Source organism: Manihot esculenta, chromosome 10 (genome assembly GCF_001659605.2).
Source record: "Manihot esculenta cultivar AM560-2 chromosome 10, M.esculenta_v8, whole genome shotgun sequence".
NCBI classification, from domain to species: Eukaryota; Viridiplantae; Streptophyta; class Magnoliopsida; order Malpighiales; family Euphorbiaceae; genus Manihot; species Manihot esculenta.
In genome coordinates, this window is record NC_035170.2 from 27,793,630 (window position 1) to 27,937,808 (window position 144,179).

Genomic DNA, 144,179 nt, shown 5'->3' on the forward strand with positions numbered 1-144,179 from the left:
TTCCAGAGTGGAAATGGGAGAACATAGCCATGGATTTTGTAGTGGGGTTACCGGCGACGTCCAACAGATTAGATTCCATCTGGGTGATTGTGGATAGACTGACTAAATCTGCTCACTTCATTCTAGTTAGGAGTAACTACTCTGTGGACAGACTTGCGCAGGTGTATGTCGAAGAGATAGTGAAGCTGCATGGAGTTCCAGTGTCTATAGTTTCATATAGAGGACCTCAGTTCACCTCCAGGTTTTGGCGGAGTCTGCAAGCTGCTATGGGCACCAGATTGGATTTCAGCACTGCTTTCCATCCACAGACAGACGGTCAGTCAGAAAGGACCATCCAGACCATAGAAGATATGCTGAGAATATGTGTGTTAGACTTTGGCGGTTCTTGGAGGCAGCATCTACCTCTGGTGGAGTTTGCCTACAATAACAGCCATCATGCTAGCATAAGGATGGCTCCTTATGAAGCTTTGTATGGAAGGAAGTGCAGAACACCTGTTTGCTGGGAAGAGGTAGGAGAGAAGGCTCTTGCAGGGCCAGTGATTGTAGAGATTACCAGCAGACTAGTGCCTATCATCAGAGAGAGGATCAGAACAGCTGTGAGCAGACAGAAGAGTTATGCAGACATCCGTAGGAAACATATAGAGTTCCAGGAGGGGGATATGGTATTGCTGAAGGTGTCTCCAATGAAGGGAGTGGTTCGCTTTGGGAGAAAGGGTAAGCTAGCTCCACGATACATTGGTCCCTTTGAGATTCTTCTGAGAATCGGGAATATGTCGTACAAGCTAGATTTACCTGCTTCTATGGAGAGAATCCATCCGGTTTTCCATGTTTCTATGCTACGGAAGTTTGTGTCAGATCCGGGTAAGGTTCTCAGTGAACCTGATATAGAGATCCTAGGAGATCTCACCTATGTAGAACAGCCAGTGCGGATCATCGACACTCAGATTAGAAGGTTGAGAAACAAGGAAATTCCGATGGTAAAAGTCCTGTGGAACCACCACAATCTAGAGGAGTGCACCTGGGAGACACGGGAATCTATGCTTCAGCAGTACCCATATCTGTTTTGAGGTTAGTTAGCTAGCTTTCCCCTTTTCTATGTGTTATGTGTTTTATATGTTTGAGGAACATTCAGGGACGAATGTTCTTAAGGGGGGGAGAATGTAATACCCGGCTAGAGTCCGGCATCGGAATTCCTGTAGTCCGGTGGAATTTCTGGTGTCGGAATTCTCTGGAAGGGTTTGGGTGATGTTTTATGTGTTTTTAAAGAGTTTTGAATGTTTTGAAGTGTTTAAAAGGAATGAGTTTTTGAAAGAAAAGCACCAAGGCAGAACAGCCAAGGTTCGGCCGCCGAAGGTCATTTTCGGCCGCCGAACTTGCATGGCTTTCGGGTTTCACGTTTGGCCGCCGAAGGTGGTCTGGCCAGCCACCTATAAAAGGCCCTAGGTCGGTCAAATGGATAAGGTTTCCTTTCCATTTGCACGAGCTGAGGTGAGACTTGATCCTCCTTGTGTGATTCATGTGTTTCCTCAAATCTTTCATGGTTTTGAATGGTTTTCATGGGGTTTTGAAGGTTTTGAGCAAAAAGAGCAAGTTTGGAAGCTTGGAGGTTTTGTGAGAGATTTCTTCATAACTCCACGTTAGGATCGTTCATACTTTTGTTTGGAAGAGGTAAGTGAAGACCCTGAACTTCCTTTCTTGGTTTTTGAAGGTTTTGAGGGAGTTGTATGGGTAGTATGCATGATTAGGTTTTGTGGTAAGTTTTGGTGATTTTTGAGTATATGCATGTTTAAGTGTTGTTTGATGTGTTTGTTTGAGGTTTTAAAGTAGCTTTTGACCTCTTTATGCATGCTATGTGGTATGTGCTAGTTGGGAGTAGTTGATATGCATGTTGGGTAAGATTTGGGGTAAGTTTGCATGAAGCAGAGCATGTTTCTGCCCAACGGGCAAAAGCCAGGTTCGGCCGCCGAAGGGAGTTTCGGCCGCCGAACCCCTTGTGGAGGCAGTTTCGGCTGCCAAAGCTTGCTTCCGAAAATTGGGACTTTCGTCTCTGGAGGCAAGGTTCGGCCGCCGAAAGTGCCGCCGAAGGTTTGAGTTTCGTCTCTGGACGAGACTTTCGGCTGCCGAAGGTGCCGCCGAACATGCATGAGTTTCGTCTCTGGAGGGGGGTTTCGCCGCCGAACATGCCGCCGAAAGTGCCCTGTCCAGCCTTCTTTTGCATGTTTTATGTGATTGTTTTAGGATCTTTTAGAGGGCTTTTGGGGGAGTTTTTAGAGATGTTCTTGTGTTAGTTTGGTCCCTCATTTGAGTCCACCTGTGTAGGTACGGACCAGAGGAATCAGGGTGCTCAGCAGTGAGCATTGTTTCAGAACCTGCAGAGTTAGTACAGAGTCAGCCAGAGGTGAGTGGAACTGAACTTAAACTCATTTTAACATGAGAAAATATATGTTTTAGCATTTACCATGCATCATGATATATAGTAGGGTGATTGCATTAGAACTCACGAAGATGTGCATTGCATAATTTGTTGAATGTGCGGATGGACATAAAGTTGATTCATTAGCCCCTACTCTTTAATAAAGACCTGAGGAGCCTCTTAAAGGCCGGACATTGCATGTTTATCAAGTCCTGAGGAGTCCGAAGGGCCGGGCAACTGCATGATTAATAAAGACCTGAGGAGCCCCTTTGAGGGCCGGGCATTAATAAAGACCTGAGGAGCTCCTTTGCGGGCCGGTGTAACAGCCCGGAAACTGAACTGTTACCGGCACTAGGATCCAGATCGACTTAAGGTCGCCGGGACCCGTAGTAAGCCTCCTATGAACTCTGTGTACCTATGAAATCCCATACATGATCATACATTTTCTGTAAAAACATTAAAACTTTTCCTGTACCAAGGCTCAACCTGTGCATACTCTATTCTGAACTGAAAACCCCTGCTAGAGCTCTCATCTATGCTCTAGGCGGGTCATAAACATATAATGTTAAGCCTGGTTTTGTTATACATAAGCCATAAACATTTTCATAAACAGACCATGTATATATACAAAAAGGGATTACGACTCTATAAATCAACCACCATTATATACACTGTACATTATTCTATCTCTTTACATATACATGTCCATTCTAGCTATTACATATCTCTTCTCTTTCTCGGTACCCCTGACACTTCTGGACCCTGTAGACTGAACCTGCAATACTGGGGTTAAGGGAGAGGGATGAACTATACTATCCCAGTGAGCAGAACATATAAAACCAGTCATCAAAACATGATCTCATGGAATGCATCATATCACAGACAATTCACATCAAGGGTAAACCTGTCACCACATAGTCCCAGTAACTGATCCGTGCCAGGCCGTAGACTGGGGTCCTGGACTTCCTGTCTGTATATATGTACGTGTATATAACACCTGTACTTACCATTTACCAGGGCATACACTGGGCACCTGGGCCAGGCCGTAGACTGGGGTCCTGGTCTTTCCTTTACCTGCCATGCCGTAGAATGGGGTCCTGGTCTTCCTGTCTGGTACTATTGGATCATTCAGCATTTACCCACACCAACAAGTAGCTATGCAATGCAACACATTCGTGGATTCTAATGCAAACAACCTACTGCATGATCATGGTGCATGAAATATGCTAAAACATTCCATTTTCTCAGTTAAAAGAAATTAAGTTTAGTTCCACTCACCTCTAGCTGACTCTGAACTAACTCTGCAGGTTCTGAAGCAGTGCTCACTGCTGACTCCCCTGATTCCTCTGGTCCGTTCCTACACAGGTGGACACAAATGAGGGACCAAACTAACTTAAGAACAACTCTAAGAAACTCCCCAAAAGCCCTCTAAAAGATCCTAAAACAATCACATAAAACATGCAAAAGAAGGCTGGACAGGGCACTTTCGGCGGTAGGTTTGGCGACCGAAACCCCCCTCTAGAGACGAAACTCATGCATGTTCGGCGGCACCTTCGGCAGCCGAAAGTCTCGTCCAGAGACGAAACTCAAACCTTCGGCGGCACTTTCGGCGGCCGAACCTTGCCTCCAAAGACGAAAGTCCAAATTTTCGGAGGCAAGCTTTGGCAGCCGAAACTGCCTCGACAAGGGGTTCGGCGGCCGAACCTTCCTTCGGCGGCCGAACCTGGCTTTGCCCGAAGGGCAGAAGCCTGCTCTGTTTCATGCAAACTTACCCCAAAACCTATCCAACATGCATATCAACTACTCCCAACTAGCACATGCCATAAAACATGCACAAAGGGGTCTAAAACTAACCTATAACCCCAACAAACATAGCAAATAACACTGAATCATGCATAAACACCAAGATCATAAAAAACCTCCATAAAACCTAAACATGCATAACTAACCATAAAACTCCCTTAAAACCTTCAAAAATCAAGAAAGGAAGTTCAGGATCTTCACTTACATCTTCTAAACAAGGAAAACAACGATCCTAACGTGAAGATGTGGGAAAATCCTCTCTCAAATCTCCAAGCTTCCAAACTTGCTCTTTTTGCTCAAAACCTTTAAAACACCTCTCAGCTCTTAAAACTTTGAAAGATTTGGTGAAAAACATGAAAATCATCAAAGTCAACTTGGGAAGGCTTAGACTCACCTCTGGCTGCAAGTGAAAGAGAAATATCCTCTCTCCACCGACCTTTGGCCCTTAAATAGGTGGCTGGCCAGACCACCTTCGGCAGCCGAACGTGAATCCAAAACCATGCAATGTTCGGCGGCCGAAAGTGACCTTCGGCGGCCGAACCTTTGCATTTCTCCCTTGTTGCTTTTCTTTCAAAAATCATTCCTTAAAACTCTTAAAAACTCTTTAAAACATGTAAAAACATCTCCCAAACCCCTCTAGAGCATTCCGACATCAGAAATCCACCGGACTACAGAAATTCCGACGCCGGACTCTAGCCGGGTATTACATTCTCCCCCCCTTAAGAACATTCGTCCCCGAATGTTCCTCAAACATATAAAACACATAACACATAGAAAAGGGAAAGCTAACTAACCTCAAAACAGATATGGGTACTGTTGAAGCATAGATTCCCGTGTCTCCCAGGTGCACTCCTCTAGATTATGGTGGTTCCACAGGACTTTCACCATCGGAATTTCCTTGTTTCTCAACCTTCTGATCTGAGTGTTGATGATCAGTACTGGCTGTTCTACATAAGTGAGATCCCCTAGGATCTCTACATCAGGCTCACTGAGAACCTTACCCGGATCTGACACAAACTTCCATAGCATAGAAACATGGAAAACCGGATGGATTCTTTCCATAGAAGCAGGTAAATCCAGCTTGTACGACACATTCTCGATTCTCTGCAGAATCTCAAAGGGACCAATGTATCTTGGAGCTAGTTTACCCTTCCTCCCAAAGCGAACCACTCCCTTCATTGGAGACACCTTCAGCAATACCATATCCCCCTCCTGGAACTCTATATGTTTCCTACGGATGTCTGCATAACTCTTCTGTCTGCTCACAGCTGTTCTGATCCTCTCTCTGATGATAGGCACTAGTCTGCTGGTAATCTCTACAATCACTGGCCCTGCAAGAGCCTTCTCTCCTACCTCTTCCCAGCAAACAGGTGTTCTGCACTTCCTTACATACAAAGCTTCATAAGGAGCCATCCTTATGCTAGCATGATGGCTGTTATTGTAGGCAAACTCCACCAGAGGTAGATGCTGCCTCCAAGAACCGCCAAAGTCTAACACACATATTCTCAGCATATCTTCTATGGTCTGGATGGTCCTTTCTGACTGACCGTCTGTCTGTGGATGGAAAGCAGTGCTGAAATCCAATCTGGTGCCCATAGCAGCTTGCAGACTCCGCCAAAACCTGGAGGTGAACTGAGGTCCTCTATCGGAGACTATCGACACTGGGACTCCATGCATCTTCACTATCTCTTCAACATACACCTGCGCAAGCTTGTCCACAGAATAGTTACTCCTAACTGGAATGAAGTGAGCAGATTTAGTCAGTCTATCCACAATCACCCAGATGGAATCTAGTCTATTGGACGTCGCCGGTAACCCCACTACGAAATCCATGGCTATATTCTCCCATTTCCACTCTGGAATCGGCAGTGGGTTAAGCATTCCAGCCGGCTTCTGGTGCTCTAGCTTCACCCTTTGACATGTTTCGCAGGCTGACACGTACTGTGCCACTTCTTTCTTCATCGCTGGCCACCAATACACCTTTCTCAAATCTTGATACATCTTGGTGGCTCCAGGGTGAACGCTATACCTCGCATTATGAGCTTCCCTCATAATGTCCTCTTTCAAACTGCTATCATCTGGTACACATAACCTCTTCCCGTGACGAAGAATCCCCTCACTGTCAAATCTGAACTCTGCACTGTTACCAGACTGAACAGTCCTGGCAATCTTCACCAACTCAGGGTCCTCATGCTGTTTCAGAGCCACCTGCTCTAGAAACACGGGTGTAACTTTCATCTGTGCGATCAAAGAACCTGTACCAGATAACTGCAACTGTAACCCTTCATCCATGAGCTTGTAAAACTCCTTCACCACCGGTCTTCTTCCTGCTGAAATGTGGGATAAACTGCCTAGTGATTTCCGGCTTAAGGCATCAGCTACTACATTAGCCTTTCCCGGATGATACTGGATCTTGCAATCATAATCGCTAAGCAATTCCACCCACCATCTCTGCCTCAGGTTCAGTTCTCTCTGGCTCAAGATGTGCTGCAGGCTTTTATGATCCGTGAAGATCTCACATTTTACCCCATAGAGGTAATGCCTCCACATCTTAAGTGCAAAGATAACTGCTGCCATTTCCAAATCATGTGTGGGGTAGTTCAACTCATGCTTCTTCAGCTGTCTAGAAGCATAAGCGATCACTCTGTCATTCTGCATTAATACACAGCCTAACCCCACTCGAGATGCATCACAGAACACTGTGAAGTCCTCATCACTGATAGGCAGAGCTAACACCGGTGCTGAAGTCAACCGTCTCTTCAACTCCTCAAAACTCTCTTCACATTCCTCTGTCCACATGAACTTCTGATTCTTTCTGGTTAATCTAGTCATAGGAGCAGCTATCTTCGAGAAGTCCTGAACGAACCTCCGATAGTAACCTACCAAACCCAGAAAACTCTTGATCTCTGTCACGGTAGTGGGTGTAGGCCACTTGGCTACTGCCTCTACCTTCTTGGGGTCCACTGCTATTCCTTCATCTGAAACTACGTGCCCCAAAAAGAAATGCTCCTCAACTAGAACTCGCACTTGGGGAACTTGGCATACAAGCCATGCTCTCTCAAAGTCTGCAGGACTATCCTCAGATGCTGGGCATGTTCATCTGCATCTCTGGAATACACCAAGATATCATCTATGAAGACGATCACAAAGCGATCCAGGTATTCTCTGAAAACTCTGTTCATGAGATCCATGAATGCTGCAGGGGCGTTAGTCAACCCAAACGGCATCACTAGGAACTCATAATGCCCATATCTGGTCCTGAAGGCGGTCTTCGGTACATCCTCTTCCCTGATCTTCAACTGGTGGTATCCGGATCTCAGATCTATTTTAGAGAAACAACCTGCTCCTGCCAGCTGGTCGAATAGATCATCGATCCTGGGTAAAGGATACTTATTCTTGGTAGTGACTTTGTTCAACTGCCTGTAGTCGATACAAAGCCTTAGAGTTCCATCCTTCTTCCTGACGAACAGTACTGGAGCACCCCAAGGTGAGGTACTCGGGCAATTGAAACCCTTGTCTACCAACTCCTGCAACTGCTCTTTTAGCTCTCTCAGCTCTGCTGGTGCCATCCTGTAGGGAGGAATAGAGATCGGTCTGGTACCAGGCATCAATTCTATCTCGAACTCTATTTCCCTATCAGGTGGAAGTCCTGGAAGCTCTTCCGAAAACACGTCTGGGAACTCTCTAACCACTGGTACTGAGGACGGTTCTCTAACCCGACTGTCTAGCTCTCTCACATGAGCTAGGAACCCCTGACAACCCCTCCTCAACAACCTACGAGCCTGGAGGGCTGATATCAACCCGGTAGGTGTCCCCCTCCTGTCCCCTCTGAAGACATACTCTGACCCATCCTGGTCTCTGAAACTAACTACCTTGTCTCTGCAGTTCAAGGTAGCATCCCATGTAGATAACCAATCCATCCCTAGAATGACATCAAAATCTGTCAACTCTAGAACCACAAGGTCAGCTGGAAGGTATCTACCCTCTATACATACTGGACTAACCGACAGACTGACTCTGCCAATGATGGGTCACATCTGGGTCCACTAACCCAAAGAGGACACTCTAACTCGAAAACTATCAAACCCAACCTCTCTGCGGCTCTAGAAGCAATAAAAGAGTGAGAAGCACCGGGGTCCATCAATGCATACACATCTGAACACCCAATGATGAGATTACCTGACACCACGGTGCTAGACGTGTCTGCCTCCTGCTGGGTCATAGTGAAAATCCGTGCTGGGGCTGACGGACCTGCACCTCGGGAACCCATCCCTGATGAAGAGGCTGCTCCTCTTCCTCTTCCTCTGCCGCTGCTCTGTGGTACGGCTGAAGCTGCCGACTGTGCAACACTGCCTGAGGTCATCTGCTGGGATGGTGCAACCAAAGTCGCCTGAGGACATTCCCGTGCATAATGTCCCTCCTGCCCACATCTGTAGCAGGCTGTGGATCCCATCAGACAAGCTCCTCTGTGGGGTCTCCCACACTTCTTGCAAACTGGCATGTCTGCACTAGAGTTGGAGCCGCTACCCATTCCCAGACTAGATCTAATCTTGTTCCAGAACTTACCCTTCTTACCCCTTGGCTTATCCCATCTCCTCTTGCCCGTACCTGCTGTACTCTATGAGGAAGAAGCTGGCTTAACATCAGAAGACTGTGCCTTAGGCTACTTAACTGTTCCCTGTATAATGGCACTAGCCTCCATCTTCCTGGCGGCATCCACAATCGAGTGGAAGCTCTCCTTCTCTGCTGGAAGGATCAAGGAGAAATACCTGGGGTGAAGCCTTGTGGCATATCTCCTTGCCTTCTTCTGATCTGTGTCATACGCCTGTCCCACGTATGGCAGCAATTCCAGGAACTTATCTGTGTACTCATCAACTGACATCTCCTCTGTTTGTCTTAACTGCTCAAACTCCACAACTTTCATTTCCCTGGAACTGTCAGGAAAAGCCCACCCAGCAAACTCATTGGCAAACTCTTCCCAAGTCATACTGTCTATTCTGGGGTCCACATAGCTTCTGAACCATTCTCTGGCTTTCTTGCACTTCAATGTGAACCCTGCCATCTCAATGGCCCTGCAGTCATCTGCTCCCAACTCACTTGTAATCATCCTGACTGCACTGAGATACTCAAAGGGATCATCTCCTGTATTGAACTTAGGAGCATCCAACTTTAAGTACTCCGTCATCTTCAACTTATTCCCCCCTGATGAACTGGGTTGTTGTGGTTCAACAACAGGGGCTGCTGGTTCAGGTGGTGGTGGTGGAGGTGGTGCTGCTTCTCTAGGTTCAGGTTGTGCTGGACTTTGAGGAAAAGGTGGGGGTGGATACATGTGATAAGGTGGATAAAAGGATGGGTAAGGCATGTAGGGCATATATGGTGGATATGGGGCAAAGCTGGAGAAATCCGACGTACCTCCCATCGAATAACCCGTGCCCCGGGGAAAGGGTGGATAGCTGTACCCCGAGGCCTGTGCGCCTCCCTGGGACTCCCCTATACCTTCTTCAGATCTTCCTGCACCCATACTTTCATCCCTGTTCTGACTAACATCCATAGCTTCTCTTGTCTCTTTTGATCTTCCTCCTCTATCCATTCCCCTTCTGCTCTCATCAGAAGACCTTCTAGGGTCTCGTGATGTTCCCTCCCTGCTTGACCTGTGAGATCTTGCCCTTGGCAATGCAGGAGGACGAGCAGCTGTACCCTCTCTTTCAGGTGGGACTCCAGTCAATCTTGTGGATTGACGAGTTCCTCGCATCTTAACTCTCTGGAAAACAGCACATAACATAACACATCAGCAACACAGATAAAAGAATGCTCATGCATAAATCATGGCATTTCACATCATCACATAGACAGGACTGACAATCCTATCCTAATGGACATGCTTCACTATGGTGCTTGACTTACTAGAACCTCTATGAGCCCGACTCTATCTCTATAGGTCCGATCATGTGAACCTAGGGCTCTGATACCAATCTGTAACAGCCCGAAAATCGAACTGTTACCAGCACTAGGATCCAGATCGACTTAAGGTCGCCGGGACCCGTAGTAAGCCTCCTGTGAACTCTGTGTACCTATGAAATCCCATACATGATCATACATTTTCTGTAAAAACATTAAAACTTTTTCTGTACCAAGGCTCAACCTGTGCATACTCTATTCTGAATTGAAAACCCCTACTAGAGCTCTCATCTATGCTCTAGGCGGGTCATAAACATATAATGTTAAGCCTGGTTTTATTATACATAAGCCATAAACATTTTCATAAACAGACCATGTATATATACAAAAAGGGATTACGACTCTATAAATCAACCACCGTTCTATACACTGTACATTATTCTATCTCTTTACATATACATGTCCATTCTAGCTATTACATATCTCTTCTCTTTCTCGGTACCCCTGACACTTCTGGACCTTGTAGACTGAACCTGCAAAACTGGGGTTAAGGGAGAGGGATGAGCTATACTAGCCCAGTGAGCAGAACATATAAAACCAGTCATCAAAACATGATCTCATGGAATGCATCATATCACAGACAATTCACATCAAGGGTAAACCTGTCACCACATAGTCCCAGTAACTGATCCGTGCCAGGCCGTAGACTGGGGTCCTGGACTTCCTGTCTGTATATATGTACGTGTATATAACACCTGTACTTACCATTTACCAGGGCATACACTGGGCACCTGGGCCAGGCCGTAGACTGGGGTCCTGGTCTTTCCTTTACCTGCCATGCCGTAGAATGGGGTCCTGGTCTTCCTGTCTGGTACTATTGGATCATTCAGCATTTACCCACACCAACAAGTAGCTATGCAATGCAACACATTCGTGGATTCTAATGCAAACAACCTACTGCATGATCATGGTGCATGAAATATGCTAAAACATTCCATTTTCTCAGTTAAAAGAAATTAAGTTTAGTTCCACTCACCTCTGGCTGACTCTGAACTAACTCTGCAGGTTCTGAAGCAGTGCTCACTGCTGACTCCCCTGATTCCTCTGGTCCGTTCCTACACAGGTGGACACAAATGAGGGACCAAACTAACTTAAGAACAACTCTAAGAAACTCCCCAAAAGCCCTCTAAAAGATCCTAAAACAATCACATAAAACATGCAAAAGAAGGCTGGACAGGGCACTTTCGGCGGTAGGTTTGGAGGCCGAAACCCCCCTCCAGAGACGAAACTCATGCATGTTCGGCGGCACCTTCGGCAGCCGAAAGTCTCGTCCAGAGACAAAACTCAAACCTTCGGCGGCACTTTCGACGGCCGAACCTTGCCTCCAGAGACGAAAGTCCAAATTTTCGGAGGCAAGCTTTGGCAGCCGAAACTGCCTCCACAAGGGGTTCGGCGGCCGAACCTTCCTTCGGCGGCTGAACTTGGCTTTGCCCGAAGGGCAGAAGCCTGCTCTGTTTCATGCAAACTTACCCCAAAACCTATCCAACATGCATATCAACTACTCCCAACTAGCACATGCCATAAAACATGCACAAAGGGGTCTAAAACTAACCTATAACCCCAACAAACATAGCAAATAACACTGAATCATGCATAAACACCAAGATCATCAAAAACCTCCATAAAACCTAAACATGCATAACTAACCATAAAACTCCCTTAAAACCTTCAAAAATCAAGAAAGGAAGTTCAGGATCTTCACTTACCTCTTCTAAACAAGGAAAACAACGATCCTAACGTGGAGATGTGGGAAAATCCTCTCTCAAATCTCCAAGCTTCCAAACTTGCTCTTCTTGCTCAAAACCTTTAAAACACCTCTCAACTCTTAAAACTTTGAAAGATTTGGTGAAAAACATGAAAATCATCAAAGTCAACTTGGGAAGGCTTAGACTCACCTCTGACTGCAAGTGAAAGAGAAATATCCTCTCTCCACCGACCTTTGGCCCTTAAATAGGTGGCTGGCCAGACCACCTTCGTCAGCCGAACGTGAATCCAAAACCATGCAATGTTCGGCGGCCGAAAGTGACCTTCGACGGCCGAACCTTTGCATTTCTCCCTTGTTACTTTTCTTTCAAAACTCATTCCTTAAAACTCTTAAAAACTCTTTAAAACATGTAAAAACATCTCCCAAACCCCTCTAGAGCATTCCGACATCAGAAATCCACCGGACTACAAAAATTCCGACGCCGGACTCTAGCCGGGTATTACAGCCGGGCACAGAGAAGGGTGTTTTGTTTCAGTCCATCCGGAAGATGATTACTTGTGATGTGATGCATTTCATGAGATCATGTTTTATTCACATGTTTTACATGTTCTACTCACTGGGCTAGTATAGCTCATCCCTCTCCCTTAACCCCAGTTTTGCAGGTTCAGTGTACAGAGAGAAGTCAGCAGGGTGCAGGAAGAGTATAGAGATGTGTAATAGCTAGTGTGAACATGTATTTGTAAAGAGATAGTGTATATACAGTGTATAGAATGGTGCTTGATATATAAGAGTTGTAATCCATTTTTATTTATACATGGTCTGTTTATGAAAATGAGTTTATTGTATATATATGAAAAGCCAGGCTTAACAGGTTATAGATTTGGCCCGCCTAGAGCAAAGATGAGAGCTCTAGCAGGGGTTTTACAGCACAGAGATAGAGTATGCACAGGTTAAGCCATGGTACAGAGAAAGTTTTAAATTTTTACAGAAAATGTATGATCATGTATGGGATTTCACAGGTACACAGAGTTCACAGCAGGCTTACTACGGGTCCCGGCGACCTTAAGTCGATCTGGATCCTAGTGCCGGTAGCAGTTCGGTTTCCGGGCTGTTACAAGCCACTATTGTAACGACCCGAAAACCGGACCGCTACCGGTGTAATACCCGGCTAGAGTCAGGCATCGGAGTTCCTGTAGTCCGGTGGAATTTCTGGTGTCGGAATCCTCTGGAAGGGTTTGGGTGATGTTTTTATGTGTTTTTAAAGAGTTTTAATGTTTTAAAGTGTAAAAAGAAATGAGTTTTTGAAAGAAAAGCACCAAGGCAGAAAAGCCAAGGTTCGGCCGCCGAAGGTCACTTTCGGCCGCCGAACTTGCATGGCTTTCGGGTTTCACGTTTGGCCGCCGAAGGTGGTCTGGCCAGCCACCTATAAAAGGCCCTAGGTCGGTCAAATGGATAAGATTTTCTTTCCATTTGCACGAGCTGAGGTGAGACTTGATTCTCCTTGTAACGCCCCGGAAATCCGGACCGCTACCGGTGCTAGGATCCAGATTGGCATAAGGCCGCTGGGACCCGTAGCAAGCCTGTCATATAACCTGTGAACCTGTTTAATCCCATACATGATCATACATTAACATAAACCTGTATACTTTCTCATATATCAACCAAGCTCAACCTGTACATAGTCATAGACATAAACATAAATCTCCACTAGAGCCCTCATCAAATGCTCCAATGGGGTATCTCATCATGCATTAAGCTTGGTTGAATCATAACATCATAACTCATAAATATATCGATCATGTATACAAAGGGGATAACCATACACAATGGGGTCAAGCACAATCTCTAATCCTCAATATCATTAATACATTACATGACTTTTACATTACTCTTATATAACAACATTTATCATGCCCACAGCTAACTATTACATGAACTCATCTTTACTCTTGCAGACCTCCTAGTCTACCCTGTACCTGCACACCTGGGGGTTAGGGGAAAGGGGTGAGCTACAAGAGCCCAGTGAGCAGAATAATAAAAACATTACATTTTAATTCATGCTTTCATGAAATGCGTCACATCACAAACAAGCCACATCAAGGGTAAACCTGTCACCAACTAGTCCCATCGTCATATCTATTGCCAGCGGCGTAGTCAAAGGCTCACTGGACTTCCTGTAAACATAACATAACTTACACTGCCCCAAGGCCTTATTAGGCACTTGGTCTTGGCGTCCCATAGTGCCAGGGGCATAGTCAAAGGCTCCCTGGTCTTTCTTTCTCATAGTGCTAGGGGCGTAGTCAAAGGCTCCCTGGTCTTCCTGCCAGGGACTATTGGATCATCCAGCATTTACCCACATCAACAACATAATATGCAATGCAACATATTCGTGAATTCTAATGCAAGCAACCTAGAATATCACATGGCAATCGTGATGCGTGAACATGCTCAAAAATTTATATTTCATTAATTTAAAACTTTAGAGTTTATTCTACTCACCTCTGGCTGAAGCTCTAAAGACTCTGACAAGGTACTGAAGCAGCTAGCACTGCTGGGGTCCTCGGTTCCTCGGGTCCGAACCTATACAGGTGGACTCAAATGAGGGACCAAACATACATAAACATAACTCTAAAACACTCCCCAAAAACCCCCTAAAACATTTCAAAACAATCATGGGAAAGCATGTAAGAAATGGCTGAATAGGGCACTTTCGGCGGCAGGTTCGGCGGCCGAAAGTCCCTCCAGAGCCGAAAGCCAGGCAGGTTTGGCGGCACCTTCGGCGGCCGAAACTCCCAGACAGAGACAAAACTCATGCATGTTCGGGGGCACCTTCGGCGGCCGAACCTCCCAGACAGAGACGAAAGTCCTCTTTCGGGGGCAGGCTTCGGCAGCCGAATGCTGCCTCCACAAGGGGGTTCGGCGGCCGAAACTCCTTTCGGCTGCCGAACCTGGTTTCTGCCAAACGGGCAGAAACTTCGGTTCTCATGCACATTCGACTCCCAAACCATACCATCATGCATTTAGCTCAACCAAAACATGCATACAAGCTCCTAGGGGCTTCAAACTATCCTAAACCCCATCTACAACACTTCAAACACACACATTCAACATACATTGTCCAAAAATCACATAAAACCTAACAATGTCCATCTAACCTAAACATGCATTTCTACCCCATAAAACAACTTAAAACTTGTTTAAAACATAAAATGAGCTTAAGATCGGCTCTTACCTCTTGAAGATCGAGAGAGAGACGACCTAGACTTGGGAGATTCAAGGAATAGCTCCTGAGTCTTCCAAGCTCCAAAACTCGTTTTAAAAGCTCAAAAAAACTTCAATGCAAGACTAAAAACTCAAGAAAATGGTGGGGATTTGGAGGAAGAACAAGAGATTTGCTAAGGGATGGTCGGAAGCTCGCTGTGGCCGAAAACGGGAGAAAGCTCGCCCATTTCGGCTAAGGGTCCCTTTCATAGGTGGCTGGCCAGGCCACATTCGGGAGCCGAACGTGCCTCCGCAACACATGCAAGTTCGGCGGCCGAACCTGGACTTCCCTCACTTATGCCTTCGGGGGCCTAAAGCACTCCCGAAGTGCCATGCAAGTTCGGCGGCCGAACTTTGAGTTTCGGCGGCCGAACCTGGTTTTTCCTCCAAATAAATTTTCATGCAAAAACTCATTTGATTTCATACTTAAAACCACGAAATACATTAAAACATTTTATAAAAACATGATTTTACCCTTCTAGAGGTTTCCGACATCCGAGATTCCACCGGACGGTAGGAATTTCGATACCGGAGTCTAGCCGGGTATTACATTCTCCCCCCCTTAAGAACATTCGTCCCCGAATGTTCCTCAACTAACACATGCATAGCATACACATAACATACCTACATATAACACCTAAAACACACAGAGATCTAACCTTAAAAGAGATGAGGGTACTGCTGGAGCATGGACTCCCGTGTCTCCCAAGTGCATTCTTCCATATTGTGGTGGTTCCAAAGGACTTTCACCATCGGGATTTCCTTGTTCCTTAGCTTTCTGATTTGAGTGTCAAGAATCCGCACTGGCTGCTCTACATAAGTGAGATCCTCTAGGATCTCCACATCAGGCTCACTAAGAACCTTGCCCGGATCTGACACGAACTTTCTCAACATGGAAACATGGAAAACTGAATGGATTCTTTCCATAGATGCAGGTAAATCCAGCTTGTACGACACATTCCCAACCTTCTGCAAGATCTCGAAGGGTCCGATGTATCGTGGAGCTAGCTTACCCTTCTTACCAAATCGAACCACCCCTTTCATAGGAGACACTCTGAGCAATACCAGATCTCCCTCTTGGAACTCCACCTGTCTCCTGCGAAGGTCTGCATAACTCTTCTGTCTGCTTGCAGCAGTCTTGATCCTTTCTCTGATCATGGGCACCACCCTGCTGGTGATCTCTACTAGCTCAGGCCCTGCTAAGGACCTCTCTCCAACCTCTTCCCAGCAAACGGGTGACCTGCACTTCCTCCCATACAAAGCTTCATATGGAGCCATCCCTATGCTAGCATGATAGCTATTATTGTAGGCAAACTCCACCGAAGGTAGATGCTGCCTCCAAGAACCGCCAAAATCTAGCACACACATTCGGAGCATGTCCTCTATTGTCTGGATGGTCCTCTCTGACTGTCCATCAGTCTGGGGATGGAAGGCAGTACTGAAATCCAACCTGGTACCCATAGCACTCTGCAGACTCCGCCAGAACCTGGAGGTGAACTGGGGCCCTCTATCTGACACTATAGACACTGGAACCCCATGCAGCCTAACCACTTCATCCACATACACCTGCGCCAGTTTATCCACAGAGTAGTTGCTCCTGACAGGGATGAAGTGAGCAGATTTGGTGAGTCTGTCCACAATCACCCATATGAAGTCTAATCTGTTGGATGTTGCCGGTAACCCCACCACAAAGTCCATGGCGATATTCTCCCATTTCCACTCTGGAATCGGCAGTGGGTTAAGCATTCCAGCCGGCTTCTAATGTTCCAGCTTCACCCTCTGACATACTTCGCAGGCTGACACAAACTGTGCCACTTCTCTTTTCATAGCTGGCCACCAATACACTCTCTTCAGATCTTGATACATCTTGGTGGCTCCAGGGTGAATGTTGTATCTTGCATTATGAGCCTCTCTCATAATGTCTCCTTTCAAACCGATGTCATCTGGTACACATAAACGATTCCCATAGCGGAGGATCCCCTTATCATCAAATCTGAACTCCTCATTCTTGCCTGACTGCACATTCCTGGCAATTTTCACTAACTCTGGGTCCTCGTGCTGTTTCTAGGCCACCTGCTCCAGAAACACAGGTGTCACCTTCATCTGGGCTATCAAAGCACCTGTACCAGACAACTCTAGCTGTAGACCTTCATTAACGAGCTTATAAAACTCTTTCACCACCGGTCTCCTCTCTGCTATGATGTGGGAGAGACTGCCAAGTGATTTCCGGCTTAAGGCGTCAGCTACTACATTAGCCTTACCCGGATGGTACTGGATCTTACAATCATAGTCACTGAGCAGCTCCACCCATCTCCTCTGCCTCAAATTCAGCTCTCTCTGGCTCCAGATGTGCTGCAGGCTCTTATGATCCGTGAAGATCTCACATTTCACCCCATAGAGGTAATGCCTCCACATCTTGAGGGCAAAGATAACTGCTGCCATCTCCAGATCGTGTGTGGGGTAATTCAACTCATGCCTCTTCAGCTGTCTAGAAGCATAAGCTATCACCCTTCCATTCTGCATTAGCACACAACCCAAGCCTACTCTGGATGCATCACAGAACACTGTGAAGTCCTCATTGCTAGTTGGCAGAGCTAACACCGGTGCTGAAGTCAACCTCTTCTTAAGCTCTTCAAAACTCTCTTGGCACTGGTCTGTCCATACAAACTTCTGATTCTTTCTGGTTAATCTGGTCAAAGGAGCTGCAATCTTCGAGAAGTCCTGAACGAACCTCCTGTAGTAACCAGCTAAACCCAAGAAACTTCTGATCTCTGTCACTGAAGTGGGTCTAGGCCAGTTAGTCACAGCTTCTACCTTCTTGGGGTCTACCTCAATTCCATTCTCTGACACTACATGCCCCAAGAATGAGATGCCCCTTAACCAGAACTCACACTTGGAGAACTTGGCATACAAGCCATGTTCCCTCAAGGTCTGCAAAACTGTCCTCAGATGATGGGCATGCTCCTCTGCATTTCTGGAATACACTAGGATATCATCTATGAAGACAATAATGAAGCGATCCAGATACTGTTTAAACACTCTATTCATGAGATCCATGAATGCTGCAGGGGCGTTGGTTAACCCGAACGGCATCACAAGGAACTCAAAATGCCCATATCTGGTCCTGAAGGTTGTCTTCGGCACATCTTCCTCTCTGATCCTTAGCTGGTCGTACCCGGATCTCAGATCTATCTTGGAGAAACAACCTGCTCCTGCTAGCTGGTCAAATAGATCGTCGATCCTTGGCAACGGGTACTTGTTCTTGGTGGTGACTTTGTTCAACTGCCTGTAGTCGATACAAAGCCTGAGGGATCCATCCTTCTTTCTTACAAACAGCACTGGAGCACCCCAAGGTGAGGTACTCGGTCGGATGAAACCCCTGTCCACCAGCTCTTGCAACTGTTCCTTTAACTCCTTCAGTTCTGCTGGCGCCATCCTGTAGGGAGGGATAGAGATAGGCCTAGTTCCAGGCATCAGCTCTATTTCAAACTCTATCTCCCTAGCAGGTGGTAATCCTGGAAGCTCGTCTGGGAAGACATCTAAAAACTCTTTGATCACTGGCACTGAGGCGGGCTCTCTAACCTGACTGTCTAGCTCTCTCACATGAGCCAAATACCCCTGACATCCCCTCCTAAGCAACCTACGAGCCTGAAGAGCTGAGATTAGACCTCTAGGTGTACCCCTCCTGTCTCCCCTGAAGACAACCTCTGACCCATCCTGACCTCTGAACCTGACTACCTTGTCCCTGCAGTCCAAGGTAGCACCATGGGTAGATAACCAGTCCATCCCTAGAATGACGTCAAAATCTGTCAACTCTAGAACCACAAGGTCGGCGGACATGCATCTTCCCTCAACAAAAACTGGACTACACTAGCAGACTGACTCTGCCACTGATGGGTCACACTTGGGTCCACTGACCCATAGGGGGCACTCTAACCCAGATACCATCAATCCCAACCTCTCTACGGCCCTTGGAGCAATAAAAGAATGAGATGCACCAGGGTCCATCAATGCATACACATCAGAACACCCAATGATGAGATTACCTGCCACCACGGTGTTAGATGCGTCTGCCTCCTGCTGTGTCATCGTGAAGATCCGTGCTGGAGCTGATGGACCTTCACCTCTGAAACCCACTGAAGAAGAGGCTGCCCCTCTCCCTCTACCTCTGCCACTGGCCTGTGTCATGGCTGGAGCTGCTGGCTGTGCCACACTACCAGAAGCTGTCTGCTGAGACTGTGTCATGAATGCTGCTCTAGGACACTCCCGTGCTATGTGTCCCTCCTGCCCACATCTGAAGCAGGCTGAAGTCCCAACCAGACATACTCCTCTGTGCGGTCTCCCACACTTCTTGCATACTGCGTTGTCTGCACCTGAGCTCGAGCCACTTCCTAATCCCAGACCGGACTTGATCTTATTCCAGAACTTGTTCTTCTTTGGCTTCTTGGGGCTTCTGTCCCACTTTTTACTGCCTGAAGCTGCTGCACTCAGAGAAGAAGAGCCTGGGGTCTTAGAACTAGAAGGCTGTGCCACTGACTGTTTTACTTTCCCTTCGATAATAGCACTAGCCTCCATTCTCCGAGCCATATCCACTATGGCATGAAAACTCTCCCTCTCTGCTGACTGAATCAAGGAGGAATACCTGGAATGGAGCTTCATGATATACCTCCTTGACTTTTTCTAATCTGTATCCAGATTCTGCCCAGCAAATGGCAACAACTCCAAAAACCTGTCGGTATAGTCATCTACACTCATCTCTTCAGTCTGCCTTAACTGCTCAAACTCTATCATCTTCATTTCCCTTGAACTATCAGGGAAAGCCCATCCTGCGAATTTATTTGCAAACTCCTCCCATGAAAGACTATCCACCCTCGGTTTCACATAGCTCTTGAACCACTCACGGGCCTTCTTGCATTTTAGGGTGAACCCAGCCATCTGAATGGCTCTACTGTCCTCCGCTCCTATCTCATCTGTTATTGTCTTGACCCTCTCAAGGTATACAAACGGGTCATCACCCGACTCAAACTGGGGGGCACCCAACTTCATGTAATCGGTCATCTTTACCTTGCTCCCTCCAGATGAGCTAGGGTTAGGGTCTTGGGTTGCTGGGACAGTAGGTGCTGCTGGTGGTGGAGGAGTTGCAGCATCCCCTGGGGTAGGGTTTGCTGGATTTGGATAGTAGGGTGGGGGTGGATACATTGGGTACTGTGGGTATGGTGGGTAGTATGGTGGGTATGGCATATGTGAGTGATAAGGGTTAAAGCTGGGGTAGTCCGATGTACCTCCCATCGAATACCCGGGATTATGTGGAAAGGGTGGGTACTGGGGTGGCTGAACAAATCCCGAGGCCTGGGTGCCTCCTTGGGACTCTCCCATTCCCTCTTCCGACATACTCACTCCAAGGCTACCATCCTTCCTCTGGTCCACATCCATCTGATCCCCTATATCCTCTCACATATCTCCATGCACTGTTCCCCTCACTGATCTGCTTCTACCCAGATCCAAAAACCTTCTAGGGTCTCTCACTGCTCTTTCCCTGCTAGACCTGCTAGACATTGCCCTAGGCAATGCTGGAGGACGGGCGCTCATGCCCTCATCCTCTGGTGGTACTCCAATCAATCGTGCAGATCGACGAGTTCCTCTCATCCTGTTTCTGAAAAACAGCACACATCTCAAAACATCAGCATCATATGGTTCATGTGGAAACACATGAACCCGCATCACATACATCACATATCATTAATGCACATGCATATTATCATGGCATTTCACATCATCATGCAAGACAGGACTCCACATCCTATCCTAGTGGACATGATCTTTTCCTATTGTGCTTGACCTTCTATAACATCTATGAGCCCGACATACTCTAGGTCCGACCATATGAACCTAGGGCTCTGATACCACTCTGTAACGCCCCGGAAATCCGGACCGCTACCGGCGCTAGGATCCAGATCGGCATAAGGCCGCCGAGACCCATAGCAAGCCTGTCATATAACCTGTGAACCTGTTTAATCCCATACATGATCATACATTAACATAAACCTGTATACTTTCTCATATATCAACCAAGCTCAACCTGTACATAGTCATAGACATAAACATAAACCTCCACTGGAGCCCTCATCAAATGCTCCAATGGGGTATCTCATCATGCATTAAGCTTGGTTGAATCATAACATCATAACTCATAAATATATCGATCATGTATACAAAGGGGATAACCATACACAATGGGGTCAAGCACAATCTCTAATCCTCAATATCATTAATACATTATATGACTTTTACATTACTCTTACATAACAACATTTATCATGCCCACAGCTAACTATTACATGAACTCATCTTTACTCTTGCTGACCTCCTGGTCTACCCTGTACCTGCACACCTGGGGGTTAGGGGAAAGGGGTGAACTACAAGAGCCCAGTGAGCAGAATAATAAAAACATTACATTTTAATTCATGCTTTCATGAAATGCGTCACATCACAAACAAGCCACATCAAGGGTAAACCTGTCACCAACTAGTCCCATCGTCATATCTATTGCCAGCGGCGTAGTCAAAGGCTCACTGGACTTCCTGTAAACATAACATAACTTACACTGCCCCAAGGCCTTATTAGGCACTTGGTCTTGGCGTCCCATAGTGCCAGGGGCATAGTCAAAGGCTCCCTGGTCTTTCTTTCTCATAGTGCCAGGGGCGTAGTCAAAGGCTCCCTGGTCTTCCTGCCAGGGACTATTGGATCATCCAGCATTTACCCACATCAACAACATAATATGCAATGCAACATATTCGTGAATTCTAATGCAAGCAACCTAGAATATCACATGGCAATCATGATGCGTGAACATGCTCAAAAATTTATATTTCATTAATTTAAAACTTTAGAGTTTATTCTACTCACCTCTAGCTGAAGCTCTAAAGACTCTGACAAGGTACTGAAGCATCTAGCACTGCTGGGGTCCTCGGTTCCTCGGGTCTGAACCTACACAGGTGGACTCAAATGAGGGACCAAACATACATAAACATAACTCTAAAACACTCCCCAAAAACCCCCCTAAAATATCTCAAAACAATCATGGGAAAGCATGTAAGAAATGGCTGAACAGGGCACTTTCGGCGGCAGGTTCGGCGGCCGAAAGTCCCTCCAGAGCCGAAAGTCAGGCAGGTTCGGCGGCACCTTCGGCGGTCGAAACTCCCAGACAGAGACGAAACTCATGCATGTTCGGGGGCACCTTCGGCGGCCGAACCTCCCAGACAGAGACGAAAGTCCTCTTTCGGGGGCAGGCTTCGGCAGCCGAATGCTGCCTCCACAAGGGGGTTCGGCGGCCGAAACTCCTTTCGGCTGCCGAACCTGGTTTCTGCCAAACGGGCAGAAACTTCGGTTCTCATGCACATTCGCCTCCCAAACCATACCATCATGCATTTAGCTCAACCAAAACATGCATACAAGCTCCTAGGGGCTTCAAACTATCCTAAACCCCATCTACAACACTTCAAACACACACATTCAACATACATTGTCCAAAAATCACATAAAACCTAACAATGTCCATCTAACCTAAACATGCATTTCTACCCCATAAAACAACTTAAAACTTGTTTAAAACATAAAATGAGCTTAAGATCGGCTCTTACCTCTTGAAGATCGAGAGAGAGACGACCTAGACTTGGGAGATTCAAGGAATAGCTCCTGAGTCTTCCAAGCTCCAAAACTTGTTTTAAAAGCTCAAAAAAACTTCAATGCAAGGTTAAAAACTCAAGAAAATGGTGGGGATTTGGAGGAAGAACAAGAGATTTGCTAAGGGATGGTCGGAAGCTCGCTGTGGCCGAAAATGGGAGAAAGCTCGCCCATTTCGGCTAAGGGTCCCTTTTATAGGTGGCTGGCCAGGCCACATTCGGGAGCCGAACGTGCCTCCGCAACACATGCAAGTTCGGCGGCCGAACATAAGGTTCGGCGGCCGAACCTGGACTTCCCTCACTTATGCCTTCGGGGGCCTAAAGCACTCCCGAAGCGCCATGCAAGTTCGGCGGCCGAACTTTGAGTTTCGGCGGCCGAACCCGGGTTTTCCTCCAAATAAATTTTCATGCAAAAACTCATTTTATTTCATACTTAAAACCACAAAATACATTAAAACATTTTATAAAAACATGATTTTACCCTTCTAGAGGTTTTCGACATCCGAGATTCCACCGGACGGTAGGAATTCCGATACCGGAGTCTAGCCGGGTATTACACTCCTTGAGTGATTTGTGTGTTTTCTCAAATCTTTCATGGTTTTGAGTGATTTTCATGTGGTTTTGAAGTTTTGAGCAAAAGGAGCAAGTTTGGAAGCTTGGAGATTTTGTGAGAAGATTTCTTCATAACTCCACATTAGGATCGTTTATTTCCTTGTTTGGAAGAGGTAAGTAAAGATCCTGAACTTCATTTCTTAATTTTTGAAGGTTTTAAGGGAGTTTTATGGGTAGTATGCATGATTAGGTTTTGTGGAGGTTTTTGGTGATTTTTGTGTTCAGCATGTTTAAGTGTTGTTTGATATGTTTGTTTGAGGTTTTAGGATAGTTTTTTACCTCTTTATGCATGCTATATGGTATGTGCAAGTTGGGAGTAGTTGATATGCATGTTGGGTAAGTTTTGGGTGAGTTTTGCATGAAACAGAGCAGGCTTCTGCCCAACGGGCAAAGCCAGGTTCTGCCGCCGAAGGGAGGTTCGGCCGCCGAACCCCTTGTGGAGGCAGTTTTGGCTGCCAAAGCTTGCTTCCAAAAATTTGGACTTTCGTCTCTGGAGGCAAGGTTCGGCCGCCGAAAGTGCCGCCAAAGGTTTGAGTTTTGTCTCTGGACGAGACTTTCGGCTGCCGAAGGTGCCGCCGAACATGCATGAGTTTCGTCTCTGGAGGGGGGTTTCGGCCGCCGAACCTGCCGCCGAAAGTGCCCTGTCCAGCCTTCTTTTGCATGTTTTATGTGATTGTTTTAGGATTTTTAGAGGGCTTTTGGGGAGTTTCTTAGAGATGTTCTTGAGTTAGTTTGGTCCCTCATTTGAGTCCACCTGTGTAGGAACGGACCAGAGGAATCAGGGAGCTCAGCAGTGAGCACTGTTTCAGAACCTGCAGAGTTAGCTTAGAGTCAGCCAGAGGTGAGTGGAACTAAACTTAATCCTTTTTATTCTAAGAAATCAAATGCTTTTTGCATGTTTCATGCATCATGACTATGTTATAGGCTGTGTGCCTTAGTACTCACGAATATGTTGCATTGCATTGTTATGCTGTTGATGTGGATGGTTATTGGATGATCTTTTTGTCCTCATATGATATGATATGATGATGTTACGGTATGGAAGTCCAGGTCGAGGCCCATTCTACGCCCCTGGCATATGTTATGTTATGTTATGTTATGGTAAGAGAAAGACCAGGTCGAGGCCCATTCTACGCCCCTGGCACTATTGGACAGATGGAGGGCTATTAGTGACAATACCATCCTTGCTGTGATTTACCTGTGACGTGATGCATTCCATGAGATCATGATTTGATAACTTGTTTTATAGCTCTGCTCACTGGGCTAGTATAGCTCATCCCTCTCCCTTAACCCCAGTTTTGCAGGTTCAGTCTTCAGAGTCCAGAGGTCTATAGCAGGGTGCAGCAGAAAGAGAAGAGTTATGTAATAGTTAGTGTGGACATGTAATTGTAAAGAGATAGTATAATGTACAGTGTATAGAATGGTGCTTGATTTATAAGAGTGTAATCCCTTTTGTATATACATGGTCGGTTTATGTAAATGTTTTATGTTTTATGTATGAAAAACCAGGCTTGACATTATATGAGATGACCCGCCTAGAGCAATGATGAAAGCTCTAGTAGGGGTTTCACAGTACAGAGATAGAGTATGCACAGGTTAAGCCATGGTACAGGGAAAGTTTTAATTATTTTTACAGAAAATGTTTGATCATGTATGGGATTTCACAGGTACACAGATAGTATAGCAGGCTTACTACGGGTCCCGACGACCTTAAGTCGATCTGGATCCTAGTGCCGGCAGCAGTTCGGTTTTCGGGCTGTTACAGATTGGTATCAGAGCCCTAGGTTCATATGATCGGACCTATAGAGATAGAGTCGGGCTCATAGAGGTTCTAGTAAGTCAAGCACCATAGGAAAGCATGTCCACTAGGATAGGATGTCAGTCCTGTCTATATGATGATGTGAAATGCTATGATTCATGCATGTGTATTATTTTATATGTGATGTATGCTTGAGGGTTCATGCGTTTCCACATGGACTATATGTTGCTGATGTGTTATGTGTTGTTTTCCAGAGAGTTAAGATGCGAGGAACTCGTCGATCCGCAAGATTGACTGGAGTCCCACCTGAAAGTGAAGGTACAGCTGCTCGTCCTCCTGCATTGCCAAGGGCAAGATCTCACAGGTCAAGCAGGGAGGGAACATCACGAGACCCTAGAAGGTCTTCTGATGAGAGCAGAAGGGGAATGGATAGAGGAGGAAGATCAGAAGAGACGAGAGAAGCTATCGATGTTAGTCAGGATAGGGATGAAAGCATGGGTATAGGAAGGTCTAAAGAAGGTATGGGGGAGTCCAAGGGAGGCGCATAGGCCTCGGGGTTTAGCTATCCACCCTTTCCACAGGGCCCGGGGTATCCGATGGGAGGTACGTCAAATTTCTCCAGCTTTGCCCCATATCCACCATATATGCCTTATATGCCTTATTCTTCCTTTTATCCACCTTACCACATGTATCCACCCCCACCTTTTCATCCAAGTCCAGTACAACCTGAACATAGAGAAATAGTACCTCCACCACCACCACCACCTGAACCAGTAGCCCCTGTTGTTGAAGCACAACAACCCAGTTCTTCAGGGGGGAACAAGGTGAAGATGACATAGTACTTGAAGTTGGACGCTCCTAAATTCAATACAGGAGATGATCCCTTTGAGTATCTTAGTGCAGTCAGGATGATAACAAGTGAGTTGGGAGCAGATGATAGCAGGGCCATTGAGATGGCAAGGTTCATATTGAAGTGCAAGAAAGCCAGAGAATGGTTCAAAAACTATGTGGACCCCAGAATAGACAGTATGACGTGGGAAGAGTTCGCCAATGAGTTTGCTGGGTGGGCTTTTCCTGACAGTTCCAGGGAGATGAAAGTTGTAGAGTTCGAGCAGTTGAGACAAACAGAGGAGATGACCGTTGATGAGTGTAATACCCGGCTAGAGTACGACGTCGGAATTCCTGTAGTCTGGTGGATTCAGATGTCGGAATGCCCTAGAAGGGTCCGGGGTATGTTTTTATATGTTTTTAAAGAGTTTTAAGGTTTTAAAGTGTTTTAAAGGAATGAGTTTTTGAGAGAAATGCACCAAGGCAGAACAGCCAAGGTTCGGCCGCCGAACTTGCATGGCTTTCGGGTTTCACGTTTGGCCGCCGAAGGTGGTCTGGCCAGCCACCTATAAAAGGCCCTAGGTCGGTCAAATGGATAAGGGTTCCTTTCCATTTGCACGAGCTGAGGTGAGACTTGATCCTCCTTGGGTGACTTGTGTGTTTTCTCAAATCTTTCATGGTTTTGAATGGTTTTCATGGGGTTTTGAAGGTTTTGAGCAAAAAGAGCAAGTTTGAAAGCTTGGAGGTTTTGTGAGAGAATTCTTCATAACTCCACGTTAGGATCGTTCATACTCTTGTTTGATAGAGGTAAGTGAAGATCCTGAACTTCCTTTCTTTATTTTTGAAGGTTTTAAGGGAGTTTTATGGTTAGTTATGCATGTTTAGGTTTATGGGAGTTTTTGATGATTTATGTGTTTATGCATGTTTCAGTGTTGTTTGCTATGTTTGTTGGGGTTATAGGTTAGTTTTAGACCCCTTTGTGCATGTTATATGGCATGTGCTAGTTGGGAGTAGTTGATATGCATGTTGGATAGGTTTGGGGTAAGTTTTGCATGAAACAGAGCAGGCTACTGCCCAACGGGCAAAGCCAGGTTCAGCCGCCGAAGGAAGGTTCGGCCGCCGAACCCCTTGTGGAGGCAATTTCGGCTGCCAAAGCTTGCTTCCGAAAATTTGAACTTTCGTCTCTGGAGGCAAGGTTCGGCCGCCTAAAGTGCCGCCGAAGATTTGAGTTTCGTCTCTGGACGAGACTTTCGGCTGCCGAAGGTGCCGCCGAACATGCATGAGTTTCGTCTCTGGAGGGGGGTTTCGGCCGTCGAACCTGCCGCCGAAAGTGCCCTGTCCAGCCTTCTTTTGCATGTTTTATGTGATTGTTTTAGGATCTTTTAGAGGGCTTTTGGGGAGTTCCTTAGAGATGTTCTTGAGTTAGTTTGGTCCCTCATTTGTGTCCACCTGTGTAGGAACGGACCAGAGGAATCAGGGAGGTCAGCAGTGAGCACTGCTTCAGAACCTGCAGGGTTAGTTCAGAGTCAGCCAGAGGTGAGTGGAACTAAACTTAATGTTTTAATATGAGAACTTAAATATTTTTATCATGTTTCATGCATCATGAATATGCTATAGGTTGTGTGCATTAGGGCATTAGTACTCACGAAGATGTTGCATTGCATTTTATAATGATGTTGTGGATGGTTATTGAATGATCTAATAGTCCTCATGAGATATGATGATACGGTATGGAAGTCCAGGTCGAGGCCCATTCTACGCCCCTAACATATGTTATGTTATGTTATGGAAGAGAAAGACCAGGTCGAGGCCCATTCTACGCCCCTGGCACAGTTGGAATGTTATGTTATGTTATGTTATGGTAAGAGAAAGACCAGGTCGAGGCCCATTCTACGCCCCTGGCACAGTTGGACCATGTATGGGACTATTAGTGACAATACTATCCTTGCTATGATTTACTTGTGATGTGATGCATTCCATGAGATCATGTTTTGATGACCTGTTTTATAGTTCTGCTCACTGGGCTAGTATAGCTCATCCCTGTCCCTTAACCCCAGTTTTGCAGGTTCAGTCTTCAGAGTCCAGAGGTGTCAGCAGGGTACAGATGAAGAGAAGGGCTTGTAATAGATAGAGTGGACATGTATATGTAAAGAGATAATGTTATGTACAGTGTATAGATTGGTGCTTGATTTATAAGAGTTGCAATCCCTTTTGTTTATACATGGTCTTTTATGAAAATGATTTTATGATGTTTATGTATGATAAAACCAGGCTTGACATTATATGTTTATGACCCGCCTAGAGCATAGATGAGAGCTCTAGCAGGGGTTTATAGTTCAGAGATAGAGTATGCACAGGTTAAGCCTTGGTATAGGGAATGTTTTAAATTTTTACAGAAAATGTATGATCATGTATGGGATTTCACAGGTACACTGAGTTCACAGGAGGCTTACTACGGGTCCCGGTGACCTTAAGTCGATCTGGATCCTAGTGCCGGTAGCAGTTCGATTTTCGGGCTGTTACAGATTGGTATCAGAGCCCTAGGTTCATATGATCGGACCTATAGAGGTAGAGTCGAGCTCATAGAGGTTCTAGTAAGTCAAGCACCATAGGGAAACATGTCCACCAGGATAGGATGTCAGTCCTGTCTTTATGATGATGTGAAATGCCATGATTTATGCATGTGCATTCTTTTATATGTGTTGCTGATATGTTGTGTTATGTGATGTTTTTCAGAGAGTTAAGATGCGAGGAACTCGTCGATCTGCAAGATTGACTGGAGTCCCACCTGAAAGGGAAGGTACAGCTGCTCGTCCTCCTGCATTGCCAAGGGCAAGATCTCACAGGTCAAGCAGGGAGGGAACATCACGAGACCCTAGAAGGTCTTCTGATGAGAGCAGAAGGGGAATGGATAGAGGAGGAAGATCAGAAGAAACGAGAGAAGTTATGGATGTTAGTCAGAACAGGGATGAAAGCATGGGTGTAGGAGGGTCTGAAGAAGGTATGGGGGAGTCCCAGTTAGGCACACAGGCCTCGGGGTATAGCTATCCACCCTTTCCACAGGGCTCAGGGTATCCGATGGGAGGTATGTCGGATTTCTCCAGCTTTGCCCCATATCCACCATATATGCCCTACATGCCTTATCCATCTTTTTACCCACCTTACCACATGTATCCACCCCCACCTTTTCATCAAAGTCCAGCACAACCAGAACCCAGAGAAACAGTACCTCCACCACCACCACCACCTGAATTTGTAGCCCCTGTTGTTGAACCACAGCAACCCAGTTCTTCAGGGGGACACAAGGTGAAGATGACAGAGTACTTGAAGTTGGATGCTCCTAAATTTAACACAGGAGATGATCCCTTTGAGTGTAATACCCGGCTAGACTCCGGTATCGGAATTCCTACCGTGCGGTGGAACCTCGGATGTCGGAGACCTCTAGAAGGGTAGAATCATATTTTTATGAAATGTTTTCATGTGTTTAATGGTTTTAAGTATTAAATAAAATGAGTTTTTGCATGAAAATAGCATTGGAGGAAAACCCAGGTTCGGCCGCCGAAAGTCAAGTTCGGCCGCCGAACATGCATGTGTTTTGGAGGCACGTTAGGCCCCCGAAAGCATGAGTGAGGGGAAGTCCAGGTTCGGCCGCCGAAAGTCAAGTTCGGCCGCCGAACATTGCATGGATACGGAGGCACATTCGGCCCCCGAACGTGGCCTGGCCAGCCACCTATAAAAGGGTCCCTTAGCCGAAAATGGGCGAGCTTTTTCTCCCCATTTCGGCCAAGGTGAGCATTCCGCCATCCTTCCCCAATCTTGAGTTTTTCCTTCCTTTTTCCATGATCTTTACAAGTTTATAACTTTGGTTTTGAAGATCTTTGAGCTTAGAACAAGTTTTGGAGCTTGGAGACCAAAAGTTGGAACTTCTCCCATCTCCAAGTTTAGATCTCCTCAACCCTCGATCTTCAAGAGGTAAGAGCCGATCTTAAGCTCAATGTATGATTTAAACAAGTTTTATGAAGTTTTAAGGGATAGAATGCATGTTAGGGCATATGTTGAACCTATGGGTTTTTGATGACTTTTTGAACAATGTAGCTTGATTGTGTGTGATTGAAGTGTTGTAGATGGGGTATATGCATGTTTGAGGCCCCTAGGAACTTGTATGCATGCTTTGGTTGAAAAATATGCATGTTTGGAAGGTTTGGAGGCGAAATGCACAAAGGAGCCAAGTTTCTGCCCTTTGGCAGAAACCAGGTTCGGCAGCCGAAGGCACTTTCGGCCGCCGAACATGGCTGGGGAGGCAGGCCTTTCGGCTGCCGAAGTTGCCCCCGAAAAGAGACTTTCGTCTCTGTCTGGGACTTTCGGCCGCCGAAGGTGCCGCCGAACCTACCTGAGTTTCGTCTCTGTCCAGGACTTTCGGCCGCCGAAGGTGCCGCCGAAAGTGCCCTGTTCAGCCATTTCATGCATATCTCCATGTGATATTTTCAGGATGTTTTAGGGGGTTTTTGGGGAATATTTTAGAGTTATGTTCAGGTATGTTTGGTCCCTCATTTGAGTCCACCTGTGTAGGTTCGGACCCGAGGAACCGAGGACCCCAGCAGTGAGTTCAGCTGCTTCGGTATTGTCAGAGTCAGCCAGAGGTGGGTGGAACTATAACTTAATCTTTTAAATTAAATGCTTTATCATGTTTCATGCATCATGATTATGCAATAGGATGATTGTATTAGTTTTCACGAATATGCCGCATTGCATAAATTGTTGTTGTTGTGGGTGAATGTCGGATGACCCAGTTAGTTCAAGACAGGAAGACCAGGCCCCATGCTACAGGCCTGGCACAGAGTAAACAAGTCCAGGCCCCAGTCTACAGGCCTGGCACAGAGTAAGGCACGGTTATGGGACTTGAAGACCAGGAGCCAGAGGAGGCCCTGGGAAAATGGTAAGTAATGTATGTTCTGACAGGAAAGACCAGGACCCCATTCTACAGGCCTGGCACAGAGTTAACTTGGACTAATTGGTGACGAGTTCGCCCAACCCTTATGTGAATTGTTTGTGTTATGATGCATTTCATAGAGCATAGTGTTAATGTGTTTTAATAGCTCTACTCACTGGGCTTTTAGCTCACCCCTCTCCCTTTTCCCCCAGGCTTACAGGTACAGGATATAGTACGGGAGTCCGGATAGAGTAAAGAAGTCATGCCTATGTAATAGCTAGCAATGGACATGATCAAATTGTAATGTAAAAGTACAGTATAGTTATGTAATGAGTTTTATGGATGTTAGTGTGTGCTTGACCATAGAATGTTGTATCCCTTTTTATACATGATCTTAGAGGTTTTGATGATGTTTATGTAAACCAGCTCAACACAGGTTATGTTACCCTTTGAGGGCACAGATGAGATCCCACAGAGGGATCAAAGTTATGTTCATATTTATGCACAGGTTGAGTTTGGTTGATGTTTATGGAAAGAAAAGTTTTAATTTTTATGCATGTTGTTGATCATGTATGGGATTATACAGGTTTACAGGTTTTATGTCAGGCTTGCTACGGGTCCCGGCGGCCTTAAGTCGACCCGGATCCTAGCGCCGGTAGCGGTCCAATTTTCGGGTCGTTACATTGAGTATCTTAGTGCAGTCAGAATGATCACAAGTGAGTTGGGAGCAAATGATAGCAGGGCCATTGAGATGGCAGGGTTCACATTGAAATGCAAGAAAGCCAGAGAATGGTTCAAAAACTATGTGGACCCTAGAATAGACAGTATGATGTGAGAAGAGTTCGCCAATGAGTTTGCTGGGTGGGCTTTTCCTAACAGTTCCAGGGAAATGAAAGTGGTAGAGTTTGAACAGTTGCGACAAACGGAGGAGATGACAGTTGATGAGTATACAGATAAGTTCCTGGAATTGCTGCCATACGTGGGCCAGGCGTATGACACAGATCAGAAGAAGGCAAGGAGATATGCCACCAGATTACACCCCAGGTATTTCTCCTTGATCCTTCCAGCAGAGAAGGAGAATTTCCACTCGATTGTAGATGCGGCTAGGAAGATGGAGGCTAGTGGAGGCTAGTGCCATTATACAGGGAACAGTCAAACAGCCAAAGGCACAGTCTTCTGGTTCTAAGCCAGTTTCTTCCTCACAGAGCTCAGCAGGTATGGGCAAGAGGAGATGGGATAAAGTGAGAGGTAAAAAGGGCAAGTTCTGGAACAAGATCAGATCTAGTCTGGGAATGGGTAGCGGCTCCAGCTCTGGCACAGATAATCCAGTTTGCAAGAGGTATGGGAAACTGCATAGAGGAGCTTGTCTGGTGGGATCTACAGCCTGCTACAGATGTGGGCAGGAGGGACATTATGCACGGGAATGTCCTCAGGCGACTTTGGTTGCACCATCCCAGCAGATGACCTCAGGCAGTGTTGCACAACCAGCAGCTTCAGCCGTACCACAGAGCAGTGGCAGAGGAAGAGGAAGAGGGGCAGCCTCTTTATCAGCGATGGGTTCCCGAGGTGCAGGTCCGTCAGCCCCAGCATGGATTTTCACTATGACCCATGTAATACCCGGCTAGAGTACGGCGTCGGAATTCCTGTAGTCCGGTGGATTCTGATGTCGGAATGCCCTAGAAGGGTCCGGGGGTATGTTTTTATATGTTTTTAAAGAGTTTTTAAGGTTTTAAAGTGTTTAAAGGAATGAGTTTTTGAGAGAAAAGCACCAAGGCAGAACAGCCAAGGTTCGGCCGCCGAAGGTCACTTTCGGCCGCCGAACTTACATGGCTTTCGGGTTTCACGTTTGTCCGCCGAAGGTGGTCTGGCCAGCCACCTATAAAAGGCCCTAGGTCGGTCAAATGGATAAGGTTTCCTTTCCATTTGCACGAGCTAAGGTGAGACTTGATCCTCCTTGGGTGACTTGTGTGTTTTCTCAAATCTTTCATGGTTTTGAATGGTTTTCATGGGGTTTTGAAGGTTTTGAGCAAAAAGAGCAAGTTTGGAAGCTTGGAGGTTTTGTGAGAGATTTCTTCATAACTCCACGTTAGGATCGTTCATACTCTTGTTTGATAGAGGTAAGTGAAGATCCTGAACTTCCTTTCTTGATTTTTGAAGGTTTTAAGGGAGTTTTATGGTTAGTTATGCATGTTTAGGTTTATGGAGGTTTTTGATGATTTATGTGTTTATGAATGTTTCAGTGTTGTTTGCTATGTTTGTTGGGGTTATAGGTTAGTTTTAGACCCCTTTGTGCATGTTATATGGCATGTGCTAGTTGGGAGTAGTTGATATGTATGTTGGATAGGTTTTGGGCAAGTTTTGCATGAAACAGAGCAGGCTACTGCCCAACAGGCAAAGCCAGGTTCGGCTGCTGAAGGAAGGTTCGGCCGCCGAACCCCTTGTGGAGGCAGTTTCGGCTGCTAAAGCTTGCTTCCAAAAATTTGGACTTTCGTCTCTGGAGGCAAGGTTCGGCAGCCGAAAGTGCCGTCGAAGGTTTGAATTTCGTCTCTGGATGAGACTTTCGGCTGCCGAAGGTGCCGCCGAACATGCATGAGTTTCGTCTCTGGAGGGGGGTTTCGGTCGCCGAACCTGCCGCCGAAAGTGCCCTGTCCAGCCTTCTTTTGCATGTTTTATGTGATTATTTTAGGATCTTTTAGAGGGCTTTTGGGGGATTTTTTAGAGATGTCCTTGAGTTAGTTTGGTCCCTCATTTGTGTCCACCTGTGTAGGAACGGACCAGAGGAATCAGGGGAGTCAGCAGTGAGCACTGCTTCAGAACCTGCAGAGTTAGTTCAGAGTCAGCCAGAGGTGAGTGGAACTAAACTTAATGTTTTAATATGAGAACTTAAATATTTTTATCATGTTTCATGCATCATGACTATGCTATAGGATGTGTGCATTAGTGCATTAGTACTCACGAAGACGTTGCATTGCACTTTATGATGTTGTTGTGGGCACAGTTTATGTTATGTTATGTTATGGAAGAGAAAGACCAGGTCGAGGCCCATTCTACGCCCCTGGCACAGTTGGACCATGTATGGGACTATTAGTGACAATACTATCCTTGCTATGATTTACTTGTGATGTGATGCATTCCATGAGATCATGTTTTGATGACCTGTTTTATAGTTCTGCTCACTGGGCTAGTATAGCTCATCCCTGTCCCTTAACCCCAGTTTTGCAGGTTCAGTCTTCAGAGTCCAGAGGTGTCAGCAGGGTACAGATGAAGAGAAGGGCTTGTAATAGATAGAGTGGACATGTATATGTAAAGAGATAATGTTATGTACAGTGTATAGATTGGTGCTTGATTTATAAGAGTTGTAATCCCTTTTGTTTATACATGGTCTTTTATGAAAATGATTTTATGATGTTTATGTATGATAAAACCAGGCTTGACATTATATGTTTATGACCCGCCTAGAGCATAGATGAGAGCTCTAGTAGGGGTTTACAGTTCAGAGATAGAGTATGCACAGGTTGAGCCTTAGTACAGGGAAAGTTTTTAATTTTTACAGAAATGTATGATCATGTATGGGATTTCACAGGTACACAGAGTTCACAGGAGGCTTACTACGGGTCCCAGCGACCTTAAGTCGATCTGGATCCTAGTGCCGGTAGCAGTTCGGTTTCTGGGCTGTTACAGATTGGTATCAGAGCCCTAGGTTCATATGATCGGATCTATAGAGGTAGAGTCGGGCTCATAGAGGTTCTAGTAAGTCAAGCACCATAGGAAAGCATGTCCACTAGGATAGGATGTCAGTCCTGTCTATATGATGATGTGAAATGCCATGATTCATGCATGTGCATTCTTTTATATGTGTTGCTGATATGTTATGCTATGTGCTGTTTTCCAGAGAGTTAAGATGCGAGGAACTCGTCGATCCGCAAGATTGACTGGAGTCCCACCTGAAAGTGAAGGTACAGCTGCTCGTCCTCCTGCATTGCCAAGGGCAAGATCTCACAGGTCAAGCAGGGAGGGAACATCACGAGACCCTAGAAGGTCTTCTGATAAGAGCAGAAGGGGAATGGATAGAGGAGGAAGATCAGAAGAAGCGAGAGAAGCTATGGATGTTAGTCAGAACAGGGATGAAAGCATGGGTGTAGGAGGGTCTGAAGAAGGTATGGGGGAGTCCCAGGGACGCGCACCGGCCTCGGGGTATAGCTATCCACCCTTTCCACAGGGCCCGGGGTATCCGATGGGAGGTACATCGGATTTCTCCAGCTTTGCCCCATATCCACCATATATGCCCTACATGCCTTATCCATCTTTTTACCCACCTTACCACATGTATCCACCCCCACCTTTTCAACAAAGTCCAGCACAACCAGAACCCAGAGAAACAGTACCTCCACCACCACCACCATCTGAACCAGTAGCCCCTGTTGTTGAAGCACAGCAACCCAGTTCTTCAGGGGGACACAAGGTGAAGATGACAGAGTACTTGAAGTTGGATGCTCCTAAATTTAACACAGGAGATGATCCCTTTGAGTATCTCAGTGCAGTCAGAATGATCACAAGTGAGTTGGGAGCAGATGACAGCAGGGCCATTGAGATGGCAGGGTTCACATTGAGGTGCAAGAAAGCCAGAGAATGGTTTAAAAACTATGTGGACCCCAGAATAGACAGTATGACGTGGGAAGAGTTCGCCAATGAGTTTGCTGGGTGGGCTTTTCCTGACAGTTCCAGGGAAATGAAAGTTGTAGAGTTCAAGCAGTTGAGACAAACAGAGGAGATGACAGTTGATGAGTATACAGATAAGTTCCTGGAATTGCTGCCATACGTGGGTCAGGCGTATGACACGGATCAGAAGAAGGCAAGGAGATATGCCACCAGGCTTCACCCCAGGTATTTCTCCTTGATTCTTCCAACAGAGAAGGAGAGTTTCCACTCAATTGTGGATGCGGCTAGGAAGATGGAGGCTAGTGCCATTATACAGGGAACAGTTAAACAGCCAAAGGCACAGTCTTCTGGTTCTAAGCCAGTTTCTTCCTCACAGAGCACAGCAGGTATGGGCAAGAGGAGATGGGATAAAGTGAGAGGTAAAAAGGGTAAGTTCTGGAACAAGATCAGATCTAGTCTGGGAATGGGTAGCGGCTCCAGCTCTGGCACAGATAATCCAGTTTGCAAAAGGTGTGGGAAACTGCATAGGGGAGCTTGTCTGTGGGATCTACGGCCTGCTATAGATGTGGGCAGGAGGGGCATTATGCATGGGAATGTCCTCAGGCGACTTTGGTTGCACCATCCCAGCAGATGACCTCAGGCAGTGTTGCACAGCCAGCAGCTTCAGCCGTACCACAGAGCAGTGGCAGAGGAAGAGGAAGAGGGGCAGCCTCTTCATCAGGAATGGTTTCCCGAGGTGCAGGTCCATCAGCCCCAGCACGGATTTTCACCATGACCCAGCAGGAGGCAGACACGTCTAACACCGTGGTGTCAGGTAATCTCATCATTGGGTGTTCAGAGGTGTATGCTTTGATGGACCCCGGTGCTTCTCACTCTTTTATTGCTTCTAGAGCCGCAGAGAGGTTGGGTTTGATAGTCTCCAAATTAGAGTGTCCTCTTTGGGTTAGTGGACCCAGATGTGACCCATCATTGGCAGAGTCAGTCTGTCGGTTCAGTCCAGTGTGCATAGAGAGTAGATACTTTCCAGCTGACCTTGTGGTTCTAGAGTTGACAGATTTTGATGTCATTCTAGGGATGGATTGGTTATCTACATGGGATGCTACCTTGAACTGCAGGGACAAGGTAGTCAGTTTTAGAGACCAGGATGGGTCAGAGTGTGTCTTCAGAGGAGTTAGGAGGGGGACACCTAGAGGTTTGATATCAGCCCTCCAGGCTCGTAGGTTGTTGAGGAGGGGTTGTCAGGGGTTCCTAGCTCATGTGAGAGAGCTAGATAGTCGGGTTAGGGAACCCTCCACAGTACCAGTTGTTAGAGAGTTCCCAGACTTGTTTCCAGAAGAGCTTCCAGGACTTCCACCTGATAGGGAAATAGAGTTCGAGATAGAGTTGATGCCTGGTACTAGACCGATCTCTATTCCTCCATACAAGATGGCACCAGCAGAGCTGAGATAGCTGAAAGAGCAGTTGCAGGAGTTGGTAGACAAGGGTTTCATCCGCCCGAGTACCTCACCTTGGGGTGCTCCAGTGTTGTTTGTCAGGAAGAAGGATGGAACTCTGAGACTTTGTATCTACTACAGGCAGTTGAACAAAGTCACTACCAAGAATAAGTATCCTTTACCCAGGATCGATGACCTATTCGACCAGCTGGCAGGTGCAGGTTGTTTTTCCAAGATAGATCTGAGATCCGGATACCATCAGTTGAAGATCAGGGAAGAGGATGTACTGAAGACCGCCTTCAGGACCAGATACGGGCATTATGAGTTCCTAGTAATGCCGTTCGGGTTGACTAACGCCCCTGCAGCATTCATGGATCTCATGAACAGGGTTTTCAGAGAATATCTGTAACGACCCCAAAATGGACCGCCACCGGCGCTAGGATTCAGGTCGGCTTAAGGCCGCCAGAACCCGTAGCAAGCCTGCTATACTCTCTGTGTACCTGTAAACCTCATACATGATCATACATTTTCTGTGAAAATAAAACTCTTTTCTGAACCAAGGCTTAACCTGTGCATGCACTATCTCTGTACTCTGTACTCTGTATCCCTGACTAGAGCTTGCTCTAGATGGGTTAACTCATACCTGTTAAGCCTGGTTTTCACATACAGGAAAACATATATACATATACAGATCATGTACAAAACATACATCACTAGGTCAAGCAACAACTATTACATCTCTTTAATATTACATGTCCACTCTAAACTATTACAGATCTCTTTCCTTTTCCTGTACTCTGCTGGACTGTCCCTGTACACTGTACACTGAACCTGCAAAACTGGGGTTAAGGGAGTGGGATGAGCTCTATAGCCCAGTGAGTAGAACAGTAAAACATCTCAGTAAAATATGATCTCATGGAATGCACCATATCACAGACAAGCCACATCAAGAGTAAACCTGTCACCACATAGTCCCAGTAACTCTGTGCCAGGGCGTAGAATCGAGCACCTGGTCTTCCTGTCATATATGTATATGTGTATATAACACCTGTGTACTTACCATTGCCAGGGCGTAGTCACAGGCTCCTGGACTTTGCTATACCTGCCAGGGCGTAGTCAAAGGCTCCTGGACTTCTCTATACCTGCCAGGGCGTAGTCAAAGGCTCCTAGACTTCCTGTCTGAGACTATTGGATCATTCAGCATTCACTCACATCACCAAATACCGATGCAATGCAACAGAGTCGTGAATACTAATGCAATCAACCTATGGCATAAACATGATGCATGAGATATGCTAAAAGTAGTTTGTGGTTCAATTAAAAGTCATAAGTTTAGTTCCACTCACCTCTGGCTATCTGGACTGACTGACTCTGCAGGCTCTGAACCTCTGGAGCAGTACTCACTGCTGCTCTCTCTGGTTCCTCTGGTCTGTACCTATACAGATGGACTCAAATGAGGGACCAAACAAGCGTAGAAATAACTCTCTTACAACTCCCAAGAATCCCCTTAAACTCACTCAACTATCCATGCAAGGCATGCAAAAGAAAACTGGACAGGACACTTTCGGCGGCAGGTTCGGCGGCCGAAAGTCCTCTCCAGAGACGAAACTCAAGCACCTTCGGCGGCACCTTCGGCGGCCGAATCCCCTAAACAGAGCCGAACATGCATAAACACTCGGGGGCAAGCTGTGGCAACCAAGCCACCATGCAGGAGGTTCGGCGGCCGAATGAACCTTCGGCTGCCGAACCTGAGTTCATCCAGAACTCAGCTTCAACGGCAAACCATCTTCTCCTTCCCTTCAACCACTCAAACCATGCAAACTTCACCTCCTCAACATACCTATCCTCATGTATATGGTAACAGGGGTCCAAACTATCTACTAACCCCAAACAACAAATCAAACATAACACAGAAACATGTATACATGCATAAATCATCAAAACTCCCATGAATAACCTAAGCATGCATCTCTTTCCTTTAACCCCCATAAAAACCTTCAGAAAACATCTAACAGGTTTTAGATCTTCCCTTACCTCTATAAACCGGAAGATGCACGTACTGAACAAGGGAAACGGATCACCTTCTCTTCAAACTCTCAAAACCTCAAAACCGTAGCTTGACTTCTCTCAACTTTCAACACCTTTGCAAACACCTCAACCTTCGGTGTGATCAACCAAAATATGTACAGATGAGTCATAAGAGACGTGGCCTATTCCATGGCAAGAATCTAAGGCCAACATCTGTCAAAATACATGACTCAGCTGACTAGCCAACTCAGCTTCGGCTGCCCAAGCGCATGCAAACCATGCAACGTTCGGGGGCCGAACTTGAACTTCGAAAGCCGAACATTGAGCACTTTCGGCGGCCGAACTTATCTTCGGCGGCCGAACTTGGCTCCTCTGCCTTGGTTCATTTCAACTCAAAACTTGGTTCCATTTACCTGTAACACAATAAACCACACAACATTCGTGAGAAACTCAATTCTCCTACCCTCTAGAGGATTCCGACATCCCGGAGTCCACCGGACGACAAGAATTCCGGTGCCGGACTCTAGCCGGGTATTACATTCTCCCCCCCTTAAGAACATTCGTCCTCGAAGGTTCCTAAAACACACAATTAACACATGAAATGGAGAAAACTAACCTCAAAACAAATATGGATACTGCTGGAGCATAGACTCCCGCGTCTCCCAGGTGCACTCTTCTAGATTATGGTGGTTCCATAGAACTTTCACCATCGGAATCTCCTTGTTCCTTAGCTGTCTGATCTGCGTGTCTAGAATCCGCACTGGCTGCTCTATATAGGTGAGATCCGTATGAATCTCCACCTCAGGCTCACTCAGAACCTGATTCGGATCTGACACAAACTGTCGGAGCATAGAAACATGAAATACCGGGTGAATTCTCTCCATAGAAGCAGGTAAATCCAGCTTATACGACACATTTCCGATCCTCTGCAACACCTCAAAGGGTCCAATGTACCGTGGAGCCAATTTACCTTTCTTTCCAAAACGAACCACTCCTTTCAGTGGAGACACTTTTAGCAATACCCAATTACCCTCTTGAAACTCTAACTGCTTTCTGTGAACGTCTGCATAACTTTTCTGTCTACTCTGAGCTGTTCTGATTCTCTCTCTGATCATGGGCACCATTCTACTGGTAATGTCTACTAACTCTGGCCCTGCAAGAGCCTTCTCTCCTACCTCTTCCCAGCAAACAGGGGATCTGCACTTCCTCCCATACAAAGCTTCATAAGGAGCCATCCCGATGCTCGCATGATGGCTGTTATTGTAGGCAAACTCCACCAAAGGTAGATGCTGCCTCCAAGAACCGCCAAAGTCTAACACACATAGTCGAAGCATATCCTCTATGGTCTGGATGGTCCTTTCTGACTGTCCATCAGTCTGTGGGTGGAAAGCAGTACTAAAATCCAATCTCGTGCCCATCGCACTTTGCAGACTCCGCCAAAAGCGGGAGGTAAACTGAGGTCCTCTGTCTGAAACTATAGACACTGGAACTCCATGTAATCTCACTATCTCATCCAGATAGACCTGTGCCAACTTATCCACAGAATAGTTACTCCGTACTGGAAGAAAATGAGCAGATTTCGTGAGTCTGTCCACAATCACCCATATCGAGTCTATCCTGTTGGACGCTGCTGGTAAACCCACTACAAAATCCATGGCTATGTTCTCCCATTTCCACTCTGGAATCGGTAATGGGTTAAGCATTCCGGCTGGTTTCTGATGCTCTAATTTCACCCTCTGACAAACCTCACAGGCTGTCACGAACTGCGCCACTTCTTTCTTTATGGCTGGCCACCAATAGACCCTTTTCAGATCCTGATACATCTTGGTGGCTCCTGGGTGAACACTATACCTCGCATTATGAGCTTCCCTCATAATGTCTTCCTTCACACTGCCCCTATCTGGTACACAAAGTCGACTCCCATAGCGAAGGATCCCTTTGCTGTCAAATCTGAACTCTACACTATTGCCTGACTGAACAATCCTGGCAATTTTCATCAACTCAGGGTCCTCATGCTGTCTCTGCGCTATCTGCACCAGAAACACAGGTGTCACTCTCATCTGTGCTATCAACGCACCTGTACCAGACAACTCTAGCTGTAATCCCTCGTCAAAGAGCTTATAAAGCTCCATCACAACTGGTCTCCGCTCTGCTGCTATATGGGATAAACTGCCTAGTGACTTCCGGCTTAGGGCGTCTGCGACAACATTCGCCTTACCCGGATGATACTGGATTTTACAATCATAATCACTGAGCAATTCGACCCACCTTCTCTGCCGCAAATTCAGCTCTCTCTGACTTAAGATGTACTGTAAACTCTTGTGATCAGTGAAGATCTCGCATTTAACCCCGTAGAGGTAATGCCGCCACATCTTAAGTGCAAAGATAACTGCTGCCATCTCTAGGTCATGGGTAGGGTAATTCAACTCGTGCTTCTTCAACTGTCTAGAAGCATAAGCTATTACTCTATCACTTTGCATCAATACACAACCCAATCCTGTAACAGCCCGGAAACCGGTACCCTCTCTGTAACGGCCCAAACTGCTCGGCACTAGGATCCAGATCGGCTTAAGGCCGCCTAGACCCGTAGTAAGCCTGCTATGAACTCTGTGTACCTATTAAAATCCCATACATGATCCGACTGGACTACTAACTTTAAAACTTTACTTTCAAACTACCAGACTTAACCTTTAAAACACTCTCTGTAGGTCCATGCATATGAACCAAAATACTCAGATCTACTAATCTGAGCTAGCCCTCAGGCTATCTATAATACACCAGTGATGCTTTACCAAGTAACCTCCATACCCTATGCGCTCTGCAGCATAGAACCCACTCTGTAAGGGTCAGCATATCATAAGTTAACTTGGCTACCATAGAGTCACAGGAATCAAACCTGGTCTTTTCTATTGCACTGGTCTTGGGTCAAAGGAATGAATCCCTGTCTTCCCTCACAGTTATCATTCACTGGGTTTTCGAAACACAACATATATTAAGTCTGGTCTGACTCATTTCTCATCACGAAACTATAAAACAGGATACATGCATATACTCAAGGGATTAACAGACACTATAGGCAAAAGCACAGTCTATCTCATTTATACATTAACTGACTAACTATTACATCACTTTTACATATATCTCACTAGATACATCATGTCCACACTATACTATTACCCATGCAATCCTTTAGCACCTCTGATGCTTCTGCCCTTCCCAGCTACTCTGAACCTGCAAAACTGGGATTAAGGGAAAGGGATGAGCTTCTAAAGCCCAGTGAGTAGAAACACTGAAAACAGTTCATTCATACGCACTATATATGAAAATGCATCACCAAACAAATATCTCAATATATCATGGATTAGACATGACCCCACAACTCCCTCGACGGGCTAGTGAAGTCGCCTTGGTCCAATCTCCATTAAGGTAGACATGACCCCAAAAATACCCTCTGTCAATACTGGCCCCCCCAAAGGAGCTACACAGGGCATACCAACATGTACCTGCCCAACTGACCTGACACAATGACAGGAGCCGAAGCTTAGGCTATTGGAGTCGCCTGGGTCCACCTAATCTCTGATCACATAATCATCAATAATATGCAATGCTTCATAGTCGTGATTCTAATGCAATCACCTTATTACATATCATAGCAGTCATGATGCATGAACTATGCTAAAGCATTATGTTTCTTTCATAAAAGATTAAGTTTAGTTCTACTCACCTCTGCTCCTCAAGCAGAAACCTGACTGACTCTGCAACTGCTAATCCTGACGACCTCCCTGAACTGTCGGGTCCGATCCTACACAAAAGGACTCGATTGAGGTGTCAAACATACTCTTATTACCTCTTAAACATCTTCCCAAAACCCCTCTAAAAACTCATAGAACAATCACTGAAAACATGCAAAGGAAAAGCTAGGCAGGACACCTTCGGCGGCATCTTCGGCGGCCGAATGTGCAGGACAGATCCGAAAGTCCATTCTTTCGGAGGCAACCTTAGGCAGCCGAAACTACCTTCACAAGGGGTTCGGCGGCCGAATCCTCCCTTCGGCGGCCGAACCTGAGTTCATCCAGAACTCAGCTTCGTGCACAACCATCTCCTGCCAAGCACCAACACCACTCCAACATGCATACACAACTCCTCAACTTGCATATACTCTGGTATATGCTCCAAGGGGTCCAAAACTACCTATTAACCCCAACAAAACAGCAACTATAACATATATCCAAGCTTACACCATTAAAGCATCAAAACTAAGCTTTACACCCTAAACATGCAACTCTACCCTTAACCATTTGAAAAGCTGTTAAAACTCATTAAACCAAGCTTAAAACTTCCCTTACCTCGTGAAACCAGAAGAGGAACAGCCAACTCAGCAACTCCTCTTCACCTATGACCAAAACCTCACTTTTCTCTCTTTTTTCTCTCAAAACGTTCAAAACCTTTGCAAATGACCAAACCCTCTGCATGAGCTGATTAAAGCTTGCAGATGAGTCAAAGGGAGACGTGGCATAACCTCTGGACATGATCTGGAGGTAAACACCTGGCCAAACCACGGACTGTGGAGTGTGCACCACGAACCAACCTCCTCAGCTTCGGCAGCCGAAACTGCATGCAAAACCATGCAACGTTCGGGGGCCGAACATAACCTTCGGAAGCCGAACATTGGGCACTTTCGGCGGCCGAACTTACCATTCGGGGGCCGAACCTAGCCTTTGTCTCCAAAGCCTTTTCTCTTTAAAACTTAACTCTTTTCTAAAACAAACCTTATAAATACTTAAAACATTTTAGAAAACCTTCACTCTTACCCTTCTAGAACCTCTGACATCCCTGAATTCCACCGGACGGTAGGAATTCCGATGTCGGATTTAGCCGGGTATTACATTCTTCCCCCCTTATAAAAACATTCGTCCTCGAATGTTAAAACAAACAAACAAGAACAAACAAGATCTAAACTCCACAGCTTTCGCTGCGCTACTCTGATCCTTATTCCTCTTTTCTCTTTATCTTTTGCTAACTCTCATCTGGTGATATCCCAAACTCTGATCAAAACAGCTAAAAGATCATTAATCCTAACTCAGGATAACTTGGTACTTGCTTACCAGCTTAAACTCACTGGTTTACTGTTCTATCAGATTAAAACCTTCAGGATTCATCTTTCGTTTCCCACACCAACGAGCATAAACCAGGGTGAAGTACTAAGTCAGATAAAACCTTTAACTACCAAGCCTCTTTTCACTATTCTGATCACTCTGAGCTCTCTCTCTGCAGGTGCCATTCTGTAGAGGAAAGAAAGGAAACAATGGTTCTGCGTCCAGATACCATTCTCATTCCAACTCTACCTCCCTGACAGATGGTAAACCTGACAGCCTATCTGGGAAACATCTAGAACGCACTCGAAAAGGCACTGAGGCTGATTCCCTGTCCTGACAAACTTGCTCACAAGAGCTAAAACAACCCTCTGATAACCTTTCCTGAGAAACTATGAGCCTGCAGGGCTGACATCAACTTCTAGGCAGCTATACTCTCTCTGATCCATCTTCAACTATCAACTCTCCTACCTTGTCTCTGACGACACAGGTAGTACCAGGAGTAATGCATCAATCCGCCCTAGAATGACATCACACAGTCAAATCTAGAACCATAAGGTCAGCTGGATCGCATCTACTCACTACTAACTCTGAACTGAACTAACTGACTCTGCATCAGATGGATCACACTCTCAGGTCCACTGACCCAAGGAAAACACTCTAAGCCCAGAAGTCATCAAACCCAATCCTATCAACGGCTCACACAACAAGGAAAGCGAAACACTGGGTTCCAAAACCACTAACTTACACATCTGAGCACTTCTAAGTGAACGTATCTGACGTCACCGTGCTTAATGTGTGAGGCTATACTATGTCAGGGTGAAGATCCAAGCTAAAGCAAATGGAACTTCCCTCGGGAATCTACGGAAAAAGCTAACCCTTTTTCTCTGCCTCAACTACCATCCATTCCCCAGACAACTCTAACCTTTTCTTTTTGACTTTACTCTTATCTTACTCTGACCTATTACTTGCTCTTAGTTTTCTGTCTCTTGTTCTGTTTTCTGCTTACTCTTGTTTACTCTCTCGTAAGAAAATCATTCTCACTATACCTAGGTGTAGAGACACCTGAAACATTATGATCTCATAACAATTCTCTCTTTTGAACTCTTTTCTGATATTCTATCTCTTTAACTTTTATTCTGACCATGTAACTCTATTACATTCTGTTATATTCAATCCTACTAGGATCCATAAAACAAGACAGATATCACAAATCTCAACAAGAGCATACCTGGCAGCACTGGATCTGATGGGGCTATTCCCTGCTGAACTGTTCTACCTGACAAAGTCCGCTGGGACCGAACCATCCAAGGCATCATACGACACTCACGAACCACATGCCCCTCCTGGCCACACCTAAAACAAACTGTGGTTCCTGCCAGACAAACTCCCTTATGCAATCTACCACACCTCAAACATTGTGGCTTGCCTATACCAGAACTTGGACCAACATCATCACCTAGACTCTTATTTTTCTTTGACCGTTTCAAACCTCTAACCTTTTTCTTACTAGTTTTCCCCCACATCACTCCTTTCGCGGTAGCTGTACTCCAAGTGGAGGGTTCATTCTCTCCTATCCTAGAGTCCTTGGTCTGAGCATCCTCTAAAGATTCAGCATCCATATTCACCTGTATACCAACATCCCTTCTGTGACCATCTACTTCTATCTCTCTCTTGTTTCCTAGATCCATGCCTCCTCTATTTTCATCAAAAGATTCTTCAGACGGATCTGAATCAATCTGTGGACTAACACCACTCATCTTAGCTATCCTGAAGAACATCACAAGAAACAAACATTAGCAAACATAGAGTTCATATGAAACACATGAACTTATAATATATACAGGCATACATAGCATACCATTAATACTCATGCTTATATTCATGGGCATTTCACATCAGCATGCAAAACAACTTAACATCTTAAACTAGTGGACATGATTATCCTTATTGTGCTTTGCCTTACTCTGACTGAAGCAACCTCTTTCCGATGTGGGATCTCTACTCCTTGAACAAACATGTTCAACACACCGTACTTAGGAGGCCCTATGCTCTAATATCAACTGTACGGAACCTCTGACATCTTAACCTCTTTCCGATGTGAGATATCTCTGATCCCTGAGTATACTGACTCAGCACATCGTACTCTAGAGGCCCTATGCTCTGATACCAACTGTAACAGCCCGGAAACCGGTACCCTCTCTGTAACGGCCCAAACTGCTCGGCACTAGGATCCAGATCGGCTTAAGGCCGCCTAGACCCGTAGTAAGCCTGCTATGAACTCTGTGTACCTATTAAAATCCCATACATGATCCGACTGGACTACTAACTTTAAAACTTTACTTTCAAACTACCAGACTTAACCTTTAAAACACTCTCTGTAGGTCCATGCATATGAACCAAAATACTCAGATCTACTAATCTGAGCTAGCCCTCAGGCTATCTATAATACACCAGTGATGCTTTACCAAGTAACCTCCATACCCTATGCGCTCTGCAGCATAGAACCCACTCTGTAAGGGTCAGCATATCATAAGTTAACTTGGCTACCATAGAGTCACAGGAATCAAACCTGGTCTTTTCTATTGCACTGGTCTTGGGTCAAAGGAATGAATCCCTGTCTTCCCTCACAGTTATCATTCACTGGGTTTTCGAAACACAACATATATTAAGTCTGGTCTGACTCATTTCTCATCACGAAACTATAAAACAGGATACATGCATATACTCAAGGGATTAACAGACACTATAGGCAAAAGCACAGTCTATCTCATTTATACATTAACTGACTAACTATTACATCACTTTTACATATATCTCACTAGATACATCATGTCCACACTATACTATTACCCATGCAATCCTTTAGCACCTCTGATGCTTCTGCCCTTCCCAGCTACTCTGAACCTGCAAAACTGGGATTAAGGGAAAGGGATGAGCTTCTAAAGCCCAGTGAGTAGAAACACTGAAAACAGTTCATTCATACGCACTATATATGAAAATGCATCACCAAACAAATATCTCAATATATCATGGATTAGACATGACCCCACAACTCCCTCGACGGGCTAGTGAAGTCGCCTTGGTCCAATCTCCATTAAGGTAGACATGACCCCAAAAATACCCTCTGTCAATACTGGCCCCCCCAAAGGAGCTACACAGGGCATACCAACATGTACCTGCCCAACTGACCTGACACAATGACAGGAGCCGAAGCTTAGGCTATTGGAGTCGCCTGGGTCCACCTAATCTCTGATCACATAATCATCAATAATATGCAATGCTTCATAGTCGTGATTCTAATGCAATCACCTTATTACATATCATAGCAGTCATGATGCATGAACTATGCTAAAGCATTATGTTTCTTTCATAAAAGATTAAGTTTAGTTCTACTCACCTCTGCTCCTCAAGCAGAAACCTGACTGACTCTGCAACTGCTAATCCTGACGACCTCCCTGAACTGTCGGGTCCGATCCTACACAAAAGGACTCGATTGAGGTGTCAAACATACTCTTATTACCTCTTAAACATCTTCCCAAAACCCCTCTAAAAACTCATAGAACAATCACTGAAAACATGCAAAGGAAAAGCTAGGCAGGACACCTTCGGCGGCATCTTCGGCGGCCGAATGTGCAGGACAGATCCGAAAGTCCATTCTTTCGGAGGCAACCTTAGGCAGCCGAAACTACCTTCACAAGGGGTTCGGCGGCCGAATCCTCCCTTCGGCGGCCGAACCTGAGTTCATCCAGAACTCAGCTTCGTGCACAACCATCTCCTGCCAAGCACCAACACCACTCCAACATGCATACACAACTCCTCAACTTGCATATACTCTGGTATATGCTCCAAGGGGTCCAAAACTACCTATTAACCCCAACAAAACAGCAACTATAACATATATCCAAGCTTACACCATTAAAGCATCAAAACTAAGCTTTACACCCTAAACATGCAACTCTACCCTTAACCATTTGAAAAGCTGTTAAAACTCATTAAACCAAGCTTAAAACTTCCCTTACCTCGTGAAACCAGAAGAGGAACAGCCAACTCAGCAACTCCTCTTCACCTATGACCAAAACCTCACTTTTCTCTCTTTTTTCTCTCAAAACGTTCAAAACCTTTGCAAATGACCAAACCCTCTGCATGAGCTGATTAAAGCTTGCAGATGAGTCAAAGGGAGACGTGGCATAACCTCTGGACATGATCTGGAGGTAAACACCTGGCCAAACCACGGACTGTGGAGTGTGCACCACGAACCAACCTCCTCAGCTTCGGCAGCCGAAACTGCATGCAAAACCATGCAACGTTCGGGGGCCGAACATAACCTTCGGAAGCCGAACATTGGGCACTTTCGGCGGCCGAACTTACCATTCGGGGGCCGAACCTAGCCTTTGTCTCCAAAGCCTTTTCTCTTTAAAACTTAACTCTTTTCTAAAACAAACCTTATAAATACTTAAAACATTTTAGAAAACCTTCACTCTTACCCTTCTAGAACCTCTGACATCCCTGAATTCCACCGGACGGTAGGAATTCCGATGTCGGATTTAGCCGGGTATTACAAATCCGACTCGAGATGCATCACAGAACACTGTGAACTCTTCATTACTGACAGGCAGAGCTAACACTGGTGCTGTTGTCAATCTTCTCTTGAGCTCCTCAAAGCTCTCTTCACACTGGTCTGACCAGATAAACTTCTGGTTCTTCTGAGTCAATTTGGTCATAGGAGCTGCTATCTTTGAGAAGTTCTGAACGAACCTCCTGTAGTAACCTGCCAGTCCCAGAAAGCTTTTAATCTCAGTCACTGTCGTGGGTCTGGGCCAGTTAGCTACAACCTCTATCTTCTTGGGGTCTACCTCAATACCCTCTGCTGATACCACATGTCCCAAGAAGGCAATGCTCCTTAACCAAAACTCACACTTCGAGAACTTGGCATATAAACCATGCTCTCTCAGTGTCTGCAGAACAATCCTCAGATGCTGGGCATGCTCCTCTGCATCTCTGGAATACACTAAGATATCATCGATAAACACAATGACAAAGTGATCCAGAAACTCACTGAATACTCTGTTCATGAGATCCATAAATGCTACAGGGGCGTTAGTCAACCCGAACGGCATCACTAAGAACTCATAATGCCCATATCTGGTCCGGAAAGCTGTCTTAGGCACATCTGCCTCTCTGACTCTCAACTGATGATACCCAGATCTCAGATCTATTTTCGAGAAACAACCTGCTCCAGCTAGCTGGTCAAATAGATCATCAATCCGAGGTAAGGGATACCTATTCTTGATAGTGACCTTGTTCAACTGTCTGTAGTCGATACAAAGTCTGAGGGATCCATCCTTCTTTCTGACAAAGAGCACTGGAGCACCCCAAGGTGAGGTACTAGGGCGGATGAAACCCTTATCTACCAAGTCCTGCAACTGTTCTTTCAACTCTGTTAACTCAGCTGGCGCCATCCTGTAGGGAGGAATAGAGATAGGTCTGGTACCTGGCAGTAATTCAATTTCAAACCCTATCTCCCTATTAGGTGGTAGTCCTGGCAAATCGTCTGGAAACACATCGAGAAACTCTCGGACTACTGGTACTGTGGCTGGTTCCCTCACCTGACTGTCTAGCTCTCTCACATGAGCTAGAAACCCCTGACAACCCCTCCTAAGCAATCGACGAGCCTGAAGGGCTGAAATCATATCTCTGGGTGTACCTCTCCTGTCTCCTCTGAAGACACACTCTGACCCATCCTGGTCTCTGAGACTCACTAGCTTCTCTCGACAGTCCAACGTAGCACTATATGTAGATAACCAATCCATCCCTAGAATGACATCAAAATCTGTCAAGTCTAGAACCACAAGGTCAGCTGGAAGGCATCTACCCTCGATAAACACTGGATTGAAACGACAGACTGACACTGCCACTGATGGGTCACATCTAGGTCCACTGACCCAGAGAGGATACTCTAACTCAGAACTGATCAAACCCAATCGCTCTATGGCTCTCGAAGCAATAAAGGAATGAGAAGCACCGGGGTCCATCAAAGCATACACATCTGAACACCCAATGATGAGATTACCTGACACCACTGTGTTCGACGTGTTAGCCTCCTCCTGTGTCACTGTGAAAATCCGTGCTGGGGCTACCGGATTTCCACCTCGGGAACCTGCTGCTGAAGTAGAGGCTACCCCTCTCCCTCTACCTCTGCCACTAGTCTGAGGCATGACTGGAGCTGCTGGCCGTACAACTGGCTGTACCACACTGCCTGAACTCATCTGCTGGGATGGTGCAAAAGTCATCTGCGGACAATCCCGAGCAATATGCCCTTCCTGTCCACATCGAAAATAAGCTGTAGATCCCAACCGACAAACTCCTCCATGTGGTTTTCCGCATCGTCTGCAGACTGGAGCTGTGCCAGAGCTTGAGCCACTACCTATTCCCAGACCTGACTTGACTTTACTCCAGAACTTACTCTTTGTTCCTTTTGCTCTATCCCATCTTTTACTGCTTGGAGTGGGGGCTTTAGAACCCAAAGCCTGTGCCTTTGCCTGTTTCTGAATATTGGCACTAGCTTCCATCTTCCTGGCTGCGTCTACTATGGTATGAAAACTCTCCTTTTCTGCTGGAAGAATCAAGGAAGCATACCTGGGATGCAGTCTCATAGTATATCTCCTTGCTTTCTTCTGATCAGTATCATAGGCTTGACCCACGTACTGAAGCAGATCCAGGAACTTATCTGTGAATTCATCAACACTCATCTCATCTGTCTGTCTCAACTATTCAAATTCAATTACTTTCATCTCCCTCGAACTGTCAGGAAAAGCCCACCCTGCAAACTCATTGGCGTACTCTCCCCATGACATGCTGTCCATTCTAGGCTCCACATAATTCTTAAACCATTCTCTGGCTTTCTTGCATTTTAATGTGAAACCTGCCATCTCAATGGCTCTCCTATCATCTGCTCCCAATTCACTGGTTATCATCCTAACTGCGCTGAGGTAATCAAATGGATCATCTCCCGTGTTATATTTAGGAGCATCCAATTTCAAGTACTCCGTCATTTGGACTTTACCTCCAGATGAGCTAGGTTCATGTCTGTCAACAACAGGGGCTACTGGTTCTGGTGGTAGTACTGGTTCATTTGGCTCTAGGTGTGCTGCACTTGGATGGGTAGGGGAAGAGGGATACATAGGATATGGTGGTGGATAGTAAGGATAAGGCATATAAGGCATATAAGGAGGATATGGCACAAAACTCGAGTACTCCGACATACCTCCCATCGGATACTCTGGATAGCCAAAACCTGAGGTCTGAGCACCTCCCTGCGACTCTCCCATACCTTCCTCAAAACTGCCTATACCCATGCTGTCATCTCTAGACTGATCAATCTCCATAGCTTCCCTCTTTTCCTCTGATCTTCCTCCCCTAGCTGTTCCTCTTCTGCTCTCGTCGACAGACCTTCTAGGGTCTATTGACGTACCTTCCCTGCTAGATCTCTGAGACCTTGCCCTTGGCAATGCAGGAGGACGAGCAGCTGGTCTCTCATTCTCTGGTGGGACTCCAGTCAATCGAGCTGATCGACGAGTTCCTCGCATCTTTACTCTGGAAACACAACATATAACATACCACTTTAGCACATAAACCGCACATATCAATCATACACATACAACACTCATGGCATATCATAGTAGATAGGACTCAAGACCCTATCCTAGTGGACATGATTTCCTATTGTGCTTGACCACTTCTAACCTGTCTGAGCCCAACACTGTCTCTATAGGTCCGATCATGTGAACCTAGGGCTCTGATACCAATCTGTAACGACCCCAAAATGGACCGCCACCGGCGCTAGGATTCAGGTCGGCTTAAGGCCGCCAGAACCCGTAGCAAGCCTGCTATACTCTCTGTGTACCTGTAAACCTCATACATGATCATACATTTTCTGTGAAAATAAAACTCTTTTCTGAACCAAGGCTTAACCTGTGCATGCACTATCTCTGTACTCTGTACTCTGTATCCCTGACTAGAGCTTGCTCTAGATGGGTTAACTCATACCTGTTAAGCCTGGTTTTCACATACAGGAAAACATATATACATATACAGATCATGTACAAAACATACATCACTAGGTCAAGCAACAACTATTACATCTCTTTAATATTACATGTCCACTCTAAACTATTACAGATCTCTTTCCTTTTCCTGTACTTTGCTGGACTGTCCCTGTACAGTGTACACTGAACCTGCAAAACTGGGGTTAAGGGAGTGGGATGAGCTCTATAGCCCAGTGAGTAGAACAGTAAAACATCTCAGTAAAATATGATCTCATGGAATGCACCATATCACAGACAAGCCACATCAAGAGTAAACCTGTCACCACATAGTCCCAGTAACTCTGTGCCAGGGCGTAGAATCGAGCACCTGGTCTTCCTGTCATATATGTATATGTGTATATAACACCTGTGTACTTACCATTGCCAGGGCGTAGTCACAGGCTCCTGGACTTTGCTATACCTGCCAGGGCGTAGTCAAAGGCTCCTGGACTTCTCTATACCTGCCAGGGCGTAGTCAAAGGCTCCTGGACTTCCTGTCTGAGACTATTGGATCATTCAGCATTCACTCACATCACCAAATACCGATGCAATGCAACAGAGTCGTGAATACTAATGCAATCAACCTATGGCATAAACATGATGCATGAGATATGCTAAAAGCAGTTTGTGGTTCAATTAAAAGTCATAAGTTTAGTTCCACTCACCTCTGGCTATCTGGACTGACTGACTCTGCAGGCTCTGAACCTCTGGAGCAGTACTCACTGCTGCTCTCTCTGGTTCCTCTGGTCTGTACCTATACAGATGGACTCAAATGAGGGACCAAACAAGCATAGAAATAACTCTCTTAAAAATCCCCAAGAATCCCCTTAAACTCACTCAACTATCCATGCAAGGCATGCAAAAGAAAACTGGACAGGACACTTTCGGCGGCAGGTTCGGCGGCCGAAAGTCCTCTCCAGAGACGAAACTCAAGCACCTTCGGCGGCACCTTCGGCGGCCGAATCCCCTAAACAGAGCCGAACATGCATAAACACTCGGGGGCAAGCTGTGGCAACCAAGCCACCATGCAGGAGGTTCGGCGGCCGAATGAACCTTCGGCTGCTAAACCTGAGTTCATCCAGAACTCAGCTTCAACGGCAAACCATCTTCTCCTTCCCTTCAACCACTCAAACCATGCAAACTTCACCTCCTCAACATACCTATCCTCATGTATATGGTAACAGGGGTCCAAACTATCTACTAACCCCAAACAACAAATCAAACATAACACAGAAACATGTATACATGCATAAATCATCAAAACTCCCATGAATAACCTAAGCATGCATCTCTTTCCTTTAACCCCCATAAAAACCTTCAGAAAACATCTAACAGGTTTTAGATCTTCCCTTACCTCTATAAACCGGAAGATGCACGTACTGAACAAGGGAAACGGATCACCTTCTCTTCAAACTCTCAAAACCTCAAAATCGTAGCTTGAGTTCTCTCAACTTTCAACACCTTTGCAAACACCTCAACCTTCGGTGTGATCAACCAAAACATGTACAGATGAGTCATAAGAGACGTGGCCTATTCCATGGCAAGAATCTAAGGCCAACATCTGTCAAAATACATGACTCAGCTGACTAGCCAACTCAGCTTCGGCTGCCCAAGCGCATGCAAACCATGCAACGTTCGGGGGCCGAACTTGAACTTCGAAAGCCGAACATTGAGCACTTTTGGCGGCCGAACTTATCTTCGGCGGCCGAACTTGGCTCCTCTGCCTTGGTTCATTTCAACTCAAAACTTGGTTCCATTTACCTGTAACACAATAAACCACACAACATTCGTGAGAAACTCAATTCTCCTACCCTCTAGAGGATTCCGACATCCCGGAGTCCACCGGACGACAAGAATTCCGGTGCCGGACTCTAGCCGGGTATTACAATATCTAGATCACTTTGTGATCGTCTTCATAGATGATATCTTGGTGTATTCCAGAGATGAAGATGAACATGCCCAACATCTGAGAATAGTCCTGCAGACGTTGAGAGAGCATGGCTTGTATGCCAAGTTCTCTAAGTGCGAATTCTGGTTGAGGAGCATTTCCTTTTTGGGGCATGTAGTTTCAGACGAAGGCATAGCAGTGGACCCCAAGAAGGTAGAGGCGGTAGCCAACTGGCCTACACCCACTACAGTGACAGAGATCAAGAGTTTTCTGGGTTTGGCAGGCTACTATTGGAGGTTCGTCTAGGACTTCTCGAAGATAGCTGCTCCTATGACCAGACTGACCAGAAAGAACTAGAAGTTTGTGTGGTCAGAAGAGTGTGAAGAGAGTTTTGAGGAGCTGAAGAGACGGTTGACTTCAGCACCGGTGTTAGCTCTGTCGATCAGTGATGAGGACTTCACAGTATTCTGTGATGCATCTCGAGTGGGGTTGGGCTGTGTGTTAATGCAGAAAGACAGAGTGATAGCTTATGCTTCTAGACAGCTAAAGAAGCATGAGTTGAACTACCCCACACATGATTTGGAAATGGCAGCAGTTATCTTTGCACTTAAGATGTGGAGGCATTACCTCTATGGGGTAAAATGTGAGATCTTTACGGATCATAAGAGCCTGCAGCACATCTTGAGCCAGAGAGAGCTGAAATTGAGGCAGAGACGGTGGGTGGAATTGCTCAGTGATTATGATTGCAAGATCCAGTATCATCCGGGAAAGGCTAATGTAGTAGCTGATGCCTTAAGCCGGAAGTCACTTGGCAGTTTGTCCCACATTTCAGCAGTGAGAAGACCGGTGGTGAAGGACTTTTACAGGCTCATGGAAGAAGGGTTACAGTTACAGATATCTGGTACAGGTGCTCTAATCGCACAGATGAAAGTTACACCCGTGTTTCTAGAGCAAGTGGCTCTGAAACAGCACGAGAACCCTGAGTTAGTGAAGATTGCCAGGACTGTTCAGTCTGGTAACAGTGCAGAGTTCAGATTCGATAGTGAGGGGATTCTTCATCACGGGAAGAGGTTATGTGTACCAGATGACAGCAGTTTGAAAGAGGACATTATGAGGGAAGCTCATAATGCGAGGTATAGCGTTCACCCTGGAGCCACCAAAATGTATCAAGATCTGAGAAGAGTGTATTGGTGGCCAGCGATGAAGAAAGAAGTGGCACAGTTTGTGTCAGCCTGCGAAACCTGTCAAAGGGTGAAGCTAGAGCACCAGAAGCCGGCTGGAATGCTTAACCCACTACCGATTCCAGAATGGAAATAGGAGAACATAGCTATGGATTTTGTAGTGGGGTTACCGGCGACGTCTAACAGGCTAGACTCCATCTGGGTGATTGTGGATAGACTAACTAAATCTGCTCACTTCATTCCAGTCAGGAGTAACTACTCTGTGGACAAGCTTGCGCAGGTGTATGTAGAAGAGATAGTGAAGCTGCATGGAGTTCTAGTGTCGATAGTCTCAGATAGAGGACCTCAGTTCACCTCCAGGTTTTGGCGGAGTCTGCAAGCTGCTATGGGCACCAGATTGGATTTCAGCACTGCTTTCCATCCACAGACAGACGGTCAGTCAGAAAGGACCATCCAGACAATAGAGGATATGTTGAGAATGTGTGTGTTAGACTTTGGCGGTTCTTGGAGGTAGCATCTACCTCTGGTGGAGTTTGCCTACAATAACAGCCATCATACTAGCATAGGGATGGCTCCTTATGAAGCTTTGTATGGGAGGAAGTGCAGAACACCTGTTTGCTGGGAAGAGGTAGGAGAGAAGGCTCTAGCAGGGCCAGAGTTAGTGGAGATTACCAGCAGACTAGTGCCTATCATCAGAGAGAGGATCAGGACAGCTGTGAGAAGACAGAAAAGTTATGCAGACATCCGTAGAAAGCAGATAGAGTTTCAGGAGGGGGATATGGTATTGCTGAAGGTGTCTCCAATGAAGGGAGTGGTTCGCTTTGGAAGGAAGGGTAAACTAGCTCCACGGTACATTGGTCCCTTTGAAATTCTGTAGAGGATCGGGAATGTGTCGTACAAGCTGGATTTACCTGCCTCTATGGAAAGAATCCATCCGGTTTTCCATGTTTCTATGCTACGAAAGTTTGTGTCAGATCCGGGTAAGGTTCTCAGTGAGCCTGAGGTGGAGATCCTAGGAGATCTCATCTATGTAGAGCAGCCAGTGCAGATCATTGACACCCAGATCAGAAGGTTGAGAAACAAGGAAATTCCGATGGTGAAAGTCCTGTGGAACCACCACAATCTAGAGGAGTGCACCTGGGAGACACGGGAATCTATGCTTCAGCAGTATCCATATTTGTTTTGAGGTTAGTTAGCTAGCTTTCCCCTTTTCTATGTGTTATATGTTTGAGGAACATTCGGGGACGAATGTTCTTAAGGGGGGGAGAAAGTAATACCCGGCTAGAGTACGACGTCGGAATTCCTGTAGTCCGGTGGATTCTGATGTCGGAATGCCCTAGAAGGGTCCGGGGTATGTTTTTATATGTTTTTAAAGAGTTTTAAGGTTTTAAAGTGTTTTAAAGGAATGAGTTTTTGAGAGAAATGCACCAAGGCAGAACAGCCAAGGTTCGGCCGCCGAAGGTCACTTTCGGCCGCCGAACTTGCATGGCTTTCGAGTTTCATGTTTGGCCGCCGAAGGTGGTCTGGCCAGCCACCTATAAAAGGCCCTAGGTCGGTCAAATGGATAAGGGTTCCTTTCCATTTGCACGAGCTGAGGTGAGACTTGATCCTCCTTGGGTGACTTGTGTGTTTTCTCAAATCTTTCATGGTTTTGAATGGTTTTCATGGGGTTTTGAAGGTTTTGAGCAAAAAGAGCAAGTTTGGAAGCTTGGAGGTTTTGTGAGAGAATTCTTCATAACTCCACGTTAGGATCGTTCATACTCTTGTTTGATAGAGGTAAGTGAAGATCCTGAACTTCCTTTCTTAATTTTTGAAGGTTTTAAGGGAGTTTTATGGTTAATTATGCATGTTTAGGTTTATGGGAGTTTTTGATGATTTATGTGTTTATGCATGTTTCAGTGTTGTTTCCTATGTTTGTTGGGGTTATAGGTTAGTTTTAGACCCCTTTGTGCATGTTATATGGCATGTGCTAGTTGGGAGTAGTTGATATGCATGTTGGATAGGTTTTGGGTAAGTTTTGCATGAAACAGAGCAGGCTACTGCCCAACAGGCAAAGCCAGGTTCGGCCGCCGAAGGAAGGTTCGGCCGCCGAACCCCTTGTGGAGGCAGTTTCGGCTGCCAAAGCTTGCTTCCGAAAATTTGGACTTTCGTCTCTGGAGGCAAGGTTCGGCCGCCGAAGGTTTGAGTTTCGTCTCTGGACGAGACTTTCGGCTGCCGAAGGTGCCGCCGAACATGCATGAGTTTCGTCTCTGGAGGGGGATTTCGGCCGCCGAACCTGCCGCCGAAAGTGCCCTGTCCAGCCTTCTTTTGCATGTTTTATGTGATTGTTTTAGGATCTTTTAGAGGGCTTTTGGGGAGTTCCTTAGAGATGTTCTTGAGTTAGTTTGGTCCCTCATTTCTGTTCACCTATGTAGGAACGGACCAGAGGAATCAGGGAGGTCAGCAGTGAGCACTACTTCAGAACCTGCAGAGTTAGTACAGAGTCAGCCAGAGGTGAGTGGAACTAAACTTAATATTTTAATATGAGAACTTAAATATTTTTATCATGTTTCATGCATCATGAATATGCTATAGGTTGTGTGCATTAGGGCATTAGTACTCACGAAGATGTTGCATTGCATTTTATAATGATGTTGTGGATGGTTATTGAATGATCTAATAGTTCTCATGAGATATGATGATACGGTATGGAAGTCCAGGTCGAGGCCCATTCTACGCCCCTGGCATATGTTATGTTATGTTATGGAAGAGAAAGACCAGGTCGAGGCCCATTCTACGCCCCCAGCACAGTTGGAATGTTATGTTATGTTATGTTATGGTAAGAGAAAGACCAGGTCGAGGCCCATTCTACGCCCCTGGCACAGTTGGACCATGTATGGGACTATTAGTGACAATACTATCCTTGCTATGATTTACTTGTGATGTGATGCATTCCATGAGATCATGTTTTGATGACCTGTTTTATAGTTCTGCTCACTGGGCTAGTATAGCTCATCCCTCTCCCTTAACCCCATTTTTGCAGGTTCAGTCTTCAGAGTCCAGAGGTGTCAGCAGGGTATAGATGAAGAGAAGGGCTTGTAATAGATAGAGTGGACATGTATATGTAAAGAGATAATGTTATGTACAGTGTATAGATTGGTGCTTGATTTATAAGAGTTGTAATCCCTTTTATTTATACATGGTCTTTTATGAAAATGATTTTATGATGTTTATGTATGATAAAATCAGGCTTGACATTATATGTTTATGACCCGCCTAGAGCATAGATGAGAGCTCTAGCAGGGGTTTACAGTTCAGAGATAGAGTATGCACAGGTTAAGCCTTGATACAGGGAAAGTTTTAAATTTTTACAGAAAATGTATGATCATGTATGGGATTTCACAGGTACACTGAGTTCACAGGAGGCTTACTACGGGTCCCGGCGACCTTAAGTCGATCTGGATCCTAGTGCTGGTAGCAGTTCGGTTTCCGGGCTGTTACAATGAGTATACAGATAAGTTCCTGGAATTGTTACCATACGTGGGTCAGGCGTATGATACTGATCAGAAGAAGGTAAGGAGATATGCCACCAGACTTCACCCCAGGTATTTCTCCTTGATTCTTCCAGCAAAGAAAGAGAGTTTCCACTCAATAGTGGACGCAGCTCGGAAGATGGAGGCCAGTGCCATTATACAGGGAACAGTCAAGCAGCCCAAGGCACAGTCTTCTGGTTCTAAGCCAGCTTCTTCCTCACAGAGTACAGCAGGTATGGGTAAGAGGAGATGGGATAAAGTGAGGGGTAAAAAGGGCAAGTTCTGGAACAGGATCAGATCTGGTCTGGGAATGGGTAGTGGCTCCAGCTCTGGCACAGATAATCCAGTTTGCAAGAGATGTGGGAAACCGCATAGAGGAGCTTGTCTGATGGGATCTTCAGCCTGCTTTAGATGTGGGCAGGAGGGACATTATGCACGGGAATGTCCTCAGACGACTTTGGTTGCACCATCCCAGCAGATGACCTTAGGCAGTGTTGCACAGCCAGCAGCTTCAGCCGTACCACATAGCAGTGGCAGAGGAAGAGGAAGAGGGGCAGCCTCTTCATCAGGGATGGGTTCCCGAGGTGCAGGTCCGTCAGCCCCAGCACGGATTTTCACCATGTCTCAGCAGGAGGCAGACACTTCGAACACAGTGGTGTCAGGTAATCTCATCATTGGGTGTTCAGAGGTTTATGCTTTGATGGACCCCGGTGCTTCTTACTCTTTCATTGCTTCTAGAGCTGCAGAGAGATTGGGTTTGATAGTTTCTGAGTTAGAGTGTCCTCTTTGGGTTAGTGGACCCAGATGTGACCCATCATTGGCAGAGTCAGTCTGTCAGTTCAGTCCAGTGTGCATAGAGAGTAGATACCTTCCAGCTGACCTTGTGGTTCTAGAGTTGACAGATTTTGACGTCATTCTAGGGATGGATTGGTTATCTACGTATAATGCTACCTTGAACTGCAGAGACAAGGTAGTTAGTTTCAGAGATCAGGATGGGTCAGAGTGTGTCTTCAGAGGAGACAGGAGGGGGACACCTAGAGGTTTGATATCAGCCCCCCAGGCTCGTAGGTTGTTGAGGAGGGGTTGTCAGGGGTTCCTAGCTCATGTGAGAGAGCTAGACTGTAACAGCCCGGAAACCGAACTGCTACCGGCACTAGGATCCAGATCTAGGCGTACCTGTGAAATCCCATACATGATCATACATTTTCTGTAAAAATTTAAAAAGTTCTCTGTACCATGGCTTAACCTGTGCATACTCTATCTCTGTGCTGTAAAACCCCTGCTAGAGCTCTCATCTTTGCTCTAGGCGGGTCATATCTATAACCTGTTAAGCCTGGTTTCTCATACATATACAATAAAATCATTTTCATAAACTGACCATGTATAAATAAAAAGGGATTACAACTCTTATATGTCAAGCACCATTCTATACACTGTACATACACTATCTGTAACAGCCCGGAAACCGAACTGCTACCGGCACTAGGATCCAGATCGACTTAAGGTCGCCGGGACCCGTAGTAAGCCTCCTGTGAACTCTGTGTACCTGTGAAATCCCATACATGATCATACATTTTCTGTAAAAATTAAAAACTTTCCTTGTACCAAGGCTCAACCTGTGCAAACTCTATCTCTGAGCTGAAAACCCCTGCTAGAGCTCTCATCTATGCTCTAGGCGGGTCATAAACATATAATGTCAAGCCTGGTTTTATCATACATAAACATCATAAAATCATTTTCATAAAAGATCATGTGTAAACAAAAGGGATTACAACTCTTATAAATCAAGGACCAATCTATACACTGTACATAACATTATCTCTTTACATATACATGTCCACTCTATCTATTGCAAAACCCTTCTCTTCATCTGTACCCTGCTGACACCTCTGGACTCTGAAAACTGAACCTGCAAAACTGGGGTTAAGGGAGAGGGATGAGCTATACTAGCCCAGTGAGCAGAACTATAAAACAGGTCATCAAATCATGATCTCATGGAATGCATCACATCACAAGTAAATCATAGCAAGGATAGTATTGTCACTAATAGTCCTCAAGCTATCCAATAGTGCCAGGGGCGTAGAATGGGCCTCGACCTGGTCTTTCTCTTACCATAACATAACATAACATAACATTCCAACTGTGCCAGGGGCGTAGAATGGGCCTCGACCTGGTCTTTCTCTTCCATAATATAACATAACATATGCCAGGGGCGTAGAATGGGCCTCGACCTGGACTTCCATACCGTATCATCATATCTCATGAGAACTATTAGATCATTCAATAACTATCCACAACAACATTATAAAATGCAATGCAGCATCTTCGTGAGTACTAATGCACTAATGCACACATCCTATAATATAGTCATGATGCATGGAACATGCTAAAAACATTTAAGTTCTCATATTAAAACATTAAGTTTAGTTCCACTCACCTCTGGCTGACTCTGTACTAACTCTGCAGGTTCTGAAGCAGTGCTCACTGCTGACTCCCCTGATTCCTCTGGTCCGTTCCTACACAGGTGGACACAAATGAGGGACCAAACTAACTCAAGGACATCTCTAAAAACTCCCCCAAAAGACCTCTAAAAGATCCTAAAACAATCACATAAAACATGCAAAAGAAGGCTGGACAGGGCACTTTCGGCGGCAGGTTTGGCGGCCGAAACCCCCCTCCAGAGACGAAACTCATGCATGTTCGGCGGCACCTTCGGCAGCCGAAAGTCTCGTCCAGATATGAAACTCAAACCTTCGGCGGCCGAACCTTGCCTCCAGAGACAAAAGTCCAAATTTTCGGAAGCAAGCTTTGGCAGCCGAAACTGCCTCCACAAGGGGTTCGGCGGCCGAACCTTCCTTCGACGGCCGAACCTGGCTTTGCCCGTTGGGCTGTAGCCTGCTCTGTTTCATGCAAAACTTGCCCAAAACCTATCCAACATACATATCAACTACTCCCAACTAGCACATGCCATATAACATGCACAAAGGGGTCTAAAACTAACCTATAACCCCAACAAACATAGCAAACAACACTGAAACATGCATAAACACATAAATCATCAAAAACTCCCATAAACCTAAACATGCATAACTAACCATAAAACTCCCTTAAAACCTTCAAAAATCAAGAAAGGAAGTTTAGGATCTTCACTTACCTCTATCAAACAAGAGTATGAACGATCCTAACGTGGAGTTATGAAGAATTCTCTCACAAAACCTCCAAGCTTCCAAACTTGCTCTTTTTGCTCAAAACCTTCAAAACCCCATGAAAACCATTCAAAACCATGAAAGATTTGAGAAAACACACAAGTCACCCAAGGAGGATCAAGTCTCACCTCAGCTCGTGCAAATGGAAAGGAAACCTTATCCATTTGACCGACCTAGGGCCTTTTATAGGTGGCTGGCCATACCACCTTCGGCGGCCAAACGTGAAACCCGAAAGCCATGCAAGTTCGGCGGCCGAAAGTGACCTTCGGCGGCCGAACCTTGGCTTTTATGCCTTGGTGCATTTCTCTCAAAAACTCATTCCTTTAAACACTTTAAAACCCTAAAAACTCTTTAAAAACATATAAAAACATACCCTAGACCCTTCTAGGGCATTCCGACATCAGAATCCACTGGACTACAGGAATTCCGACGCCGTACTCTAGCCGGGTATTACATTCTCCCCCCCTTAAGAACATTGGTCCCCGAATGTTCCTCAAATATATAAACACACATAGCACATAGAAAAGGGGAAAGCTAGTTGACTAACCTCAAAACAGATATGGGTACTGCTGAAGCATAGATTCCCGTGTCTCCCAGGTGCACTCCTCTAGATTGTGGTAGTTCCACAGGACTTTTACCATCGGAATCTCCTTGTTTCTAAACCTTCTAATCTGGGTGTCAAGGATCCACACTGGCTGTTCCACATAGGTGAGATCTCCTAGGATCTCTACATCAGGCTCACTGAGAACCTTACCCGGATCTGACACAAACTTCCGTAGCATAGAAACATGGAAAACTGGATGGATTCGTTCCATAGAAGCAGGTAAATCCAGCTTGTACGAGACATTTCCAATCCTCTGCAGAATCTCAAAGGGACCAATGTACCGTGGAGCTAGTTTACCCTTCCTTCCAAAGCGACCACTCCCTTCATTGGAGACACCTTCAGCAATACCATATCCCCCTCCTGGAACTCTATCTGTTTCCTACGGATGTCTGCATAACTTTTCTGTCTGCTTACAGCTGTTCTGATCCTCTCTCTGATGATAGGCACTAGTCTGCTGGTAATCTCCATTAACTCTGGCCCTGCCAGAGCCTTCTCTCCTACCTCTTCCCAGCAAACAGGTGCTCTGCACTTCCTTCCATACAAAGCTTCATAAGGAGCCATCCCTATGCTAGCATGATGGCTGTTATTGTAGGCAAACTCCACTAAAGGTAGATGCTGCCTCCAAGAACCGCCAAAGTCTAACACGCACATCCTCAACATATCTTCTATGGTCTGGATGGTCCTTTCTGACTGACCGTCTGTCTGTGGATGGAAAGCAGTGCTGAAATCCAATCTGGTGCCCATAGCAGCTTGCAGACTCCGCCAAAACCTGGAGGTGAACTGAGGTCCTCTATCTGAGACTATCGACATTGGAACTCCATGCAGCTTCACTATCTCTTCAACATACACCTGCGCAAGTCTGTCCACAGAGTAGTTACTCCTGACTAGAATGAAGTGAGCAGATTTAGTCAGTCTATCCACAATCACCTAGATGGAATCTAGTCTGTTGGACGTCGCCGGTAACCCCACTACAAAATCTATGGCTATGTTCTCCCATTTCCACTCTGGAATCGGCAGTGGGTTAAGCATTCCAGCCGGCTTCTAGTGCTCTAGCTTCACCCTTTGACATGTTTCGCAGGCTGACACGTACTGTGCCACTTCTTTCTTCATCGTTGGCCACCAAAACACCTTTCTCAGATCTTGATACATCTTGGTGGCTCCAGGGTGAACGCTATACCTCGCATTATGAGCTTCCCTCATAATGTCCTCTTTCAAACTGCTGTCATCTGGTACACATAACCTCTTCCCGTGATGAAGAATCCCCTCACTGTCAAATCTGAACTCTGCACTATTACCAGACTGAACAGTCCTGGCAATCTTTACTAACTCAGGGTCCTCGTGCTGTTTCAGAGCCACTTGCGCTAGAAACACGGGTGTAACTTTCATCTGTGCGATCAAAGCACCTGTACCAGATAACTCCAACTGTAGCCCTTCTTCCATGAGCTTGTAAAAGTCCTTCACCACCGGTCTTCTCACTGCTGAAATGTGGGATAAACGGCCGAGTGACTTCCGGCTTAAGGCATCAGCTACTACATTAGCCTTTCCCGGATGATATTGGATCTTGCAATCATAATCACTGAGCAATTCCACCCACCGTCTCTGCCTCAAGTTCAGCTCTCTCTGGCTCAAGATGTGCTGCAGGCTCTTATGATCCGTAAAGATCTCACATTTTACCCCATAGAGGTAATGCCTCCATATCTTAAATGCAAAGATAACTGCTGCCATTTCCAAATCGTGTGTGGGGTAGTTCAACTCATGCTTCTTCAGCTGTCTAGAAGCATAAGCTATCACTCTGTCTTTCTGCATTAACACACAGCCCAACCCCACTCGAGATGCATCACAGAATACTGTGAAGTCCTCATCACTGATCGGCAGATCTAACACCGGTGCTGAAGTCAACCGTCTCTTCAACTCCTCAAAACTCTCTTCACATTCTTCTGACCACACGAACTTCTGGTTCTTCCTGGTCAGTCTGGTCATAGGAGCAGCTATCTTCGAGAAGTCCTGAACGAACCTCCTATAGTAGCCTGCCAAACCCAGAAAACTCTTGATCTTTGTCACTGTAGTGGGTGTAGGCCAGTTGGCTACTGCCTCTACCTTCTTGGGGTCCACTGCTATGCCTTCATCTGAAACTACATACCCCAAAAAGGAAATGCTCCTCAACCAGAATTCGCACTTAGAGAACTTGGCATACAAGCCATGCTCTCTCAACGTCTGTAGGACTATTCTCAGATGTTGGGCATGTTCATCTGCATCTGTGGAATACACCAAGATATCATCTATAAAGACAATCACAAAGCGATCCAGATATTCTCTGAAAACCCTGTTCATGAGATCCATGAATGCTGCAGGGGCGTTAGTCAACCCGAACGGCATTACTAGGAACTCATAATGCCCGTATCTGGTCCTGAAGGCGGTCTTAGGTACATCCTCTTCCCTGATCTTCAACTGATGGTATCCGAATCTCAGATCTATCTTGGAAAAACAACCTGCTCCTGCCAGCTGGTCGAATAGATGATCGATCCTGGGTAAAGGATACTTATTCTTAGTAGTGACTTTGTTCAACTGCCTGTAAGTCTCAGAGTTCCATGCTTCTTCCTGACAAACAATACTGGAGCACCCCAAGGTGAGGTACTCGGGCTGATGAAACCCTTGTCTACCAACTCCTGCAACTGCTCTTTCAACTCTCTTAGCTCTGCTGGTGCCATCCTGTAGGGAGGAATAGAGATCGGTCTAGTACCAGGCATCAACTCTATCTCGAACTCTATTTCCCTATTAGGTGAAAGTCCTGGAAGCTCTTCTGGAAACACGTCTGGGAACTCTCTAACAACTGGTACTGTGGACGGTTCCCTAACCCGACTATCTAGCTCTCTCACATGAGCTAAGAACCCCTGACAACCCCTTCTCAACAACCTACGAGCCTGAAGGGCTGATATCAAACCCCTAGGTGTCCCCCGCCTGTCTCCTCTGAAGACACACTCTGACCCATCCTGGTTTCTGAAACTGACTACCTTGTCCCTGCAGTTCAAGGTAGCATCCCATGTAGATAACCAATCCATCCCTAGAATGACATCAAAATCTGTCAACTCTAGAACCACAAGGTCAGCTGGAAGGTATCTACTCTCTATGCACACTGGACTGAACCGACAGACTGACTCTGCCAATGATGGGTCACATCTGGATCCATTAACCCAAAGAGGACACTCTAACTCGGAGACTATCAAACCCAACCTCTCTGCGGCTCTAGAAGCAATAAAAGAGTGAGAAGCACCGGGGTCCATCAAAGCATACACCTCTGAACACCCAATGATGAGATTACCTGACACCACGGTGTTAGACGTGTCTGCCTCCTGCTGAGTCATGGTGAAAATCTGTGCTGGGCTGACAGACCTGCACCTCGGAACCCATCCCTGATGAAGAGGCTGCCCCTCTTCCTCTTCCTCTGCCACTGCTCTGTGGTACGGCCGAAGTTGCTGGCTGTGCAACACTGCCTGAGGTCATCTGCTGGGATGGTGCAACCAAAGTCGCCTGAGGACATTCCCGTGCAAAATGTCCCTCCTGCCCACATCTGTAGCAGGCTGTAGATCCCACCAGACAAGCTCCTCTATGCAGTTTCCCACACCTCTTGCAAACTGGATTATCTGTGCCAGTGCTGGAGCCGCTACCCATTCCCAGACTAGATCTGATCTTGTTTCAGAACTTGCCCTTTTTACCTCTCACTTTATCCCATCTCCTCTTGCCCATACCTGCTGAGTTCTGTGAGGAAGAAACTGGCTTAGAACCAGAAGACAGTGCCTTTGGCTGTTTGACTGTTCCCTGTATAATGGCACTAGCCTCCATCTTCCTAGCCGCATCCACAATCGAGTGGAAACTCTCCTTCTCTGCTGGAAGGATCAAGGAGAAATACCTGGGGTGTAATCTGGTGGCATATCTCCTTGCCTTCTTCTGATCTGTGTCATACGCCTGACCCACGTATGGTAACAATTCCAGGAACTTATCTGTATATTCATCAACTGTCATCTCCTCTGTTTGTCGCAACTGTTCAAACTCCACTACTTTCATTTCCCTGGAACTGTCAGGAAAAGCCCACCCAGCAAACTCATTGGCGAACTCTTCCCACGTCATACTATCTATTCTGGGGTCCACATAGCTCTTGAACCATTCTCTGGCTTTCTTGCACTTCAATGTGAACCCTGCCATTTCAATGGCCCTGCTGTCATCTGCTCCCAACTCACTTGTGATCATCCTGACTGCACTGAGATACTCAAAGGGATCATCTCCTGTGTTAAATTTAGGAGCATCCAACTTCAAGTACTCTGTCATCTTCAACTTGTGTCCCCCTGAAGAACTGGGTTGCTGTGCTTCAACAACAGGGGCTACTGGTTCAGGTGGTGGTGGTGGTGGAGGTACTGTTTTTCTGGGTTCTGGTTGTGCTGGACTTTGTTGAAAAGGTGGGGGTGGATACATGTGGTAAGGTGGGTAAAAAGATGGATAAGGCATGTAAGGCATATATGGTGGATAAGGGGCAAAGCTGGAGTAATCCGACGTACCTCCCATCGGATACCCTGGGCCCTATGGAAAGGGTGGATAGCTATACCCCGAGGCCTGTGCGCCTCCCTGAGACTCCCCCATACCTTCTTCAGATCCTCCTATACCCATGCTTTTATCCCTGTTCTGACTAACATCCATAGCTTCCCTCGCTTCTTCTGATCTTCCTCCTCTATCCATTCCCCTTCTGCTCTCATCAGAAGACCTTCTAGGGTCTCGTGATGTTCCCTCCCTACTTGACCTGTGAGATCTTGCCCTTGGCAATGCAGGAGGACGAGCAGCTGTACCTTCCCTTTCAGGTGGGACTCCAGTCAATCTTGCGGATCGACGAGTTCCTCGCATCTTAACTCTCTGGAAAACAGCACATAACACAACATATCAGCAACACATATAAAAGAATGCACATGCATAAATCATGGCATTTCACATCATCATAAAGACAGGACTGACAATCCTATCCTAGTGGACATGTTTTCCTATGGTGCTTGACTTACTAGAACCTCTATGAGCCCGACTCTATCTCTATAGGTCCGATCATATGAACCTAGGGCTCTAATACCAATCTGTAACAGCCCGGAAACCGAACTGCTACCGGCACTAGGATCCAGATCGACTTAAGGTCGCCGGGACCCGTAGTAAGCCTCCTGTGAACTCTGTGTACTTGTGAAATCCCATACATGATCATACATTTTCTGTAAAAATTAAAAACTTTCCCTGTACCAAGGCTCAACCTGTGCAAACTCTATCTCTGAGCTGAAAACCCCTGCTAGAGCTCTCATCTATGCTCTAGGCGGGTCATAAACATATAATGTCAAGCCTGGTTTTATCATACATAAACATCATAAAATCATTTTCATAAAAGATCATGTGTAAACAAAAGGGATTACAACTCTTATAAATCAAGCACCAATCTATACACTGTACATAACATTATCTCTTTACATATACATGTCCACTCTATCTATTGCAAAACCCTTCTCTTCATCTGTACCCTGCTGACACCTCTGGACTCTGAAAACTGAACCTGCAAAACTGGGGTTAAGGGAGAGGGATGAGCTATACTAGCCCAGTGAGCAGAACTATAAAACAGGTCATCAAATCATGATCTCATGGAATGCATCACATCACAAGTAAATCATAGCAAGGATAATATTGTCACTAATAGTCCTCAAGCTATCCAATAGTGCCAGGGGCGTAGAATGGGCCTCGACCTGGTCTTTCTCTTACCATAACATAACATAACATAACATTCCAACTGTGCCAGGGGCGTAGAATGGGTCTCGACCTGGTCTTTCTCTTCCATAACATAACATAACATATGCCAGGGGCGTAGAATGGGCCTCGACCTGGACTTCCATACCGTATCATCATATCTCATGAGAACTATTAGATCATTCAATAACCATCCACAACAACATTATAAAATGCAATGCAGCATCTTCGTGAGTACTAATGCACTAATGCACACATCCTATAATATAGTCATGATGCATGGAACATGCTAAAAACATTTAAGTTCTCATATTAAAACATTAAGTTTAGTTCCACTCACCTCTGGCTGACTCTGTACTAACTCTGCAGGTTCTGAAGCAGTGCTCACTGCTGACTCCCCTGATTCCTCTGATCCGTTCCTACACAGGTGGACACAAATGAGGGACCAAAGTAACTCAAGGACATCTCTAAAAACTCCCCCAAAAGACCTCTAAAAGATCCTAAAACAATCACATAAAACATGCAAAAGAAGGCTGGACAGGGCACTTTCGGCGGCAGGTTCGGCGGCCGAAACCCCCCTCCAGAGACGAAACTCATGCATGTTCGGCGGCACCTTCGGCAGCCGAAAGTCTCGTCCAGAGACGAAACTCAAACCTTCGGCGGCACTTTCGGCGGCCGAACCTTGCCTCCAGAGACGAAAGTCCAAATTTTCGGAAGCAAGCTTTGGCAGCCGAAACTGCCTCCACAAGGGGTTCGGCGGCCGAACCTTCCTTCGGCGGCCGAACCTGGCTTTGCCCGTTGGGCAGTAGCCTGCTCTGTTTCATGCGAAACTTGCCCAAAACCTATCCAACATACATATCAACTACTCCCAACTAGCACATGCCATATAACATGCACAAAGGGGTCTAAAACTAACCTATAACCCCAACAAACATAGCAAACAACACTGAAATATGCATAAACACATAAATCATCAAAAACTCCCATAAACCTAAACATGCATAACTAACCATAAAACTCCCTTAAAACCTTCAAAAATCATGAAAGGAAGTTCAGGATCTTCACTTACCTCTATCAAACAAGAGTATGAACGATCCTAACGTGGAGTTATGAAGAATTCTCTCACAAAACCGCCAAGCTTCCAAACTTGCTCTTTTTGCTCAAAACCTTCAAAACCCCATGAAAACCATTCAAAACCATGAAAGATTTGAGAAAACACACAAGTCACCCAAGGAGGATCAAGTCTCACCTCAACTCGTGCAAATGGAAAGGAAACCTTATCCATTTGACCGACCTAGGGCCTTTTATAGGTGGCTGGCCAGACCACCTTCGGCGGCCAAACGTGAAACCCGAAAGCCATGCAAGTTCGGCGGCCGAAAGTGACCTTCGGCGGTCGAACCTTGGCTTTTATGCCTTGGTGCATTTCTCTCAAAAACTCATTCCTTTAAACACTTTAAAACCCTAAAAACTCTTTAAAAACATATAAAAACATACCCCGGACCCTTCTAGGGCATTCCGACATCAGAATCCACTGGACTACAGGAATTCTGACGCCGTACTCTAGCCGGGTATTACACTATCTCTTTACAAATACATGTCCACACTAGCTATTACACATCTCTATACTCTTCATGTACCCTGCTGACTTCTCTCTGTACACTGAACCTGCAAAACTGGGGTTAAGGGAGAGGGATGAGCTATACTAGCCCAGTGAGTAGAACATGTAAAACATGTGAATAAAACATGATCTCATGGAATGCATCACATCACAAGTAATCATCTTCCGGATGGACTGAAACAAAACTCCCTTCTCTGTGCCCGGCCTGCAAAGGAGCTCCTCAGGTCTTTATTAATGCCCGGCCCTCAAAGGGGCTCCTCAGGTCTTTATTAATCATGCAGTTGCCCGGCCCTTCGGGCTCCTCAGGACTTGATAAACATGCAATGCCCGGCCCTCAAGAGGCTCCTCAGGTCTTTATTAAAGAGATAGGGCTAATGAATCAACTCTGTGTCCATCCGCACATACAACAAATTATGCAATGCACATCTTCGTGAGTTCTAATGCAATCACCCTACTAGATATCATGATGCATGGTACATGCTAAAACATATATTTTCTCATGTTAAAATGAGTTTAAGTTCAGTTCCACTCACCTCTGGCTGACTCTATGCTAACTCTGCAGGTTCTGAAACAATGCTCACTGCTGAGCTCCCTGATTCCTCTGGTCTGTACCTACACAGGTGGACTAAAATGAGGGACCAAACTAACTCAAGAACATCTCTAAAAACTCCCCCAAAAGCCCTCTAAAAGATCATAAAACAATCACATAAAACATGCAAAAGAAGACTGGACAGGGCACTTTCGGCGGCAGGTTCGGCGGCCGAAACCCCCCTCAAGAGATGAAACTCATGCATGTTCGGCGGCACCTTCGGCAGCCGAAAGTCTCGTCCAGAGACGGAACTCAAACCTTTGGTGGCACTTTCGGCGGCCGAACCTTGCCTCCAGAGACGAAAGTCCAAATTTTCGGAAGCAAGCTTTGGCAGCCGAAACTGTCTCCACAAGGGGTTCGGCGGCCGAACCTTCCTTTGGCGGCCGAACCTGGCTTTTGCCTGTTGGGCAGAAACATGCTCTGCTTCATGCAAACTTACCCCAAATCTTACCCAACATGCATATCAACTACTCCCAACTAGCACATACCATACATCATGCATAAAGAGGTCAAAAGCTACTCTAAAACCTCAAACAAACACATCAAACAACACTTAAACATGCTGAACACAAAAATCTCCAAAACTCTCCATAAAACCTAATCATGCATACTACCCATACAACTCCCTTAAAACCTTCAAAAACCAAGAAAGGAAGTTCAGGATCTTCACTTACCTCTTCCAAACAAGGAAAACAACGATCCTAACGTGGAGATGTGAAGAACTCTTCTCCCAAAATCTCCAAGCTTCCAAACTTGCTCTTTTTGCTCAAAAACATCAAAACCCAATGAAAATCCATCAAAACCATGAAAGATTTGAGAAAACACATAAATCACTCAAGGAAGATCAAGGCTCACCTCAGCTGGTGCAAATGGAAAGAAAATCTTATCCATTTGACCGACCTAGGGCCTTTTATAGTTGGCTGGCCAGACCAACTACGGCGACCGAAGGAGAACCTGAATGCCATGCATGTTCGGCGGCCGAAAGTGACCTTCGGCGGCCGAACATGGGCTTTTCTGCTTCGGTGCTTTTCTTTCAAAAACTCATTTCTTTAAACACTTTAAAACATTAAAACTCTTTAAAAATATATAAAAACATACCCCAAACCCTTCTACGGCATTCCGACATCAGAAATCCACCGGACTACAGGAATTCCGATGCCGGACTCTAGCCGGGTATTACATTCTCCCCCCCTTAAGAACATTCATCCCCGAATGTTCCTCAAACATGTAAAACACATAACACATAGAAAAGGGGAAAGCTAGCTAACTAACCTCAAAACAGATATGGGTATTGCTGAAGCATAGATTCCCTTGTCTCCCAGGTGCACTCCTCTAGATTGTGGTGGTTCCACAAAACCTTTACCATAAGAATTTCCTTGTTTCTCAACCTTCTGATCTGAGTGTCGATGATCCGCACTGGCTGCTCTACATAGGTGAGATCTCCAAGGTTCTCTACATCAGGCTCACTGAGAACCTTACCCGAATCTGACACAAACTTCCGTAGCATAGAAACATGGAAAACCGAATGGATTCTTTCCATTGAAGCAGGTAAATCCAGTTGTACGATAGATTCCCGATTCTCTGTAGAATCTCAAAGGGACCAATGTATCTTAGAGCTAGCTTACCCTTCCTTCCAAAGCGAACCACTCCCTTCATTAGAGACACCTTCAGCAATACTATATCCCCCTCCTGGAACTCTATCTGCTTCCTACGGATGTCTGCATAACTCTTCTGTCTGCTTACAGCTGTTCTGATCCTCTCTCTGATGATAGGCACTAGTCTGCTGGTAATCTCCACTAACTCTGGCCCTGCAAGAGCCTTCTCTCCTACCTATTCCCAGCAAACAGGTGTTCTGCACTTTCTCCCATACAGAGCTTCATAAGGAGCCATCCCTATGCTAGCATGATGGCTGTTATTGTAGGCAAACTCCACCAGAAGTAGATGTTGCCTCCAAGAACCGCCAAAGTCTAACACACACATTCTCAACATATCCTCTATCGTCTGGATGGTCCTCTCTGACTGACCGTCTGTCTGTGGATGGAAAGCAGTGCTGAAATCCAATCTGGTGCCCATAGCAGCTTGCAGACTCCGCCAAAACCTGGAGGTGAACTGAGGTCCTCTATCTGATACTATAGACACTGGAACTCCATGCAGCTTCACTATCTCTTCGACATACACCTGCGCAAGTCTGTCCACAGAGTAGTTACTCCTGACTGGAATGAAGTGAGCAGATTTAGTCAGTTTATCCACAATCACCCAGATGGAATCTAGTCTGTTGGACGTCGCCGGTAACCCCACTACAAAATCCATGGCTATGTTCTCCCATTTCCACTCTGGAATCGGCAGTGGGTTAAGCATTCCAGTCGGCTTCTGATGCTCTAGCTTCACCCTCTGACATGTTTCGCAGGCTGACACAAACTGTGCCACTTCTTTCTTCATCGCTGGCCACCAATAAACTCTTCTCAGATCCTTATACATCTTGGTAGCGCCAGGGTGAACGCTATACCTTGCATTATGAGCTTCCATCATAATGTCCTCTTTCAAACTGCTGTCATCTGGCACACATAGCCTCTTCCCGTAACGAAGAATCCGCTCACTGTCAAATCTAAACTCTGCGCTGTTGCCTGACTGAACAGTCCTGGCAATCCTCACTAACTCAGGGTCCTCGTGCTGTTTCAGAGCCACTTGCTCTAGAAACACGGGTGTGACTCTCATCTGTGCGATCAAAGCACCTGTACCAGAAAACTCCAACTGTAACCCTTCATCCATGAGCCTGTAAAATTCCTTCACCACCGGTCGCCTTTCTGCTGCAAGGTGTGATAAACTGCCAAGTGACTTCCGGCTTAAGGCATCAGCTACTACATTAGCCTTTCCCGGATGATATTGGATCTTGCAATCATAATCACTGAGCAATTCTACGCACCATCTCTGCCTCAAGTTCAGCTCTCTCTGGCTCAAAATGTGCTGCAGGCTTTTATGATCCATGAAGATCTCACATTTCACCCCATAGAGGTAATGCCTCCATATCTTAAGCGCAAAGATAACTGCTGCCATTTCCAAATCATGTGTGGGGTAGTTTAACTCATGCTTCTTCAGCTGTCTAGAAGCATAAGCTATCACTCTATCATTCTGCATTAACACACAACCTAACCCCACTCGAGATGCATCACAGAATACTGTGAAGTCCTCATCACTGATCGGCAGAGCTAACACTGGTGCTGAAGTCAACCGTCTCTTCAGCTCTTCAAAACTCTCTTCACATTCCTCTGACCACACGAACTTCTGGTTCTTCCTGGTCAGTCTGGTCATAGGAGCAGCTATCTTCGAGAAGTCCTGAACGAACCTCCGATAGTAGCCTGCCAAACCCAGAAAACTCTTGATCTCTGTCACTGTAGTGGGTGTAGGCCAGTTGGCTACTGCCTCTACCTTCTTGGGGTCCACTGCTATGCCTTCATCTGATACTACGTGCCCCAAGAAAGAAATGCTCCTTAGCCAGAACTCGCACTTGGAGAACTTGGCATACAAGCCATGCTCTCTCAAAGTCTGCAGGACTATTCTGAGATGTTGGGCATGTTCATCTGCATCTCTGGAATACACCAAGATATCATCTATGAAGACAATCACAAAGTGATCCAGATATTCTCTGAAAACCCTGTTTATGAGATCCATGAATGCTGCAGGGGCGTTAGTCAACCCGAACGGCATCACTAGGAACTCATAATGCCCGTATCTAGTCCTGAAAGCGGTCTTCGGTACATCCTCTTCCCTGATCTTCAACTGATGGTATCCGGATCTCAGATCTATTTTAGAGAAACAACCTGCTCCTGCCAGCTGGTCGAATAGATCATCGATCCTGGGTAAAGGATACTTATTCTTGGTAGTGACTTTGTTCAACTGCCTGTAGTCGATACAAAGTCTCAGAGTTCCATCCTTCTTCCTAACAAACAGTACTGGAGCACCCCAAGGTGAAGTACTCGGACGGATGAAACCCTTGTCTACCAACTTCTGTAACTGCTCTTTCAGCTCTCTCAACTCTGCTGGTGCCATCCTGTAGGGAGGAATAGAGATCGGTCTGGTACCAGGCATCAATTCTATCTCGAACTCTATTTCCCTATCAGGTGGAAGTCCTGGAAGCTCTTCTGGAAACACATCTGGGAACTCTCTAACCACTGGTACTGAGGACGGTTCCCTAACCCGACTGTCTAGCTCTCTCACGTGAGCTAGGAACCCCTGACAACCCCTCCTCAACAACCTACGAGCCTGGAGGGCTGATATCAAACCCCTAGGTGTCCCCCTCCTGTCTCCTCTGAAGACACACTCTGACCCATCCTGGTCTCTGAAACTGACTACCTTGTCCCTGCAGTTCAAGGTAGCATTATACGTAGATAACCAATCCATCCCTAGAATGACATCAAAATCTGTCAACTCTAGAACCACCAGGTCAGCTGGAAGGTATCTACTCTCTATGCACACTGGACTGAACCGACAGACTGACTCTGCTAATGATGGGTCACACTTGGGTCCACTAACCCAAAGAGGACACTCTAACTCGGAAACTATCAAACCCAACCTCTCTGCGGCTCTAGAAGCAATAAAAGAGTGAGAAGCACCGGGGTCCATTAAAGCATACACCTCTGAACACCCAATGATGAGATTACCTGACACCACTGTGTTTGATGTGTCTGCCTCCTGCTGAGTCATGGTGAAAATCCGTGCTGGGGCTGACGGACCTGCACCTCGGGAACCCATCCCTGATGAAGAGGCTGCCCCTCTTCCTCTACCTCTACCGCTGCTCTGTGGTACGGCTGAAGCTGCTGGCTGTGCAACACTGCCTGAGGTCATCTGCTGGGATGGTGCAACCAAAGTCGCCTGAGGACAATCCCGTGCAATATGTCCCTCCTGCCCACATCTATAGCTAGCTATAGATCCCATCCGGCAAACTCCCCCATGCAATCTCCCACATTTCCTGCACACTGTAACACCTGTGCCAGAGCTGGAGCCACTACCCATTCCCAGACCTGATCTGATTCTGCTCCAGAACTTTGCTCTCTTAGACTTGAACTTCTCTCCCTTTTTGCTGCCAGAAACTGCTGTACTGGGTGCCTTAGAACCTGAAGACTGTGCCACCTGCTGCTTCACTGTTCCCTGTATGATGGCACTCGCCTCCATCTTCCTGGCGGCATCCACAATGGAGTGGAAACTCTCTTTTTCAGCTGGAAGGATCAAGGAGAAATACCTGGGATGAAGTCTTGTGGCATATCTCCTTGCCTTCTTCTGATCAGTATCATACGCCTGACCCACGTATGGTAACAATTCCAGGAACTTGTCTGTATATTCGTCCACGCTCATATTCTCCGTCTGTCTCAAATGTTCGAACTCTACGACCTTCCTTTCCCTGGAACTGTCAGGAAAGGCCCACCCTGCGAACTCATTGGCGAACTCTTCCCAAGTCATACTGTCTATTCTGGGGTCCACATAGCTCTTGAACCATTCTCTGGCTTTCTTGCGTTTCAATGTGAACCCTGCCATCTCAATGGCCCTGCTATCATCTGCTCCCAACTCACTTGTGATCATTCTGACTGCACTGAGATACTCAAAGGGTTCAGGTGGTGGTGGAGGTACTGTTTCTCTGGGTTCTGGGTGTGCTGGACTTGGATGATAAGGTGGGGGTGGATACATGTGGTAAGGTGGATAGAAAGAAGGATAGGGCATATATGGTGGATATGGAGCAAAGCTGGAGTAATCCGACGTACCTCCCATCGGATACCCTAGGCCCTGTGGAAAGTGTAATACCCGGCTAGATTCAGACATCGGACTTCCTACCATCCGGGGGAGTTCGAGGATGTCAGAGGTCTCTGGAAGGGTAAGAGAAAGTTTTCTAAAATATGTGCAAGTGTTTTAAAGGTTTAGCGTAGAAAAGGATTGAGTTTTGAAGAGATATGGCCAAGGAGGCATTTTGCCATGTTCGGCCCCCTAAGGTTAAGTTCGGCCGCCTAAAGTGCCCAATGTTCGGCCCCCGAAGGTTATGTTCGGCCCCCGAAAGTTGCATAATTTTGCATGCGATTCGGCAGCCGAACCTGAGGCGGTTGCTCATCTATAAGGGCACCGAGTGGCAGAAAAAGGAGGAGGTTTCTTCTCTCCTTCTGACCTAGGTGAGGTCTTGATCTCCTTAAAGTATTTTCATGGTTTTTCTTCACATCTTTCACGGTTTTAATGAGTTTTACCCTTGTTTTGAAGAGTTGTGAGCTTGAAACAAGGTTTTGGAGTTTGAAGCTTTTGAAGCTTGGTTTCTCCATATCTTTGAGTTTGGATCATCTCAGCCTTTGTTCTTCAAGAGGTAAGTGTTGATCCATGGTTCTTATGATGTTTTATGAGTTTTGTAAAGGGAAAAGGGAGCTAGGCATGAGTTTGCATGAGATGTGCATAATAGGGTTATGAATCCTTTATGTTTGATGTGTGTCTTGTGAGCTTGTTTGTTGGAGTTTAAAGTTATTTGAAGCTCCCTTAGGCTTGTTGAAGTGTTTATGCATGTTTTAGAAGGGTTAAATGCATGTGTTGAGGTCTGAACAGGTGATGGAGGGACTGGCAGGCGTCCTTGTGCATGAAACTGAGTTCTGGCTAAACTCAGGTTCGGCCCCCGAAAGTCCAAGTTAGGCCGCCGAACATGCCTGACTTTCGTCTCTGGAGGAGACATTCGGCCGCCGAAGGTGCTGCCGAAGGTGCCCTGTCCAGCCTTCCTTTGCTTGTTTTGCATGCATGTTTTGTGATGTTTTAGAGGGTTTTTGGAGAGATGTTCAGAGTTATGTTAGAGTATGTTTGGTACCTCATTTAAGTCCATCTGTGTAGGATTGGACCGAGGAACCGAGGAGGCTCCAGAGTTAGAGTTGGCCCAGAGTTAGCCAGCATTGGCTAGAGGTGAGTGGAACTAAACTTCATCTTTTACTTGAGAAATGACACGATTCTAGCATGATCCATGCATCATAAACTGCCATGTTATGTATTAGGTTGTATTGCATTAGACTTCACGACGATGATACATTGCATATACGTTGTTGGTTATGTGGATGAATGTTGGATGATCCTTAGCCCTTGACAGAGAGCAGATACAGATTTGTGGCATGAGATAGCCATACCAGGTCGCCCCTGGATAGTCCAGGTCGCTCCTGGTACTATGAGTGAGACAGCTGGGCTGTCAAAGCAGAGATAAGAGTAGACCAGGTGATGACATCGTCTCTCTGGCACAGTTGGTCATGTTATGATATCAGAGCAGAGATAAGAGTAGACCAGGTGATGACATCGTCTCCCTGGCACAGTTGGTCAGATTATCACATGTAGTTGAGGGCTATTGGTGACAAGTTCATCCTTGAGATGATATGTTTGTGATGTGATGCATTTCATGAAAGCATGTAATGAATGAACTGTTTTTATTGTTCCTCCTCACTGGGCTGTAGTAGCTCATCCCACTCCCTTAACCCCAGTTTTGCAGGTTCTGAGATAGCTATGGGAAGTTAAAGTCAGCAAGAGTACAGAGGGAAGATATGCATGAATGTATGGTTGTAATACAGTAGTGGACATGATGTAACTCAAAGATTAGTGGTAATGTAATGTGTATAGATATGTACTGTCGTATACTGGATAGACTTGTGCTTTTCCTAGTATCATTGCTATAGTGTGATGTATGATTAATCCCTTGTACATGAATCCTGTTTTACGTTTCTTGATGAGAAATGTGTGAGTTAGGCTTAATGTATGGCTTTGATGTGATACCAGTGGATTGTGTTACAGAGAAAAAGGGTTTAAATCCCTTGATCCACAGCAGATAGTAGTCCCTGGTATAGGCCCTGAGGGCCATTTCAGATTGATATATCTGAGTAGTAGTAGTTAAGCCTACAGAGTTTACAGGATTGGTGAGTATCTTTGTATCATGTATGGGATTTATCAAGTACACAAAGAGTATAGTCGGCTTGCTACGGGTCCCGGCGGCCTTAAGCCGATCTGGATCCTAGTGCCAGTGATGGTTCGGGCCGTTACTGAGGGGTACCGGTTTCCGGGTCGTTACAGATTGGTATCAGAGCATAGGGCCTCAAGAGTACGGTGTGTTGGGATATCCCACATCGGAAAGAGGTGTTGTCTTGTATAGGAAGGAAAGCACAATAAGTTCAAATCATGTCCACTAGGATAGGATGTGGAGTCCTGTCTTGCATGCTGATGTGAAATGCCATGATGAGTTGCATGTGCATTATTAATATGTTTGATATGTGTTAAGGATTCATGTGTTTTCACATGGATCAGTTGATGATATTGTGTGTGCTGTTGTGCTTTTTCAGAGGCAGGATGAGAGGAACTCGTCGATCTGCTAGATTGACAGGAGCTCCGTCGGAGGATGAGGACATGGATGCTCATCTCCCCGTTCTGCAAAGGGCAACATCAGATAGTTTAAGCAGAGAAGGTACTTCAAGGGACCCTAAAAGGTCTGTTGATGAGAGTAGAAGGGGAGTTGTTCAGAGTAGTATGTCAGGGTATCGGAGAGAAGGAGAGGAGGATGAGCAGAGTAGAGATGATAGCTTTAGTAGAAGTAGGTTGGGAGGAGATATGGGTGAGTCCCAAGGAGGCACTCAGGCCTCGAGGTTTGTTCCACCTCAGTATCCACCCTATCAGTGGGAGGCAGAGTACCCGATGAGAGGTACATCAGAGTTTCCTAGATATAACCCATATCCCACCTTTATGCCTTATCCTTCCTTTTACCCGTCATATCCACAGTATACCATGTTTCCACCCTTCTTTTGTTACCCAGGGTCAGTAAACCCTAACCTAGGGCATGTTGCATCTCTTCCACCACCAGGAGAACCAGTAGCCCCAATTGTCCAAACACCCAAGCCTAGTTCACCTGGGGAAAGTATGGTGCAGATGACAGCTTATTTGAGGTTGGATGTTCCCAAATTTGAGACTGGTGATGACCCTGTTGAGTATCTTAGAATGGTTAAGCTGATAACCGATGAGTTGGGAGCTAATGAGAGTAGAGCCATACAGATGGCAGGGGTTACATTGAAATGTGAGAAGGCAAGGGAATGGTTCACACAGCATGTGGACCCGAGGGTAGAACGCTTATCCTGGGAGCAGTTTGCTTCAGAGTTTACAGGATGGGTTTGTCCAGAGAGCCCAAGGGAGTGTCAGAAGAGTGACTTTGCGCAGCTAGAGCAGACAGAAAACATGAGTGTAGAAACTTACCCAGAGAACATTGATCGTTTCCCTTTGGGTGAGGCTGCTGCAAAGAATAAAAAGAAAGTGAGAGGCCTGAAAGGGTCAAAGAAAAGAGAGTTCTGGAATAGGGTACAGTTTGGCATGGGTTTTCGCGAGGGTTCGAGTTCTGGTTGGGATAGTTCTAGCTGTGTGAAGTGCGGTAGGAGGCACAAAGGCGTATGTCGGGCTGGGACAACAGCATGTTTTAGGTGCGGACAGGAGGGGCACATGGCACGAGAGTGTCCCATTACGGTCATGTCAGCACAGTTCCCACAGACATCCGCAGACAATAGAATTCCACCAGAAGCTCCAGCCTCGGTGCAGGGCAGAGGTAGAGAAAGAGGGGTAGTCCCTTCTTCCGGAGGTTCCTTCAGTGGACGTCCGTTAGTTCCGGCTCGGATTTTCACCCAGGATCAGCCAGAGACAGACACACGGAACACAGTGGTGCCAGGTAAACTCACTTTTGAGTGTTCTGATGTGTATAGACTATTAGTTGATGTGAATATAGTAAAGTGTAATAGAGTTAGATGGTCAGTGACGAGTGAGTCGTTAAAGGTTAGTGCGCCGGGAAAAAGCTCGAGAGCTATAGCCGTGGCTTTGAAATCCAGGTAGAGAGAGAGTGATCTCTCATCTCTGAGTGTAGACCTCAAGTAAAGAAATAAGGCAGAGAATAGCGTAAAAAAGTGTAGAGTAAGAAAAAGAATAAAAGTAAGTAAGAGAAAAGTAAGCAAAGAAAAGAGTAAATGAGATAAGATAGAGCAGAGAAAGAACAGAATAGAATAAAGGTAAAGTACGAAAGTGTAGAAGGAGATTTCAGTTTAGTCTGGGAGTAGATGGCGATGAGCTCTGGTTCAGATAGTTCTGGATGCGTGAGGTGTGGGGTTTACACGAAAGTGGTCTGTTAGTATGGGACTACGGCATGTATAGATGCGAGCAGGAAGGACTCATGTTATGTGAGTGTCCTACTGCGGCCCTGATTGGCACAGTCCCAGCAGATGACTTCTAGTAGTGTAACTCAGCCTGTAGCTCTAGCCATGTTTTCGGACAGGGGTTGAGGCAAGAGAAGAGAGTTCTCCTTTTCTTTGGTCGGTTCCCGAAGGAAGATTCGTTAGCTTTAGCTTGGATCTTCATCCTGACTCAGTAGGCGGTTAACACATTGAACACGGTGACGTCAAATACGTTCACTTGCGGGTGTTCAGATGTGTAGATTATAATGGACCCTGATGTTTCTTTCCCTGTTGTTTTGAGAGCCATAACTAGAGGAGGGGTTGATAACTTCTGGCGTAGAGTGTTCTCTTTGGGTCAGAGGGCCCAAGAGTGTGATCCATCTATGGCAGAGTCAGTCTGTCGGTTCAGTTCAGAGTTTGTTGAGAGTAGTAGATGCCGTCCAGCTGACCTGATGGTTCTAGGGGTGACTGATGATGTCAACCTAGGGCGGATTGGCTAGCTACTTGAGGTACTACCTAAGTCTGCAAAGACAAGGTAGGACAGTTCAGAGTTCAGAGGCTCGGATGGGTCAGAGTTAGTCCTTAGAGGGGGACAGTTTAGCATACCCAGCAGTTTGATATCAACCCTACAGGCTCGTACATTCGTTAGGGAAGTTAGTCAGGAGTTTTCTTGCTCTTGTTTGAGCGCATAGCCAGGTCAGGGAACCAGCCTCAGTAGTCATAGACAGGAAAAGAGAAAGAGTGTTAGATGTTATCCCAGACGAGTTAGCAGGTTTACCATTAGTAAACCCAGTGGAGTTGCAAGTTAAGTGAGAATGGAGACTAAATGCATCTTCACCTTTTCCTTTGAAAGGATACCTGTAGCATGTAAGAGTTGAAACCTATAAGAGCTAGTAAAGCAGTTACAGACTGAAGAGCGATAGTAGAACTTGGTAGTAAAGGCTTCTATCCGACTTAGTACCACACACCCTGGAATGTTCCAGTATCGTTGTGAGAAACGGAGGATGAAACCTTGAGATTTTATCACAACTGTGAAGAGTTGCACAAACTCACTACCAAGGATAGGTGTTCCATAGGAACAGCTAGTAGAAGCCGGTTGTTTTCTATAATCGACGATCTGTCGAAAGATAGAGAAAAGCCAGTTAACAGTTGCGTAGAGATGAGAGTTTGATTGTAATGAAGAGTGTAAACCAGAGGGAAGGGGTAAAACTGCTCAGCGACTCTGAGTATACAAGACAGGAGTTACTGGGTAAGGCTTAGCTGCCCTCAGTCAGATGTCGCTTATCAGTTTATCCTATAGAACAGATAGCTAGAGAGCTAGAGAGCTAGAGCGCTAGAGATAGTCCAGTGTAGTTAAAAAGGGATCAAAAGAGTAAAGAAGAAGAAAAGCGGGCAAGGATCAGAGTGCGCAGCAAAATCGTAGAATAGTTTAGAGAAACAGAGAAGCATGCCCGTTATCTACGAAATGTTGTAGATTTTCAGAGAACATGGCATAGAGGTCAGGTTCTGTAAGCTGAGTGCAATTGCAGGGCATGTCTGTTTCATTGTGATGTGTCACAATATAACATTGAAAGTAAGTAGAGAGAGAGAACGTGATAGCCAAGTCATCTAGCATTTCCGTAGAGTTATAAAGCCGAGAAGCAGCAAAGAGAAAGGAAGCTCCGTAGTCAGATGAAAGATTCAAGTCAGTTGTTGTGTACTGCCAGACGTGATAAGTAAAGAGAAGTAGTATAACCAGAGGAGTGTGAATAAGCTGAGAAAAGGCAAAGAAAAGAAAAGTTAGTAGTCATATGAAAGAGTCAGGTCGATTGTGTACAAGCAAGAGTGGTAAATAATTAGTGTAAACACAGCTTAAGCAGTGAAGGGTCAGCAAAGTCAGACAGTATAGCTAACCCGGGAGTTTTACTTCAGGGGTATCTGTGTCTCTTCGTAGAGACCGATGGTAGGCTTTCTTCTTGTTTCCCTGTATGTTTATTGTTGTTGTTTTAACATTCGAGGACGAATGTTTTTAAAGGAGGGAAGAATGTAATACCCGGCTAGATTCAGACATCGGACTTCCTACCATCCGGGGGAGTTCGAGGATGTCAGAGGTCTCTGGAAGGGTAAGAGAAAGTTTTCTAAAATATGTGCAAGTGTTTTAAAGGTTTAGCGTAGAAAAGGATTGAGTTTTGAAGAGATATGGCCAAGGAGGCATTTTGCCATGTTCGGCCCCCTAAGGTTAAGTTCGGCCGCCTAAAGTGCCCAATGTTCGGCCCCCGAAGGTTATGTTCGGCCCCCGAAAGTTGCATAATTTTGCATGCGATTCGGCAGCCGAACCTGAGGCGGTTGCTCATCTATAAGGGCACCGAGTGGCAGAAAAAGGAGGAGGTTTCTTCTCTCCTTCTGACCTAGGTGAGGTCTTGATCTCCTTAAAGTATTTTCATGGTTTTTCTTCACATCTTTCACGGTTTTAATGAGTTTTACCCTTGTTTTGAAGAGTTGTGAGCTTGAAACAAGGTTTTGGAGTTTGAAGCTTTTGAAGCTTGGTTTCTCCATATCTTTGAGTTTGGATCATCTCAGCCTTTGTTCTTCAAGAGGTAAGTGTTGATCCATGGTTCTTATGATGTTTTATGAGTTTTGTAAAGGGAAAAGGGAGCTAGGCATGAGTTTGCATGAGATGTGCATAATAGGGTTATGAATCCTTTATGTTTGATGTGTGTCTTGTGAGCTTGTTTGTTGGAGTTTAAAGTTATTTGAAGCTCCCTTAGGCTTGTTGAAGTGTTTATGCATGTTTTAGAAGGGTTAAATGCATGTGTTGAGGTCTGAACAGGTGATGGAGGGACTGGCAGGCGTCCTTGTGCACGAAACTGAGTTCTGGCTAAACTCAGGTTCGGCCCCCGAAAGTCCAAGTTAGGCCGCCGAACATGCCTGACTTTCGTCTCTGGAGGAGACATTCGGCCGCCGAAGGTGCTGCCGAAGGTGCCCTGTCCAGCCTTCCTTTGCTTGTTTTGCATGCATGTTTTGTGATGTTTTAGAGGGTTTTTGGAGAGATGTTCAGAGTTATGTTAGAGTATGTTTGGTACCTCATTTAAGTCCATCTGTGTAGGATTGGACCGAGGAACCGAGGAGGCTCCAGAGTTAGAGTTGGCCCAGAGTTAGCCAGCATTGGCTAGAGGTGAGTGGAACTAAACTTCATCTTTTACTTGAGAAATGACACGATTCTAGCATGATCCATGCATCATAAACTGCCATGTTATGTATTAGGTTGTATTGCATTAGACTTCACGACGATGATACATTGCATATACGTTGTTGGTTATGTGGATGAATGTTGGATGATCCTTAGCCCTTGACAGAGAGCAGATACAGATTTGTGGCATGAGATAGCCATACCAGGTCGCCCCTGGATAGTCCAGGTCGCTCCTGGTACTATGAGTGAGACAGCTGGGCTGTCAAAGCAGAGATAAGAGTAGACCAGGTGATGACATCGTCTCTCTGGCACAGTTGGTCATGTTATGATATCAGAGCAGAGATAAGAGTAGACCAGGTGATGACATCGTCTCCCTGGCACAGTTGGTCAGATTATCACATGTAGTTGAGGGCTATTGGTGACAAGTTCATCCTTGAGATGATATGTTTGTGATGTGATGCATTTCATGAAAGCATGTAATGAATGAACTGTTTTTATTGTTCCTCCTCACTGGGCTGTAGTAGCTCATCCCACTCCCTTAACCCCAGTTTTGCAGGTTCTGAGATAGCTATGGGAAGTTAAAGTCAGCAAGAGTACAGAGGGAAGATATGCATGAATGTATGGTTGTAATACAGTAGTGGACATGATGTAACTCAAAGATTAGTGGTAATGTAATGTGTATAGATATGTACTGTCGTATACTGGATAGACTTGTGCTTTTCCTAGTATCATTGCTATAGTGTGATGTATGATTAATCCCTTGTACATGAATCCTGTTTTACGTTTCTTGATGAGAAATGTGTGAGTTAGGCTTAATGTATGGCTTTGATGTGATACCAGTGGATTGTGTTACAGAGAAAAAAGGGTTTAAATCCCTTGATCCACAGCAGATAGTAGTCCCTGGTATAGGCCCTGAGGGCCATTTCAGATTGATATATCTGAGTAGCAGTAGTTAAGCCTACAGAGTTTACAGGATTGGTGAGTATCTTTGTATCATGTATGGGATTTATCAAGTACACAAAGAGTATAGTCGGCTTGCTACGGGTCCCGGCGGCCTTAAGCCGATCTGGATCCTAGTGCCAGTGATGGTTCGGGCCGTTACTGAGGGGTACCGGTTTCCGGGTCGTTACAGAAAGGGTGGATAGCTATACCCCGAGGCCTGTGCGCCTCCCTGAGACTCCCCCATACCTTCCTCCGTCCTTCCTATACCCATACTTTCATCTCTGCTCTGACCAACATCCATAGCCTCTCTTACTTCTTCTGATCTTCCTCCTCTGTTCACTCCTCTTCTGCTCTCGTCAGAAGACCTTCTAGGGTCTCGTAACGTTCCTTCCCTGCTTGACCTGTGAGATCTTGCCCTTGACAATGCAAGAGGACGAGCAGCTGTACCCTCACTTTCAGGTGGGACTCCAGTCAATCTCGCTGATCGACGAGTTCCTCGCATCTTATCTCTCTCTGGAAAACAGCACATAACATAGCACATCAGTAACATATAGTCCATGTGGAGACACATGAACCTTAAGCATACATCACAAATATATAATGCACATGCATAAATCATGGCATTTCACATCATCATATAGGCAGGACTGACAATCCTATCCTAGTGGATATGTTTTCCTATGGTGCTTGACTTACTAGAACCTCTATGAGCCCGACTCTATCTATATAGGTCCGATCATGTGAACCTAGGGCTCTGATACCAATCTGTAACAGCGCGGAAACCGAACTGCTACCGGCACTAGGATCCAGATCGACTTAAGGTCGCCGGGACCCGTAGTAAGCCTGCTGTGAACTCTATGTACCTATGAAATCCCATACATGATCATACATTTTCTGTAAAAATTTAAAACTTTCTCTGTACCATGGCTTAACCTGTGCATACTCTATCTCTGTGCTGTAAAACCCCTGCTGGAGCTCTCATCTTTGCTCTAGGTGGGTCATATCTATAACCTGTTAAGCCTGGTTTCTCATACATATACAATAAAATCATTTTCATAAACTGACCATGTATAAATAAAAAGGGATTACAACTCTTATATGTCAAGCACCATTCTATACACTGTACATACACTATCTCTTTACAAATACATGTCCACACTAGCTATTACACATCTCTATACTCTTCCTATACCCTGCTGACTTCTCTCTATACACTGAACCTGCAAAACTGGGGTTAAGGGAGAGGGATGAGCTATACTAGCCCAGTGAGTAGAACATGTAAAACATGTGAATAAAACATGATCTCATGGAATGCATCATGTAAGACCCCGCTCGTTCAGACATCGGAATTCCTACCGTCCGGTGGAATCTCGGGTGTCGGATCCTCTTTGGAGGGTAGAGCAAGGGTAAAGGAAAGGTTTTCTAAAATGTTTTTAAGTGTTTTATGGTTTTAAATAGAAAAGAGTTGAGTTTTTGAAGAGAAAGACCAAGGAGGCATTTGCCAGGTTCGGCCGCCGAAAGTGAAGTTCGGCCGCCGAACATGTGAAGGCTTCGGGAGCGCCTTTGGCCTCCGAAAGTCTTGTGGGAGCAAGCCAAGGTTCGGCCGCCGAAAGTGAGGTTCGGCCGCCGAACATGCATGAGGTTAGGGGGCACGTTAGGCTGCCGAAGGTTGATGACCAGGCCACCTATAAAGAGCCCTCAGATCGGAAATGGGCGAGTTTTCTCCCCATTCCCGAGCTCAGGTGAGTGTATGCCCTCCCTTGGTTGCTTGTGTGTCTTCTCTTCAAAATCCTTCAAGTTTTCATAAGATCTACCCTTGGTTTGAAGTTTTGAAGCTAAAATAGAAGTTTTGGGAGCTTGGAGCTTTTGGAGCTTGGATTCTCCACACCTCCGAGTTAGAGGTCGCACCAACCCTCGATCTTCAAGAGGTAAGTGTAGATCTTTGTTTCCCTTGAGTTTTTAAGAAGTTTTAAGTAAGTTTTATGGAGGTTATATGGTTGAGTATGGGTAGGTATGCATGTTTAGGCTTTTGTGGGTTTTATGCCCAATGTATGTTATGTGATGATGTGTTGAGGAGTTTAAGTTAGTTTCTTTGCTCTCTTTGCTTGTGGGAGTGTGTATGCATGCTTGGGAGAGAGTATGTGAGGTTTGGGGTGTTTTGGAAGGTTTTGGAGGCTGGTGTGCAAGGGCTGAGTTCTGATGAACTCAGGTTCGGCCGCCGAAGGTGGTTTCGGCCGCCGAACGTGCCTATGGATGCATGGTTTGGCCGCCTAACCTTGCCCCCGAAAGTTGAGTTGTGGCTTGAAAGCAGACTTTCGGCCGCCGAAGGTAATGTTCGGCCGCCGAAAGTGCCTGACTTTCGTTTCTGGAGAGAGGGTTCGGCCGCCGAAGGTGCCGCCGAACCTACCCGAGTTTCGTCTCTGGAGGAGACTTTCGGCCGCCGAAGGTGCCGCCGAAAGTGCCTGTCCAGCCTTTTCATGGCTGTTTTCCTATGCATATTTCTATGATGTTTAGAGGGGTTTTTGGGGAGTTTCTTATGAGTTGTTAGCATGTGTTTAGTACCTCATGTGAGTCCATCTGTGTAGGATTGGACCCGAGGAGAGGTGTCTAGCTTCAGTGCTAGTTGACCCTGAGTTTGTTGAGCAGAGGCTTCAGGTGAGTAGAACTAAACTTAATGTTTTACTTTAAGAAATTCTAATGTCTAAAGCATACTCATACATCATGTTATGTAATAGGATGTTTTGCACTAGTTCATCATGCCCATGCACCATGTTTATATGTTATAGGATGATTGCACTAGTTTCACGAAGGTGACGCATTGCATAATGTGCTATGTATATGATGTGATGGGTGGACCAAGGCGACCTCAATAGCCCGCAAGTCTGTCAATGAGTCTTTGTCAATCGGGCGAGTACATGTAGGAAAGCCCCATGAGAGCTCCTTCGGGGCCAAGTTTTGACAGAGGGAATGTTGGGGTCATGTCTAACCCTGAGGGGAAGGACGTTACGTGAACCCTCTAAAATCACCCGCAAGAGGAAGAGATTTGCTAGCATGAACTCAAGCGGGGGTGAGATGTTTGTTGTGATATAATTGTGATATGACGCATTTCATGAATGCATGAATAAGAAGAATAATTGAATTGAATAAAATGTCTTTATAATAAAATACATAAAAAGGGTGGAACAATAAAAGGCATAATAATATACCTAAAAATGGAGGAACTAAAGCAAATGTTTTTCTCTGTTTCTACTCACTGGGCTCTTGTAGCTCACCCCATTCCCTTACCCCCAGTTTTGCAGGGCCAGAGTAAGTAAGCCAGAGTATGTCAAGCCAGAGTAAGTCAGAAGAACTATGGGATAGAAGAGGTTCAAGCATGGGTTGCCATGTTTGGTTGTAATAGCTTAGCTTGTTTTGTTTATGTTTATGTATAAGAGATGTCTGTATGTATATGTTTATGGATATAGTGAACGTTATGTAAGGAAGTTGCTAAAGAGATGATATGTTATGTAATGCTATGTATGTTTGTTGCTTGCATAGTTTAGTGGTGGACATGAGCATGAAAATTTATGGACATGATAGATGGACTTGATGTATGGTCCTTATGTATATAAAGAATATGATGAATGGAAAGAGTAAAGAGTAATGTTATAAAGAGATAGAGCCAAGTTAAGAAAAGTATAGATATGCCATGTGATGTAGCATGGGATGTATAGAATTGTGCTTTGCCTAGAGTGTTGGTAAATCCCTTTTTGTTATGCATGATCTTGAGAAAATGTTTTAAATGTTATGAGTTTTGAATGGCCCGTGAGGGAAGAAAGGGTTCCAATCCCTTGACCCAAAGCGGATATGTTTTAAAGCAAGCTTGATGACCCATCTGGTATGAGGTTCTATGTTTGCATGCATAGGTCAAGCTGAGGTAAGGAAAACAAGTTTAAAGGCTTTTATGAGACCAAAGCTTAAGTTTTCAAGCAAAGTTTGATCATGCACGGGATTATACCTAGAGTTCAGGATGTATAGAGGCTTACTACGGGTCCCGGCGGCCTTAAGCCGATCTGGATCCTAGTGCCGAGCAGTTTGGGGCCGTTACAAGAGGGGTACCGGTTTCCGGGCTGTTACAGATGGTATCAGAGCAGAGGTTCCTCAAGAGTACGGTGTTTTGATGCGAAGATGCTCAGACATCGGAAAGAGGTTGTGCTAGATGTTAGGAGGGCAAGCACGTTAAGAAAGAGTGAGAGTGAGATCATGTCCACTAGGATAGGATGAGGAGTCCTGTCTTGCTATGATGATGTGTAATGCCATGTGTGATGCATGTGCATTTATGTTGTATTATGGATGTTGTTAGTCCCTTAGCTGCGAGATGGCATGATATGTACTGATATGAGATGAGCTGAGAGACCAGGTGTGGCCCTTGGCACAGTTGGTCATGGCATGATCTGCTATGTTGTAGGCTGTAGGTGACAGGTTCATCCATGATATATGTTGCATGATGGGTCATGTGTTTATCACATGGACCATATGATATGATACTATGCTATGTGTTGTGAGTTCATGTGTTTGTCATGGACCACATGATGTGATGTGATGCTTATGTGTGCTTGTGTGCCCGTTGTGTTTCAGACAAGCTGAGATGCAAGGTGCTAGGAGCTCTATGGAGTCAGATCCATCTGAGTGGGAAAGTGAGCCTTTTCCCCTTGCAAGGTCAGGTGGAGATGACAGAGTAAGAGACCCTGAAAGGTCTGTAGAAGTCTGCAGAGAAGTTATGGTGCAGAGGAGGGATGTAGGTCTGCAAGTGAATATGGATGAAGAAAGTATGGGAGAGTCTAAGAGTTCAAGTTCAGGAGAAGTTGATCCCTCCATGATGAGTACAGCTACCAAGAGAGGTAGACGGGGGAGAAGAACCCCTAAGCCATGGGGCAAGACTAGGAAGGGTAGGTTGTGGAAGAGGTTTAGGCTTGATGCTGAAGATGGCTCGAGTTCTGGCCGAGGAGCTACAGGATGTTTGAGGTGCGGAAGGTTGCATAGAGGGCCTTGTCGAGTTGGGACAACGGCATGCTTCAGGTGCGGACAGGAAGGGCATTTCACACGTGAGTGTCCTGCTGCGCCCAGGAGAATGTGGTCCCAGCAGCGAGCTGCAGGTGATGTGGCTCAAGCCATTGTTCCAGGAAGGGGAGCAGACACATCGAACGCAGTGATGCCAGGTACGCTCACTTGTTCATGTTCTGATGTGTGTGTTTGTGCTCTAGTGTGTTTCCCTTTTCTGTTGTTGCTCTAGGAGCCTTTGGGAGGTTGAGTTGATAGCTTCTGGGTGTAGAGTGTTCTCTTTGGGTTAGTAGACCGGAGAGGATCCATCTGTGACTGAGATTCAGGCCAGTGTCCGATGAGGGTAGATGCCTTCCACCCGAGCATGAGGTCCAAGACTTGAGTGTCTGGATATCAGCCGGGGGATGGATTGGTTTTCTACTTGTGGAGCTGGTGATACTTGCGTCTGCAGCGCAAGGTGGTCAGGATCGAAATGCAGAATGGGTCTGAGGTAGGCTTCAGAGGGGACCGTGTAGGATGCCTAGAAGTTTGATGTCAGCTGTCAGGCTCGTAGAGTGTATAGGAATGGTTAGTAGAGAGTTTTAGTTGAGTTTGAGAGGGCAGCAGGCAGGTCTAGGAACCAGCCCTAGTGCCATAGATAGAGCGAGTGTTCAGAGGTTTCAGGCTAGTGTCAGGTTGGCCATCAATCAGGGAGGTAGAGTTTGGTTCAGAGGTGGTGCTTAGTACCCATAACCATTTCTCTCTTTCCTTTCGGGATGGTACCTGCAGAGAGTAAGAGTACAGCAGAGAAGAGTAAGAGTAGAATAGAAAGCAGAAGAGAAGAGTAAGATCAGTGAAGAAAGAAGAGAGAAGAATCAGAGTAGCGCAGCAGAAGCTTGTGGCGTTCAAGTGCAAGTTTGAGGTTTTGTTTGTTTGTGTTTTTGTTTGAACATTCGGGGACGAATGTTCTGTAAGGGGGGAAGAATGTAAGACCCCGCTCGTTCAGACATCGGAATTCCTACCGTCCGGTGGAATCTCGGGTGTCGGATCCTCTTTGGAGGGTAGAGCAAGGGTAAAGGAAAGGTTTTCTAAAATGTTTTTAAGTGTTTTATGGTTTTAAATAGAAAAGAGTTGAGTTTTTGAAGAGAAAGACCAAGGAGGCATTTGCCAGGTTCGGCCGCCGAAAGTGAAGTTCGGCCGCCGAACATGTGAAGGCTTCGGGAGCGCCTTTGGCCTCCGAAAGTCTTGTGGGAGCAAGCCAAGGTTCGGCCGCCGAAAGTGAGGTTCGGCCGCCGAACATGCATGAGGTTAGGGGGCACGTTAGGCTGCCGAAGGTTGATGACCAGGCCACCTATAAAGAGCCCTCAGATCGGAAATGGGCGAGTTTTCTCCCCATTCCCGAGCTCAGGTGAGTGTATGCCCTCCCTTGGTTGCTTGTGTGTCTTCTCTTCAAAATCCTTCAAGTTTTCATAAGATCTACCCTTGGTTTGAAGTTTTGAAGCTAAAATAGAAGTTTTGGGAGCTTGGAGCTTTTGGAGCTTGGATTCTCCACACCTCCGAGTTAGAGGTCGCACCAACCCTCGATCTTCAAGAGGTAAGTGTAGATCTTTGTTTCCCTTGAGTTTTTAAGAAGTTTTAAGTAAGTTTTATGGAGGTTATATGGTTGAGTATGGGTAGGTATGCATGTTTAGGCTTTTGTGGGTTTTATGCCCAATGTATGTTATGTGATGATGTGTTGAGGAGTTTAAGTTAGTTTCTTTGCTCTCTTTGCTTGTGGGAGTGTGTATGCATGCTTGGGAGAGAGTATGTGAGGTTTGGGGTGTTTTGGAAGGTTTTGGAGGCTGGTGTGCAAGGGCTGAGTTCTGATGAACTCAGGTTCGGCCGCCGAAGGTGGTTTCGGCCGCCGAACGTGCCTATGGATGCATGGTTTGGCCGCCTAACCTTGCCCCCGAAAGTTGAGTTGTGGCTTGAAAGCAGACTTTCGGCCGCCGAAGGTAATGTTCGGCCGCCGAAAGTGCCTGACTTTCGTTTCTGGAGAGAGGGTTCGGCCGCCGAAGGTGCCGCCGAACCTACCCGAGTTTCGTCTCTGGAGGAGACTTTCGGCCGCCGAAGGTGCCGCCGAAAGTGCCTGTCCAGCCTTTTCATGGCTGTTTTCCTATGCATATTTCTATGATGTTTAGAGGGGTTTTTGGGGAGTTTCTTATGAGTTGTTAGCATGTGTTTAGTACCTCATGTGAGTCCATCTGTGTAGGATTGGACCCGAGGAGAGGTGTCTAGCTTCAGTGCTAGTTGACCCTGAGTTTGTTGAGCAGAGGCTTCAGGTGAGTAGAACTAAACTTAATGTTTTACTTTAAGAAATTCTAATGTCTAAAGCATACTCATACATCATGTTATGTAATAGGATGTTTTGCACTAGTTCATCATGCCCATGCACCATGTTTATATGTTATAGGATGATTGCACTAGTTTCACGAAGGTGACGCATTGCATAATGTGCTATGTATATGATGTGATGGGTGGACCAAGGCGACCTCAATAGCCCGCAAGTCTGTCAATGAGTCTTTGTCAATCGGGCGAGTACATGTAGGAAAGCCCCATGAGAGCTCCTTCGGGGCCAAGTTTTGACAGAGGGAATGTTGGGGTCATGTCTAACCCTGAGGGGAAGGACGTTACGTGAACCCTCTAAAATCACCCGCAAGAGGAAGAGATTTGCTAGCATGAACTCAAGCGGGGGTGAGATGTTTGTTGTGATATAATTGTGATATGACGCATTTCATGAATGCATGAATAAGAAGAATAATTGAATTGAATAAAATGTCTTTATAATAAAATACATAAAAAGGGTGGAACAATAAAAGGCATAATAATATACCTAAAAATGGAGGAACTAAAGCAAATGTTTTTCTCTGTTTCTACTCACTGGGCTCTTGTAGCTCACCCCATTCCCTTACCCCCAGTTTTGCAGGGCCAGAGTAAGTAAGCCAGAGTATGTCAAGCCAGAGTAAGTCAGAAGAACTATGGGATAGAAGAGGTTCAAGCATGGGTTGCCATGTTTGGTTGTAATAGCTTAGCTTGTTTTGTTTATGTTTATGTATAAGAGATGTCTGTATGTATATGTTTATGGATATAGTGAACGTTATGTAAGGAAGTTGCTAAAGAGATGATATGTTATGTAATGCTATGTATGTTTGTTGCTTGCATAGTTTAGTGGTGGACATGAGCATGAAAATTTATGGACATGATAGATGGACTTGATGTATGGTCCTTATGTATATAAAGAATATGATGAATGGAAAGAGTAAAGAGTAATGTTATAAAGAGATAGAGCCAAGTTAAGAAAAGTATAGATATGCCATGTGATGTAGCATGGGATGTATAGAATTGTGCTTTGCCTAGAGTGTTGGTAAATCCCTTTTTGTTATGCATGATCTTGAGAAAATGTTTTAAATGTTATGAGTTTTGAATGGCCCGTGAGGGAAGAAAGGGTTCCAATCCCTTGACCCAAAGCGGATATGTTTTAAAGCAAGCTTGATGACCCATCTGGTATGAGGTTCTATGTTTGCATGCATAGGTCAAGCTGAGGTAAGGAAAACAAGTTTAAAGGCTTTTATGAGACCAAAGCTTAAGTTTTCAAGCAAAGTTTGATCATGCACGGGATTATACCTAGAGTTCAGGATGTATAGAGGCTTACTACGGGTCCCGGCGGCCTTAAGCCGATCTGGATCCTAGTGCCGAGCAGTTTGGGGCCGTTACAAGAGGGGTACCGGTTTCCGGGCTGTTACACATCACATCACAACTAATCATCTTCCGGATGGACTGAAACAAAACTCCCTTCTCTGTGCCCGGCTCGCAAAGGAGCTCCTCAGGTCTTTATTAATGCCTGGCCCTCAAAGGAGCTCCTCAGGTCTTTATTAATCATGCAGTTGCCCGGCCCTTCGGGCTCCTCAGGACTTGATAAACATGCAATGCCCGGCCCTCAAGAGGCTCCTCAGGTCTTTATTAAAGAGATAGGGCTAATGAATCAACTCTGTGTCCATCCGCACATACAACAAATTATGCAATGCACATCTTCGTGAGTTCTAATGCAATCACCCTACTAGATATCATGATGCATGGTACATGCTAAAACATATATTTTCTCATGTTAAAATGAGTTTAAGTTCAGTTCCACTCACCTCTGGCTGACTCTGTGCTAACTCTACAGGTTCTGAAACAATGCTCACTGCTGAGCTCCCTGATTCCTCTGGTCCGTACCTACACAGGTGGACTCAAATGAGGGACCAAACTAACTCAAGAACATCTCTAAAAACTCCCCCAAAAGCCCTCTAAAAGATCATAAAACAATCACATAAAACATGCAAAAGAAGGCTGGACAGGGCACTTTCGGCGGTAGGTTCGGCGGCCGAAACCCCCCTCCAGAGACGAAACTCATGCATGTTCGGCGGCACCTTCGGCAGCCGAAAGTCTCATCCAAAGACGAAACTCAAACCTTCGGCGGCACTTTCGGCGGCCGAACCTTGCCTCCAGAGATGAAAGTCCAAATTTTCGGAAGCAAGCTTTGGCAGCCGAAACTGCCTCCACAAGGGGTTCGGCGGCCGAACCTTCCTTCGGCGGCCGAACCTGGCTTTTGCCCGTTGGGCAGAAACATGCTCTGCTTCATGCAAACTTACCCCAAATCTTACCCAACATGCATATCAACTACTCCCAACTAGCACATACCATACATCATGCATAAAGAGGTGAAAAGCTACTCTAAAACCTCAAACAAATACATCATACAACACTTAAACATGCTGAACACAAAAATCTCCAAAACTCTCCATAAAACCTAATCATGCATACTACCCATACAACTCCCTTAAAACCTTCAAAAACCAAGAAAGGAAGTTCAGGATCTTCACTTACCTCTTCCAAACAAGGAAAACAATGATCCTAACATGGAGATGTGAAGAACTCTTCTCCCAAAATCTCCAAGCTTCCAAACTTGCTCTTTTTGCTCAAAAACTTCAAAACCCCATGAAAATCCATCAAAACCATGAAAGATTTGAGAAAACACATAAATCACTCAAGGAAGATCAAGGCTCACCTCAGCTGGTGCAAATGGAAAGAAAACCTTATCCATTTGACCGACCTAGGGCCTTTTATAGTTGGCTGGCCAGACCAACTACGGCGGCCAAAGGAGAACCCGAATGCCATGCATGTTCGGCGGCCGAAAGTGACCTTCGGCGGCCGAACATGGGCTTTTCTGCCTTGGTGCTTTTCTTTCAAAAACTCATTTCTTTAAACACTTTAAAACATTAAAACTCTTTAAAAACATATAAAAACATACCCCAAACCCTTCTAGGGCATTCCGACATCAGAAATCCACCGGACTACAGGAATTCCGATGCCGGACTCTAGCCGGGTATTACATAGACAGTCGGGTTAGGGAACCGTCCTCAGTATCAGTGGTTAGAGAGTTTCCAGATGTGTTTCTTGAAGAGCTTCCAGGACTTCCACCTGATAGGGAAATAGAGTTCGAGACAGAGTTGATGCCTAGTACCAGACCGATCTCTATTCCTCCCTACAGGATGGCACCAGCAGAGCTGAGAGAGTTGAAAGAGCAGTTGCAGGAGTTGGTAGACAAGGGTTTCATCCGCCCTAGTACCTCACCTTGGGGTGCTCCAGTACTATTCGTCAGGAAGAAGGATGGATCTCTTAGACTTTGTATCGACTACAGGCAGTTGAACAAGGTCACTACCAAGAATAAGTATCCTTTACCCAGGATCGATGATCTATTCGACCAGCTGGCAGGAGCAGGGTGTTTCTCTAAGATAGATCTAAGATCCGGATACCACCAGTTGAAGATCAGGGAAGAGGATGTACCGAAGACCGCTTTCAGGACCAGATATGGGCATTATGAGTTCCTAGTAATGCCGTTCGGGTTGACTAATGCCCCTGCAGCATTCATGGATCTCATGAACAGAGTTTTCAGAGAATACCTGGATTGCTTTGTGATTGTCTTTATAGATGATATCTTGGTGTATTCCAGAGATGCAGATGAACATGCCCAGCATCTAAGGATAGTCCTACAGACTTTGAGAGAGCATGGCTTGTATGCCAAGTTCTCCAAGTGCGAGTTCTGGCTGAGGAGCATTTCCTTTTTGGGGCATGTAGTTTCAGATGAAGGGTTACAGTTGGAGTTATCTGGTACAGGTGCTTTAATTGCACAGATGAGAGTTACACCCGTGTTTCTAGAGCAGGTGGCTCTGAAACAGCACGAGGACCCTGAGTTAGTGAAGATTGCCAGGACTGTTCAGTCAGGCAACAGTGCAGAGTTCAGATTTGACAGTGAGAGGATTCTTCGTCACGGGAAGAGGTTATGTGTACCAGATGACAGCAGTTTAAAGGAAGACATTATGAGGGAAGCTCATAATGCAAGGTAGAGCATTCACCCTGGAGCCACCAAGATGTATCAAGATCTGAGAAGAGTTTACTGGTGGCCAGCGATGAAGAAAGAAGTGGCACAGTTTGTGTCAACCTGCGAAACATGTCAAAGGGTGAAGCTAGAGCACCAGAAGTCGGCTGGAATGCTTAACCCACTGCCGATTCCAGAATGGAAATGGGAGAACATAGCCATGGATTTTGTAGTGGGGTTACCGGTGACGTCTAACAGGCTAGACTCCATCTGGGTGATTGTGGATAGACTGACTAAATCTGCTCACTTCATTCCAATTAGGAGTAACTACTCTGTGGACAAACTTGCGCAGGTGTATGTGGAAGAGATAGTAAGGTTGCATGGAGTACCAGTGTCTATAGTTTCAGATAGAGGACCTCAGTTCACCTCAAGGTTTTGGCGGAGTCTGCAAGCTGCTATGGGCACAAGGTTGGATTTCAGCACTGCTTTCCATCCACAGACAGACGGTCAGTCAGAGAGGACCATCCAGACCATAGAAGATATGTTGAGAATGTGTGTGTTAGACTTTGGCGAATCTTGGAGGCAGCATCTACCTCTGGTGGAGTTTGCCTACAATAACAGCCATCATGCTAGCATAGGGATGGCTCCTTATGAAGCTTTGTATGGAAGGAAGTGCAGAACATCTGTTTGCTGGGAAGAGGTAGGAGAGAAGGCTCTTGCAGGGCCAGAATTAGTAGAAATTACCAGCAGACTAGTGCCTATTATCAGAAAGAGGATCAAAACAGCTGTAAGCAGACAGAAGAGCTATGCAGACATACGTAGGAAGCAGATAGAGTTCCAGGAGGGGAATATGGTATTGCTGAAGGTGTCTCCAATGAAGGGAGTGGTTCGCTTTGGGAGAAAGGGTAAACTAGCTCCACGATACATTGGTCCCTTTGAAATCTTGCAGAAGATTGGGAATGTGTCGTATAGGCTGGATTTACCTGCCTCTATGGAAAGAATCCATCCGGTTTTCCATGTTTCTATGCTACGGAAGTTTGTGTCAGATCCGGGTAAGGTTCTCAGTGAGCCTAATGTAGAGATCCTTGGAGATCTCACATATGTAGAGCAGCCAGTGCGGATCATTGACACCCAGATCAGAAGGTTGAGAAACAAGGAGATTCCGATGGTAAAAGTCCTGTGGAACCACCACAATCTAGAGGAGTGCACCTGGGAGACACAGGAATCTATGCTTCAGCAATATCCATATCTGTTTTAAGGTTAGTTAGTTAGCTTTCCCCTTTTTTATGTGTTTATGTGTTTTATATGTTTGAGGAACATTCGGGGACGAATGTTCTTAAGGCGGGGAGAATGTAATACCCGGCTAGAGTCAGGCATCGGAGTTCCTGTAGTCCGGTGGAATTTCTGGTGTCGGAATCCTCTGGAAGGGTTTGGGTGATGTTTTTATGTGTTTTTAAAGAGTTTTAATGTTTTAAAGTGTAAAAAGAAATGAGTTTTTGAAAGAAAAGCACCAAGGCAGAAAAGCCAAGGTTCGGCCGCGGAAGGTCACTTTCGGCCGCCGAACTTGCATGGCTTTCGGGTTTCACGTTTGGCCACCGAAGGTGGTCTGGCCAGCCACCTATAAAAGGCCCTAGGTCGGTCAAATGGATAAGATTTTCTTTCCATTTGCACGAGCTGAGGTGAGACTTGATTCTCTGACTCGCGGTTGTCGAAGCCGGTCAAAAATAACCTTTCTGGTTATCAACAATTTACAACTGCAGATAGTGGTGAAAGGATCGAATCCACAGGGAATTGAGAACTTACCTATTTTCCTTATCAAGACTAATAAAATAAACTGAAATAAAAATAAACTGAAAAAGAAGAAAACTGAAAACGAGATAAACTGAGACGAGATAAAACTGAAACGAGATAAATATGAAACGAGATAAAACTAAAACGAGATAAAACTGAAAGAGAAATAAACGGAAAGCAAAATAAATTGAAAGTGAAATAAACTGAAACGAGATAAAACTAAAACGAGATAAAGAGAAAGCGGAATAAAAATAAATTGCAATAAAAGTAAAATGGGGGGTTTGAGATTGATTTGATTAACGAACTACTGAAAACAATTAAAATAAGCGAATAATAAAATAAAAGAGAAATAAATAATAAGAAAGCTCTAGTTGAAGAATTGGATCCACTTCAGTTGTTGGGATTGATCATTGACACTTAGTTTCTTTTGATTGATTCAATAGATTAGTTATGGAGATGGAAGACGCTTCTCACCACCATGTCTCTCCTTATGATTAAACCAATTAGGGAACGTCCTCTAATTAATTACTAATTAACAAATTGCCAAGGAACGTCCTTGGGCCTTAGGCATCAAACAATTGTTAATTGCATGAAGAAAGAGAGAGATCCAATCCTAACTACTCAAACGCATGAGATGTTGCTAGATCATACAATTCTTTGGTTATTACACCAAGTGTTCTTGTGTTTGAACAATTCAAGCAATTACGGACTTAAAATTATCCAAACTAACAATTAATTACCTTGCAATCAAGAATCAAGTGGCCAATTTGATCAAAACAACAAAGTAATAATAGAATTCAAGCATGAACTGTATGAATATTGAACAACCAAAAGTTAAACAATGTTTGATCAAGTCTCCCAATCCACAAAACAACTAAAGTATCACCTAATCCTCAACTAGAATAAGAGGTTTCAGCCTCTCATGGCTGAAACAAAAATAAAAATGAAAGAAAAGAAGAAAGGTAGAAGAAGAGATGTGAATTTCGTAGGTGTCTCCCAAGGGGAGTGTAAAGGTCCTGTAGAGGCTTCTTATGTGGCTTTTTATAGTTGAAAAGTGTTGCCCTAGGTCATACTTACTGCCCAAGAGGTGTTTACTGCCCAAATTGTGTCTGAAAAGGAAAGAATCGCGTTTTTCGGCTTCAGAAGGAAGGCTGCGCGCGAATGCTCTGCGGAAGGAAGTTGGTGCGCGCGGTTTGTGTTCAGAGGAGGAAAGAATCGTGGATTAATGCTTCCAGAAGAGGAAGGAGTCGTGGCTGGAGCTTCAGAAGGAAAGAGACACGTTTCAAGGCTTTCAGAAGAGGAAGGATGTGCGCCTTGGTCTCCAAAAGGCAGGTGGCGTGCGAATGGACTGCAGGAGAGGAAGGAGAGCGCAGTCATTAATGTGCAGAGATGGAAAGATATCTGTCCAGTCTTTCCTTTTTAGGGGGAGCCTTCGTTTGAATTTTGAATGCTGAACGCAGAAGAGGAAGAGCATCTCTTGAGATCTTGCTGCCTAAATAGGAAGATATGACTGTTGCAGTGTGTGCATATCTTTGACCAAGGAAAGAAAGATCTGCGATTTGAATTTCAAACCGATACCCCTCTGTAACGGCTCCAAACTGCTCGGCACTAGGATCCAGATCGACTTAAGGCCGCCTAGACCCGTAGTAAGCCTATCCTGAACTCTGTGTACCTGTTAAAATCCCATACATGATCCGACTGGACTATTTCTCTTTAAAACTTTTCTGCAAAACTACCAGACTTAACCTTTAAAACACTGTACTATAGGTCCAATCATATGAACCAAATGCTCAGACATACTAATCTGAACTAGCCCTCAGGGCTATCTGTAATACACCAGTGACACTCTACCAAGTAACCTCCATGCACTATGCTCTGAAACATAGAACCCACCCTGAAGGGTCAGCATATCATAAGTTAACTTGGCTACCATAGAGTCACAGGAATCAAACCTGGTCTTCTCTATTGGCCATTCTATGGATCACAGGAATCAAACCTGGTCTTTCCTTTGCACTGGTCTTGGGTCAAAGGAATTAGTCCCTGTCTTCCCTCACAGTTATAATTCACTGGGTTTTCGAAACACATCATTTATTAAGTCTGGTCTAACTCATTTCTCATCAAGACACTTTAAAAACAGGATACATGTATATACAAAGGATTAAGCATACACTAGGCAAAAGCACATTCTATCTCAAATACAAACTGACTTATTACTTATTACATTACATTACTTTAATATACATCATGTCCACTATTCTATTACACATGCAATACCATAGCTGATACTCTCTGCTGCTTCTCACTTCCCAGCTATTCAGAACCTGCAAAACTGGGATTAAGGGAAAGGAATGAGCTAAAAAGCCCAGTGAGTAGAAACACTGAAAACAGTTCATTCATACGCATTTTATATGAAAATGCATCACAATTCAAACATTTCACATCTTGGATTAGACATGACCTCAAAACTCCCTCGACGGGCTATTGATGTCGCCTTGGTCCAATCCTCATTATCAATGAATAATGCAATGCATCAACTTTGTGATTCTAATGCAAGCACCCTATATAAAACATAGCATCCATGATGCATGAACTATGCTAACAAGCAATCTATCTCTTTAAATAAAAAGATTAAGTTTAGTTCTACTCACCTCTGCTCCTCAAGCAGAAACCTGACTGACGCTGCAACTGCTAATCCTGACAACCTCCCTGAACTGTCGGGTCCAAGCCTACACAAATGGACTCGAATGAGGTGTCAAACATACTCTGAACAACTCTTAAACAATCCCCTATAATCCCCCCTGAACCTCTGAAAACAATCACATAAATCATGCAAAAGAAGGCTGGACAGAACACATTCGGCGGCAGATTCGGCGGCCGAATGTCCTGAACAGAGCCGAAACTCAAGTACCTTCGGCAGCCGAATATCCTCTTTCGACGGCCGAACCCTTTCGGGGGCTACTTTCGGAGGCCGAAACCCCTAAACAGAGCCGAACCTCAAGGTACTCAGGGGCAAGCTATGGCAGTCTAAGCCACCATGCAAGGGGTTCGGCGGCCGAATCCTTCTTCGGCTGCCGAACCTGAGTTCTTTAAGAACTCAGCTTCGTCCGCAACCTAGCTCCTCCATCTTTTCCTCCTCTTAAACATGCATAACTCCAAACCTCACTTACATATACTCAAGTATATGTTCGAAGGGGTCCAAAACTACCTAGCAACCCCAACAATCAACACACATAACACATAATCACGCATAAACCATTAAAACATCACAACTAAACCTATAAACATAACTCTACCCTTAACCTCTTTAAAAGCTGTTATAAATCATTAAAACAAGTTAAAAGCTTCCCTTACCTCTGGAAAACAGAAGCTAACTCACAGCTATACACCAACACCTCTTTTCCTTCACCAAATCCTTAAAGCTCTCTTCTTTTTCTCAAAACATTCCAAACACTTTACCACCCTCAAACCTGTGCATGGGTGATTAAAAGCTTATAGATGAGTCATGGGAGACGTGGCATAACCTCTGGGAAGCTTAGGAGGTAACATCTGTCCCAAAACAATGACTAAGGAGTGCCCACACATTGGCTGGCCAACTCAGCTTCGGCTGCCGAATCGCATGCAAACCCATGCAACTTTCGGGGGCCGAACTTAACATTCGGGGGCCGAACATTGGGCACTTTCGGCGGCCGAACTTAACATTCGGGGGCCGAACATGACAGAAACTCCTTTGGCCATTTCTCCCTAAAACTCAACTATTTCCTTAATCAAACCGGTAAAATACTTTAAAACATTTTAGAAAACCTTCACTCTACCCTCAGGAAACCTCTGACATCCTTGAATCCCACCGGACGGTAAGAATTCCGATGCCGGGTTTAGCCGGGTATTACAATCTACCCCCCTTACAAAAACATTCGTCCTCGAATGTTAAAAACAACAACAAAGAAACCATCAAGACCTCAACCTATTCCTGAATTCCACAGCTTTCGCTGCGCTATTCTGATCCTTACTCCTCTTTATCTTTTTCTAACTTTCATTTTCTAACTCTCAATAGGTGATACTCAAATCTCTGATCACATCAAAATAATAATCAACTCTTTTATCAAATCAACTAGTAGATCATCATTCTTACCTAAACTAATCTCTTGGTGAAACTCTCAGTCTTTAATTCTCTCAACAGATACCAATCTGTACTCTGATCATACCAATCTGTAAATCCACTCAACTTTAATGAGAACAGCTATCCTATCCAGGAATACCTGTAACTGCTTAGTAGTGATCTTGTTAACTGAAAACAGGTATAACAAAATCTCAAGAGTCTATCCTTCGTTTTCCACAACAACACTGGAATATTCCAGGGTGAGGTACTAAGTCAGATACACCCTTTGTCTACTAAGCTCTCTTATCCTTTTCTGACTCTTCTGCACTCTCTCTTTCTCTGCAGGTGCCATCCTGTAGGGTAGAAGGAAAGAAATGATTCTGCGGCCAGACATCATTCTCATTCCAAACTCTAATTCCCTAACAGATGGTAAACCTGACAGCTATTCTGGGAAACATCTAGAACTCTCTTCTAGTAAAGGGCACTGAGGCTGATTCCCTGTCCTGACAAACTTGCTTACAACCCTCTGATAACCTTTCCTGAATAACCATGAGCCTGATGGACTGACATCAACTTCTAGGCACCACTAGACACTGTCCCACTAAAGGACTGCCTAATCCATCCAATTCCCCTACCTTGTCTCTATGGACACAGGTAGTACCATGAGTAATGCATCAATCCGCCCTAGAATGCCATCATGCAGTCACTTCTAGAACCATAAGGTCAGCTGGATTGCATCTACTCACTATAACCTCTGAACTGAACTGACTGACTTGACCTCAGATGGATCACACTCCGGTCCACTGACCCAGAGAAAACACGCTAAGCCCAGAAGTCATCAAACCCATCCTATCAACAGCTCACAACAACAGGAAAAGCGAAACACTAGGGTCCAAACCAAATAGCATACACATCCGAATACTCACAAGCAAACGTACCTAACGTCGCCGTATTCGATATGTTAGCCTCCTATTACGTCAGGGTAAAGATCCAGGCTAAAGCTAATGGAACTTCTCTCGGGAATCTGCGGAAGAAAAGGTTCACCCTTTTCCTTGCCTCACTACCACCCAATCCCAGACTAATTCTAATCTCTTTCAAAGATCACTGTTACTTTTTCTTTTCCTTTTTTTTTTCTTTTTCTGATCTATCTCTCTCAATCCCACTAGGATCCACAAAAGAACCATACGCATCAAAACTCTCAAAATGAGCATACCTGGCACCACTGAATCTGATGGGACTATCCCCTGCTGAACATCTCTACCTGAAACTGTCTGCCGGGACTGAATCATCCAAGGCATCATACGACACTCACGAATCACATGTCCCTCCTGACCACATCTATAACATCCTGTTGTCCCTGCCAAACAGACTCCCTTATGCAGCCTTCCACACCTTAAACATTTTGATCCATCTATACCAGAGCTTGAACCAACATCATAACCTAAATTCTTATTTTTCTTTGACCGTCTTAAGCCCCTACCCTTTTTCTTAATGGTTCTCCCCCACGTTTTGCCTCTTGTGGCAGCTGTACTCCAAGTGGAAGGATCATTTTCTCCTATACCTGACATTTTGGTATCCTTGGTCTGAGCATCATCTAAAGACTCGTCATCCATATTTACCTGTAATCCTACATCCTTTCTTTGCACATCTATTCCCATCTCTCTCCTATTTCCTAAATCCATGCCTCCTCTATTTTCATCAAAAGATGCTTCAGACGGATCTGAATCAATCTGCGGACTAACACCACTCATCTTAGCTATCCTGAAGAACAACACAAGAAACAAACATTAGCACACATAGAGTTCATATGAAACACATGAACATAAAACATATACATGCATACATAGCATCACATTAATACCCATGAATATACATGTGCATTTCACATCAGCATGCAAAACAACTTCCTATCTTAGTGGACATGATTATACTTATTGTGCTTGCCTTACTATGACTCTAGACCAACCTCTTTCCGATGTGGGATATCTCTAATCCTTGAACAAAACTGCCCAACACACCGTACTTAAGAGGCCCTATGCTCTGATACCATCTGTAACAGCCCGGAAACCGATACCCCTCTGTAACGGCTCCAAACTGCTCGGCACTAGGATCCAGATCGACTTAAGGCCGCCTAGACCCGTAGTAAGCCTATCCTGAACTCTGTGTACCTGTTAAAATCCCATACATGATCCGACTGGACTATTTCTCTTTAAAACTTTTCTGCAAAACTACCAGACTTAACCTTTAAAACACTGTACTATAGGTCCAATCATATGAACCAAATGCTCAGACATACTAATCTGAACTAGCCCTCAGGGCTATCTGTAATACACCAGTGACACTCTACCAAGTAACCTCCATGCACTATGCTCTGAAACATAGAACCCACCCTGAAGGGTCAGCATATCATAAGTTAACTTGGCTACCATAGAGTCACAGGAATCAAACCTGGTCTTCTCTATTGGCCATTCTATGGATCACAGGAATCAAACCTGGTCTTTCCTCTGCACTGGTCTTGGGTCAAAGGAATTAGTCCCTGTCTTCCCTCACAGTTATAATTCACTGGGTTTTTAAAACACATCATTTATTAAGTCTGGTCTAACTCATTTCTCATCAAGACACTTTAAAAATAGGATACATGTATATACAAAGGATTAAGCATACACTAGGCAAAAGCACATTCTATCTCAAATACAAACTGACTTATTACTTATTACATTACATTACTTTAATATACATCATGTCCACTATTCTATTACACATGCAATACCATAGCTGATACTCTCTGCTGCTTCTCACTTCCCAGCTATTCAGAACCTGCAAAACTGGGATTAAGGGAAAGGAATGAGCTAAAAAGCCCAGTGAGTAGAAACACTGAAAACAGTTCATTCATACGCATTTTATATGAAAATGCATCACAACTCAAACATTTCACATCTTGGATTAGACATGACCTCAAAACTCCCTCGACGGGCTATTGATGTCGCCTTGGTCCAATCCTCATTATCAATGAATAATGCAATGCATCAACTTTGTGATTCTAATGCAAGCACCCTATATAAAACATAGCATCCATGATGCATGAACTATGCTAACAAGCAATCTATCTCTTTAAATAAAAAGATTAAGTTTAGTTCTACTCACCTCTGCTCCTCAAGCAGAAACCTGACTGACGCTGCAACTGCTAATCCTGACAACCTCCCTGAACTGTCGGGTCCAAGCCTACACAAATGGACTCGAATGAGGTGTCAAACATACTCTGAACAACTCTTAAACAATCCCCTATAATCCCCCCTGAACCTCTGAAAACAATCACATAAATCATGCAAAAGAAGGCTGGACAGAACACATTCGGCGGCAGATTCGGCGGCCGAATGTCCTGAACAGAGCCGAAACTCAAGTACCTTCGGCGGCCGAATATCCTCTTTCGGCGGCCGAACCCTTTCGGGGGCTACTTTCGGAGGCCGAAACCCCTAAACAGAGCCGAACCTCAAGGTACTCAGGGGCAAGCTGTGGCAGTCTAAGCCACCATGCAAGGGGTTCGGCGGCCGAATCCTTCTTCGGCTGCCGAACCTGAGTTCTTTAAGAACTCAGCTTCGTCCGCAACCTAGCTCCTCCATCTTTTCCTCCTCTTAAACATGCATAACTCCAAACCTCACTTACATATACTCAAGTATATGTTCGAAGGGGTCCAAAACTACCTAGCAACCCCAACAATCAACACACATAACACATAATCACGCATAAACCATTAAAACATCACAACTAAACCTATAAACATAACTCTACCCTTAACCTCTTTAAAAGCTGTTATAAATCATTAAAACAAGTTAAAAGCTTCCCTTACCTCTGGAAAACAGAAGCTAACTCACAGCTATACACCAACACCTCTTTTCCTTCACCAAATCCTTAAAGCTCTCTTCTTTTTCTCAAAACATTCCAAACACTTTACCACCCTCAAACCTGTGCATGGGTGATTAAAAGCTTATAGATGAGTCATGGGAGACGTGGCATAACCTCTGGGAAGCTTAGGAGGTAACATCTGTCCCAAAACAATGACTAAGGAGTGCCCACACATTGGCTGGCCAACTCAGCTTCGGCTGCCGAATCGCATGCAAACCCATGCAACTTTCGGGGGCCGAACTTAACATTCGGGGGCCGAACATTGGGCACTTTCGGCGGCCGAACTTAACATTCGGGGGCCGAACATGACAGAAACTCCTTTGGCCATTTCTCCCTAAAACTCAACTATTTCCTTAATCAAACCGGTAAAATACTTTAAAACATTTTAGAAAACCTTCACTCTACCCTCAGGAAACCTCTGACATCCTTGAATCCCACCGGACGGTAAGAATTCCGATGCCGGGTTTAGCCGGGTATTACAATCTACCCCCCTTACAAAAACATTCGTCCTCGAATGTTAAAAACAACAACAAAGAAACCATCAAGACCTCAACCTATTCCTGAATTCCACAGCTTTCGCTGCGCTATTCTGATCCTTACTCCTCTTTATCTTTTTCTAACTTTCATTTTCTAACTCTCAATAGGTGATACTCAAATCTCTGATCACATCAAAATAATAATCAACTCTTTTATCAAATCAACTAGTAGATCATCATTCTTACCTAAACTAATCTCTTGGTGAAACTCTCAGTCTTTAATTCTCTCAACAGATACCAATCTGTACTCTGATCATACCAATCTGTAAATCCACTCAACTTTAATGAGAACAGCTATCCTATCCAGGAATACCTGTAACTGCTTAGTAGTGATCTTGTTAACTGAAAACAGGTATAACAAAATCTCAAGAGTCTATCCTTCGTTTTCCACAACAACACTGGAATATTCCAGGGTGAGGTACTAAGTCAGATACACCCTTTGTCTACTAAGCTCTCTTATCCTTTTCTGACTCTTCTGCACTCTCTCTTTCTCTGCAGGTGCCATCCTGTAGGGTAGAAGGAAAGAAATGATTCTGCGGCCAGACATCATTCTCATTCCAAACTCTAATTCCCTAACAGATGGTAAACCTGACAGCTATTCTGGGAAACATCTAGAACTCTCTTCTAGTAAAGGGCACTGAGGCTGATTCCCTGTCCTGACAAACTTGCTTACAACCCTCTGATAACCTTTCCTGAATAACCATGAGCCTGATGGACTGACATCAACTTCTAGGCACCACTAGACACTGTCCCACTAAAGGACTGCCTAATCCATCCAATTCCCCTACCTTGTCTCTATGGACACAGGTAGTACCATGAGTAATGCATCAATCCGCCCTAGAATGCCATCATGCAGTCACTTCTAGAACCATAAGGTCAGCTGGATTGCATCTACTCACTATAACCTCTGAACTGAACTGACTGACTTGACCTCAGATGGATCACACTCCGGTCCACTGACCCAGAGAAAACACGCTAAGCCCAGAAGTCATCAAACCCATCCTATCAACAGCTCACAACAACAGGAAAAGCGAAACACTAGGGTCCAAACCAAATAGCATACACATCCGAATACTCACAAGCAAACGTACCTAACGTCGCCGTATTCGATATGTTAGCCTCCTATTACGTCAGGGTAAAGATCCAGGCTAAAGCTAATGGAACTTCTCTCGGGAATCTGCGGAAGAAAAGGTTCACCCTTTTCCTTGCCTCACTACCACCCAATCCCAGACTAATTCTAATCTCTTTCAAAGATCACTGTTACTTTTTCTTTTCCTTTTTTTTTTCTTTTTCTGATCTATCTCTCTCAATCCCACTAGGATCCACAAAAGAACCATACGCATCAAAACTCTCAAAATGAGCATACCTGGCACCACTGAATCTGATGGGACTATCCCCTGCTGAACATCTCTACCTGAAACTGTCTGCCGGGACTGAATCATCCAAGGCATCATACGACACTCACGAATCACATGTCCCTCCTGACCACATCTATAACATCCTGTTGTCCCTGCCAAACAGACTCCCTTATGCAGCCTTCCACACCTTAAACATTTTGATCCATCTATACCAGAGCTTGAACCAACATCATAACCTAAATTCTTATTTTTCTTTGACCGTCTTAAGCCCCTACCCTTTTTCTTAATGGTTCTCCCCCACGTTTTGCCTCTTGTGGCAGCTGTACTCCAAGTGGAAGGATCATTTTCTCCTATACCTGACATTTTGGTATCCTTGGTCTGAGCATCATCTAAAGACTCGTCATCCATATTTACCTGTAATCCTACATCCTTTCTTTGCACATCTATTCCCATCTCTCTCCTATTTCCTAAATCCATGCCTCCTCTATTTTCATCAAAAGATGCTTCAGACGGATCTGAATCAATCTGCGGACTAACACCACTCATCTTAGCTATCCTGAAGAACAACACAAGAAACAAACATTAGCACACATAGAGTTCATATGAAACACATGAACATAAAACATATACATGCATACATAGCATCACATTAATACCCATGAATATACATGTGCATTTCACATCAGCATGCAAAACAACTTCCTATCTTAGTGGACATGATTATACTTATTGTGCTTGCCTTACTATGACTCTAGACCAACCTCTTTCCGATGTGGGATATCTCTAATCCTTGAACAAAACTGCCCAACACACCGTACTTAAGAGGCCCTATGCTCTGATACCATCTGTAACAGCCCGGAAACCGATACCCCTCTGTAACGGCTCCAAACTGCTCGGCACTAGGATCCAGATCGACTTAAGGCCGCCTAGACCCGTAGTAAGCCTATCCTGAACTCTGTGTACCTGTTAAAATCCCATACATGATCCGACTGGACTATTTCTCTTTAAAACTTTTCTGCAAAACTACCAGACTTAACCTTTAAAACACTGTACTATAGGTCCAATCATATGAACCAAATGCTCAGACATACTAATCTGAACTAGCCCTCAGGGCTATCTGTAATACACCAGTGACACTCTACCAAGTAACCTCCATGCACTATGCTCTGAAACATAGAACCCACCCTGAAGGGTCAGCATATCATAAGTTAACTTGGCTACCATAGAGTCACAGGAATCAAACCTGGTCTTCTCTATTGGCCATTCTATGGATCACAGGAATCAAACCTGGTCTTTCCTCTGCACTGGTCTTGGGTCAAAGGAATTAGTCCCTGTCTTCCCTCACAGTTATAATTCACTGGGTTTTTAAAACACATCATTTATTAAGTCTGGTCTAACTCATTTCTCATCAAGACACTTTAAAAATAGGATACATGTATATACAAAGGATTAAGCATACACTAGGCAAAAGCACATTCTATCTCAAATACAAACTGACTTATTACTTATTACATTACATTACTTTAATATACATCATGTCCACTATTCTATTACACATGCAATACCATAGCTGATACTCTCTGCTGCTTCTCACTTCCCAGCTATTCAGAACCTGCAAAACTGGGATTAAGGGAAAGGAATGAGCTAAAAAGCCCAGTGAGTAGAAACACTGAAAACAGTTCATTCATACGCATTTTATATGAAAATGCATCACAACTCAAACATTTCACATCTTGGATTAGACATGACCTCAAAACTCCCTCGACGGGCTATTGATGTCGCCTTGGTCCAATCCTCATTATCAATGAATAATGCAATGCATCAACTTTGTGATTCTAATGCAAGCACCCTATATAAAACATAGCATCCATGATGCATGAACTATGCTAACAAGCAATCTATCTCTTTAAATAAAAAGATTAAGTTTAGTTCTACTCACCTCTGCTCCTCAAGCAGAAACCTGACTGACGCTGCAACTGCTAATCCTGACAACCTCCCTGAACTGTCGGGTCCAAGCCTACACAAATGGACTCGAATGAGGTGTCAAACATACTCTGAACAACTCTTAAACAATCCCCTATAATCCCCCCTGAACCTCTGAAAACAATCACATAAATCATGCAAAAGAAGGCTGGACAGAACACATTCGGCGGCAGATTCGGCGGCCGAATGTCCTGAACAGAGCCGAAACTCAAGTACCTTCGGCGGCCGAATATCCTCTTTCGGCGGCCGAACCCTTTCGGGGGCTACTTTCGGAGGCCGAAACCCCTAAACAGAGCCGAACCTCAAGGTACTCAGGGGCAAGCTGTGGCAGTCTAAGCCACCATGCAAGGGGTTCGGCGGCCGAATCCTTCTTCGGCTGCCGAACCTGAGTTCTTTAAGAACTCAGCTTCGTCCGCAACCTAGCTCCTCCATCTTTTCCTCCTCTTAAACATGCATAACTCCAAACCTCACTTACATATACTCAAGTATATGTTCGAAGGGGTCCAAAACTACCTAGCAACCCCAACAATCAACACACATAACACATAATCACGCATAAACCATTAAAACATCACAACTAAACCTATAAACATAACTCTACCCTTAACCTCTTTAAAAGCTGTTATAAATCATTAAAACAAGTTAAAAGCTTCCCTTACCTCTGGAAAACAGAAGCTAACTCACAGCTATACACCAACACCTCTTTTCCTTCACCAAATCCTTAAAGCTCTCTTCTTTTTCTCAAAACATTCCAAACACTTTACCACCCTCAAACCTGTGCATGGGTGATTAAAAGCTTATAGATGAGTCATGGGAGACGTGGCATAACCTCTGGGAAGCTTAGGAGGTAACATCTGTCCCAAAACAATGACTAAGGAGTGCCCACACATTGGCTGGCCAACTCAGCTTCGGCTGCCGAATCGCATGCAAACCCATGCAACTTTCGGGGGCCGAACTTAACATTCGGGGGCCGAACATTGGGCACTTTCGGCGGCCGAACTTAACATTCGGGGGCCGAACATGACAGAAACTCCTTTGGCCATTTCTCCCTAAAACTCAACTATTTCCTTAATCAAACCGGTAAAATACTTTAAAACATTTTAGAAAACCTTCACTCTACCCTCAGGAAACCTCTGACATCCTTGAATCCCACCGGACGGTAAGAATTCCGATGCCGGGTTTAGCCGGGTATTACAATAGCCCATCCTACTTTTTCCATGTACTCATGAAGTAACATGATTAGCTTCTCCTCTTTCAGATGAGGTGTGCCTCTAGCCCTTATGTTTGCATTTTTGAGCACTTCCAACTTCAATTGATATTTCTCCATGGGTGGCTGCAATTTGGCATTAAGTTCAGGCAAAACAAATTCTACCTTATCTGGAGGTTTGGGCAAGCATTGATCTGCATGCTCCTTTGGTTTGGGCCATTGGACTACCATTTGTTCCTCCTGGGCATGGACTGTTTGCATTGGAAGGATGAAAGGAGTTTCAGTTTTTTCATCTTGCGCAAGAATAGTCTTCAATGGAGGACTGGAGAAGATTTCAGGAGATAGAAGTTGAAGAGGTGCAACTAGAAGAGTTGCAGGACTGTCCTACGGTCCAAGCTGAGGTGGTTCAGTTGGAGTTCCTTCTGACTGCGCAAGATTGATCTGAAGAGGTGTGATTGGCTCTCCTTTGTTCTGTGCGTGTTCGCAGTCCACCTGTTGGATGTAACAGTTAGTTTCTTTCAGTTCTGGGTCTTTTTGGCTCTCTTCCCTGCAAGAATCATTGTTTAGTATATCATCTTGATTTGTATAAAAAATATCTTTGTTCAAATAATCAATGATATCTAAATCAACAACAGGTTCTGTTTGATCAGTTGGTTTGGACAAACAGTATTCCGGTTGTGCCTCTTCAGCAGCTTGTTCTTGTACTTGCCAACTTTCATCATTATCCTCCACATCTTGAAGCTCTTCCTCTTTTCTTACCATGTCTGCATCTTCCCATTGTTCCATCCACTGTTGGATGTTTTGCATTCTTTGTTCGATGCCTTGAAAAGAAATTGCAAATGTCTCCATCATCTCCTTAAGTTGTTGGTCATAACTTGGAGGTTCTGGTTGGGCTTGATATTCTTGATAATCCTGGTAGTAGTTAGCCTCAACATAGCCATAGTTAGGTTGGTCTCCCCAATATGGACTGTATGTGTTATAGTATGGATCATGCCTTGGCTGTTCATAATATCTTCCATACGCATGTGCTTGTTGGTCCCCCACAATTTGGATGGTCTCTCCAATATGGATTGTATGTGTCATGGTACGGATCATGTCTTGGTGGCTGAAAGTGTTGAGCTCGACCTACGGTATAGCTATCCACAAGAGCGGTTAGTTTTGAAATTCGAGAATCAAGATCAGATGTACTTACCTCATCCATGATTCAGATCTGCGATGGAAGCTTTTTGTGCTCAATTTTCTCCTTTTTTTTTTTTTTTTTTTTTTTTTTTTTTTGGAATCTTAAGGAAGAATGTCCTTGAGTGCAGATTTGGCCCTAAAAGAAAAATAAACAAGTTAGATCAATTCCCCGGCAACGGCGCCAATTTTTGACTCGCGGTTGTTGAAGCTGGTCAAAAATAACCTTTCTGGTTATCAACAATTTACAACTGCAGATAGTGGTGAAAGGATCGAATCCACAGGGAATTGAGAACTTACCTATTTTCCTTATCAAGACTAATAAAATAAACTGAAATAAAAATAAACTGAAAAAGAAGAAAACTGAAAACGAGATAAACTGAGACGAGATAAAACTGAAACGAGATAAATATGAAACGAGATAAAACTAAAACGAGATAAAACTGAAAGAGAAATAAACGGAAAGCAAAATAAATTGAAAGTGAAATAAACTGAAACGAGATAAAACTAAAACGAGATAAAGAGAAAGCGGAATAAAAATAAATTGCAATAAAAGTAAAATGGGGGGTTTGAGATTGATTTGATTAACGAACTACTGAAAGCAATTAAAATAAGCGAATAATAAAATAAAAGAGAAATAAATAATAAGAAAGCTCTAGTTGAAGAATTGGATCCACTTCAGTTGTTGGGATTGATCATTGACACTTAGTTTCTTTTGATTGATTCAATAGATTAGTTATGGAGATGGAAGACGCTTCTCACCACCATGTCTCTCCTTATGATTAAACCAATTAGGGAACGTCCTCTAATTAATTACTAATTAACAAATTGCCAAGGAACGTCCTTGGGCCTTAGGCATCAAACAATTGTTAATTGCATGAAGAAAGAGAGAGATCCAATCCTAACTACTCAAACGCATGAGATGTTGCTAGATCATACAATTCCTTGGTTATTACACCAAGTGTTCTTGTGTTTGAACAATTCAAGCAATTACGGACTTAAAATTATCCAAACTAACAATTAATTACCTTGCAATCAAGAATCAAGTGGCCAATTTGATCAAAACAACAAAGTAATAATAGAATTCAAGCATGAACTGTATGAATATTGAACAACCAAAAGTTAAACAATGTTTGATCAAGTCTCCCAATCCACAAAACAACTAAAGTATCACCTAATCCTCAACTAGAATAAGAGGTTTCAGCCTCTCATGGCTGAAACAAAAATAAAAATGAAAGAAAAGAAGAAAGGTAGAAGAAGAGATGTGAATTTCGTAGGTGTCTCCCAAGGGGAGTGTAAAGGTCCTGTAGAGGCTTCTTATGTGGCTTTTTATAGTTGAAAAGTGTTGCCCTAGGTCATACTTACTGCCCAAGAGGTGTTTACTGCCCAAATTGTGTCTGAAAAGGAAAGAATCGCGTTTTTCGGCTTCAGAAGGAAGGCTGCGCGCGAATGCTCTGCGGAAGGAAGTTGGTGCGCGCGGTTTGTGTTCAGAGGAGGAAAGAATCGTGGATTAATGCTTCCAGAAGAGGAAGGAGTCATGGCTGGAGCTTCAGAAGGAAAGAGACACATTTCAAGGCTTTCAGAAGAGGAAGGATGTGCGCCTTGGTCTCCAAAAGGCAGGTGGCGTGCGAATGGACTGCAGGAGAGGAAGGAGAGCGCAGTCATTAATGTGCAGAGATGGAAAGATATCTGTCCAGTCTTTCCTTTTTAGGGGGAGCCTTCGTTTGAATTTTGAATGCTGAACGCAGAAGAGGAAGAGCATCTCTTGAGATCTTGCTGCCTAAATAGGAAGATATGACTGTTGCAGTGTGTGCATATCTTTGACCAAGGAAAGAAAGATCTGCGATTTGAATTTCAAATAATCTTCTGACTGAGCTTTCCTTGTTTGCTTTTGCCTCTGCACTTTTCTCTTTTGAAGACCTCCCTTTTCTGAAAACTTGCCTTATTTGAAAACTTTCCTTTTTTGGCACATGTTCTAAATAAGGCAGGAAAGATTCTACAGTTCGAATTCCTGATAATTTGCTGACTGTGCTTTCTGACACTTTCCTTATTTGGCACTTTCCATATATGAAAACTTTCCTTATTTGGAACTTTCCATATATGAAAACTTTCCTTTTATGGGACTTTCCATATTTGGCACTTTTTGGCAGTTTTAAGAGCATTTTCTCCAAATTGTCTCTTTACACCTAGTTTCTGCAAAACATGAACAAAACCACAAAATTAGACAGAAAAGGTGCAAATAAACATCAATAATATCATGATAATATGGACTAAATTATGCTCTGTCATTCTCCTTGAGTGATTTGTGTGTTTTCTCAAATCTTTCATGGTTTTGAGTGATTTTCATGTGGTTTTGAAGTTTTGAGCAAAAAGAGCAAGTTTGGAAGCTTGGAGATTTTGTGAGAAGATTTCTTCATAACTCCACGTTAGGATCGTTTATTTCCTTGTTTGGAAGAGGTAAGTAAAGATCCTGAACTTCCTTTCTTGATTTTTGAAGGTTTTAAGGGAGTTTTATGGGTAGTATGCATGATTAGGTTTTGTGGAGGTTTTTGGTGATTTTTGTGTTCAGCATGTTTAAGTGTTGTTTAATATGTTTGTTTGAGGTTTTAGGATAGTTTTTGACCTCTTTATGCATGCTATATGGTATGTGCTAGTTGGGAGTAGTTGATATGCATGTTGGGTAAGTTTTGGGTGAGTTTTGCATGAAACAGAGTAGCTTTCTGCCCAACGGGCAAAGCCAGGTTCGGCCGCCGAACCCCTTGTGGAGGCAGTTTCGGCTGCCAAAGCTTACTTCCGAAAATTTGGACTTTCGTCTCTGGAGGCAAGGTTCGGCCGCCGAAAGTGCCGCCGAAGGTTTGAGTTTCGTCTCTGGACGAGACTTTCGGCTGCCGAAGGTGCCGCCGAACATGCATGAGTTTCGTCTCTGGAGGGGGGTTTCGGCCGCCGAACCTGCCGCCGAAAGTGCCCTGTCCAGCCTTCTTTTGCATGTTTTATGTGATTGTTTTAGGATCTTTTAGAGGGCTTTTGGGGAGTTTCTTAGAGATGTTCTTGAGTTAGTTTGGTCCCTCATTTGAGTCCACCTGTGTAGGAACGGACCAGAGGAATCAGGGAGCTCAGCAGTGAGCACTGTTTCAGAACCTGCAGAGTTAGCTCAAAGTCAGCCAGAGGTGAGTGGAACTAAACTTAATCCTTTTTATTCTAAGAAATCAAATGCTTTTAGCATGTTTCATGCATCATGACTATGTTATAGGCTGTGTGCATTAGTACTCACGAATATGTTGCATTGCATTGTTATGCTGTTGATGTGGATGGTTATTGGATGATCTTTTAGTCCTCATATGATATGATATGATGATGTTACGGTATGGAAGTCCAGGTCGAGGCCCATTCTACGCCCCTGGCATATGTTATGTTATGTTATGTTATGGTAAGAGAAAGACCAGGTCGAGGCCCATTCTACGCCCCTGGCACTATTGGACAGATGGAGGGCTATTAGTGACAATACCATCCTTGCTGTGATTTACCTGTGACGTGATGCATTCCATGAGATCATGATTTGATAACCTGTTTTATAGTTCTGCTCACTGGGCTAGTATAGCTCATCCCTCTCCCTTAACCCTAGTTTTGCAGGTTCAGTCTTCAGAGTCCAGAGGTCTATAGCAGGGTGCAGCAGAAAGAGAAGAGTTATGTAATAGTTAGTGTGGACATGTAATTGTAAAGAGATAGTATAATGTACAGTGTATAGAATGGTGCTTGATTTATAAGAGTGTAATCCCTTTTGTATATACATGGTCGGTTTATGTAAATGTTTTATGTTTTATGTATGAAAAACCAGGCTTGACATTATATGAGATGACCCGCCTAGAGCAATGATGAAAGCTCTAGTAGGGGTTTCACAGTACAGAGATAGAGTATGCACAGGTTAAGCCATGGTACAGGGAAAGTTTTAATTACTTTTATAGAAAATGTTTGATCATGTATGGGATTTCACAGGTACACAGACAGTATAGCAGGCTTACTACGGGTCCCGGCGACCTTAAGTCGATCTGGATCCTAGTGCCGGTAGCAGTTCGGTTTTCAGGCTGTTACAACCGGCGCTAGGATCCAGGTCGGCTTAAGGCCGCCGGGACCCGTAGCAAGCCTAACATACATCCTGTAAACCTGTTTAATCCCATACATGATCATACATAACATAAACCTATAACATTTTTTTTTTCCTTTTCCTTTACCAAGCTTAACCTATGCATGCACATAACATAAACATAAACTACACACTGGAGCCCTCAGCAAATGCTCCAGTGGGGTATCATAACATACATTAAGCTTGTGTAACGACCCGGAAACCGGTACCCCTCAGTAACGGTCCGAACCATCACTGGCACTAGGATCCAGATCGGCTTAAGGCCGCCGGGACCCGTAGCAAGCCGACTATACTCTCTGTGTACCTGATAAATCCCATACATGATACAAAGATACTCAACAATCCTGTAAAACTTTGTAGGCTTAACTACTGCTACTCAGACATAGCAATCTGAAATGGCCCTCAGGGCCTATACCAGGGACTACTATCTGCTGTGGATCAAGGGAATGAAACCCTTTTAATCTGTAACACATTCCACTGGTATCTCATCGAAGCCATACATTAAGCCTAACTCACACATTTCTCATCAAGAAACGTAAAACAGGATTCATGTACAGAGGATTAATCATACATCACACTATAGCAATGGTACTAGGAAAAGCACAAGTCTATCCAGTATACGACAGTACATATCTATACATTACATTACAACTAATCTTTTAATTACATCATGTCCACTACACTATTACAGCATACATTCAAGCACAACTTTCCTCTGTACTCTTGCTGACTTTGACTTCCCATAGCTATCTCAGAACCTGCAAAACTGGGGTTAAGGGAGTGGGATGAGCTCTAGAGCCCAGTGAGGAGGAACAATAAAAACAGTTCATTCATTACATGCTCTCATGAAATGCATCACATCACAAACATAGCATCTCAAGGATGAATTTGTCACCAATAACCCTTAACTACATGTTATAATAATGCCAACTGTGCCAAGGAGACTATGTCATCACCTGGTCTACACTTATCTCTCTGATATCATAACATGACCAACTGTGCCAAGGAGACGAAGTCTCACCTGGTCTACACTTAACTCTGATTTGACAGCCCAGCTGTCTCACTCATAGTACCAGGAGCGACCTGGGCTATCCAGGGGCGACCTGGTATGGCTATCTCATGCCATAACTCTGTATCTGCTCTCTGTCAAGGGCTAAGGATCATCCAACATTCATCCACAGGAACAACAACATATGCAATGCATCATATTCGTGAATTCTAATGCAACACAACCTAATACATCACATGGCAGTTTATGATGCATGAATCATGCTAGAATCGTGTCATTTCTCAAAATAAAATATTCAGTTTAGTTCCACTCACCTCTAGCCAATGCTGGCTAACTCTGGGCCAACTCTAACTCTGGAGCCTCCTCGGTTCCTCGGTCCAATCCTACACAGATGGACGTAAATGAGGTACCAAACATACTCTAACATAACTATGAACAGCTCTCCAAAAACCCTTTAAAACATCACAAAACATGCATGCAAAACAAGCAAAGGAAGGCTGGACAGGGCACCTTCGGCAGCACCTTCGGCGGCCGAATGTCTCCTCCAGAGACGAAAGTCAGGCATGTTCGGCGGCCTAACTTGGACTTTCGGGGGCCGAACCTGAGTTTAGCCAGAACTCAGTTTCGTGCACAAGGACGCCTGCCAGTCCCTCCATCACCTGTTCAGACCTCAACACATGCATTTAACCCTTCTAAAACATGCATAAACACTTCAACAAGCCTAAGGGAGCTTCAAATAACTTTAAACTCCAACAAACAAGCTCACAAGACACACATCAAACATAAAGGATTCATAAACCCTATGATGCACATCTCATGCAACCTCATGCCTAGCTCCCTTTTCCCTTTACAAAACTCATAAAAACATCATAAGAACCATGGATCAACACTTACCTCTTGAAGAACAAAGGCTGAGATGATCCAAACTCAAAGATATGGAGAAACCAAGCTTCAAAAGCTTCAAACTCCAAAACCTTGTTTAAAGCTCACAACTCTTCAAAACAAGGGTAAAACTCATTCAAACCGTGAAAGATTTGAAGAAAAACCATGAAAATACTTTAAGGAGATCAAGACCTCACCTAGATCAGAAGGAGAGAAGAAACCTCCTCCTTTTTCTGCCACTCGGTGCACTTATAGATGAGCAACCGCCTCAGGTTCGGCTGCCGAATCGCATGCAAAACTATGCAACTTTCGGGGGCCGAACATAACCTTCGGGGGCCGAACATTGGGCACTTTAGGCGGCCGAACTTAACCTTAGGGGGCCGAACATGGCAAAATGCCTCCTTGGCCATATCTCTTCAAAACTCAATCCTTTTCTACGCTAAACCTTTAAAACACTTGCACATATTTTAGAAAACTTTCTCTTACCCTTCCAGAGACCTCTGACATCCTCGAACTCCCCCGGATGGTAGGAATTCCGATGTCTGAATCTAGCCGGGTATTACATTCTTCCCTCCTTTAAAAACATTCGTCCTCGAATGTTAAAACAACAACAAGAAACATATAGGGAAACAAGAAGAAAGCCTACCATCGGTCTCTACGACGAGACACAGATACCCCTGGAGTAAAACTCCCGGGTTGGCTATACTGTCTGACTTTGCTGACCCTTCACTGCTTAAGCTGTGTCTACACTGAGTGTTTACCACTCTTGCTTGTACACAAACGACCTGACTCTTTCATATGACTACTAACTTTTCTTTTCTTTGCCTTTTCTCAGCTTATTCGCACTCCTCTGGTTATACTAACTTGTACTTCTGACTACGGATCTTCCTTTCTCTTTGATGCTTCTCGGCTTAATAACTCTACGGAAATGTTAGATGACTTGGCTATCACGTTCTCTCTCTCTACTTACTTTCGATGTTATATTGTGACACATCACAATGAAACAGACATGCCCTGAAATTGCACTCAGCTTACAGAACTTGACCTCTATGCCATGTTCTCTGAAAATCTACAACATTTCGTAGATAACGGGCATGCTTCTCTGTTTCTCTAAACTATTCTACGATTTTGCTGCGCACTCTGATCCTTGCCCGCTTTTCTTCTTCTTTACTATACTGGCTTCTTCTCTTTTGATCCCTTTTTTAACTACACTGGACTATCTCTAGCGCTCTAGCTCTCTAGCTCTCTAGCTATCTGTTTCTGTAGGATAACTTGAAAAGCAACTTCTGACTGAGGGCAGCTAACATCTCATCTGCCTCACCTAGGGCTGAGCAGTTTTACCCCTTACCTCTGGTTTAGACTCTTCACTATCATAAAGATCTCACCTCTACGCAACTGCTAAATTGCCTTTTCTCTAACTGACTTTGGCCATATAGTTCCCAACTCTTAGATCTATTATGGAAAACAACCAGCTGCTACTAGCTGGTCCTATAGATCCTCCATTCTGCATGGGAACACCTGTCCTTGGTAGTGATTTTGTGCAACTAGTCACAGTTGTGACAAAATCTCAAGGTTTCATCCTTCGTTTCTCACAACGATACTGGAACACTCCAGGGTGTAGTACTAAGTCGGATAGAAGCCTTCTCTACCACGTTCACAACTGCTTTACTATCTCTTACATGCTACAGGTACCATTTCAAAAGAAGAGATGAAGATGAATCTAGTCTCCATTCTCACTTAACTTTCAAACTCTACTGGGATAACATATAACACTCTTTCTCTTTTCCTGTCTATGAATACTGAGGCTGGTTCCCTGACCTGGCTATGCGCTCAAACAAGAGCAAGAAAACTCCTGACTAACTTCCCTAACGAATTCACGAGCCTGTAGGGTTGATATCAAACTTCTGGGTATGCTAAACTGTCCCCCTCTAAGGACTAACTCTGACCCATCCTAGCCTCTGAACTCTGAACTGTCCTACCTTGTCTTTGCAGACGTAGGTAGTACCTCGAGTAGCTAGCCAATCCGCCCTAGGTTGACATCACCAGTCACCCCTAGAACCATAAGGTCAGCTGGATTGCATCCACTACTCTCACCATACGCAACAGACTCTGAACTGACCCGACAGACTGACTCTGCCACAGATGGATCACACTCGGGTCTACCAACCCAAAGAAAACACTCTAAGCCCAGAAGTTATCAAACCCCCCGCTATCTACGGCTCTCAAGATAACAGGGAAAGCAACATCAGGATCCACGATAACCTACACATCTGAACACCCTCAAGTGAACATATCTGACGTCACCGTGTTCGATGTGTTAGCCTCCTACTGAGTCAGGATGAAGATCCAAGCTAAAGCTAACGAATCTTCCTTCGGGAACCGACCAAAGAAAAGGAGAACTCTCTTCTCTTGCCTCAACCCCTGTCCTAAAACATGGCTAGAGCTCCAGGCTGAGTTACACTACTAGAAGTCATCTGCTGGGACTGTGCCAATCAGGGCCGCAGTAGGACACTCACATAACATGAGTCCTTCCTGCTCGCATCTATACATGCCGTAGTCCCATACTAACAGACCACTTTCGTGTAAACCCCACACCTCACGCATCCAGAACTATCTGAACCAGAGCTCATCGCCATCTAATCCCAGACTAAACTGAAATCTCCTTCTACACTTTCGTACTTTACCTTTATTCTATTCTGTTCTTTCTCTGCTCTATCTTATCTCATTTACTCTTTTCTTTGCTTACTTTTCTCTTACTTACTTTTCTTCTTTTTCTTACTCTGCACTTTCTTACGCTATTCTCTGCCTTATTTCTTTACTTGAGGTCTACACTCAGAGATGAGAGATCACTCTCTCTCTACCTGGATTTCAAAGCCACGGCTATAGCTCTCGAGCTTTTTCCTGGCTCACCTTTAACAAAACACTCGTCTCTGAACCTTTATCTCTGAACATCTAACTCTACTATACCTTATTATTCTCACATCAACTGATATTCTATTACTGTCCAGAAAACCACACACATCAGAACACGCAAAAGTGAGCTTACCTGGCACCACTGTGTTCGGTGTGTCTGTCTCTGGCTGAACCTGGGTGAAAATCTGAGCCGGAACTAACGGACTTCCACTTAAGGCACCTCCGGAAGAAGGGACTATCCCTCTTTCTCTATCTCTGCCCTGTACTGAGGTTGGAGCTTCTGGTGGACTTCTATTATCTGAGGGTGTCTGCGGGAACTGTACGGATACGGTCATAATGGGACACTCTCGTACCATGTGCCCCTCCTGTCCGCACCTGAAACATGCTGTTGTCCCAGCCCGACATACACCTTTGTGCCTCCTACCGCACTTCACACATCTAGAACTATCCCAACCAGAACTCGAACCCTCGCGACAACCTATGCCAAACTTTACCCTATTCCAAAACTCTCTTTTCTTTGACCCTTTCAGGCCTCTCACTTTCTTTTTATTCTTTGCAGCAGCTTCACCCAAAGGAAAACGATCACTAGTCTCTGGGTCATTTTCTATACTCATGTTTTCTGTCTGCCCTGGCTGCTCACAGTCACTCTCTTTATGCTCCCTTGAGCTATCTGAACAAGCCCATCCTGCAAACTCTATAGCAAACTGTTCCCAGGATAAGCTTTCTACCCTCGGGTCCACATACTGGTTGAACCATTCCCTTGCCTTCTCACATTTCAATGTAACCCCTGCCATCTGTATGGCTCTACTCTCATTAGCTCCCAACTCATCGGTTATCAGCTTAACCATTCTAAGATACTCAACAGGGTCATCACCAGTCTCAAATTTGGGAACATCCAACCTCAAATAAGCTGTCATCTGCACCATACTTTCCCCAGGTGAACTAGGCTTGGGTGTTTGGACAATTGGGGCTACTGGTTCTCCTGGTGGTGGAGGAGGTGCAACATTCCCTGAGGTAGGGTTTGCTAAACTTGGATAACCAAAGAAGGGTGGAAACATGGTATACTGTGGATGTGGCGGTGGATATGGCGGATAAAAGGAAGGATAAGGCATAAAGGTGGGATATGGGTTATATCTAGGAAACTCTGATGTACCTCTCATCAGGTACTCTGCCCCCCACTGGTAGGGTGGATACTGAGGTGGAACAAATCTCGAGGCCTGAGTGCCTCCTTGGGACTCACCCAAATCTCCCCCCAACCTACTCCTGCCAAAGCTACCATCTCTACTCTGCTCATTCTCCTCTATTTCTCTCATAAACCCTGACATACCACTCTGGACAACTCCCCTTCTACTCTCATCAACAGACCTTCTAGGGTCCCTTGATGTACCTTCTCTGCTTATACTATCTGATGTTGCCCTTTGCAGAACGGGGAGATGAGCATCCATGTCCTCATCCTCCGGCGGAGCTCCTGTCAATCTAACAGATCGACGAGTTCCTCTCATCCTGCCTCTGAAAAGCACAACATCACACACAAAATCATCAAATGATCCATGTGAAAACACATGAATCCTTAACACATATCAAACATATCAATATTGCATATGCAACTAATCATGGCATTTCACATCAGCATGCAAAACAGGACTCCACATCCTATCCTAGTGGACATGATTTTAACTTATTGTGCTTTCCTTCCTATACAAGACAATACCTCTTTCCGATGTGGGATATCCCAACACACCGTACTCTTGAGGCCCTATGCTCTGATACCAATCTGTAACGACCCGGAAACCGGTACCCCTCAGTAACGGTCCGAACCATCACTGGCACTAGGATCCAGATCGGCTTAAGGCCGCCGGGACCCGTAGCAAGCCGACTATACTCTCTGTGTACCTGATAAATCCCATACATGATACAAAGATACTCAACAATCCTGTAAAACTTTGTAGGCTTAACTACTGCTACTCAGACATAGCAATCTGAAATGGCCCTCAGGGCCTATACCAGGGACTACTATCTGCTGTGGATCAAGGGAATGAAACCCTTTTAATCTGTAACACATTCCACTGGTATCTCATCGAAGCCATACATTAAGCCTAACTCACACATTTCTCATCAAGAAACGTAAAACAGGATTCATGTACAGAGGATTAATCATACATCACACTATAGCAATGGTACTAGGAAAAGCACAAGTCTATCCAGTATACGACAGTACATATCTATACATTACATTACAACTAATCTTTTAATTACATCATGTCCACTACACTATTACAGCATACATTCAAGCACAACTTTCCTCTGTACTCTTGCTGACTTTGACTTCCCATAGCTATCTCAGAACCTGCAAAACTGGGGTTAAGGGAGTGGGATGAGCTCTAGAGCCCAGTGAGGAGGAACAATAAAAACAGTTCATTCATTACATGCTCTCATGAAATGCATCACATCACAAACATAGCATCTCAAGGATGAATTTGTCACCAATAACCCTTAACTACATGTTATAATAATGCCAACTGTGCCAAGGAGACTATGTCATCACCTGGTCTACACTTATCTCTCTGATATCATAACATGACCAACTGTGCCAAGGAGACGAAGTCTCACCTGGTCTACACTTAACTCTGATTTGACAGCCCAGCTGTCTCACTCATAGTACCAGAAGCGACCTGGACTATCCAGGGGCGACCTGGTATGGCTATCTCATGCCATAACTCTATATCTGCTCTCTGTCAAGGGCTAAGGATCATCCAACATTCATCCACAGGAACAACAACATATGCAATGCATCATATTCGTGAATTCTAATGCAACACAACCTAATACATCACATGGCAGTTTATGATGCATGAATCATGCTAGAATCGTGTCATTTCTCAAAATAAAATATTCAGTTTAGTTCCACTCACCTCTAGCCAATGCTGGCTAACTCTGGGCCAACTCTAACTCTGGAGCCTCCTCGGTTCCTCGGTCCAATCCTACACAGATGGACGTAAATGAGGTACCAAACATACTCTAACATAACTATGAACAGCTCTCCAAAAACCCTCTAAAACATCACAAAACATGCATGCAAAACAAGCAAAGGAAGGCTGGACAGGGCACCTTCGGCAGCACCTTCGGCGGCCGAATGTCTCCTCCAGAGACGAAAGTCAGGCATGTTCGGCGGCCTAACTTGGACTTTCGGGGGCCGAACCTGAGTTTAGCCAGAACTCAGTTTCGTGCACAAGGACGCCTGCCAGTCCCTCCATCACCTGTTCAGACCTCAACACATGCATTTAACCCTTCTAAAACATGCATAAACACTTCAACAAGCCTAAGGGAGCTTCAAATAACTTTAAACTCCAACAAACAAGCTCACAAGACACACATCAAACATAAAGGATTCATAAACCCTATGATGCACATCTCATGCAACCTCATGCCTAGCTCCCTTTTCCCTTTACAAAACTCATAAAAACATCATAAGAACCATGGATCAACACTTACCTCTTGAAGAACAAAGGCTGAGATGATCCAAACTCAAAGATATGGAGAAACCAAGCTTCAAAAGCTTCAAACTCCAAAACCTTGTTTAAAGCTCACAACTCTTCAAAACAAGGGTAAAACTCATTCAAACCGTGAAAGATTTGAAGAAAAACCATGAAAATACTTTAAGGAGATCAAGACCTCACCTAGATCAGAAGGAGAGAAGAAACCTCCTCCTTTTTCTACCACTCGGTGCACTTATAGATGAGCAACCGCCTCAGGTTCGGCTGCCGAATCGCATGCAAAACTATGCAACTTTCAGGGGCCGAACATAACCTTCGGGGGCCGAACATTGGGCACTTTAGGCGGCCGAACTTAACCTTAGGGGGCCGAACATGGCAAAATGCCTCCTTGGCCATATCTCTTCAAAACTCAATCCTTTTCTACGCTAAACCTTTAAAACACTTGCACATATTTTAGAAAACTTTCTCTTACCCTTCCAGAGACCTCTGACATCCTCGAACTCCCCCAGATGGTAGGAATTTCGATGTCTGAATCTAGCCGGGTATTACAGCTTGGCTAAACATAAACATCTAAGATCATGTACTAAAAAGGGATTAACATCACAGTATGGTCAAGCACAACTATAAACTTCCATAAGCATCATAACTTAACATATCCATATCATACTTTTACATGACTGTACTAAACATAACATATTACATTTATTATGTCCACACTAGCTATTACATGACCATAACTGTAATACCCGGCTAGACTCCGGTATCGGAATTCCTACCGTGCGGTGGAACCTCGGATGTCGGAGACCTCTAGAAGGGTAGAATCATATTTTTATGAAATGTTTTCATGTTTTTAATGGTTTTAAGTATTAAATAAAATGAGTTTTTGCATGAAAATAGCATTGGAGGAAAACCCAGGTTCGGCTGCCGAAAGTCAAGTTCGGCCGCCGAACATGCATGTGTTTTGGAGGCACGTTAGGCCCCCGAAAGCATGAGTGAGGGGAAGTCCAGGTTCGGCCGCCGAAAGTCAAGTTCGGCCGCCGAACATTGCATGGATGCGGAGGCACATTCGGCCCCCGAACGTGGCCTGGCCAGCCACCTATAAAAGGGTCCCTTAGCCTAAAATGAGCGAGCTTTTTCTCCCCATTTCGGCCAAGGTGAGCATTCCGCCATCCTTCCCCAATCTTGAGTTTTTCCTTCCTTTTTCCATGATCTTTACAAGTTTATAACTTTGGTTTTGAAGATCTTTGAGCTTAGAACGAGTTTTGGAGCTTGGAGACCAAAAGTTGGAACTTCTCCCATCTCCAAGTTTAGATCTCCTCAACCCTCGATCTTCAAGAGGTAAGAGCCGATCTTAAGCTCAATGTATGATTTAAACAAGTTTTATGAAGTTTTAAGGGATAGAATGCATGTTAGGGCATATGTTGAACCTATGGGTTTTTGATGACTTTTTGAACAATGTAGCTTGATTGTGTGTGATTGAAGTGTTGTAGATGGGGTATATGCATGTTTGAGGCCCCTAGGAACTTGTATGCATGCTTTGGTTGAATAATATGCATGTTTGGAAGGTTTGGAGGCGAAATGCACAAAGGAGCCAAGTTTCTGCCCTTTGGCAGAAACCAGGTTCGGCAGCCGAAGGCACTTTCGGCCGCCGAACATGGCTGGGGAGGCAGGCCTTTCGGCTGCCGAAGTTGCCCCCGAAAAGAGACTTTCGTCTCTGTCTGGGACTTTCGGCCGCCGAAGGTGCCGCCGAACCTACCTAAGTTTCGTCTCTGTCCAGGACTTTCGGCCGCCGAAGGTGCCGCCGAAAGTGCCCTGTTCAGCCATTTCATGCATATCTCTATGTGATATTTTCAGGATGTTTTAGGGGGTTTTTGGGGAATATTTTAGAGTTATGTTCAGGTATGTTTGGTCCCTCATTTGAGTCCACCTGTGTAGGTTCAGACCCGAGGAACCGAGGACCCCAGCAGTGAGTTCAGCTGCTTCGGTATTGTCAGAGTCAGCCAGAGGTGAGTGGAACTATAACTTAATCTTTTAAATTAAATGCTTTATCATGTTTCATGCATCATGATTATGCAATAGGATGATTGCATTAGTTTTCACGAATATGCCGCATTGCATAAATTGTTGTTGTTGTGGGTGAATGTCGGATGACCCAGTTAGTCCAAGACAGGAAGACCAGGCCCCATGCTACAGGCCTGGTACAGAGTAAACAAGTCCAGGCCCCAGTCTACAGGCCTGGCACAGAGTAAGGCACGGTTATGGGACTTGAAGACCAGGAGCCAGAGGAGGCCCTGGGAAAATGGTAAGTAATGTATGTTCTGACAGGAAAGACCAGGACCCCATTCTACAGGCCTGGCACAGAGTTAACTTGGACTAATTGGTGACGAATTCGCCCAACCCTTATGTGAATTGTTTGTGTTATGATGCATTTCATAGAGCATAGTGTTGATGTGTTTTAATAGCTCTACTCACTGGGCTTTTAGCTCACCCCTCTCCCTTTTCCCCCAGGCTTACAGGTACAGGATATAGTACGGGAGTCCGGATAGAGTAAAGAAGTCATGCCTATGTAATAGCTAGCAATGGACATGATCAAATTGTAATGTAAAAGTACAGTATAGTTATGTAATGAGTTTTATGGATGTTAGTGTGTGCTTGACCATAGAATGTTGTATCCCTTTTTATACATGATCTTAGAGGTTTTGATGATGTTTATGTAAACCAGCTCAACACAGGTTATGTTACCCTTTGAGGGCACAGATGAGATCCCACAGAGGGATCAAAGTTATGTTCATATTTATGCACAGGTTGAGTTTGGTTGATGTTTATGGAAAGAAAAGTTTTAATTTTTATGCATGTTGTTGATCATGTATGGGATTATACAGGTTTACAGGTTTTATGTCAGGCTTGCTACGGGTCCCGGCGGCCTTAAGTCGACCCGGATCCTAGCGCCGGTAGCGGTCCGATTTTTGGGTCGTTACAGAATGGTATCAGAGCCCTAGGTTCATATGGTCGGACCTAGAGTGTCGGGCTCATAGAGGTTATAGAAGGTCAAGCACAATAGGAGAAGATCATGTCCACTAGGATAGGATGTGGAGTCCTGTCTTGCATGATGATGTGAAATGCCATGACTTTATGCATGTGCATTAATGATATGCTATGATATGTGATGTATGTGATGCGGGTTCATGTGTGCCCACATGAACCATATGATGCTAATGTTGCTTGTGATGCGTACTGTTTTTCAGAAAACAGGATGAGAGGAACTCGTCGATCAGCAAGATTGACTGGAGTACCACCTGAGGATGAGGGCATGAGCGCCCGTCCTCCTACATTGCCTAGGGCAATGTCAAGCAGGTCCAACAGGGACAGAGCAGTAAGAGACCCTAGAAGGTCGTTGGATCTGGGTAGAAGCAGATCAGTCAGAGGAACAGTTCAGGGAGGAGCGTCAGAGGATATGGGGGATGATATGGACGTAGAACAGAGGAGGGATGGCAGTTTGGGAGTCAGTATGTCAGAAGAAGGGATGGGAGAATCCCAAGGAGGCACTCAGGCCTCGGGATTTGTACAGCCACCTCACTACCCACATTTCTCACAACATCCCGGGTATTCGATGGGAGGTACATCGGATTACCTTAGTTTCACCCCTTATCCCACACAGATGCCATACCCACCTTACTACCCACCATACTCTCCGTACCCAATGTATCCACCTCCACCCTACCATCCAAATCCAGCAAACCCTACCTCCGAAAATGTTGTACCACCTCCACCACCTGCAGAACCAGCAGCCCCAGTTGCTCAACCACCTAGACCTAGCTCAGCCAGTGGGAGCAAGGTTAAGATGACAGACTATATGAAGCTGGGTGCTCCCCAGTTTGAAACAGGTAATGATCCGTTCGTGTACTTGGAGCGGGTCAAGGCAATTACAGATGAGATAGGGGCGGATGACAGTAGAGCCATTCAGATGGCCGGGTTCACGCTTAAGTGCAAAAAGGCACGGGAGTGGTTCAAAAATTATGTGAACCCGAGAGTGGACAACATGACTTGGGAAGAGTTTACAAACGAGTTTGCAGGATGGGCTTTCCCTGATAGTTCAAGGGAATTGAAGATGATAGAATTCGAGCAGTTGAGGCAAACTGATGACATGAGTGTAGACGAATATACCGATAGGTTTATGGAGTTGCTGCCATTTGCAGGGCAAGACCTTAGCACAGACCAGAAGAAGTCGAGGAGGTATATCATGAAGCTCCATCCCAGGTATTCCTCCTTGGTACAGTCAGCAGATAGAGAGAGTTTTCACGCCATAGTAGATATGGCTAGGAGAATGGAAGCTAGTGCCATCATTCAGGGGACAGTTAAGCAGACAGTGGCACAAGCTTCTGGTTCTAAAACTCCGGGTGGGGGAAAGTTAGATCCCTCTACCCTTAGTGCAGCAGCTTCAGGCAGTAAGAGATGGAGTAAACCCAAGGGTAAGAAGAATAAGTTCTGGAACAAGGTTAAGTCCAGTCTGGGATTTGGAAGTGGCTTAAGCTCTGGTGCGGATAATGCAGTTTGTGCAAGGTGTGGTAGACCACACAAGGGAGTATGTCGGTTTGGGACAAACACCTGCTTCAGATGCGGTCAGGAGGGGCATATAGCTCGAGACTGTCCAAGAGCGGCCCCGATGGCTCAGTCCCAGCAGACAGCTTCAGGCAGTGTAGCGCAGCCAGCAGCTCCAGCCATGACTCAGGCCAGTGGCAGAGGCAGAGGGAGAGGAGCAGCCTCTTCTTCAGCGGGTTTCAGAGGTGAAGGTCCATCAGCCCCAGCACGGATCTTCACAAAGACACAGCAGGAGGCAGACGCATCCAACACCGTGGTGGCAGGTAATCTCGTCATTGGATGTTCGGATGTATATGCATTGATGGACCCTGGTGCATCTCATTCTTTTATTGCCCCGAGGGCCGTAGAGAGGTTGGGATTGATGATCTCTGGGTTAGAGTGTCCTCTCTGGGTCAGTGGACCCAAGTGTGATCCATCAGTGGCAGAGTCAGTCTGTCAGTGTAGTCCAGTTTTTGTTGAGGGGAGATGCATGTCCGCCGACCTAGTGGTTCTAGATTTGACAGATTTTGACGTCATTCTAGGGATGGACTGGTTATCTACCCATGGTGCTACCTTGGACTGCAGGGACAAGGTAGTCAGGTTCAGAGGTCAGGATGGATCAGAGGTCGTCTTCAGAGGAGACAGGAGGGGTACACCTAGAGGTATGATCTCAGCTCTTCAGGCTCGTAGGTTGCTTAGGAGGGGATGTCAGGGGTACTTGGCTCATGTGAGAGAGCTTAATAGTCAGGTTAGAGAGCCCGCCTCAGTGCCAGTGGTTAGAGAGTTCTTAGATGTGTTCCCAGACGAACTGCCAGGTTTACCACCTGCTAGGGAGATAGAGTTCGAGATAGAACTGATGCCTGGAACCCGACCGATCTCTATCCCTCCCTACAGGATGGCGCCAGCAGAATTGAAAGAGCTGAAGGAGCAGTTACAGGAGCTGGTAGACAAGGGCTTCATCCGACCGAGTACCTCACCCTGGGGTGCTCCGGTTTTGTTTGTGAGAAAGAAGAATGGATCCCTTAGACTTTGTATCGACTACAGGCAGTTGAACAAAGTCACTACCAAGAATAAGTACCCATTGCCAAGGATCGATGATCTATTCGACCAGCTAGCAGGAGCGGGTTGTTTCTCCAAAATAGATCTGAGATCGGGGTACCACCAGTTGAGGATCAGGGAAGAGGACGTTCCAAAGACGGCTTTCAGGACCAGATATGGGCATTTTGATTTCCTTGTAATGCCGTTCGGGTTAACTAACGCCCCTGCAGCATTCATGGACCTCATGAACAGAGTGTTTAGCCAGTACCTGGATCACTTTGTTATTGTCTTCATAGATGATATCTTAGTGTATTCCAGGAGTGCAGAGGAACATGCCCATCATCTGAGGTTGGTTCTACAGACCTTGAGGGAGCATGGCTTGTATGCCAAGTTCTCCAAGTGTGAGTTCTGGCTAAGGAGCATTTCGTTCTTGGGGCATGTAGTGTCAGAGAATGGTATAGAGGTAGACCCCAAGAAGACAGAGACTGTGGCTAACTGGCCTAGACCCACTTCAGTGATAGAGATCAGGAGTTTCTTGGGTTTGGCAGGTTACTACAGGAGGTTCGTTCAGGACTTCTCAAAGATAGCAGCTCCTCTAACCAGACTAACCAGGAAGAATCAGAAGTTTCTGTGGACCGACCAGTGCGAGGAGAGTTTTGAAGAGCTCAAGAAGAGGTTGACTTCAGCACCAGTTTTAGCTCTGCCAGCTAGTGATGAAGACTTTACAGTCTTTTGTGATGCGTCCCGTGTGGGACTGGGTTGTGTGCTTATGCAGAATGAGAGGGTGATTGCTTATGCTTCTAGGCAGCTGAAGAAGCATGAGTTGAATTACCCCACACATGACCTTGAGATGGCAGCAGTAATCTTTGCACTCAAGATGTGGAGGCATTACCTCTATGGGGTAAAATGTGAGATCTTCACCGATCATAAAAGCCTGCAGTACATCCTGAGTCAAAGAGATTTGAATTTGAGAAAGAGGAGATGGGTAGAGTTGCTGAGTGACTATGATTGCAAGATTCAGTATCATCCGGGTAAGGCGAATGTTGTGGCAGACGCCCTAAGCCGGAAGTCACTAGGCAGTCTATCCCACATCACGGCAGAGAGGAGACCAGTGGTGAAGGAGTTTTACAAGCTCATTGAGGAAGGTCTACAGTTGGAGTTATCTGGTACAGGTGCCTTGGTTGCTCAGATGAAAGTGACACCCGTGTTTCTGGAGCAGGTGGCTCAGAAACAGCATGAGGACCCAGAGTTAGTAAAGATTGCCAGGACTGTTCAGTCGGGCAAAGGCAGCGAGTTCAGATTTGACAACAAGGGGATCCTCCGCTATGGGAGTCGATTGTGTGTACCAGATGACATTGGGCTAAAAGGGGACATTATGAGAGAGGCTCATAATGCAAGATACAGCATTCACCCCGGAGCCACCAAGATGTATCAAGATCTGAAGAAAGTTTATTGGTGGCCAGCTATGAAGAGAGAAGTGGCACAGTTTGTGTCCGCCTGCGAAGTATGTCAGAGGGTGAAGCTGGAACATCAGAAGCCGGCTGGAATGCTTAACCCGCTACCTATTCCAGAGTGGAAATGGGAGAATATAGCTATGGACTTCGTAGTGGGGTTACCGGCGACGTCCAACAGATTGGACTCCATATGGGTGATTGTGGACAGACTCACCAAATCTGCTCACTTTATCCCTGTCAGGAGTGGCTATTCTGTGGACATGTTGGCGCAGGTGTACGTTGATGAGATAGTCAGACTGCATGGGGTTCCTGTTTCTATAGTGTCAAATAGAGGGCCCCAGTTCACCTCCAGGTTTTGGCGGAGTCTGCAGAATGCTATGGGTACTAGGTTGGATTTCAGCACTGCCTTCCATCCACAGACAGACGGACAGTCAGAGAGGACCATCCAGACCATAGAAGATATGCTCAGAATGTGTGTGCTGGACTTTGGCGGTTCTTGGAGGCAGCATCTACCTTTGGTGGAGTTTGCCTACAATAACAGCCATCATGCTAGCATCGGGATGGCTCCATATGAAGCTTTATATGGAAGGAAGTGCAAATCACCTGTTTGCTGGGAAGAGGTAGGAGAGAGGTCTTTAGCAGGACCCGAGCTAGTAGAGATCACCAGCAGGGTGGTGCCCATGATCAGAGAAAGAATCAAGACAGCTGCAAGCAGACAGAAGAGTTATGCAGACATCCGCAGAAGACTAGTAGAGTTTCAGGAGGGGGATCTGGTATTGCTCAAGGTGTCTCCAATGAAAGGAGTGGTTCGGTTCGGGAAGAAGGGTAAACTGGCTCCGCGGTACATCGGACCCTTCGAAGTCTTGCAAAAGATTGGGAATGTATCGTACAAGCTGGATTTACCTGCTTCAATGGAGAGAATCCATCCGGTTTTCCATGTTTCTATGTTGAGAAAGTTCGTGTCAGATCCGGGCAAGGTTCTTAGTGAGCCTGATGTGGAGATCCAAGAGGATCTCACCTATGTTGAGCAGCCAGTGCGGATTCTTGACACTCAGATCAGAAAGTTAAGAAACAAGGAAATCCCAATGGTGAAAGTCCTTTGGAACCACCACAATATTGAAGAATGCACCTGGGAGACACGGGAGTCCATGCTCCAGCAATACCCCCATCTGTTTTGAGGTGAGTGTTAGTAGTTCTATGTGTTGCATGTATGATATATTGTATGCTATGTTGTATGTTATGATTGATGCCATGCTTTGTATGTTAGTTGAGGAACATTCGGGGATGAATGTTCTTAAGGGGGGGAGAATGTAATACCCGGCTAGACTCCGGTATCGGAATTCCTACCGTGCGGTGGAACCTCGGATGTCGGAGACCTCTAGAAGGGGTAGAATCATATTTTTATGAAATGTTTTCATGTTTTTAATGGTTTTAAGTATTAAATAAAATGAGTTTTTGCATGAAAATAGCATTGGAGGAAAACCCAGGTTCGGCCGCCGAAAGTCAAGTTCGGCCGCCGAACATGCATGTGTTTTGGAGGCACGTTAGGCCCCCGAAAGCATGAGTGAGGGGAAGTCCAGGTTCGGCCACCGAAAGTCAAGTTCGGCCGCCGAACATTGCATGGATGCGGAGGCACATTCGGCCCCCGAACGTGGCCTGGCCAGCCACCTATAAAAGGGTCCCTTAGCCGAAAATGGGCGAGCTTTTTCTCCCCATTTCGGCCAAGGTGAGCATTCCGCCATCCTTCCCCAATCTTGAGTTTTTCCTTCCTTTTTCCATGATCTTTACAAGTTTATAACTTTGGTTTTGAAGATCTTTGAGCTTAGAACGAGTTTTGGAGCTTGGAGACCAAAAGTTGGAACTTCTCCCATCTCCAAGTTTAGATCTCCTCAACCCTCAATCTTCAAGAGGTAAGAGCCGATCTTAAGCTCAATGTATGATTTAAACAAGTTTTATGAAGTTTTAAGGGATAGAATGCATGTTAGGGCATATGTTGAACCTATGGGTTTTTGATGACTTTTTGAACAATGTAGCTTGATTGTGTGTGATTGAAGTGTTGTAGATGGGGTATATGCATGTTTGAGGCCCCTAGGAACTTGTATGCATGCTTTGGTTGAATAATATGCATGTTTGGAAGGTTTGGAGGCAAAATGCACAAAGGAGCCAAGTTTCTGCCCTTTGGCAGAAACCAGGTTCGGCAGCCGAAGGCACTTTCGGCAGCCGAAGGCACTTTCGGCCGCCGAACATGGCTGGGGAGGCAGGCCTTTCGGCTGCCGAAGTTGCCCCCGAAAAGAGACTTTCGTCTCTGTCTGGGACTTTCGGCCGCCGAAGGTGCCGCCGAACCTACCTGAGTTTCGTCTCTGTCCAGGACTTTCGGCCGCCGAAGGTGCCGCCGAAAGTGCTCTGTTCAGCCATTTCATGCATATCTCTATGTGATATTTTCAGGATGTTTTAGGGGGTTTTTGGGGAATATTTTAGAGTTATGTTCAGGTATGTTTGGTCCCTCATTTGAGTCCACCTGTGTAGGTTCGGACCCGAGGAACCGAGGACCCCAGCAGTGAGTTCAGCTGCTTCGGTATTGTCAGAGTCAGCCAGAGGTGAGTGGAACTATAACTTAATCTTTTAAATTAAATGCTTTATCATGTTTCATGCATCATGATTATGCAATAGGATGATTGCATTAGTTTTCACGAATATGCCGCATTGCATAAATTGTTGTTGTTGTGGGTGAATGTCGGATGACCCAGTTAGTCCAAGACAGGAAGACCAGGCCCCATGCTACAGGCCTGGCACAGAGTAAACAAGTCCAGGCCCCAGTCTACAGGCCTGGCACAGAGTAAGGCACGGTTATGGGACTTGAAGACCAGGAGCCAGAGGAGGCCCTGGGAAAATGGTAAGTAATGTATGTTCTGACAGGAAAGACCAGGACCCCATTCTACAGGCCTGGCACAGAGTTAACTTGGACTAATTGGTGACGAATTCGCCCAACCCTTATGTGAATTGTTTGTGTTATGATGCATTTCATAGAGCATAGTGTTGATGTGTTTTAATAGCTCTACTCACTGGGCTTTTAGCTCACCCCTCTCCCTTTTCCCCCAGGCTTACAGGTACAGGATATAGTACGGGAGTCCGGATAGAGTAAACAAGTCATGCCTATGTAATAGCTAGCAATGGACATGATCAAATTGTAATGTAAAAGTACAGTATAGTTATGTAATGAGTTTTATGGATGTTAGTGTGTGCTTGACCATAGAATGTTGTATCCCTTTTTATACATGATCTTAGAGGTTTTGATGATGTTTATGTAAACCAGCTCAACACAGGTTATGTTACCCTTTGAGGGCACAGATGAGATCCCACAGAGGGATCAAAGTTATGTTCATATTTATGCACAGGTTGAGTTTGGTTGATGTTTATGGAAAGAAAAGTTTTAATTTTTATGCATGTTGTTGATCATGTATGGGATTATACAGGTTTACAGGTTTTATGTCAGGCTTGCTACGGGTCCCGGCGGCCTTAAGTCGACCCGGATCCTAGCGCCGGTAGCGGTCCGATTTTTGGGTCGTTACAATAACTCCATTACTCTTGCTGACCTCCTGGTCTACCCTGTACCTGCAAACCTGGGGGTTAAGGGAGAGGGGTGAGCTATAAAGCCCAGTGAGCAGAATATTAAAACATTCAATTTATATTTCATGCTTTCATGAAATGCAACACATCACAGACAATTCACATCAAGGATGAACTTGTCACCAATAGCCCACTACTCATTCCAATAGTGCCAGGGGCGTAGACTGGGCCTCACTGGTCTTTCTCTTACATTATATAATATAGCATAACATTCCATAGTGCCAGGGGCGTAGAATGGGCCTCACTGGTCTTTCTCTTACATAGTTCCAGGGGCGTAGAATGGGCCTCACTGGTCTTCCATACCATACCATATCATATCATATCGTAGTGCGGCTAAAGGGCCATTCAACATTCATCCACATCAACATCAAGTTATGCAATGCAACATATTCGTGAATTCTAATGCAAGCAACCTAGTATATCTCATGGCATACGTGATGCATGTATCATGCTCAAAACTTATTAATTTACTTTAAAGCATAAAGAGTTATTCCACTCACCTCTGGCTGAAGCTCTAAAGACTCTGAAGCAGCTATCTCACTGCTGAGGTCCTCGGTTCCTCGGGTCCGAACCTATACAGGTGGACTCAAATGAGGGACCAAACATCCATGAACATGACTCTAAAATACTCCCCAAAAACCCCCTAAAACACCTTAAAACAATCATAGAAATCATGCAAAGGAGGGCTGAACAGGGCACTTTCGGCGGTAGGTTCGGCGGCCGAAAGGCCCTCCAGAGCCGAAAGTCATGCACCTTCGGCGGCACCTTCGGCGGCCGAAAGTGCTAGACAGAGACGAAACTCATGCATGTTTGGGGGCACCTTCGGTGGCCGAAACTCCCTTCCAGAGCCGAAAGTCCAACTTTCGGGGGCAGGGTTCGGCAGCCGAAACAAGCCACCACAGGCAGGTTCGGCGACCGAAAGAGCCTTCGGCTGCCGAACCTGGTTTCTCCCAAAGGACAGAAACTCGGTTCAAACATGCATAAATGCCTCCCAACTCATTCAATCATGCATACTTATTCTACAACATGCATACTCACATACATCAACTCATAGGGGCTTCAAACTATCCTAAACCCCAACCAAAGCACATTAAACATACATTTACAAGCCACATTGTCCATAAACACAACATTAACCCCAAAACTCAAAGTGAGCTTAACCATGCATTTCTACCCCATAAACTTGCAGAAAACTTGTTTAAAACATAAGATAAGCTAGAGATCGACTCTTACCTCTTGAAGCTCGAGAGTAGAGGCGATCTATCTTGGAGTTGGGAGAGATATAACTCCTTGGATCTCCAAGCTCTAAAACTTGCTCTTTTTGTTCAAATCTCTTCAAATCAACATAAAAGCTTATTAAAACTTGAAAGATCTGAAGAAAATCATAAAAAAACAAACCATAGGAGAGCAAGAACTCACCGTGGTCGAAAATGGGGAGAAAACTCGCCCGTTTCGGCCATGGAGTTCTTATATAGGGGCTGGCCAGACCACCTTCGGAGGCCTAAAGTGCCTCCTAAACTCATGCAAGTTCGGCGGCCGAACATGGGGTTCGGCGGCCGAACCTGAGCCAACTTACGGAAGCCTAACTTGCCCCCCTAAACCATCCAATGTTCGGCGGCCGAACTTGAGGTTCGGCTGCCGAACTTGGAAATGTCTCCTTGGCCCTTTTCATTCAAAACTCAAATTCCTTTTTACTTAAAAACATAAAATACATTAAAACATTTAATAAAAACATGGTTTTACCCTTCTAGGGGTTTCCGACATCCGAGATCCCACCGGACGGTAGGGATTCCGATACCGGAGTCTAGCCGGGTATTACAACTATTGCATCCCTTGTTGCTGTCCAAACACCAGCAACTTCATAAATTGACACAACTGAACCAGAAGTTATTGCACTTGCTGAACCAGCAACATACACCACTGAAATAGCACAGCCCGCTTCCTCTGCTGTTGTCCAAAAAACAGAATTTGCTGCTGTCCAAGTTGCTGAAAACAGAGACAGCAACTGCTGTCAAACTGCCACTACTGCCCTCAAATCAGCACCAGCCGAAGTACCTGTTACATCCCCTGCTGCTATCCATAAACCAATAACTTCTGGAAATGCCCCAACTGAACCAGAAATTTTTAGCAAAAAATTTTCAGAACCAGCCCCCAAATAGCCAGTTGAGACAGATGACAGTCTACCCAAATCACTTCAGCAAGCAGAAAATAGGATGCCCAGACCAGTTGGGCAAACAGCTCCTGAACAGCCAGCAAAGAAGCAATAAGCAGATTGTTGTTTGCCCACACAACAAGAGAAAGCAATAAATCCAAGGAAAAATCTTGAGCAACAAATGGGACAAATGGCTTCATCCTTGAGTAAGCTTGAGTCACAAGGAAAGCTACCCTCCCAAACTGAGATAAATCCAAGACAGAATGCTAGTGCCATCACATTGAGGAGTGGAAAAGAGCTGCAAGACAGCAAGGCTGAGAAATTGAAGAAACAGGCCATGGAGGAGAATCTGCCAGAAAGTGATCAGGGCAGTCGATCTGCCCAAATCACTAACCCAATCACTAGGCAGACTGAGTTGCCCAGCAGTGATCTGTCCAAATCGCTAGACAAGGCAGAATTCGATCTGCCCAAATCAATAATCCAGGCAGAGTCCAGCTCCAAGCAGACCAAGGCAGACCAGCAACCAATGGAAAAATTTAAGGTACCTCCTCCCTTCCCAAAGAGATTTGCAAGGTCCCAAAAGGAGAAAGAGGAAAAAGAAATACTTGAGACACTCCGCAAGATAGAAATCAACATTCCCCTATTAGATGCTATGAAGCAAATTCCAAGGTATGCCAAGTTTCTCAAAGAGCTATGCACCAACCGAAGGAAACTTGCTGAACGTGAAAAGGTAAGTGTGGGGGAGTGTATCTCAGCTGTCATTCAAAGAAAACTTCCAACCAAATGCAAGGATAGAGGAATGTTCGCTGTTTCATGCAAAATAGGCAACGTTGGGATAAAGAAGGCCATGTGTGACCTTGGGGCTTCAATCAATGTCATGCCCCTTTCCATCTTTAACTTGTTGAATGCAGGCACACTCAAGGGCACCAGCATTGTGATCCAATTGGCTGATCGATCTGTCGTCTATCCCAAGGGAGTGCTAGAAGATGTGTTGGTACAAGTTGACCAACTAGTCTTCCCAGTAGATTTTTATGTGATTGACATGGAGGAGGATAAGGGCAAAATCACCTCTGACATCCTACTTGGGAGACCATTCTTGAGCACAGCCAGAACAAAAATTGATGTGCATGATGGCACATTCACCATGGAGTTTGAAAGGGAAGTTATCAAGTTTAATGTTTATGATGCCATGAAATTCCCCAATGATGTTTCTCCTGTTTATGGCCTTGATGTAATTGATGATTTAAGCCAAGAAATTTTTGACTTTGATCTAGAGGACACACTCAATGCTGACTTGTGCAGATTTGAAGAGACAGATAGCAGCAGCACCAAGACAGACTAGATGCAGTACTGTTCACAGCTGGTTGCAGGTGATTTGCCCAAATCACTGACCAAATCACTGGAGCAGACAAACAGGACAGACAATGATCTGCCCAGATCACCTGAAACAGCACCAGATGATCTGCCCAAATCAACCAGCAGACAGCAGACAGCAAATGCACCAGATCTGAAGCCCTTACCAGAACACCTCAAATATGCCTTCTTGGGAGCTGGAAATACACTTCCAGTTATAATTTCCAACCAGCTCAGCCCACAAGAAGAAGAAAAACTCCAAGAAGTGTTGAGGAAGCACAAAGAAGCAATTGGGTGGACCTTGGAGGACATAAAAGGCACCTCAAGACCATTCGGTGGAGGCTCATCTCACCAGAATCGAAGACAGGATGCAGCACATGGAAAGCATGCTGCAGCTGCTGGGGGACCATTTTCTGCCCCACCACCATGACAGACAGTGATTTGCCCAAATCACTGGCCAAATCGCCCACAGATCAGGCAGTCCCTTTCCTTCTCCTTATTAATTTTTTTTTCATATAAATGTTTAACCATTGAGGACAATGTTTGGGATTGGTGTGGGGGTATTTACTGTTAGGTTATATTTTTTTGCATCGTTTACATTATCTTTTTGCTTTTTTTTTTGTTTCTTTTTGCATCTTTTTGCCCCATAAACACACACCAAAATTTTTTCACACATTTTTCACTTTTTGCACACACACAGAGAATTTTGACTTAGCTTTTGCTCTACTCAGCATAGATGACAAAGTTAAAAGAGCTTCCTATCTCATGACCCCATTGATTTTCCACCCCTTTAAGCCTAAATTGAATCATTCACAGTATGTTACCTTCACTAAGGGAGTTTTTCTCTTGAATTGAATATTTAAATCTGCTAAGGTCAAGGGAAATAAAAATACAAATACATGCAAATAAAAAGTTAGTGTAACTCCCTATGAGCTGATTTGTCCAAACTATAATAAAAAGAAAAGAAAAAGAAAAACCAGCACAAAGCACAAATCATAAACCTGTTCCTACGGTCTAAGACTATGAACTGAGCCTAATAGCCACTTGGAGAAGTGACTAACTGAGTAACCGGGGGTGTATCACCCATGTACACCATCGCGTAAAAAGGTTAGTGACTTTTTCAGGCAAAAATAAGTTTCGATGGTCTAAGATTATGAACAGAGCTAGTAGCCACTTGGACAAGTGACCAACTGAGTAACCGGGGGTGTATCACCCATATGCACCATCGCGTAAAAAGGTTGGTGACTTTTCCAGGCAAGAATAAAAAGTGCTGCTAAATAAAAATGCTTAAAATGGGGCAAGTTACTCTTAAGGGGTTGCACTAAGCCTAATATAAAAGAATAAGCATGATTAAATCAAAAACCTTTCTCTTGACCATAGTAGGTGAAAGGAAACAAGGAAAGGAGAGGGCAACCTTGGTGCATGTACTCTATACTGTGATACTTCAGCTTAGGAGTCTAGGGGGGGCTGATTAAGTGGTACTTAGGCTCAAAGGAAAAAGGAACTTGATTGACTAAGTTATTTGTTGCTTGAGGACAAGCAAAAAGCTAGGTGTGGGGGTATTTGATCAAACATAAATTAGCCACATTTTTATTATCTTTATTATTGTTTATTTACACATTTTTTAGCTTAATTTATGGTTTTTACCTTATTTTTACAAAAAAGGAAGAAATTGAAAAACTGGAGAAAAAGTGCAGAAAATGACAGAAAAGTGATTGGGTCAGTAACTTGGCCAAATCACTGCCCAGATCAAGCTAAAGCAGAAACCTGAACTATCTCACAGGAGACTGATTGGGTCAATGAATTGGCCAAGTCACCCGCAGGAACAGAAACTCGGAGGCAACACGCAGAAATGATTTGGGCATGACGATTTGCCCAAATCAAGCGGAGGAAGCAGAGTCAGAAAGCTAAAAACTGGACTGACTCACAGAAAGCGATTGGGGCAGCGATCTGCCCAAATCACCGCTCCAATCACATTGACAGCAGAAATTGACAGCAGAGGCAGGAAAGGAGCAGAAAATCCGAATTCAAAGAAAAATGTCCAAATCCACTTCAAACACCACCAACTCAATTCCAAAAGTCACAAGGATGTCCTTCTACCAAAAGAATTCAATCTACAACAAAATTAAAGGCAAAAGGAGAATCAAATACCACAAAAGACCAAGTCAAGATGGGGATTTCCAAACCCTAATGGGATTAAAATTCTCCAGCTATAAAAGAGGACTACATCTAAACCAGCAGGGGCATCTCATCTTCAGCAATTCTGCAGAAAACACAGCAGCTTGTCTCCTTCTTTTCTTTCTTCTTTCTTTTGTGATTTTGTCCACCATGAGTGGCTAATTTCCATCTTTTCTAGTTGAAGTTAGAAAATTCAGATTTGTGATGAATTGGGAGATTTAAATCTCCATTGTTAAACTTCTATTTATTTTCAATATTTATGCAATTTGATCTTTCTATAATTGTTGCTTTGCTTTTAGAATCAATTTAGGCCTATTGCTTTTAATTGCTTGAGTAACAATTATTTGAATAATTTGGGTCCGTAATTGCTTAGATTATTTAAACACACATTTAATCAAGTTGCATAATCTAAACTTGACTACGCGGTTGGCAAGGTTAGAATTAGGTTTTTCTAAGTCTTAATGCAGTTAGCAATTGTTCGATGCTAAAAGCCCTAAGGACGTTCCTTGGCAACTTGTTAACTAGTGTTTGATTAGCGAACGTTTCCTAATCAAACTAGAACTAAGGAGGAATTTGGATTGTGAGAAGCGTCTTCCACATCCTAAACTAATTTATTGAAATAAATAGGAGTGTTAAAGAATCAATGATCAATTCTAAACAATCTGAAATAGATCCATACTTCAACTAGAAGCTTTTCTCTTATTGATTTACTCATCTTTAAATTATTTGCTTTCTATTGTTAATTAGCTTTAGTACATCTTCAAAACAAAACCCCCCTCTTTTATTTATTTGTTAATTGTTTGCCTTAGTCATTATTAGGAAGATCTTTGGTGTCAAATCCCTGTGGTTCGACCCTATTGCCACTATCTACAAGTTAATTGTTGATTGTTTAATAGATTTATTTTTGACGGCTTCGACAATCGCTATCACTAAGTTTTGTAATCTATACCCCTTCTGTGTAGTTGAGTATCCAAGGAGAATACATTTGGTAGATCTAGGGTCAAATTTATCCTTTTGAGGGCTGTTATTAATGGCAAAGCACAGGCAACCAATAGTTCTTAGGTGATCATAACTGGCTGGTTTATGAAACAAGACTTCAAAAGGAGTTATCCATCCTAAAGCTTTAGCTGGTATTCTGTTAATGATGTAGGTATCAGCCAATATACACTCAGACCAATAATTTTTTGGAAATTGAGCCTGAAACTGGATGGTTCTAGCTATATTGAGAAGATGCTTATGTTTAATTTCTACTGTCCCATTTTGTTGAGGTGTATAAGGGCAAGTAGTTTGATAACAATATCGTATGAAGAAAGCAAAGAAGTACACCTTTTATTAATAAATTCTCCTCCATTGTCGGACCTTATATTTTTAATTTTTGTTCCAAATTGTGTATTGACATATTCAATGAAAGATGTCAAAACATAATATGTCTGATCTTTAAATCTAAGCATATAGATCCAAGTTGCCCTAGTCTTATCATCAACAATAGTTAAAAAAAACCTAGCACCAGTGATAGAATGAATAAAAAAAGATCCCCATAAGTCCATATGCACAAGATCGAAAGGATTGGCAGTAACCGTATTACTATTGTGAAAGGGCAATCTGGACATTTTAGCTAAAGGACATAAGGTACACGTGTGATTAGTGTCAACAATTTGCTTTAGTATAGGTATATGAGATATTTTATGACAAGACGAGTGTCCTAATCTAGCATGAATCACAGATAAAGGAATTTTTATTATAGAATTTGCAAGATGTGTAGCTTCTTATTGCACTTTTGAAGCTCAGCCATTTTTACATTGAGGTTTGGGGCAATTTTATTACACACAGAGTCAACACAGGACTGGATACTGGAAACAGAGAAGCTATTATTGTCTAAAATGTATAAACCACTAATCATTTTGCCAACAGTTATAACAGACCTATTCTTCTGGTCCTGAAAAAAACAACACGATGAATAAAATTGTATTGTCAAGTTGGCATGCTTAAGTGGCTTGGATACAGACAGAAGATTCATATTAAAATCAAGAACAAGGAGGACATCAATTAACTTCATATGTGTGTTTAATGCAACATTTCCAGTGTGTATGACCTGTGTGGAAGAGCCATTCGGCAAGTGTACAGTTATTGGAGCAGTAACAGAACATATAGATTTCATATGATGCTTATATGGTGTGACATGATCTGATGCACCAGTATCAATTATCCATGCTTCTGATCCAGTTATCATAGCACAACAAGCAAATATTGAAGAAATTTTATGAGTGAAAGAGTTTAAAGAGCCATTACCAGAACAATCAGTGGGACTGAAAGAGCTAAAGCCGTTACCAGTATAGTTGGCCGGATTGTGACAGTAGGCTGTGTTTATTGAGGCAACCGTTTTCCCTTTGACCAATCTGCTCATCTCCTATCGCAGTAGCTCCAGCTTTGTATTGACTTCTTCTATCCTGCTTAATTCATTGGAGGCGACCGGTCCAGGACTTGCCAACGGTGTTTCCGGGGTAGATTGTATACTGTGACCTTCAGAATGTGAGATGTGAGCAGTGTATCTTGGCTTGAACGTCCCTGGATTGTTGAATTGCTTGTTTTTGCTCTTAAACCACTCCGGATAACCGATCAATTTGAAGCATCCAGCTCGTGTATGTCCATCCAAATTACAGTAGTCACAATGGCCCTTCCTTGCGTCGTATTTCTTGTAGTCTCGTCTGTTACCTTGAGATCGGATGGCCAAAGCAGCTACCTCACAGTGTTCTGTGAGGTTGGATTGAACTTCTTTCTGAGACTCTACCCGTAGGACCATCGAAAAAGCTTTGTTCACCGTTGGTAATGGATCCAGTAGGAGGATTTGGCTACGAACTTGATCAAAGGTATCATTGAGCCCCATCAGAAATTGCATGAGATGGTCCGCATTGTGAATCTTTGTTGCTAGCTTCTCTGACCCGCAGATGCATGGAGGTATAGGGACAATGTTGGCCAGTTCGTCCCAC